At 37.9% G+C, this 144,179-nt stretch overlaps 1 protein-coding gene across 1 annotated transcript; it reads right to left on the bottom strand.

Moving 5' to 3' along the window:
• Nucleotides 1-81,497: 81,497 nt before the first annotated feature.
• LOC126061808 (SAM domain-containing protein SAMSN-1) lies at nt 81,498-142,029 on the bottom strand. Its single transcript, XM_049858593.1, has 8 exons — nt 141,866-142,029; nt 116,630-116,701; nt 110,965-111,096; nt 107,604-107,733; nt 105,191-105,342; nt 99,453-99,659; nt 96,440-96,590; nt 81,498-82,623 (listed from the first exon to the last, which is right to left on the bottom strand). The coding sequence occupies exons 1-8, from the start codon at nt 141,920-141,922 to the stop codon at nt 82,421-82,423; spliced, it is 1,104 nt and encodes a 367-aa protein (XP_049714550.1). The 5' UTR covers nt 141,923-142,029; the 3' UTR covers nt 81,498-82,420.
• Nucleotides 142,030-144,179: the final 2,150 nt, after the last annotated feature.

Raw genomic sequence — 144,179 nt, 5'->3', positions numbered from 1 at the left:
TTTTGTGGTTACCTTATTATTTACCCCTATTTTTCTAAGTAAAAACCTAACTTGTATTGTTCTATATCACCTTGTATCACTCTCCATCTGGCAGTTCAATGCCTCTGTATTTAGTCCCTCTTTTTGATTATTGTGATCTTTTACCTATTGACTTCCATGATTCCCTGTTATGTGTATTTTTCTTTTTTTAATTAATCTTAATTTGTTTGTTTTTGTGATTTCCCTATTTGAGTTGATATCTGGACGTTCTGTTTTGTGACCTTGTGTTGTGCTGATATCTGATGCTATTGGTTCTCTGACCAAACAATATCCTTTAGTATTTCTTGTAGCTTTGGTTTGGTTTTTGCAAATTCTCTAAACTTGTGTTTGTCTGTAAATATCTTAATTTCGCCTTCATATTTCAGAGAGAGTTTTGCTGGATATATGATCCTTGGCTGGCAGTTTTTCTTCTTCAGTGTTGTGTATATGTCGTCCCATTCCCTTCTTGCCTGCATGGTTTCTGCTGAGTAGTCAGAACATATTCTTATTGATTCTCCCTTGAAGGAAACCTTTCTTTTCTCCCTGGCTGCTTTTAAAATTTTCTGTTTATCTTTGGTTTTGGTGAGTTTGATGATAATATGTCTTGGTGTTTTTCTTTTTGTATCAATCTTAAATGGGGTTCGATGAGCATCTTGGATAGATATCCTTTCATCTTTCATGATGTCAGGGAAGTTTTGTGTCAGGAGTTCTTCAACTATTTTCTCTGTGTTTTCTGTCCCCCTCCCTGTTCTGGGACTCCAATCACCCGCAGGTTATCCTTCTTGATAGAGTTCCACATAATTCTTAGGGTTTCTTCATTTTTTTAAATTCTTTTATCTGATTTTTTTTCAGCTATGTTGGTGTTGATTCCCTGGTCCTCCAGATGTCCCAGTCTGCATTCTAATTGCTCGAGTCTGCTCCTCTGACTTCCTAGTGCGTTGTCTAATTCTGTTATTTTATTGTTAATCTTTTGGATTTCTACATGTTGTCTCTCTATGGATTCTTGCAACTTATTAATTGTTCCAGTATGTTCTTGAATAATCTTTTTGAGTTCTTCAACAGTTTTATCAGTGTGTTCCTTGGCTTTTTCTGCAGTTATCCTAATTTCATTTGTGATATCATTAAGCATTCTGTAAATTAGTTTTTTATATTCTGTATCTGATAATTCCAAGATTGTATCTTCATTTGGGAAAGATTTTGATTCTTTTGTTTGGGGGGTTGGAGAAGCTGTCATGGTCTGCTTCTTTAAGTGGTTTGATATGGATTGTTGTCTCCGAGCCATCACTGGGAAACTAGTTTTTCCAGAAAATCCGCTAAAAAAAACTGCAGTCAGATCCCTATCAGAGTTCTCCCTCTGGCTCAGGCTATTCAGATGTTAATGAAGCCGCCTGGGGAGGGTGGGGGAGGGAACAGAGAGATAGGAGAGTAGCACCTCAGAATATAGCCAGAGTTGCTTGTCTTGCTTGGAATGACTATTATATCTGAGATTCCCGCGGGCACGTCGCCGCCTATGTGTGCTGGCTGTGTGGAGATTGCCCCCGGGGGGTCTGGCCCGCTGGAGTCACAGTCAGATCCTCCGCTTCCAGCCCTACGCCCAGTGTCACGGCTCCCCTACTGGGACGGTGCACTCTCGACTCCAAAATCAGTCGCTGCCTCGCGGGGACTTCTCGTCCCTCCAGCCGTGTGGCCGTGCCGCCCCCGAGAACTAGTTGGGCCTCCTCCCGGGGTTATTTCAGATGGGTGGAGCAGCTCCCCTTGCTTGTGTCGTGACTGAGTGTCCCGGCTGGGACGCTGTTCTCCCCGCTCCAATACCAGTCGCTGCCTCCCGGGGAATTCTCCTACCGGCTGCGTCCCACGCCACCCGCGCAACCCGGCTGGTCCCCTTCCCGGAGTTAGTTCAGGGGGGTGGAGCAGCTCTCTGTGCTTGTGCCGTACCTGACTGGTACGCTGGCTCCAGGCTCTGGAAACAATCGCTGCTTCCCCGTATTAGTTCGTTCTCCGTCTCTAAATCTGTGTTTGTTGTTCAGGGTTCATAGATTGTTATGTTTGTGATCGATTCACTTGTTTTCCCGTGTCTTTGTTGTAAGAGGGATCTGAGGTAGCGTCTGCCTAGTCCACCATCTTGGCTCCGCCCCCCTCAGAATAGACATTTTTACTATGTTAAGTCTTCCTATCCATGAGCAGGGTATGTTTTTCCACTTAAGTATGTCCTTTTGAATTTCTTGTAGCAGAGCTTTGTAGTTGTCTTTGTATAGGTCTTTTACATCCTTGATAAGATTTATTCCTAAGTATTTTATCTTCTTGGGGGCTACTGTGAATGGTATTGATTTGGTTATTTCCTCTTCGGTGTTCTTTTTGTTGATGTAGAGGAATCCAAGTGATTTTTGTATGTTTATTTTATAACCTGAGACTCTTCCAAACTCTTCTATTAGTTTCAGTAGTTTTCTGGAGGATTCCTTAGGGTTTTCCATGTATACAATCATGTCATCTGCAAATAGTGATAGCTTTACTTCCTCCTTACCAATCTGGATACCCTTTATTTCTTTGTCTAGCCTAATTGCCCTGGCTAGGACTTCAAGTACAATGTTGAATAAGAGCGGTGATAAAGGGCATCCTTGTCTGATTCCCGTTCTCAAGGGAAATGCTTTCAGGTTCTCTCCATTTAGAGTGATATTGGCTGTTGGCTTTGCATAGATGCCCTTTATTATGTTGAGGAATTTTCCTTCAATTCCTATTTTGGTAAGAGTTTTTATCATGAATGGGTGTTGGACTTTGTCAAATGCCTTTTCTGCATCAATTGATAAGATCATGTGGTTTTTGTCTTTTGTTTTATTTATGTGATGGATTACATTAATGGTTTTTCTGATATTAAACCAGCCTTGCATACCTGGTATAAATCCCACTTGATCAGGGTGAATTATTTTTTTGATGTGTTGTTGGATTCTATTGGCTAGAATTTTGTTGAGGATTTTTGCATCTATGTTCATGAGGGATATAGGTCTAAAATTTTCTTTTTTTGTAATGTCTTTACCTGGTTTTGGTATCAGGGAGATGGTAGCTTCATAGAATGAGTTGGGTAGTATTCCGTCTTTTTCTATGCTTTGAAATACCTTCAATAGTAATGGTGTTAAGTCTTCTCTGAAGGTTTGGTAGAACTCTGCAGTGAAGCCGTCTGGGCCAGGACTTTTTTTTGTTGGGAGTTTTTTGATTACCGTTTCAATCTCTTTTTTTGTTATGGGTCTATTTAGTTGTTCTACTTCTGAATGTGTTAGTTTAGGTAGGTAGTATTTTTCCAAGAATTTATCCATTTCTTCTAGGTTTTCAAATTTGTTAGAGTACAATTTTACGTAGTAATCTGAAATGATTCTTTTAATTTCTTTTGGTTCTGTTGTGATGTGGTCCTTCTTGTTTCTTATTCGGGTTATTTGTTTCCTTTCCTGTTTTTCTTTAGCCAGTCTAGCCAATGGTTTATCAATTTTGTTAATTTTTTCAAAGAACCAGCTTTCGGCTTTGTTAATTCTTTCAATTGTTTTTCTGTTCTCTAATTCATTTAGTTCAGCTCTAATTTTTATTATTTGTTTTCTTCTGGTGCCTGATGGGTTCTTTTGTTGCTCACTTTCTATTTGTTCAAGTTGTCGGGACAGTTCTCTGATTTTGGCTCGCTCTTGTTTTTGTATGTGTGCATTTATCGATATAAATTGGCCTCTGAGCATTGCTTTTGCTGTGTCCCAGAGGTTTTGATAGGAAGTATTTTCGTTCTCGTTGCTTTCTAAGAATTTCCTTATTCCCTCCTTGATGTCTTGTATAACCCAGTCTTTTTTCAGGAGGGTATTGTTCATTTTCCAAGTATTTGATTTTTTTTCCCTAGTTTTTCTGTTATTGATTTCTAGCTTCATTGCCTTGTGGTCTGAGAAGATGCTTTGTAATATTTCGATGTTTTGGATTCTGCAAAGGTTTGTTTTATGACCGAATATGTGGTCTATTCTAGAGAATGTTCCATGTGCACTAGAAAAAAAAGTATATTTTGCAGCAGTTGGGTGGAGAGTTCTGTATAAGTCAATGAGGTCAAGTTGGTTGATTTTTGTAAGTAGGTCTTCCGTGTCTCTGTTGAGCTTCTTACTGGATGTCCTGTCCTTCTCCAAAAGTGGTGTGTTGAAGTCTCCTACTATAAATGTGGAGGTGTCTATCTCACTTTTCAATTCTGTTAAAATTTGATTTATGTATCTTGCAGCCCTGTCATTGGGTGCGTAAATATTTAATATGGTTATGTCTTCCTGATCAGTTGTCCCTTTTATCATTATATAGTGTCCTTCTTTATCCTTTGTGGCAGATTTAAGTCTAAGGTCTATTTTGTCAGAAATTAATATTGCTACTCCTGCTCTTTTTTGCTTGTTCTTTGCTTGATATATTTTTTTCCATCCTTTGAGTTTTAGTTTGTTTGTGTCTCTAAGTCTAAGGTGTGTCTCTTGTAGGCAGCATATAGATGGATCGTGTTTCTTTATCCAGTCTGTGACTCTCTGTCTCTTTATTGGTGCATTTATTCCATTTACATTCAGCGTAATTATAGATAAATAAGTTTTTAGTGCTGTCATTTTGATGCCTTTTCATGTGTGTTGTTGGCCATTTCATTTTTCCACATGCTTTTTTGTGCTGAGACGTTTGTCTTAGTAGCTTGTGAGATCCTCATTTTCATAATGTTTAACTTTGTGTTTGTTGAGTCGTTAAGTTTTTCTTGGCTTTTTTCTTGAGTTATGGAATTGATATTCCTTTTTGTGGTTACCTTATTATTTACCCCTATTTTTCTAAGTAAAAACCTAACTTGTATCCTTCTATATCGCCTTGTATCACTCTCCATCTGGCAGTTCAATGCCTCTGTATTTAGTCCCTCTTTTTGATTATTGTGATCGTTTAATCTATTGATTTCCATGATTTCCTGTTATGTGTATTATTTTGTTTATTTATTTATTTTTTAGAATTAGTCTTAATTTGTTTGTTTTTGTGCTTTCCCTATTTGAGTTGCGTTGATATCAGGACATTCTGTTTTGTGACCTTGTATTGTGCTGGTACCTGATATTATTGGTCATCCGGCCAGACAATCTCCTTTAGCATTTCTTGCAGTCTTGGTTTAGTTTTTGCAAATTCTCTAAACTTGTGTTTATCTGTAAATATCTTAATTTCTCCTTCATATTTCAGAGAGAGTTTTGTTGGATATATGATCCTTGGTTGGCAGTTTTTCTCGTTCAGTGCCCTGTATACGTCGTCCCATTCCCTTCTTGCCTGCATGGTTTCTGTTGAGTAGTCTGAACTTATTCTTATTGATTCTCCCTTGAAGGAAACCTTTCTTTTCTCCCTGGCTGCTTTTAAAATTTTCTGTTTGTCTTTGGTTTTGGCAAGTTTGATGATAATATGTCTTGGTGTTTTTCTTTTTGGATCAATCTTAAATGGGGTTCGATGAGCATCTTGGATAGATATCCTTTCGTCTTTCATGATGTCAGGGAAGTTTTGTGTCAGGAGTTCTTCAACTATTTTCTCTGTGTTTTCTGTCCCGCCTCCCTGTTCTGGAACTCCAATCACTCGCAAGTTATCCTTCTTGATAGAGTCCCACATGATTCTTAGGGTTTCTTCATTTTTTTAAATTCTTTTATCTGATTTTTTTTCAGCTATGTTGGTGTTGTTTCCCTGGTCTTCCAGAAGTCCCAGTCTACATTCTAATTCCTCGAGTCTGCTCCTCTGACTTTCTATTGCATTGTCAAATTCTGTAATTTTATTGTTAATCTTTTGGATTTCTACATGCTGTCTCTCTATGGATTCTTGCAACTTATTAATTGTTCCACTATGTTCTTGAATAATCTTTTTGAGTTCTTCAACAGTTTTATCAGTGTGTTTCTTGGCTTTTTCTGCATTTACCCTAATTTCATTTGTGATATCTTTAAGCATTCTGTAAATTAGTTTTTTATATTCTGTGTCTGATAATTCCAGGATTGTGTCTTCATTTGGGAAAGATTTTGATTCTTTTGTTTGGGGGGTTGGAGAAGCTGTCATGGTCTGTTTCTTTATGTGGTTTGATATGGACTGCTGTCTCCGAGCCATCACTGGGAAACTAGATTTTCCAGGTAATCAGCTAAAAAAAATGCAGTCAGATCCCTATCTGAATTCTCCTTTGGCTCCGGGTATTCGGATGTTAATGGAGCCGCCTGGGGAGGGTGGGGGAGGGATCAGAGAGCTAGGAGTGTAGCACCACAGAATATAGAGCTGAACAGCGCTTTCACGCTCCGCCCCCGTCCGCCAAAATCCGGGCGGGATGGTTCCCTGGTTGGGACGCTGCTTTCCCCGCTCCAAGACCAGTCACTTCCTCCCAGGGACTTCTCCCTCCGGTGCGCGGCACTGCTCTCCCGAACTGGGTGGGCGTTTCCAGCACGAACGGGTGGGCCCGCCCCCACGGTCTATTCAGGCGAATATAATTGTGCCCCGCGGTCACGCCCCGCGCGCGCGCATGCCCAAATTGCAGCAGGACGACTTCCTGGCTGGGTCGCTGCTTTCCCCACTCCGGGACCAGTCACTTCCTCCCGGGGACTTCCCCTTCCGGAGCGCCGCACCGCACGCGCGAATTGGGTGGGTGTCACCTGCACGACCAGGTGGGCCCGCCCCCTGGGTCAATTCAGGGGAATATAATTGTACCCCGCGCTCACGCCCCGCCCGCGCACGCACCCAAATCCCAGCGGGACGGCTCCCCATCTGGGGTGCTGCTTTCCGCGCTCCGAGACCTGTCACTTCCTCCTGGGGACTTCTCCTTCCGGTGCGCCACACCTCTCGCGCAAACTGGGTGGGCGTCACCTGCAAGACCAGGTGGGCCAGCCCCCTGGGTCAATTCAGGGTAATAAAATTGGACCCTGCGCTCACGCCCCGCCCGCGCGCGCGACCAAATCCCAGCGGGACGGCACCCTGGCTGGGATGCTGCTTTCCCCGCTCCGAGACCAGTCACTTCCTCCCGGGGACTTCTACCTCCGGTGCCCTGTGCCACACTTGCGGACTGGGCATGCGTCCCCCCACACGAACGTGTGGGCCCCGCCCCGGGGTCGCTTTAGGGAAATATAGCTGACCCCCCCCCGCTCGCGCCCCGCCCGCTTCCCGCCAAACTCCCGGCAGGACGGCTCCCCGGCTGGGACGCTGTTCTCCCCACTCCCAGATCAGTCACTGCCTCCCGGGTGCTTCTCCCTCTGGCTGTGCCGCTACGCCGCCTGCGCCAACCAACTAGACTTCCTCCCAGGATGGGTTCGGAGGGGAAGGGCTGGGCCCCCCTTCTGTGCCGTCTGCCCCCCTGGGCTCTGCCCCAGATCGGGCTCCGAAGGTCACCTGCCTGGTACGCTGGCTCCTAGTTCTGAAAACGGTCACTGTCTGCCCGTATTTGTTCGTTTTCCGTCTCTAAGTCTGTGCTTGTTGTTCAGAGTTCGTAGATTGTTATGTATGTGATCGATTCCCTTGTTTTTCTGAGTCTTTGTTGCAAGAGGGATCAGCGGTAGCGTCCACCTAGTCCGCCATCTTGGCCCCGCCTCAATTCTTGGTTTTTTAAATATTTTTTAAATCCTGGTTTTTAAGACATGAAATTTTAGGATGCTAAAGAAAATGCAAATTATATTTTGTTTGCCCAAAGTATGTTTACTCATGGTCTCTTAATTCAAAATATGTAAGAAAAAGGAATATATTTCCATTAAGTCAAAGTTCTCTAAGGGTAGGAGACCCAATTTATTATGCACAGTCACCTGGTCTATCTTCATGTCTGACCCCTTTGAGGTACAGCTGTAGTCACTATAGAGGCATTCCATCAATCTTGAGAATATAGCAGTGAAAGAAAATAAAACAAGTTTCTTTTATTGGTTTATAATATTATAGCATAAAAATTTAATATTTCTAGATAATCAAGGCTTACATTCTTTTCCTAAGACCAAAGTCCTGACCTGGTCTCTTAGATATATTTGTTTTGTGATTTTTCATCTTTGTCCTTAACCACAGTATTATTTGTACTTGCAAAATGCAAAAGTTAGTTCTTTTTTCTGGTTAAGGAGAGTTGTATGTTATAATTTAGTGTAACTCCTAGTAGCATATTGAACAAAGTGGGTTCAATATGCATTAAAACGGTACCAGCAAAATTGTCTTGGTAGCACAGATATTTCCCCAGATCCAAAGTGAAAACTACACTTCATTGATTTAATTATGATCTTTTGCTGCTATGAATTTCTCATCGTGTTCATGCTGTGAATTTTCAATGGGTTAGAGACCATATGAAGAATAGAATATAAAGGGTAAAAGAACAAATGTATTTAGAGGGTTTGAACAGTGATACATAGAGTGACCAGCAGGTGTCGCTGTTCCACAATGTAGATGAGATCCTCCAGGCCTTTCTAGCGTTGACGCTATTTACATCTAATTAAATTTTTCTCTTTTCAATTTTTACATTACATTTCCTTTCTTCTTTCAGTTCATGCTACGGAATTTTTACACTCCTTATATCTTCAGTCATGATTCTGCTTCTCCCCCTCCCCCCTTAAAACTGTTGTACCCAGAATTAGTGTCTGGCTACTATCTTCTTGCTCCAAGTTTACCTTGAAGCATTGTCTAAAATGAGGGCTGGATTAATTAAGATCTTTAGAAGCCCAAAGCACTGAAAAGATTGTGATATCACAGCTCTACATATGCAGCTAAATGAAAATATTATTAAACTGTAAAATGATGATAAGGAAATTTGACAACTTAATACAACCTATAGCTACAGCAATGTTTCACTGATATATCAAATGTATTTTTTTCTTAAGGATTTGGAAAAAAATTGGTGATCCCGTATTGAGGGGTCTCTGAGTTCAGTCTTTCTAGGGTATAAGTGATCACTGTGTAAAAGAGAGGGCCAAGATGAAACCCAGAATTACGCAGAATGCCCCTACAAAGAATTTAAATCTTAGCCCAGGCACAGGGGAGTTATCAAAGGGGGTCGAGAGAGCCGAATGACAGCAGAAGAGGAGTGGTTGGGTACACCTAGATACTGCCAGTGGGACTGTATTTATTTTCTTTCCAATAAAAATAAAATCTAACATTTATTGATTGTTTACTATATGCTAAACTTTATATGCACTCTTTCATTTTTCCTCACAATAGCCTTGTTAAATGAGTGTTAAGATTAATCCCATACTAAAATGAATACACTGAGACATGGCGAGAAGTTGCCAAAGGTTACCCAGCGAGAGGTCAGCGAGCATTCTTAACCTCTATGCTATATTTTTAGGAGGTAGTTGGATACTTTATTTAAAAGTAAAATTTTGCATATTCTGTGACTTAGCACTTCTAAGATTCTTAACGAAAGAAATAATGGTGGTTAAGTGAGAAATGTATTTATAAGTGTTTTTATTAGAGGTTTTTATACTATTAAAATCCTTGGTTAATGCTATAGGACCAGGTTCACATGAAAGTCTATTTAGAGGCTCTCCGGGGTCCCCAGAAGAATGGGAAGTTGAGTCAATGGTTATAAGGAACTGGTAATTAACAAAGAAGTTCTTGAGGGACAAGAAGGAATAGTCAAATACAGGCACAGAGCTGGTCAGGGTGCCCTTGCAGCCATAGTAGACACTGCCCCTGTTGGCATGAACGACCTCTAACATTTTCCTTGTGCATTAGATTCAAAGCTCAAGGTTTTAAGTCCCAGGAGTGAGTATCCAGCTGACCGAATTTGGGTCACATGTCAACCCCCAAATGTACAGAAATCAGGAGAGATCATTTCTTCCTTCAGCTTTTAGAGTAGAAGGCAATCACCCAGAATTATTCTCCTCCAAGATTTGAAACAATGGGCAAGAGGTACTTCCCCACTTGAAAATTTGGGGGATATGGTGGAGAGCTTCATTAAGCTGGGCAGGGCAAAAACGACAAATGACTACTGCACAACTGAAATATTCAGCACTAGAGAGTTAATTAAGTTATTCCACATTAAAAAAAAATGTAAATGAACAATTAAAAATGAAGTTGTAGAAGACTATTTCAAGACATTGAAAGATGATGGTGATATTGTTAAATTAACAATATATAACATATGAATCCTTTATTGTAATTATACACACAGTCACATATATACATCCTTTTATGTGGAGTTCCAAAGAAACCAAACCAAACGCATTGCCATCCAGTCGATTCCAACTCATAGTGACCCTCTAGGACAGAGTAGAACCACCCCATGGGGTTTCCAAGGAGCCGCTGGTGGATTTGAACTTCCAACCTTTCGGTGAACAGCTGAACGTTTAACTACTGCATCACCAGGGCGGAAAAACTAATTCTTAGGTAGTGACACCAAATACTTCTGGCAATTGCCCAATAGTTTCCTCTTCTTCTGAATGTTTTTCGCTTCCTTTTCTCATGACTTCATTTCTAGGTCTGTCATCGCTTATCACTTCTAGTTAATCTTAGGGAAACGGGGGAAACGATGTGTGTGTAGGGGAAGATCTTCTAGAATTATTACTTTCCTTTCTCATTGTCCCTTGTTTTGTGTGAATAGGTGCCTATTTGTGTGAATAGGCGCATGGGCTGAATTAGGTAAGCTGGCCTCTGCTCTGAAAATATTTGAGAATAACTGGCGTAGAATGATCATCTTCAGGTTTGAGGTTATTGGAAAATTTGGGTGGTTCTAGTCTCCCTGCTCATGTTATGAATTTAAATTACTTTCTGCTTGAGAAAGGAGCCATCCTACTCGTTATTGAACTTAGAAGAGCCCTGAGAAAATGAGAACATTTATAAAATGTGTTAAATGTTTTAGGCAAATTATATTACAGATGCATTAGGTATTAATGATAATTTTCCATTTATAAAAATCGCTAGTTTTCCAGCATCCAATTTCTAGACAACTTTTTTGAAAAGTCATCTGGTCATGAAAACACAGCTGAAAAGACCTTGAAACACAACCTGAAAATACATATGGGATTATGCTGCTGTTAGCCAAATGATTCTTCCTCAACCACTAACCACTGTAATGCCTCATCATCTAAATGCCACCCCTGTGACATGTGACTTGTCGTTGCCTAGGTGTCTTATTAGCATAAAAAATTTTGTTCAGAGCAAATACAATTTTGAAGCTTCCCCCTCTCCCTGGTCTGCTGAGAATGATCTAATTCACACAGACTTCCTCAGTGCACTGTACATTGTGCAGGAAGTCACAGCTGAGCATATTTTAGGGTTAGAATACAATGTTAATGAGGTCAGGGAGATGGGCTTGATAGACTAGTTGGCTTTGTTGTGCTTCTAGCCCCAGCCTTAACTCCAGATGTCACATACTTACTACAGGAGAAAAAAACCCCATCACTGTCGAGTCAATTCCAAATCACAGCGACCTTGTAGTACACAGCAGAGCTGCCCCATAGGGATTCCAAGGAGCGGCTGGTAGATTCGAACTACCGACCTTTTGGTTAGGAGCTGAGCTCTTGACCACTGGGTCACCACTGCAGGAGATCTGGGTCAAAATTTGCTGATGAATCAGTGGGGATCTAGTCCCTCTAAGAGAAAAATGAATCAGGATTCACAGCATCTTCCTTATGTGAAGGCCAGGGCATTTTATGTAACTAACCAGCAACAACAAGCGCTCAATAATTCTGAAAAAAATATTCCTTTTTCTTACAAAATGCAATATGGGCTAAGACATGCCAGTTTAAACAATCTGGTAAGTTGTTAGAGGATATTAGAAAAGATTTAAGAATCAGAGAATCAAAAAGCTAGGAGTAACTCTGAGATTTCATTTGGGCTATAGATCTCTTTGCCTGGAGGCAAAACAGAAAGTCAACCACCCCAGAAATGTAGTTCTCTCATCTTTTATAGTTCTGATTTTACACCCTCTGTAATTGCACATTGCAGGAGAATAACATCATGTTAATGGTTTGAAACATTGTAACTAAAATAAGGAAAAGATGAAATTGATTCCCATTCCTTTTCTTGCATGTAATATTTCCTACGGTGTTTCTATTTTATTAAAAAAAAAAAAAAGTATGTTCTAGAAAAAACCATCTAGAAATGTTCTAGGAACATGTTAAAACAAAATCACAGAACATTATAACCACGAAAGCAATTAAATAACTTAAGGAAGGGTTCTGAACCAATGATGTGTAACCGTGGGTTTCTATCCAATGTGCATAAATTGATACGTATGTAAATGTATGCAAATAACTACCTCAATTTTTGTACCACTTTGAGTGTGAGGGCAATAGTGGAACAAAATCTATTTTGAAACACTTTTATATTTGTGAAAATATTTTGTAAATGATTCCCCAAGTTCTTGTTCTTTGCCTCCATGTGAAATCCTTCATCAAAGTTATAACAGTCTGTATTCCAACGGGGAAAGAGAGAATTAATGGATATACCTCTTAAATTTCCATGTATAGCAAGTAAGTTAAATAGAATGCTTCCAGCAGGATGGCTGAATGAAACAAGCAAACAAACAAACAAACAAAATACTTGATAATTCTCTGTTGAAAACATATGGATGTTGTTGTTGTTAGGTGCTGTCGAGTCAGTTCCGACTCATAGTGACCCTATGTATAATGTAACGAAACACCGCCCAGCCTTCACCCTTGTCACAATCATTGTTATACTTGTGCCCATTTTTACAACCACTGTGTCAATCCATCTTATTGAGGGTCTTACTGTTTTTGCTGACCCTCTACTCTACCAAGCATGATGTCCTTCTCCAGGGACTGATCCTTCCTGATAACATATCCAAAGTATGTGAGACATAGTCTTGCCATCCTTGCTTCTGGTTGAACTTCTTCCAAGACGGATTTGTTCTTTCTCTTGGCAGTCCATGGTATATTCAGTACTCTTCGCCAACACCACAGTTCAAAGGCATCATTTCTTTTTTGGTCTTTCTCATGCATATGAGGTGATTGAAAACACCATGGCTTGGGCTGGATCCACCTTAGCCTTCAAGGTGACATCTTTGCTTTTCAACACTTTAAAGAGGTCTTTTGCAGCAGATTTGCCTAGTGCAATGTGTCTTTTGATTTCTTGATTGCTGCTTCGATGGGTGTTGATTGTGGATCCAAGTAAAATGAAATCCTTGACAGCTTCAGTCTTTTCTCCTTTTATCATGTTGTTGCTTATTGGTCCTTTGTGAGGATTGTTGTTTTATTTATATTGAGTTGTAATCCGTACTGAAGGCTGTGGTCTTTGATCTTCATGAGTAAGTGCTTCAAGTCCTCTTTGCTTTCAGCAAGCAAGGTTGTGTCATCTGCATATCACAGGTTGTTAATGAGTCTTCCTCCAATCCTGATGCCACGTTCTTCTTCATATTGTCCAGCTTCTCAGATTATTTACTCAGCATACAGGTTGAAGAAGTATGGTGATAGGACACAACCCTGATGCACACCTTTCCTAACTTTAAACCACATTGTATCCCTTTATTTGGTTCGATGGACTGCCACTTGATCTATGTGCAGTTTCCTCATGAGCACAGTGAAATGTTCTGGAATTCCCATTCTTTGCAATGTTATCCATAATTTGTTATGATCCACACAGTCAAATGCCTTTGCATAGTCAATAAACACAGGTAAACAACTTTCTGGCATTCTCTGTGTTCAGCCAGGATCCATCTGACATCAGCAACGATATCCCTCGTTCCATGTTCTCTTCTGAATCCAGCTTGAATTTCTGGCAGTTTCCTGTCAACATACTGCTATGGCTGCTTTTGAATGATCTTCAGCAAAATTTCACTTGCATGTGATATTAGTGACATTGTTTGATAATTTCAGCATTTGGTTGGCTCAGCTTTCTTTGGAATAGCCATGAATATGGATCTCTTCCAGCCATCACTTCCAGCGCTGCAACCGTTTATGGAAACATCTCAATTGCTATTCTGTTGATTCCTGGAGCCTTGTTTTTTCAGTGCAGCTTAGACCTCTTTCATTAGTACCATCTGTTCTTTATCACATGCTGCCTCCTGAAATGGTAGAACACAGAGAGACTCTTGTTGGTGTAGTGATTCTGTGTATTCCCTCTATGTTCTTTTGATGCTTCCTATGTCATTTAATATTTTTCCTATGAAATCCTCCAATATTGCAACTCAAGGCTCGAATTTTTCTTTAGTTCTTTCAGCTTGAAAAATGCAGAGCATGTTCTTCCCTTTTGGTTTTCTAACTCCAGTTCTTTGCACATGTCATTATAACACTTTACTTTGTCTTCTTATGCTACTGTTTGAAATCTTCTGTTCAGGTCTTTTACTTCATCATTTTTCTTTTTGCTTTAGCTACTAGACATTCAAGAGCAAGTTTCAGAGTCTCTTCTGACATCCATTTTGATCTTTTCTTTCTTCCCTGTCTTTTTAATGACCTTTTGCTATCTTCATGTATGATGTCCTTGATATCATTCCACAGCTCATCTGGTCTTTGGTCATTAGTGCTCAACGTGTCAAATCTATTCTTGAGATGATCTCTAAATTCTGGTGGGATATACTCAAGGTCATACTTTGGCTGTAATCGACTTGTTCTAATTTTCTTCAGCTTCAACTTGAACTTGGATATGAGCAATTGATGGTCTGTTCCATAGTCAGCCCCTGAATTTGTTCTCAGTCAATATCTCAGATGATACTGAGCTTTTCCATTATGTCTTTCCACAGATGTAGTCGATTTGATTCCTGTGTGTTCCATCTGATGAGGTTCACACGCATAGTCACGGTTTATGTGGTTGAAAAAAGATATTTGCAATGAAGAAGTCTTCAGTCATGTAAAATTCTATCATGCAATGTCTAGCTTCATTTCTATCACCAAGGCCATATTTTCCAACTACTGATCCTTCTTTGTTTTCAACTTTTGAATTCCAATCACCAGTAATTATCAATGCATCCCGATGGCATGTTTGATCAATTTCAGACTGCAGAAGTTGATAAAATCTTCAGTTTCTTCACGTTTGGCCTTAGTGATTAGTGGGTAAATTTGAATAATAGTCATATTATCTCATCTTCCTTATAGGCGTATGGATATCATCCTATCACTGACACCATTGTGCTTCAAGGTAGATCTTGAAATATTCTTTTTGATGATGAATGCAACACATTCCTCTTCAAATTGTCATTCCCAGAACAGTAGAACATATGATTGTCTGATTCAAAATGGCCAATACCAGCCCACTTCAGCTCACTAATGCCTAGGATATCAATCTTTATGTGTTCCATTTCATTTTGCTGGTTTCCGATTTTCCTAAGTTCATGCTTCGTACATTCCACATTCTAATTCTTGAATGGATATTTGCGGCTGTGCAAATGAAGGTCCTGAAAGCTTGACTCCATCCACATCATTAAGGTCAACTCTACTTTGAAAAGGTAGCTCTTTCCCAGTCATCTTTTGAGTGCCTTACAACTTGAGGGGCTCATCTTCCTGCATTGTATCAGTCAGTGCTCTGCTGCTATTCATAAGGTTTTCACTGGCTAATTCTTTTCAGAAGTAGACTGCTAGGCCTTTCTTCCTAGTCTGTCTTAGTCTGGAAGCTCAGCTGAAACCTGTCTACCATAGGTGACCCTGCTGGTATTTGAGTACCTGTGGCATAGCTTCTCACATCGCAGAAACACTCAAGCCCCCACAGTATGACAGACTGACGAATGAGTGTGCATGTGTGTGTGAAACATATGGATACGATACATTACTTTTTAAATGCACAGTTTCAAAAGAAGAAAAGGAAATGCCGTGGTGCCAAAAACAAAGAAACAACTAATCCCCAGAGTACTAAGTGCCAGAGTTCCCATATGGTTTATGAGGATCTCAGTCCTGGTGTGAAAAAGTTGCATTTTAAGACTCCTACAGAGGCTGAATATGAATCCTGGGACCTGACAGTGGATTGGAGCCAAGATCAATGCATAACCCCAGACCCGTGACCGGCTATGACATTGAGAAAAATAATACAGTCAGGAAAAAAAAAATACAGGAATGAGCCCTGATGGCACAACGGTTAAGTGCTTGGATGCTAACTGAAAGGTAGGTAAGTTGAACACACCCAGCCACTCCTGGCCATATATGCTCCTGTAAAGATTACAGTAAAGATTATAGAAAATCCTATGGCGCAGTTCTACTCTGCCACACAGGGTTGCTATGAGTTGAAATCCACTCAGCGTCACCTAACAACAACAACCAGAAGAGGACAGTAAGGGAGCTTATTCTATTTGGGACCTGAGTGGAAATAAAGGTGAAACTTAACAATAGTGGTCTCTTCTGAGAAGTAAAATCCCTGGTTCTACCTCTTACAAATTAGGGAGATGAATTTATACTTTATTGCTACCCCTGAGACTCCAAACTGAGGAAGTAACATAAAAATTGGGCCAGGCCTGGCAATACCCTCAAATGTCTTGCAGAAACCATTGCCATACTCTGGAATTAGACTCCATAATCCAGGTCACAAAAGAATTTACACAAAAATCACAAAAGCGAGGCAATGACAAACAAGAGGACTAGAACTTCCAGAACTTCAGATAATAGAATAACCTGAAAAGTCTATCAAATAAGCTTTTTTTTTTTTTTTAAATTGAGGTTATAAAAGAAGAAATTGAACAATAAAAAGGAAATACTATTTTTAAAAGAAAGAAATAGAACTTCTATGGAGAAAGATGTTTCAACAGCTTCTAAGAACAAGAGTAAAAAAAAAAATCCTTGCTAGAGAGATATGATAATCTTGAACTTATGTTCATTAAGAATATAGCCTCAAGATACATATATTTATGTCCATTTTTGTTTCAATGCAATGAGGAATTTTAAACCCCTTTTAAACCAATAAAATACTAACAAGACTGTAGACAATTTGAACATTTCAATTAATCCCCTTAACCCAATGGACCTTTGTAGAACCCTGTACCCGGTATTTAGAGAATGCATGTTGTTTTCAAGTACACATAAGCTTTACCAAAATTAATTATGTTACTAGCCTTGGAAAATTCTCAAAAATTCACAGGAGTTAATGTTATATGGAAAACATTTTTTGTAGTCATCAGTGAAATACCTAAGTATATCACTTAAGAAATAAATATACATATATTATTTTAAATATATTTAAAATATAAAAATATAATCAAAATGCCTTTAGGAGATAAACAAAGAACATTTCTAAATAATTCATGGGCCAAAGTAGAAATCAAAACGTAAGTTAGAAAATATTTAGTAATGAATAGCAATGAACAGTCATATAACACAGCAGATGCCGCTAAAGCAGCAATTGAGGGAAATATATCGGTTTCAATTCATTTGAAAAATAATGATTGAAGCATTCAACTCAAGAAGTTAGAGAAAGAACAGAAACAAAACAAACAGGATACAATAAAATCAGAAAATGAAATGAAATAGAAAAACAACAACATAGAAGATCATCAAAACTCTTGTAACAAAGACATACAGATCTGTTTCTATGTGATTTGAGGTTTTTAGCCTATCTTTGAGACTAAAATACATTGTTTTAACTGTGAGACATTACTCATTAACGCTACTGTAATTAAACCAAAGGAGATATTTCCAAGTCAGTGGAGAAAGGATGAACTATTCAATAAATGGTGCTGGGATAAATAACTAATGGAAATGTATAAAACTAGACCTCAGCACATACAATAATGTACTTCAAGTTGATTATTTTATATGCTAACTGTACAAAGCAAAACTAATCATTTTAGAAGAAAATATCTGTATGCTATTGGAGTAGGGAATACTTTTTTAAGCAAGACGAAAACAAACTTTAAGAGAGTAACAAACACATGCAAAGGTGCTCAACATCATTAATCACTGAGGAAATGTAAGTATTAAAACCTCAATGAGATGTCACTGTTCCCTCACAAAAGTGACTAAAATGAAAAGAACTGACAATCTCAAGTGTTTGTATGGAGAGTTTGGAACACTCATACATTGCTCGTCAGAGTATAAATTGCAATAAACACTTTGTAAAACCCTCAGCATCTACTAATTCAAAACAAATACTTATCCTAAGACTAGGCAAAGCCACCGTGTTCAATATTTACAGCACCTGTATTCATAACTCTGATGTTCCCATCACTAGGAAAAGACCCAAATATGCACCAACATGAGAATGGATGAATTGCTCTATATTCTTACAATGGAATATAACACAGCAATGATAAAGAACGAACCACTGCTGTTCAGAACAATGCAGGTGAATCTTACAAACAAAATGCCACTCAAAAGAAGCTAGATAAATGAGTGGACACTCTAGATTTCTATTCATATGACATTTACCATCAGGCAAAACTGATCTATCACGATTGAAGCCAGAATATTGGTTACCTTAGTGGAAAGTATTGAGGGAGAGGGGCATAAGGAAGCCTCCTGGGGTGCTGGAAATGTTTTATATCTTAATCAGTGTGATGGTTACAACATGTATCAAAATGTAAACAATCATTGAATATACACGTAAGTTTTGTGCATTTAAAACAAATGAACAAACCTGTTTATCAATTAGATCCATTAAAAGAATGAGAATACAAAGTGATAAAAAGAATGCTAATATTTACAACTGACAAATGATTATAACTGACAAAGGATTAGTTTCCAAATTGTGTAAAGAACTCCTAAAATTAGTAAAAGGAAAAAAACACCCACAAATAATTCAGGAAAAAATAGGGAAATTACACAAACAGGCAGTTATTAGAGTTGGAAAGCTCATAGTCAATAAAATGAAAAGCTGTTCGCTGTTCAAGCTAACTAATAATTAGGAAAATGCAAATTAAATGAAAATGAAATATCATACTACGCCCATCAGATGGATAAAATTAATTAGTCAGGTAACACAAGTCTTGGCAGACTATCACTTAGTAGGAGCTCTGAGTTATTTCTGGCAGCTGTATACACTGATATACTTGGGAGAGCAATTTGACAATTCTAGGGAAATAGAAAATGCACATAGCCTCTAACCAGTCATTCCATATCTATGTCTATAACGTAGAAGTATTTTTCCATATATTCACAAGATGATATGTTCAAGTATAAATGATTTATAATAGATATAAGTGGAGAAAAACTGTTACCCAATAAAGATATAAATAAAATTTAGTTGTAGCCAATTTGTACATTGTGGTATAATTCCTTGATTCAAAAAAATGAATATATCAACCCATACCAAAATGCACATATGTCACAAATATAATATTGAGTAAAAAGTAAAATTTTAGTGTGATAATGCTTTTATAAAATTCGAAACACACAAGCAACAGTATATCGTTAATGTATATATGCATATATAGTACAGTTATATAAATATTCATGAGAAAAATATACACCAAGTTCAGAATAGTAGATGATGAATGGAAGGAATGAGATTTTGACTATATCTGTAATTTTTATTTTAAAAATAAATCTAAAATAAATATGCAATATGTACCAATCTGTTATAGTGCTTTCAAGATAAAAATAATTCTAGAGTGTTCCATCACCTAAAGAGGGTGTGGGAAACAGAAAGTTTTCTCTCTAAAAGGGCTATATGTCTCTAAAATCTAACGATGATGGGGCTGAGGCTTTGGAGTTGTTTTAAAGGAAACCAACAAACAAACAAAAAAATCATGTCACAGTTCATGTCACTTCGGGATTGACATAACTTGCTTTCATTTGTATTTTTATTTCGTTTTGGTGATGTTGGTAGAATGCATGTCTCTGGGGAGATCAATTCTTTGTAACAGGAGGAAAGCAGAGACCTGAAGCAACTATGTGGAAAATTCTGGGAGATTTGCTGCTCACACATGCCTTGTTTCAAAGGCTGCTGGGTTAAGGGACTGACATTATCTACCAGTTCTTTTCCATGTTTTGTAGCATTGTCTTTCACCAACGTAAACGGAGACTATACACATGGACTTCGCCAGATGGAACACACAGAAATCAAATTGACTATATCTGTGGAAAGAGATGATGGAAAAACTCAATATCATCAGTCAGAACAAGGCCAGGGGCAGACTGTGGAACAGACCATCAATTGCTCATATGCAAGTCCAAGCTGAAACTGAAGAAAATGAGAGCAAGTCCACGAGAGCCAAAATATGACCTTGAGTATATCCCACCTGAATTTAGAGACCATCTCAAGAATAGATTTGACGCACTGAACACTAGTGACCAAAGACCAGATGAGTTGTGGAATGACATCAAGGACATCATCCATGAAGAAAGCAAGAGGTCACTGAAAAGACAGGAAAGAAAGAAAAGACCAAGGTGGATGTCAGAAGAGACTCTGAAACTTGCTCTTGAGAGTTGAGCAGCTAAAGCAAAAGGAAGAATTGATGAAGTAAAAGAACTGAACAGATGATTTCAAAGGGCCTCTCGAGAAGACAAAATAAAGTGTTATAATGACATGTGCAAAGAGCTGGAGATGGAAAACCAAAAGGGAAGAACACACTTGGTGTTTCTCAAGCTGAAAGAACTGAAGAAAAAATTCAAGGCTCGAGTTGCAATAGTGAAGGATTCCATGGGGAAAATATTAAATGATGCAGGAAGCATCAAAAGAAGATGGAAGGAATACACAGAGTCATTATACCAAAAAGAATTAGTTGATATTCAACCATTTCAAGAGGAGGCATATGATCAGGAACCGATGGTACTGAAGGAAGAAGTCCAAGCTGCTCTGAAGGCATTGGCGAAAAACAAGACTCCAGGAATTGATGGAATATCAATTGAGATGTTTCAACAAACAGATTCAGCGCTGGAGGTGCTCACTCATCTATGCTAAGAAATATGGAAGACAGCTTCCTGGCCAAATGACTGAAAGAGATCCACATTTATGCCTATTCCCAAGAAAGGTGATCCAACCAAATGTGGAAATTATAGAACAATATCATTAATCTCACACGTGAGCAATATTCTGCTGAAGATCATTCAAAAACGGCTGCAGCAGTATATTGACAGGGAACTGCCAGAAATTCAGGCCAGTTTCAGAAGAGGACGTGGAACCAGGGATATCATTGGTGATGTCAGATGGATCCTGGCTGAAAGCAGAGAATACCAGAATGATGTTTACCTGTGTTTTATTGATTATGCAAAGGCATACAACTGTGTGGATCATAACCAACTATGGATAACACTGTGAAGAATTGGAATTCCAGAACACTTAATTGTGCTTATAAGGAACCTTTACATAGACCGAGAGGCAGTTCTTCGGACAGAACAAGGGGATACTGATTGGTTTAAAGTCAGGAAAGGTGTGTGTCAGGGTTGTATTCTTTCACCATACCTATTTAATCTGTATGCTGAACAAATAATACGAGAAGCTGGAGTACATGAAGAAGAACGGGGCATCAGGATTGGAGGAAGACTCATTAACAACTTGCGTTATGCAGATGACACAACCTTGCTTGCTGAAAGTGAAGAGGACTTGAAGCACTTACTAATGAAGATGCAAGACCACAGCCTTCAGTGTGGATTACACCTCAACATAAAGAAAACAAAAATCCTCACAACTGGACCAATGTGCAACATCTTGATAAACGGAGAAAAGATTGAAGTTGTCAAGGATTTCATTTTACTTGGATCCACAGTCAACAGCCATGGAAGCAGCAGTCATGAAATCAAAGGAAGCATTGCATTGGGCAAATCTGCTGTAAAGGACCTCTTCAAAGCATTGAAGAACAAAGATGTCACCCTGAAGACTAAGGTGCGCCTGACCCAAGCCATGGTATTTTCAATTGCATCATATGCATGTGAAAGCTGGACAATGAATAAGGAAGACCGAAGAAGAGTTAATGCCTTTGAAATGTGGTGTTGGCGAAGAATATTGAATATACCATGGACTGCCAAAAGAACGAACAAATCTGTCTTGGAAGAAGTACAACAAGAATGCTCCTTAGAAGCAAGGATGGAGAGACCGCATCTTACATCCTTTGGACATGTTGTCAGGAGGGATCAGTCCCTGGAGAAGGACATCATGCTTGGCAGAGTACAGGGTCAGCGGAAAAGAGGAAGACCCTCAACGAGGTGGATTGACACAGTGGCTGCAACCATGAGCTCAAGCATAACAACGATTGTAAGGATGGCGCAGGACTGGGCAGTGTTTCGTTCTGTTGTGCACAGGGTCGCTATGAGTTGGAACCGACTCGACGGCACCTAACAACAACAACAGCAGCATTGTCTTGAACCTGGCTTGTTGTATCATATTTGGAGGCCAGTGTTAAGAAACTCTTTTTGAAATAATTTTAAAATAATTCGTTCAATATAGGAGATTCTTTCACCTCCAACATTTTTATGATTGTTGGTTTCCTTATTGTCATTTCATAAACAATGTCTAAAACTGCAGGTGTTCTGGATTGTTTCAAGTTCTAACTTTTTAAGTCCTATACCAGCCCTTTTCTAATATTTACTTATCGTGTGGAAAAGCCAAACCTTAGTCTATCACTAAGGGGAAAAAACCAAACTCATTGCCATTGAGTCAGTTCCTACTCCTGACAACCCCATGCGTTACAGAGTAAAACTGCTCCACAGAGTTTGTTTTTTTTTTTTTGACTGTAATCTTTTTGGAAGCAGATCACCAGGACTTTCTTGCACTGCACTGCTGGGTGGGTTTAAACTGACAACGTTTAGGTTCGTAGTGGAGCGCAAACCATTCGCGCCACCCAGGGACCTTCTAGCCTTTCACTAGATGCACATTTTAAGTGGGTATCATCTGTCTTATGTGCTCACGCGCCTCCCTCACCTGCACTGCTGTGATTGATTCCGTTGCCTCGGTTCCCTCTGACTCCTGCATCTCAGCACCTTCTGCCTGTCTCAGACAGCTTGGTTTTTGTTCTCAACAAATATACTTTGACCTGAGGTGAGGATATTCAGATTTTATTCGTGGACTCGAAAATATAATTTGAAGGAAAATATTGGTAGTAGTGAAAGTGTCAGGTGAAATTAGCTGGAGCTCTCCCTGATATTTTTTTTTCAATAAACACACCGTAAAAATTCTCACCTTCTTATTAGTCGCATCTAGAGGGAAACCCTCTTCACCGTTTCTTTGTCTGCATGTGACTTGTGGTTATCTAAAAAGAAGATGAGATTTTCATCCCTCATTTAAGATAAAACTACAGCTATAAGAATTGAAAAGAACTAGGAAATGGTTATAGTGCATTAACAAATCAATCATTTGGACTAAATGCCCAAGATGATAAGTAGGAGATCTCCCGGAATCATCTAGATAATCTCTTCAGGATTCCACTTCTTGTTATGATGTCTTGGCCTCTCACATTACATCTATTTTGAGTCTATCACCAAACTAAACCAACAGACATGAGAATGATGACGTTCGGGTGAAGCAAGCTCTTTGTGTTACAATGGTGGCCTTGTTTTACTCAATCAGTTAGGGCTGATTTGTGATATTGGTGGTGAGTGTATTTAACCGACAGATAGTGTAGCTCTCATTAAGGTAAAATTTTGCAAGGGGTTCTGCTTATGTGGCTCTGCTTCCTTTGGGCAATAGAATAGTGATTCTGACAGTCAGCAAAGGTCTACCTGATCCAGGTAACTCCCAAGAAAGATAATTGCAGGGATTCTTTAATTTAGATTTTATAAGATAGTAAAAATATTTTTCTGTGAATAACTGAGCCCGCACTTTCTAGACACAGAATTTCGCTGTGTACAAAATTTTAAAACCACTAAAAATCTCATCACTTTAAATTATTAAAAAAAAAAATCCATTTCCCTTTAATTCCACTACACTGTAACCACCGTAAATTACTTTGTGATTATATCTTTCCAGATTTTTTATTCCAAAAAAATTTTAATTGTCTCCTAGTTTTTCTTCCTGAAACTGTATTAGATGAATGTTGGCCCCTTGGAAATTTTCTTTTCTGTCTTTTAATGATGATTCTTTCCATTTTTAAACTTTTTCCATTTGTTATATGTTCCGGGAAAATTCTTCCATCTTACCTTTCAGTTCACTGATTTGCTCTTCAGCTTGGTTATTCAGGCCAAGGTTTTGTTTTGTTTTGTTTCCTTTTTTGTGTGTGTGTTAATTTCAAATTTCTCTCTGTACATATATATTTGTGTGTGTTGAAATTGAAACACACACATACACACCCACATCCCCTCCCCCCCGTATATATATGGGGAGAGAGACAGAGAGAAAGGAAGAGAGCTTCTTTTTTATCATTTCATATTTATGCTTCCTAGATGCAATACTTGCCTGCATCTCCGAAGATGATTAAATTTATTTTACATTTCTGTTTAGTTTGCTTAAATAGTTATTTTTACTCAGGTACCAATCTTTGCGTGTGTCTCTGTGTGTGGTGTTGGTTTTCATAAAAAATCATCTTTCCCCTTGATAATTCCTGCTAAATTGTCCACAGCCAAGGGTTTCTACTTCACCCTGTTTTCAGTTAGAGTGGGAGTAAAAGAGCAATAATTTAGCAACTGGTTTTCTGGCCCTCACTTCTTCCGAGTCATCCATACTGTCATCATCTATGTGGGTTACTACCATGTCTCTTTGACCCAAACTTTGTTCTTTCCTGGAGATGGACCCTGCTGCTGCAGGGGTAGAAGGCTGCAGAGTAAGCCAGTCTAGATGTTCCCCGAGTAGTAACCGCTACTGTCTACCCACGGAAGCATGCTATAGGTAAATAGTCAGAAAATTGCTTTTAGCCTTTAATAATACATTGGGGACATAGTTCCATATTATTCACCTACTCCTTTTTAATAGCTGCACAATATTCCATTCTATAGAGGTATCATGATCGTTTGCTTACTTTCTTGTGGGTTTTTAAGTTGTTTCCAGGGTTTTGCTCTTGCAAATCACTTTTGACTAGATGTGTGATCTCTGGATCAGAAAGTATGCAAAAAATTAACAATTTATAGTCCCATCAACAATGTAGAAGAGTGTCTGTTTCTCCCTTTTAAATCAACTCCGATCTTTTTAATTTTGCCAAACTGATAAAGAATAGTTTTGGAACACTATTTTGACATTATTTTGCTTTAATTATTTTTTAAAAATTGCTATATTTCCTTTTAGTATGAGTGTGCAGTTTTGTTATTTTCATACTGGCATTTTTAAGTGATCTGTCATTTATTACAGTATGGCTGTGACACCAGAATTTAACTTTTTTTCCCCATATAACAACTAATAGCATTAAAACTACTTAAGTAAACTGTCTTTTCCCTACTGATGTGAAATGCCAAATCTATCATATATGGATTCTTATACATACCAGCATTATTTTCTGAACTCACTCTAGCTCACTGGCCGATTTTTCCCTGTCTCTTTTTTTTTTTTTTTTTTTACCTATGCCACACTTTTATATGTACAAGAAAATACATTGTAATAATGTGATAGGCCATATCCCTTCTTATTTTTCTTCTTCTTTTTTTTCTCCTCAAAATTTTCTTAGCTTTTGAATCCACTTATAAGATTTCAAAAAGAAAAAAAAAATGTCATGCTTCTGTTCTGAATACCCCCAGATTTATCTAATATTTGGGAAAGGTTTTATATTTGAATGCGATTAAGTCTTCCCACGTGGGAAAATGCTGTTTCTCTCTGTATGTCTTTTAGTAATGCTGTACAGTTTTCTTGTAACTGATCTTATTCCTTTATTGTTAAATTCATACCTTGTTGTTGTTAGGTGCCATCGAGTTGGTTCTGACTCATATCGACCCTCTGTACCACAGAACGAAACACTGCCCTCACAATCGTTGTTATGCTTGAGCCCATTGTTGCGGCCACTGTGTCAATCCAATTCGTTGAGGGTCTTCCTCTTTTCTGCTGACCCTGTACTTTATCAAGCTTGGTATCCTTCTCTAGGGGCTGATCCCTCCTGATAACATGTTCAAAGTAGGTAAGATGCAGTCTCTCCATCCTTGCTTCTAAGAAGCATTCTGGTTGTACTTCTCCCAAGACAGATTTGTTTGTTCTTTTGGAAGTCCACTGTATATTCAATATTCTTCACCAACAACACAATTCAAAGGCGTCAATTATTCTTTGGTCTTCCTTATGCATTGTCCAGCTTTCACATGCATATGATGTAATTGAAAATACCATGTCTTGGGTCAGGTGCACCTTAGTCTTCAAGGTGACATCTTTGCTTTTCAACACTTTAAAGAGGTCCTTTGCAGCAGATTTGCCCAATGCAATGCGTCTTTTGATTTCTTGACTGCTACTTCCATGGGTGTTGATTGTGGATCCAAGTAAAATGAAATCCTTGACAACTTCAACCTTTTCTCCATTTATCATGATGTGGCTTATTGGTCCAGTTGTGAGGATTTTTGTTTTCTTTATGATGAGGTGTAATCCATACTGAAGGCTGTGGTCTTTGCTCTTCATCAGCAAGTGCTTCAAGTCCTCTTCAGTTTCAGCAAGCAAAGTTGTGTCATCTGCATAACACAGGTTGTTAATGAGTCTTCCTCCAATCCTGATGCCCCATTCTTCATACAGTCCAGCTTCTCGGATTATTCGCTCAGCATACAGATTGAATAGGTATGGTGAAAGGACACAACCCTGATGCACACCTTTTCTGAATTTAAACTACGCAGTATCCCCTTGTTCTGTCCGAACAACTGCCTCTTGACCTATGTACAGGTTCCTCATGAGCACAATTAAGTGTTCTGGAATTCCCATTCTTTGCAGTGTTGTCCATAATTTGTTATGATCCACACAGTTGTATGCCTTTGCATAGTCAAAACACAGATAAACATCTTTCTGGTATTCTTGACTTTCAGCCATCTGACATCAGCAATGATATCCCCGGTTCCACACCCTCTTCTGAATCTGGCCTGAATATCTGGCAGTTCCCTATCAATATATTGCTGCTGCCGCTTTTGAATGATCTTCAGCAAAATTTGCTTGCGTGTGATATTGCAATGATATTGTTCAATAGTTTCCTCATTCAGTTGGATCACCTTTCTTGGGAATAGGCATATAATATGGATCTCTTCCAGTTGGTTGGCCAGGTAGCTGTCTTCCAAATTTCTTGGCATAGATGAGTGAGCATTTCCAGCACCATTTGTTGAAACATCTCAGTTGATATTCTGTCAATTCCTGGAGACTTGTTCTTCGCCAGTGCCTTCAGAGCAGCTTGGACTTCTTCCTTCAGTACCATCGGTTCCTGATCATATGCTACCTCTTGAAATGGTTGAATGTCGACTAATTCTTTTTTGTATAGTGACTTTATGTATTCCTTCCATATTCTTTTGATGCTTCTTGTGTAGTTTAATATTTTCCCCATAGAATCCTTCATTATTGCAACTAGTATTTAAAAATTGTGCTGTTCATATGAATTGGACCTTGTTTCTATTTCAGTTTCCAACTGTTTCCTTTTTTTTCATACAAAAGGGAAAACTATTGATTTTTATATGTTTTCTCATATAAAGTTACTTTACAGAACTCATTTATTCTAAAATTGTTTTATCTATTTCTTTGCAATACACTAGGCATAAAATTGAATTATCCGTAAGTGGTAATAATTTTATCTCTTTTTTTCCAAAATTTAATCCATGAACAAACGTCTAAAATTTGTTGCATTAGCTCAACTCTCCAAACTTTCGGTGACATTCATTCAGTATTGGTTATACTCAATTATACCTGTCTTGCTCCTGGTTTTATGGGGATCCCCTTCAGTATTTCACCTCTAATATTTCTTGTTGGTTTATAATAAATACCCCTTATGGTGTTTAGGAAGCTGCCTTTCCCTAGTGCTGTATTACTTAGGGACACTCTTGTGGCTTAGCGGTTAAGAGCTAAGGCTGCTAACCAAAATGTTGGCAGTCCGAATTCATCAGGTGCTCCTTGGAAACTGCATGGGGCAGGTCTACTCTGTCCTATAGGGTCACTAGGAGTTGGAATCGACTCAATGGCTTTGGGTTTGGGGTTTATACTACTTAGAGGCATTTTTAAAAAGTAAAAATATCTGCCCCATTATATTAAGATTTTTCTCTCTGAGGAAGAATAATCTTAATCCAGCTGAGGAAATACATCTGGCCTAGTCTGGATTCTTTCTCTGTGTGGCTCATATTTCTCTTTCCCCATATGATTTTCATGTCCATTACTTAGTTTTTTTTTTTTTTATCATTACCTTTTAATTTATGTTTATGCATTTAATCAGAGTGCATAAAGTACCAAATCTTTCTTAACTGCTTTTCTTCAAAATACTTGAGTTTGTCCCAAAACTCATCAAATGATGTCTCTTGCTGTGTGATGCTGTGGCTCTCTTCTCTTGTGTCTGAATCTTCCATCTGGGTCTATGTTCTCTTCCGTAACTTTTTTTCTGTGATAGCAGCAACCTCAGCAGCAAAAGAGGCGGGGTGGGCAAGGAGTATTTTAAATTTTCTTTTGCAGCAATAAACACTTCCTGCTTGGAGTCCAAAAATAAAAATAAATTTCCCACTGTGCAGAAACAAAGAAGCCATGATGTTCCCTATGAAACACCATTAAATAGTCTCCCAGCCGTCATGGTTTTGGGTGTTACTGTTTACAATACCATAGAGGTTACATTTCCTTGAGCTTTTGAATAATTTAGCAATAAAATACAAATTGTTTATTCTGTAATGTCTAGCTTTGTTTTGCACTGTTTACACTTCAGTATTTTATAAGTGTTGAGGGATGGTACCCAGGATATTTGCATCTTTATTTCTGCAATTCATGGGAAAAAAAAAAAAAAAAAGAATGGGGATGACTGGTGCACATCAAGCAAGTTGGCATTGTGGATGGATGATCACAGTTACGATCCTCAAGCCAATTCTTAAAACAGAGGGACTTTTTCCCACTGAAATGGAACTGGATAATTGACATGTCTCTGTGTATTTTCCTTTTGTTACCAAAGGTCCTACCACGGAGAACTATAATGTTTGGTATTTTATTTTTTTCTTTGTTATGTAAAATTGTTCTAAATTTGCCACCTATCTTTCCTTGACCTTTTACCATGCTAGTTGTTTTGTTCATCTCATAACTAAGATTACCCCATTCTCTCAGCCCTTCTTTATTTACTCCTTTTTCTTTTGGTGACCATTCTCTGAATTTCTTCCAGTTTCTTGGTGTACTTTAACAAAGAAAACTCAAAACCCGAATGCTGAACGCTTTTAAACACCAAGCAGGGTGGAAAAATGACCTCACTTGTTTTTACATGTGAAACTCTTATTAGCAATAGTCTGTTTGTTTATTTTGCTGGCAAGAAATAGTCATCATTGACTCATCCTTGATATTCCTTTCCTTATAACCTTGAGGGCAATACACAATAACAGAAAATGAAGCTTAAAGCATGGGGCAGAGACTGGGGCGGGGGGGCGGGTCACAGGAAAGCAGTATTATGGCTTCTCAAAATTAGCTTAGCTTCCATGATTTTTGCCAGGCAAACAAACTCCGGGTACTAAATCAGCAATATATCAACAATTATATAGAATTCAAAACGCCATCTTCCTCTACCATACTTCAGCAGCGACAGAAACAGGATTACATTAAAGATTCTTATTGCTGAAATTATCATAATTCTGTTAGGAAGAATGGCTGTCTTGATTTAGTTCCCACAGACAGTTTTCTAGCTTTTATTTTTATACTTCCAACTAATCATCTCATGTTATCATTTCACTTTTACTCAAATACAAGCCCATACTTGTATTGGAATTTGAATTCAAGGATGTTTTATATGGCACTTTATAGTTTGTAAAGAGCTTTCACGTACATGATCTCACTTGATCGTATAACTTTATGGGGTGGACAGAGAAGAGACTCTTAGCTCCATTTACAGGTGTGGTAGCAGCCACCTCAGTGGCAACTGGAGGACAGGGTGGGAAGGAGACTTTAGATCTTCTTTGGCAGGAATAGACATTTCCTGGCTGGGATCCAAAGTGAAAATAAATCGCCCACTGTGCAGAAACATGGAAACCACAATATTCTCCTTGAAACAGCGTTAAATAGTCCCCCAGCAATCATGGTTTTGGGTGTTACTGTTACAATACCATAGGGTTACATGTCCCAGATGGACCAAATGACTTAATTAATGACTAATGAGTTAGCAAATGTGGATAGTCACAGGAACTCTTTGAAAAATGTGCGATGGATTAAATGGAATACATTTAAAGTAGGAGTACTATACATAGTTGTCTTTCTCCTTTTTGCCAGCTGGATAAAATGGCTACTAACCTGGTATTTTTCAGGTGTGCTCAGCTGACAGTATTTCACAACTTAGGCTAGTGCACGGGTCCTTTGAGTTTTGGTCCCTTGCTCCTCAAGTACACAACTCTACAAGAAGTTTGACTATTATTAATTTTTTTAATTTATTTTTTAAAATTATACTTTAGTCGAAGGTTTACAGAGCAAATTAGCTTTTCATTAAACAATAAATGCACCTATTGTTTTGTGACATTGGTTGCCAACCACGTGATGTGTCAACACTCTCTCCCTCTTGACTTGGGTTCCCCGTTACAAGCTTTCCTGTCCATTCCTGCCTTTCTGTCCCTGCCCCTGAGGTGGTATGCCCATTTAGCCTCGTTTTGTTTTATGGGCCTGTGTAATCTTTGGCTAAAGGATAAACCTCAAGAGTGACTTCAGTACTGAATTAAAAGGGTGTCCAGGGGCCATATTCTTGGACTTCTCCAGCCTCTGTCAGACCAGTAAGTCTGGTCTCTTTTTGTGAGTTAGAATTTTGTTCTACAATTTTCTCCAGCTCTGTCCAGGACCCTCTGTTGTGATCCCTGTCAGAGCAGTTGATGGTGGTAGCTGGGCACTATCTAGCTGTGCTGGGTTCAGTCTGGTGGAGGCTGTGGTACTTATGGTTGATTAGTCCTTTGGACTAATCTTTCCCCTGTGTCTTTGGTTTTCTTCATTCTCCCTTGCTCCAGATGGAGTAGGACCAGTGAAGTATCCTAGATGGCCACTCACAAGTTTTTAAGATCCCAGATGCTACTCACCAAAGCAGGATGTAGAACATTTTCTTTATAAACTATATTGTGCCAATTGAGCTAGATGTCCCCTAAGACCATGGTCCCCAGCCCTCATTGACTATTATTTTCAACTGCATGTTTCACCATTGAGCTTAGATAGTCCTGCAAAGTAATAAGGGCAGGACTTAAGAACATATGAAAGGAATACGATACAGAGAAGTTAAGAAGGGAAAAATAAAGAAAGTAAATCAAGAAAGGAAGCTGAGTAGAGTGTGATCCAAAATATCTTTGGGCACTCGGTGGCCCACTGTCATAGATTGCCAATCCAAATTTGATTCTTAAATCTGAGCGATTATGTACTGGTTTATGTAAATGGTGTCAGTGGGAACATGCACTTGTAGATGTTACTGGCATAGTTAATATTCCCAGCCTTGAGATGTGTGGTTTATATGTATGTGTTTGCATGTATGTGTGATCTGTGTTTGTGTTTGTAATAATAACAAAATTAACCTCAGCCACAAAAATACCCTTCACTCCGAGGCCTGGACCTGGGCAACCACATCTCTTCTGAGAAAGAGGCATAGGAGTCTCATGCTTTCACCCTGCTACCACCGTGAGAACTGGTCCTTGACCTTGGGGCTAGCATGGACCCTGTTCTTCTCCAATTGTGCTCTTGCCATGTGGCTTCTTTGCAGTAAGACTGGCCACTCACTCTCCCCCTTATGGTCTTTCAACTTAACTCTGTCAGTGCAGATGTTGAAAGCTTCAGATCAAGAGGAAAGCCCTGACTCATCCCTATGTAATTCTTGATTTTTAGAAGTTTCTGTAGATCTGAATCAAAAAACAAACAAGCAGAAATTGCCTAGAGGAAGTTTAAAACTCAGTGACAGAGGCTTCCAAGTATTTTAACTTTTCTCTCATTTCTACTTGACTTCTGAACCTGTGATGATTCTGCCAGAACTTTCCAGAATTGTGAATGAATCGAAGCCATTTCTTTAGTACGAGCATGCTCGCTTCTTTAGTTCAAGGCAAGGACTTACCCTGCTCGTGCTGTCTGGCTTCCACTTCTGGTTCCCTGCCACTCTCTCCTGTGGCAAGGACCCAGAAGCCTGGCAACAGGAGAAACACGCTGTCAGTTTTCATCACATTTACCTGGCTTTTTGCCGCTCTCAGCTGAGAGCACCTGAAAAATAACAACCAGGTTAGCAGCCATTTTACTGAGCTGGGGAAAAGGAGTGAGCCAACTGTGCACAATATTCCTACTTTAAACTGATTCAGTCCAACCCTGCACATGTTTCTGAAAGCCCCCTCCATGCCAGGCACAAAGCATATAGAAATGAAAAAGGAACTCCTTTAGGGAGCTTGCTTCAGAGGATATAGATGTTTACGGCATGTTGTGACAGGGAATGTTTACAGTATGTTTTGTTAGGGAAAATTCAGTTGTATGTACACACCAAGCAGTAGTAATGTGCAGGCAGTCACTACCCCATAGGAAGGATCACTCATTGCCTCGTTAGACCTCTCAGTCCTTTCCTTATTGCAGAAGTTGGCATGGGAGTCCAGGGGCTCCCTTAAGCTATGAAAGGGGCACTGGAACAACTATCGGGGGTGGACTATTCTTGAACTCTAAAGATACTAAATTAGGGAGCCCTGGTGGCACAACTGTTAAGTGCTCGGCTGCTAACTGGAAAGTTGGAGGTTCGAACTTGCTCAGTGGCTCCGTGGGAGAAAGACCTGGCGATTTGCTGCCATAATGGTTACAGCCTAGAAAACCCTATAGGGCAGCTCCACTCTGTCACATGGGGTTTCTATGAGTAGAAATTGACTTGATGGCACCTAGTAGCAGCAAAGATTTTAAGAGTCTAACGTTCTTAAGTTGTATTAGGCAGGAAATAATATATATATATATTTTTTTTTTAGTAAGTGGAAAAATACCATTAGCACAAAGACCTTTTTAAGTCAGTTGCAAACCCTGCATTAAAAGCTACCATGGCAATAAGACATCTTTGCTGTTCAAGGAACACAGTAAGTAGATTGAAAAGTCATTGAGATAATACTGTGATATTGAACCACACCAGGCATAATAGCATTGATTCACCCCCAGAAGGATATTATAAATAATAACCAATTAATTGTTGCAGAAAATTTGAAAATAAATCAATGAAAACCAGGAGACAGATATGGGTGACTCAATGCCTCTGTTCAGTTTTCTAGAGAGTCCTGCTGAGTCTTCTGTGGTCAGGGTTAATGACATATTTGCAGCTCTGTTTGCCAGAGGCCTTGAGAAATTGTATCTAACTATCATGACCTGCATCCAGACTCTTCAAGAGTAACTATGCTTTCTTCCTTGCTTATTGCTGAAACCTTAAAAACAACCAGGCTGATAAGTAGAAAGACACCTGTAAGGGGGGTAAAAAATATCCCTCAATGCTTATTTTGCTTGAGGGAACAACCAGAGGTCTCTGGTAATAAGGGGAAGTCTATTGTTTTGAAAAAGTGACCTGGAGAGATCTGTTTCTGTCTCTTGCCAAGCCCTTTTGCAGTACGCACTTTTCTTTTCTCAACATGTAAATAGCACTCATTGGCTTCTCTGACCCTCCATCTCTCCTGTCACTCCCACAGTCTTGTTGAGAAAATGATACCTTTACAAAAGGTCAAGTGTTTGCCATTAAAAAAAAAAAAAAAAAAAAAAAAACAGAAAACCCTACATTTCTGTTTCACAGAATTGTGATCCCAAGATATAAAGGCAAGATTTAGGTTATCAAAAACTCTAAGTTGGGTTGATTTGAACTATGTGTCCACTTAATGGTTGCTTTGCATGACTTCTGTGGAGGCTGTTCTCTAAAGAAAGCTTCCGTCCTTCTTTACTCTGTCATCTCTTTAATACCTTAGTGGGTGTTCAGAAACCTAAGCGATTCTCCTCTTGCTTGAGGTGGATTTTAGGATACTGTGGGGTTATCAGGCAGTCATCCCAAACATGTGATAATTCAAAGACCCATGTGCATCTATGGGAAGGTTTTGATGGTTCAAAATTAGCCAATTATCATCTTCAATTTTCTTCAATTCCAAACCAGTATAAAGATACATTAGGGGCAATTTGGGAGACTACAAATAGATTAAAAGTTTTTATTATTATATTTGCACTTGTAATAGTAACAGCTTATATGTGTTGAGCGTTTCCTCGGTGCATCTTATATGCATTATCTTATTTAATCTTCATCTTGAATCTGTGTGTTGGATTCTTTTTTATTTTCCCTGCCGCCATTTTACTGTTAAGTCTACCATCCCTTCACCTCACACTCACATCATCACCAGGGTCTATTGATTCCACCTCCAGGATACATCTCAACCAGTCCATTTAGCTCCATATCCAGGGTCAACCTCCTAGTTCAAGTCGCTATCATCCCTCACTTAGCCTCTTGCAGTAACTATTCTCCTTTCTATTCTGGCTTCCATCCAATTCATTTCCCACATAGTAGCCAGAATTACCTTTTAAAAATGCATATTGATTCATATTTCCCCTCAGTGTAAAATCCTGGTCTGCAAAGTCCTGCAGGAGCTGACCTGCAGTACCCTGCCTATTCTGACCCAACCTACTTCTCCAGCCTAATTTTTCCCACCCTCTCCTTGCTTACTTCACTTCAGGCTCATGGCAGTCTTTCCATTCTAGAGCACTCCATACTTGGCTTGCCTTCACATGTGCTATTTGCACGAGGCTACTTGAAGCACTCCCCCAGAATCTGACTGGCTACTCCTACTCCTCTTTCAGGTCCCTGATAAAACAGCGTTTCTCAGAAAAAAAAAAAACTATTTTACTTGAGGCCAACTGATTTAATCACGTGTACTTTATAACAGCAGTTAAACCCAGTAAAACAAAAACAACACAAAAACCTGTTGCCGTAGAATTGATTCCGACTCATAGCGAATCTATAGGACAGAGTAGAACTTCCCCATAGGGTTTCCAGAGAGTGACTGGTGGATTTAAACTTCTGACCTTTTGGTTAACAGCTGAGCTCTTAACCACTGCACCTCCATGGCTCCGCATAAGAGCAACTGGATTAGTATTTTACCCAACAACTGGGCACCATGGCCTTGCCAAGCTTGGGCTTGCCAAAATTAACCATCACAGAAGGATTTCCAAACAAAGCGTATTTAATCCAGTAATATGAAGATGCTACTCGTTTTCTCAGTGCAGACATGTAGTCTGTCTTTCCAATATCTATAACTGCTTTGCCCTATCTTGCTTATGAAAAACCCTCCTACTTCTATGTCGAGATAATAAGTGAAAAGAAATGCTCATAAAAATTTATAAAGACCATCTTAGCAAATTTAATTCTTACAACATATTTAAAGTTGCATAGGTAGTAAATTAAGAGTCTGAGGTTTAAGCAATGGTTTTTTTCTGCCTCCAAAATCCAGATTTTTTTCACCATGTCAAAGCTGCCTCTGTGTCGCTAATTCTCTTCCCCACAGCCTTTATTACATTTCATTAAGCAACGTCTCTTCCCACTATCCCAAGTTGCTGCTAGTTGCTAGTAAGATTTTGAGGCTGTTAAAGTCCTTCCTCTCTTGGGAAGAGGGAGTGGGTGAGCTGTATGGAACAGAGGCAGCTAAAATGTGACTAAAATGCCTGAAATACAGATTTGGGAGGTAGTGCAATAATTAGCCTGAAAAAAACCAGGGGTATAACCATAATTACTGAATGAATACGGATGATTTACAAATAACTTCTATGTTATTTAGAATTCTTAACTTGGTGGGAACTAGTTTAAAGGGAAAATAATAGGGAATATCTAGTCATTATTTCATTTGTCCTTCATCATAACCCTGTTAGGTGGGCAGGTTTCCTTTATTTTTACCATTTTAGAGAAAAATGAGTTGAAGCTGAAAGAGTTTACATAACTTGCCCAAGTGGTGGAACTAGGACTCCAACCCACTTCTTTTGATTCAGAGTTCAGTGATCTTTTACTTGTACTGGTTGCCACCCTATTCAGTGTACCCACAGGACACTGTGTGAAGTTCTGTAGGTAATTTATAGATTCACCACAGGACATACTCTCAAAGAACTTCTTTGTGAAAGATCAAACTACTGTACTCCTCACCCTCCTCACCCCACAGAAGCATGTAGGCACAAAAATGGATATGCATATCTGCACTCACAAAGTCCTATCCTGTTCTACACTCATGGAAATCCATTTTCTCTAAGTGGGGCTTATCCAGAGCGGGAGTGGGCAATTAGTTGTCTACACAGTGTGAATGAGGGGTTCACAAGCTCACCTCTGCTCTCAAATATGTCTCCACCTGCCTGCCAAGGTGCTATCTCTCTTACCTGATTCTCACGTCTCATCTATAAGAGAGCTAGAATTCATAAAAATATGGTCGAATTGCCCTAAGAACCACGTTATTCATTAGGGAGTGGTGAAATCTATTTAGTGGCTTAAGACCAGCATTTAAAATTTGAAGTAGAATAAAATGAAATAGGACACACCAGAGTTCACTGTATGAAATTAGAGGAAATATTTTCTCATGAAACTTTTGTGTCCATTTTTCTCAGTGAGTGTGTGAGCTCACACGTGGAAGCCTCATGAAAAATGTATTTCTTGGTGGATGACAGTGAAAAAGAACAAGGTTGAGGGACACTTTTTTTTTCTTAACAGTAGCTTTTTATACTTATCCAGCTAAGGGGTCTTTGGACAGTACGGTAAAAGTTATGGCCCCTCTCCCGTAAATCCATACACATATATTTCGGGTACAATTTCAAAGGGCTTCAGACCAAATGAATCTCATCCACTAATCTCAAATTAAGAACCCTTGCTGTAGCTAAAATGTCATGCATTCCCAGGAAAGGGTCAAAATGGCCTTAGAGATCTCTTCCAGGCCCTTTTCCTCAACACTACAATATTTTAGTCTGGATACATTTAGTACTTTAGTGCTAATAACCTAGCCTAGAGAGAATAAAAGAATTATTCAACATTTAATTAGTAACTATTAACTGAACAGCTACTACATACCAGGCACTATTATAGAGGCTGGGGACACAGTGGTGTCCAAGGCCGTATCACATCAGCTCCACAGAATTTACATTTCAAAGGGAGAGACAGGCAGTTGGCAAGTAAGTAAACAAATGAACAATGTGATTTCAGATAGAGATAAGTGCTTTAAAGGAAATAATTGGAGGGGTGAGATAGAATTGGAAAGGAAGTCAGCTTAGGGAAGGTAGTTTATTTTGGGTTGGGGGTTCAAAAGAATTCTTTTATTAGATTCTATTGCTATGTTAATATCTGTGGTCATGACCTCCAAATACATTGCAGGCATTAGAGTGCCTTACAACTTTTCAAGCACTTCAAGAATATTTATAGATTGGGAAACTTATTTAATTTTTTCAAGAGAGATGAAAAAAATACTGTGGCTGAGACCGTAGATCCTGGCAAAAGATTTTCCAAGCTTGAATCTTCGCTCTGCCCTTTATTAGCTGTGTGGTTGTGGGCAAGTTACTTAATCTCTTTAAGCTTCAATTTCTTAAGACTTATTCAGAAAATGAGGATAATAGTTTTACCTACACAATTAGATTGCTTTGAGGATTACATATGTTAATCAATATAAAAAGCTTACATGCTGTCTGTTCTGATGTTCGCCCCTAAACGTAATAGCTTTAAGAAACTGCTTAGGTCCTAACCACTCTCAAACTTAGTGACTTTAAAAAACAGCCATTTTATTAAATCTCACAATTTTGTGAGTCAGGAATTTGGGCAGAGCTCAGGGGACAGTTCTGCTTCATCTTTTTGCTACATCCACAAAAGTCACTTGTCATCATTTACCAGGTGGCTCCATTCACGTGTCTGGCATATGGTACAGGTAGTTGGAAGTCTGGGACTGTTGATCAGAATTCCAACAAGTGACTTCTTCAGCAGGCTGTCTCAAGCTAATCAGACTTCTCAGAGGGAGACTCAGGGCTCCCAAGCAAGTGTTCCCAGAGAGAGGATATAGAAGCTGACAGTTTCTTAAGGACTGAATTGAGAAACTGTCACAGTGGTACTTTCCCCACATTTGACTGGTGAAAGCTGCCCCAGAACACCTCCAGATTCAATGGGGGAGGGTCATAGAACCTACCTCTTCATGGGAGAAATAAAAAAGAATCTGTAGTCATCTTTTACCTGTCACGTTATCCATTACGCTGAGAACTGTGTAAGCCTAAGCTATAATTATTGTATCCTTGTTTTACCTTTCAAAAATTCTGGTTATAACTTTATGTCAGATTGTTATAGCAAAATCAAACCTCAACACTGCTTTTTCTTAACCTGTCTTTAACTTTTAAAATAGCCCTTGTCAGCAGGTGGCAGTTGGAGATTTAAAAAGAGGCACACCCTACAAGGGCCTCTGAGCATTAACTGAGGGAATTTCCCTCCCATGATAGCCATGGTTTTTATTTACGCCACAAGTCATACAGAACTTGGTTTCAACATATTCATTGGTAACCCATAATCCCACTAGTATCACCACACGGTTGTATGTGTTTCCTCTCCAGAGACCAAGAACTTAGAGAAAAATTGATATCTGAGCTCATTAAAAGTATTAGTAAACAATAAAATTTCCTTGATGCATAGACTGCTTGACTAATCCCAGGCTGTTCTTTCGTTCTCCCCTCAATACCAACAAAATCTTCCAAATTAAGACACCAGAAACTACAGCCACACAACAAGTAAGATAAATCCACATTTTAAAATTTCTTGTGATGATTTTATGGCATTAACCTCAACAGACATTTCCTGTAACCACTTACTCCCCATAACGGGTCAGCAGTGAATGGGAGCTCTGCATTCTTATCTATTACTTTGGCTCTCTCAGTGAGTATTTATTTGCCTTGGCCAACTCTGCCTATCCAACCTCCCTTTTTATTTAATTTCTTCCAAATTGAATACTATCCTGAGCTATGCAAGTGCTCTTTTTGGTTTGTGAAGTTCAAGATCAATTTAAAGGCAAGTCCCTAGAGAAGTGGGCATCTGTGACTGGGTCATCTATTTCCCCGAATCTGTTACAGCTTTTGAGATATATGTAAGGAAGAAAAAACAGATAAGCCAATCGGTTTTTTGAGATGAGGGGCACCTGCAAATGGAACAATATTGACCATGAGAATGTCAATATAATAGTATAATAGCATAATAATATTTATTTGGGAGAAAAGATCTGTTTGATCATTTTATCCTCTGTCTTGAAACTAAAATGTTTGACTCCGCCTTCCTCCCCCAACTCTGGTTCTACCTCTCAAACACACTGTATTTTGAAGTCATTATTTTCCCCAAGTTTCCCGGAATTACCACCTCCTCCTTCCCCACCAAACTATTTTAATTTGCCCAGTGAGTCTACTCCAGGAGGGGTATAGGCTAGCGGAAGTATTGATTCAGTAATGGAGCTGCAGTTCAACTGTGGTGACAGGAAGCCTGGTTTTTTTTCCTTTAAGGATGATCAAGATAGTTAGTCTGCAAAGGGTAAAATTTGTACATGAACTCATCTGATTCTGCTTGTTCCATTTCTTTTGATTGCTTGGGCAATACACTTAACTTCGCGGTTTGTTCTAAGTTCACACATTTGCACCTTCTGAAAAACTTTCAAAAAGAAGGCTATCATTCCCTCTTTGGAAATGAAAAATTGCTTGCTAGCAAGTGGGAAGTTGATATTCCCTGGAGACCACTGCTCTTCTCATGTGTGACATTATTTCCATTATCATATTGGGACTTTATCTGAAGCACAGTGTGGTGGAAGAAGCACTAATTAGGAGCCAGGAGGACTGCCTTTGATACCGTTTTCTGCTCTTTGCTACCTGCTGACATTGGACCAGGCACTTAACCTTTCTGAGGATCCTCTTCTTCTGCCATTTAAACCAAGAATGAGGAACTATGTGGGCTTATGGCTTCTTTTCAGTTCAAAAAGGCAAACAAAAGTATATAACAAGCTTAAAATATTTAGCATTAGGATGAATTTAGAATGTACAGTGTTAAATAAAACACTTTAAATCTTTACGTAAAGTACTTCTTAATGTAATTCTTTCTTCTGGGATTTTTTGCGGAAAGCCAGTCCCATCTCCATATCTCTCCTGATGAGACACCCAGGGAACCTGGCATAGGGTGTGAATATGGAAAATGTTGAGCCGATTTCCCAGCCTTGGTTACCTTCACTCCACACAGCAACATTTCCAATCAAACTGATGCTCACGGTCTATTTCTGGTAGCAAATTGCTTGGCCACAGGGTTTATACGTCTCTCTCTCTCTCTCTCTCTTTTTTTTTTCCCTCAATATAGCACTTTCCCGGTACAAATAAACTCTGTGTTAATTATTTCAGCTGTTAGCTGAGAAAGAAGAAAAGCTCACATTTGCTAAATCAAGAATGACGAAGTGGATTCAGAAGTGCTTTCCCTACAAACTGCTTTACATTCTGGAGCTAATGCAGACTCTCTTTGCCTCAATATGTTGCTCACAAATACCGATTAATCATTTTTCTTTATTAGCTTATGTCTTCTTGGTGCTATAATGCATTTGACTTTCCTTCTGTCTTCTAGGAGAGTGGGATGCTATAAACCTGGGCTGACATTGTCAGCAAAAGGATTCCAGGGGTTTCTGGAAGTAGGGAAACAGATAATTAAGGTTAGTCTTTTCTAATAATAGAAATGTTAGAGAGCGATTTTTTTCCCCCCTACATTTTTTTTTTTTTACATACTACAAAACCTTGCTCTGTGAGCACACAGCCTGTAGTGAGGCAGAAGACACTGCGGTGAGATCATTCAGCTCAAGATTCTAATCCTTCTTTTAGTTGCACAATCTTTGCTAGGCAGTTTTCTATGCCCTTTAAGGAAAGACCTGAGGCTTAATCTAAGATTTGCACAGCTCTTAGAGAAAGAAATGTCTAGGCAAAGAAGAGAATCTGGTTGAAATCTTTCCTTCTAGTTAGCTAAGGGTTGTGTATTTTTAGATGTAAAGGAGATAATTAAGCAGTTTTTTAAACTCCCAGTTTTTGAACATAGTTCTAACACGCAGAACTCTCTTGTTCCAAGTCTGAACAAAAATTCAGTTAGTTTCCACATAAAAGGAATGCTTCACAGGACCAAGGAGCAAAATGAAATAAGGACCCCAGATATTACCTGCTTATGCATCCGTTTTCTTCTTCTCAGGTTGCACATGGGCTTTTGCTGTTCAGTCAACAGCGAGGAAAACACAGCCACCTCACAGTTCCTGAGTCTTATTTCAAGGGATCTCCACTTGTCTCTCTGTTTGTGCTACTGTGGTGGCTTGTGTGTTGCTGTGATGCTGGAAGCTTTGCCACTGGGATTTGAAATACTAGAAGGGCCACCCATGGTGGACAGTTTTCAGTGGAGCTTTTTTTCAGACTAAGACAGACTAGGAAGAAGGATTTGACAGTCTACTTCTAAAAAAACTGGCCACTGAAGACCTTATGAGTAGCAGTGGAATACTGTCTGATACAGTGCCAGAAGATGAACCCTTCAGGTTGGAAGGCATTCGAAGCACAATTGGAGAAGAGCTGCCTCCTCAAAATAGAGTTGACCTTGAATACATGGATCTCAAGTTTCTGGGACCTTCCTTTGCTGATATGGCATGATTCAAAATGAGAAAAAAACAACTGCAAACATTCATTAATAATAGGAATGTGGAATGTACGAAGTATGAATCTAGGAAAATTGGAAGTCATCAAAAATGAAATCGAATGCATAAAGATTGATATCCTAGGCATTAGTGAGCTGAAATGGACTGGTATTGGCCATTTTAAATTGGACTGTCATATGATCTACTACGCCAGGAATGACAACTTGAAGAGGAATAGTGTTGCATTCATCATTAGAAAGAACATTTCAAGATCAATCCTGAAGTATAATGCTGTCAGTGATAATATCCATACGCCTACAAGGAAATCCAGCTAATATGATTGTTATTGAAATTTATGTACCAACCACTAAGGCCGAAGATAAAGAAATTGAATATTTTTACCAACTTCTGCAGTCTGAAATTGATCAAACATTCAATAAAGATGCATTGATAATCACTGATGATTGGAATGCAAAGTTGGAAACAAAGATGGATCAGTAGTTGAAAAACATCACTTTGGTGATAGAAATGACACTGGAGATCGCATGATAGAATTTTGTAAGACCAACGGCTTCTTCATTCAATTACTTTTTTTCAACAACATAAACAGTCACTATACATGTGGACCTCCCCAGATGGAAAACACAGGAATCAGATCAACTACATCTGCGGAAAGAGACGATGACAAGCTCAGTATCATCAGTCAGAACAAGGCCAGGGGCTGACTGTGAAAAGACTGTCAATGCTTATATGCAAGTTCAAGATGAAGCTGAAGAAAACTAAAACAAGCCCACTATAGCCATAATATGACCTTGAGTATATCCCACTTGAATTTGGAGACCATCTCAAGAATTAGATTTGATGCATTGAACACTAATGCCCAAAGACCAGATGAGTTGTGGGATGATATCAAGGACATCATACATGAAGAAAGCAAAAGGTCCTTAAAAAGACAGGAAAGAAAGAAAAGACCAAAATGGATGTCAAAATTGTCTCTGAAACTTTCTCATGAAAGTAGAGTAGCTAAAGTGAATGGAAGAAATGATGAAGTAAAAGAGCTGAACAGAAGATTTCAATGGGCAGCTTTAGAAGACAAAGTATTATAATGAAATGTGCAAAGACCTGGAGTTAGAAAACCAAAAGAGAAGAACAAGTGCAGCATTTCTCAAGCTGAAAGAACTAAAGGAAAAAATTCAAGGCTCGAGCTGCAATCTCAAAGGATTCTATGGGCTAAATATTGAACAATGCAGGAGGCATCAAAAGAAGGTGGAAGGGATACACAGAGCCACTGTACCAAAAAGAATTGGTCAATGTTCAACCATTTCAGGAAGTAGCATATTATCAAGATCTAATGGTATTGATTCAAGAAGTCCAAGCTGAACTTCAGGTATTGGCAAAAAACAAGGTTCCAGAAATTGTTGGAACACTAATTGAGATGTTTCTACATATGGATGCAGTGCTGGAGATGCTCATTCATCTGTGCCAAGAAATTTGGAAGACAGCTACCTGGCTAGCTACCTAGAAGAAATCCATATTTGTGCCCATTCCAAAGAAAGGCAATCCAACAGAATGCGGAAATTACCAAACAATATCATTAATATCACATGCAAGTAAGATTTTACTGAAAGTAACTCAAAAACAATTACAGCAGTACACCAATAGGGAATTACCAGAAATTCAAGTTGGATTCAGAAGAGGATGTGGAATGAACGATATCATTACTGGTGTCAGATGGATCTTGGCTGAAAGCAGAGAATACCAGAAAGATGTATATCTGAGTTTTATTGACTATTGCAAGGTATTTGAGTGTATGGATCATAACAAACTGTGGATGAAATTTCAAAGAATGAGAATTCCAGAGCACTTAATTGTGCTCCTGAGGAAACTGTACATAGAGGCAGACATTCGAACAGAACAAGGTGACACTGTGTAGTTTAAAATCAGGAAAGCTGTGTGTATCCTTTGACTGTATCTATTCAATCTGTATGCTGAGCAAATAATTCGAGAAGACAGGCTATATGAAGAAGAAAGGGGCATCAGGATTGGAAAAAGACTCTTTAACAATCTGTGTTATGCAAATGACACAACCTTGCTTGCTGAAAGTGAAGAAGACTTGAAGCACTTACTAATAAAGATCGAAGACCATAGCCATCAGTACAGGTTACACCTCAACATACAAACAATAAAAATCTTCACAACTGTAACCAATATGTAACCTCATGATAAATGGAGAAAATATTGACATTGTCAAGGATTTTATTTTACTTGGATCTACAATCAGCACCCATGGAAGCAGCAGTCAAGAAACCAAATGAAACGTGGAATCTTCTAAAAACTAAAAACTTACGCTCCTCAAAAGACCTCACCAAAAGAGTAAAAAGAGAACTTACAGACTGGGAAAAATTTTAGCTGTAACATATCCAACAAAGGTCTACTCTCTAAAATCTATAGGAAAATCCAACACCTTTACAACAAAAAGACAAATAATCCAATTGAAAAATGGGGAAAGGGCACTTCACCAAAGAAAACATTTGGATGACTAACAGACACATGAGGAAATGCTCATGGTCACTAGCCATTGGAGAAATACTAGCCAAAACTACAATGAGATACCATCTCACCTGACATTATTGGCTCTAATAAAAACAAATAAATAAATAAACCAGAAAATAAGAAATGTTGGAGAGGTTGCAGGAAGATTGGAACTTGTTTTCTGCTGGTGGGAATGTGAAATTGGTACAACCATTTTGGAAAATGAGCTAGTGCTTACTTAAAAAGCTAGAAGTAGAAATACCATATGATTCAGCTATCCCACTCCTAGAAATATATCCTAGAGAAATAAGAGCAGTCAGACAAATAGGTATATGCATACCCATGTTCACTGCAGCATTATTCACAATAGCAAAAAGATGGAAACACCTAAGTGCCCATCAGCAGATGAATGGGTATACAAACTATGGTACGTACACACAACGTAATAAAAAAAAAAATACTACGCAAAAATAAAGAACAGCGATGAATCTGCGAAACATCTCACAACATGGATAAATCTGGAGGGCATTATGCTGAGTGAAATAAGTCAATCACGATAGGACAAATATTGTATGAGACCACTATTATAAAACCATCTGAAAAAGTTTGCACACAAAAAGAAACAATCTTTTGATGATTATGAGGGAGAGGAGGGTTGGGGAGAGAAAAACACTAACTAGATAGTAGATAAGTGGTAGCTTTGGTGAAGGGTAAGATAGTACGTAATACTGGGGAAGTCAGCACAACTTGACCAAGGCAAAATCATAGAAGCTTCACAGACACATCCAAACTCCCTGAGGCACCGAGTTACTGGGCTGAGGATTGGGGACCATGGTCTTAGGGGACATCTAGCTCAACTGGCATAACATAGTTTATATGTTAAAATGTTCTACATCTGACTGTGGTGAGTAGTGTCTGGGGTCTTAAAAGCCTACGCTCATCCATCTAAGATACATCTACTGGTCCCATCCCAGCCGGAGCAAAGGAGAATGAACACCACAAGGGAAAGATTAGCCTAAAGGACTATTGGACCACAACTACCACAACCTACACCAGACTGAGCCCAGAACAACTAGATAGCATCTGGCTACCACCACTGACTGCTCTGAAAGGGATCACAATAGAGGATCCTGGACAGCGCGGGAGAAAAATGTAGAACAAAATTCAAATTCACAAAAAATAAACAAATACCAGACTTGCCTGTCTGACAGAGACTGCACAAACCTCCAGAGTATGGCCCCTGGACACCCTTTTAACTCAGTACTGAAATCACTCCCCAGATTCACCCTTCAGCCAGAGATCAGACAAGTCTATAGGGCAAAAAATAACACATGTGAGGTACATGCTTCATAGTTCAATAATGTATATGAGACTAAATAGGCACACCAGCCCCAAAGCAAAGACGAGAAGGCAGGAAGGGACAGGAAAACTGGAGGAATGGAAAGAGGGAATCGGGGGTGGGGAAGGGGAGAGTGTTGACACTTTGTGGGGTTGGCAACCAATGTCACAAAACAATTTCTTTATTGGTTAATGAGAAACTAATTTGCCCTATAAATTTTCACCTAAAGCACAATTTAAAAAAGAGAAAAAAGAAATCAAACGACACATTGCATTGGGCAAATCTGCTGCAAAAGACCCCTGTAGAATGTTGAAAAGCAAAGATGTCACTTTGAGAACTAAAGTGCGCCTGACTCAAGCCATGTTATTTTCAATCATCTCATATGTATGCAAAAGCTGGACAATGAATAAGGAAGACAGAAGAATTGACACCTTTGAATTATGGTGTTGGCAAAGAATATTGAATATACCAGGGACTACCAGAAGAACAAGCAAGCCTTTCTTGGAAGTATAGCCAGAATGCCCTTTGGAATCAAGGACAATGAGATTTCATCTCATGTACTTTGGACATGTTATCATGAGGGATCAGTCCCTGGAGAAGGATATCATGTTTGGTACGGTAGAGCTTCAGCGCAAAAGAGGAATACCCATGACAAGATGGATTGACACAGTGGCTGTAACAATGGGCTCAAGCTTAGCAAGATTGTGAGGATGGCGCAGGACTGGGCAGTGTTTCATTCTGTTGTATAGAGGGTCATCATGAATCAGAACTGACTCAATGGTACCTAAAAACAACAACATTTCAAGGGAACAGGCTATGTCAAACAAGAGACTTTTAGTCTCAATTTTAAATTCAGGAGGGAGAGGATTTTATTCTCAGGTCATGTCAGATGAGTACTCTTCCTTGAATTAACTGTGGAAGGGTGATTTGGTAAGGAAACATACCTAGCTGCCAGGAATTTTTTCCCACCACTCCATCATCCCCTCCGCCAGTATGAATCAGGAAAGCCAGTCAAGTATAATTACCTAAAGGCTTTTTGACTATTGTCTAAGATATGAACATTCATAGTCACCTCCCAAATAAAACTAAATATCTGTTCTCAATTGATATGCCTTTTATGTGCATAGATGTCAAGATGGACTTTTCCTTTTGTGCCAAAATAGGACTTAAGGCCCAAAGCAGAGGATAAGAGACATTTCTATTACGATTTATTTGAATTTTAGGCACTACGTATTGACTCTTCACTATAGAAGAGGGGCATTTTGCTCTCTTTGACATCCAACATCCCTACCACACCAACACACATGTCCACCCCTTCTCTCACTCACCCAACCACCCACACACACACACATGCACACACACAGTTCTCATACAACTTATTTCCTGTGCCCCCAATATAAAAAAGACAAAGCAGTAATTTTGGATAGAATAATAATTAGTATCTATCTTTTTTTTTTTTTAATATTATTATAAATATGTGTTCTTTACAATAGAAGGAGCCCTGGTGTTTGCAGTGGCTAAAATGCTCGACTACTGGCCAAAGGGGTCAGTGATTCAAAACCACGAGTGGTTTTTCAGGAAAAAGATGTGGCAGTCTGCTTCTGTATAGATTTACAGCTATGAGTTGAAATCTACTCAATGGCATTGGGTTTGGTTTGTTTATTTTTCTGGTATTTATGATAGAAGCATGTAACAATGTGTCAACCAGAATAAACTAATTTACATCACAGTGATGAACAACGTTTGCTCATACAAAGTCCACTTCAAGTTCAAGTGACTCTGTAGGGCAGTTGTCCTCCATGCATTGACTCGGCAATCCAAACTGCACGATATTCTGTCTCTACCAACTCAAATCACAGTCTCCAAGGCAAAATACAAGGAAATTGGAGTGGAAAGTTCAGGAGCTTTTTACTGCTTTCAACTGCCAAGAGTTGATTATATGTTACTCCTGATCATATTTCATTGTACCAAACCAGCCACATGGCATTGTCTAACTTCAAGGGTGTTGGGATGTAGAATTCTCATGAAAGAAAGGAAAATGGGATATTGGTGATGTCTACTATATATGTAATTACTTTTTAAAAAAATTTTTTCCCCATTTCTTGGTAATTTTTGTAGATTTCATATATATATATATATAATTTATATAGGTTCATGTAACAAGTTTGTTCACTTATACAGAATACGTCAGTTCCATCTTCCTGGCCGTCTTTCTCCTTTAGCATTTTGACCAGCTCCAATCTGGACTGATTTATCTCTGTGTTAGTTGCACAGTTGTTATCCTGAGGATTTTTCCACCTGTCACTTGAGTTGACCCCAGATATTCCTCTTTTTTGGTTCGTGTCTTCATTTTGCTGGAATATATCCTCTAGTGGCTTCTAGAGAAAGGGTGCACTGGTGTGAAATTATTCAATAACTTGCATGTCTAAAAATGTCTACTTTACTTTGTTTTACTGACAGTTTGACTAGACATGCTAATCTGGATGGAAAATAATTTTCTTATAGAATTTAAAAGAAATTCTTCCTTTGTCTTCTTGCATCTCGTTCTTCTGTGGAAGAAAGTAAAGTGTTTTTAGTTTGATATATAGTTTTTTAATGTTACCTCTGTGGGCTCTTGGAGAATCTTCTCTTTGTCCCTAGTATTCTGAAAGTTCACAATGATGTTTAGTGTGGGTATATATTTATTTGTTGGCCACTCAATGCACTCCTTCAGAGTGGAACCTCAGACTATTCAAGGCAGTAAATTTTATTGGAAACAATTTTGGTTTTTTTTGGTTAGCCTTTCGGCTTCTCCCCTTTGGGAGACACTGTACCTTCTTTTCCGGTCCTATAATTTTCTTATCTTTTCCATTTTACATTTATTTGTATTATACCTTAACACTTCCATTGAATTTTTAATTTCCATTTTAACATTTAAAATGTCAAAGAACTCTTCCTTGTTCCCTGATTGTTCCTTTTGTAGAGCTGGTAGTTCATGTTTCATAGATAAAGTGGCTTCTTTTTTTCTCTGAATATATGAATAATAATTTTTCTATGTCTTTGCATAGTTTCTGTTGCCTTCACTTCAAGTTGCTTTTTACTTTTGGCTTGTTCTGGTTTGTCTTTTGTATTAGAGATTTTCTTTAGCTGTCTGGTGATTTTTGAACGCATGCTCGCATGTAAGCATTGGGCACTAAAAAGCTGATTGAAATGTTTGTATATGTTTGTGTGTGTGTGCTGGACTTGTTGATTGTAGCTTTAGTTGTCAAGTGTTACTAGGCTGTTCCTCTAGGGATGCCCAAAGTCAATATGTTTAGGTCTTTTTCTTGTGACTAGTTCAGATTCCCCAGATAAAAATCTTCTCTGACCTGGGTGGTATAACTTTGATTGCCAGCATTCTGGGAGCTAAGCAGGAGAAGAGGAGTGGGGATTTCAGTATAAATGTTTGAAGTATTTACTTAGTTTTCCTGTTTTCAGTATGATATACCTGATTCAGGAGCCCTAGTGGTGCAATGGTTAAAGCACTCGGCTGCTAACCAAAAGGTCAGCGGTTGGAACCCACTAGTCACTTCGCAGAAGAAAGATGTGGCAGTCTGCTTTTGTAAAGATTACAGCCTTGGAAACCATATGGGACAGTTCTGCTCCTTATATACGGTTGCTACGAGTCGGAACTGGCTGACAGCGGTGGATTACACCTGATTCAAATGCCTGGTATTGGTATCTCCCACTAATGATAAACTCTGCATCCCACTACAATGATTACATCTCCCGTGTTCTGCAAGAGTGAAAGAGGGACAGATGTTTGGCCGAGCAGCATGGGAGAAGAGATCTTGAAATCTACTTGCTTCATAGATAGACTTTAAACCAATCCTCCTATTTAGAGTTCACATTCACTTGTACTTTTACATGTAAGTGATCTTCTCTCACATCCCTCTTCAAAGGTTTTTGGAGGGGCTAGGGAGCAAATTGGAGCCCTGGTGGTGCTGTGGTTAGTCATTAGGCTGCTAACCAAAAGGCTGGCAGTTTGAATCTACCAGGTGCTCCTCAAAAACTCTACGGGGCAGTTCTACTCTGTGCTATAGGGTCACTATGAGTTGGAATCGACTCGATGGCAATGGGTTTGGTTGTTGGTTTGGCTTTGTTAAATTTCATTGTCATTCTGTTCCTACTTATTTTATATCTTACAGGAATTCATCCCTTTTCTGAGTTGTGATAGCAAACCAGTTGGCTTTCCAATGTATTTATGGATTTATTTTTTATCATTTTATTTCTTGCATCATTAGACAAGGGATTTGAAATATTAGGAAACCTAAACTCGAGAGTGTTTGGTAAAGCCATCTTAAATTATTACAGGCACACTTTGTTTATTGTGCTTTGCTTTATTGTGCTTCGTGGATACTGCATTTTTTACAAATTGAAGTTTTGTGGCAATCGTGTGTTGAGCAAGTCTATCGGTGCCATTTTCCAACAGCATGTGCTCATTTCGTGTCTCTGTGTCACATTTTGGTAATTCTCCCAATATTTCAAACTTTTTCATTATTATTATATCTGTTATGGTGATCTGCGATCAGTGATCTTTGATGTTACTGTTGTAATTGTTTTGGTGAAGCACAAACTGCACCCATATAAGATGGCAAACTTAATCAATAAATATTGTGTGTGTTCTGACAGCTCCACCATCCACGCATTCCCCTATCTCTCTCCTTCTCTGTGTAACTTCCAATTCCCTAAGACGTGACAATATTGAAATTAGGCCAATCGATAGCCCTAGAGTGCCCTGCAAGTTTTCAAGCAAAAGAAGTGTCCCAGATCTCTCAATTTAAATCAAGAGTTAGAAATAATGAGGAAGACATGTTGAAAGCTGAGATAGGCTGAAAGCTAGGCCTTTTGTGCCAAACAGTAAGCCAAGTTGTGAATATAAAAAAAAAAAAAAAAAAATGTAAAGGATAATTTCTTGAAGGAAATTAAAAGTGATACTCCAGTGAACACACGAATGATAAGAAAGCAAAACAGCCTTATTGCTGATATGGAGAAAATTTTAGTGGTCTGATTAGAAGATCAAACCAACCTCAACATTCCCTTAAGACGAGTCCAATCCAGAGCAAGGCCTTAACTCTCTTCAGTACTATGAAGGCTGAGAGAGATGAGGAAGCTGCAGAAGAAAGAAAAGCTTGCAGCTTTCAGAGCCTGGTTCATGAGGTTTAAGAAAAGAAGCCACCTCGATAACTTAAAAGTGCAAGGTGAAGCAGCAAGGGCTGATGTAGACACTGCAGGAAGTTATCCAGACGATCAGGCTAAGATAATTGAGGAAGGTGGCTATACTAAACACCAGATTTTCAGTGTAGATGAGACAGACTTACACTGGAAAAAGATGCTGTCTCGGACTTTCATAGCTAGACAGGAGAAGTCAATGCCTGGCTTCAAAGCTTCAAAGAACAGGCTGACTCTCATATTAGGGGCTAATGCAGCTGGTAACTTTAAGTTGAAGTCAATGTTCATCTAATCCATCATCTGAAAATTCTAGAACCCTAAGAATTATGCTAAATCTACTCTGCCTGTGCTCTATAAATGGAACAACAAAGCCTGGATGACAGTACATTTGTTTACAACATGGCACTGAATATTTGAAGCCCACTGTTGAGACCTACTACTCAGAAAAAAAGATTCCTTTCAAAATATTATTGCTCATTTATCATGAACCTGGTCACCCAAGAGCTTTGATGGAGAAGTGCAAGGAAATTAATGTTGTATTCATGCCTGCTAACACAGCGCTAATTCTGTAGCCCATGGATCAAGGACTTTCAAGTCTTATTATTTAAGGAATACATTGTTTAAGACTATAGCTGCCACAGATAGTGATTCCTCTGATGGATCTAGGCAAAGTAAATTGAAAATCTTCTGGAAATAGTTCACCATTCTACATGCTATTAAGAACATTTGGGATTCATGGGAGGAGGTCACAATATTAACATTAACAGGAGTTTGGAAGAAGTTGATTTCAACCCTCATGGATGACTTTGAGAGGTTCAAGGCTTCAGTGGAGGAAGTAACTGCAGATGTGGTGAAAATAGCAAGAGAAATAGAATTAGAAGTAGAGCCTGGAGATGTGACTGAATTGCTACAATCTCATGATAAAACTTTAAAACATGAGGAGTTGCTTCTTATGGATGGACAAAGAAAATGGTTTCTTCAGATGGAATCTACTCCTGGTGAAGATGCTGTGAACGTTGTTGAAATGACAACAAAGGATTTAGAATATTTCATAAATTTAGTTGTTAAAGCAGTGGCAAGGTTTGAGAGGATGGGCTCCAATTCTGAAGGAAGTTCTATTGCAGGTAAAACGCTATCAAAAAGCATTACATGCTATAGAGAAATCTTTCATGAAAGGAAGAGTCAATTGATATGGCAAAGTTCATTATTGTCTTATTTTAAAGAAATTACCACAGCCACCCCAACCTTCCAGCAACCACCAGCCTGATCGGTCAGCATTTGTCAACATTGAGGCAAGACCCTCCACCAGCAAAAGGATTATGAGTCACTGAAGGCTCAGATGATTGACAGCTTTTTTTTTTTAAGCAATTAAGTATTTTTTAATTAAGATATGTACATTGTTTTTTAGACGTAATGCTATTTCACACTTAATAGACTACAGCATAGTGTAAATGTAACTTTTACATGCACTGGGAAACCAAAGAATTTGTGTGACTCACTTTACTGAGTTGTTTGCTTTATTGTAGTGGCCTAGAACCAAATCCACAATATCTCCAATGTATGGTTGTGTAGATTTTTAAAGATAATTTTCCATTTTTCTTTCTTATTTTTCAAATCTGCTTTCTTTAAACTTGTAGAAAAATATTCTTGTGAAAAATCTACTGAATATTACAACAAACATGCATAACCAGAAAAACCAAACTGTTGCTGTCAAGTCAATTCCAACTCATAGTGACCTTATAGGAACTGCCCCATAAATTATCTAAGGAGCGCCTGTTAGATTCGAACTGCTGATCTTTTGTTTCTCTGCTTGCTTCTCTCTTTTATATCTCAAAAGAGACAGGCTTAAATTGTAGATTAATCTAGTAGATGGAGCCTACATAACTGCTGCTAATCCCATCTCATTAACATCATAGACATAAGATTTACAGCATATAGGAAAATCACGTCGGATGACAAAATGGTGGAAAATCACACAATACTGGGAATCATGACCTAGCCAAGTTGACAGATATTTTGGGAGGACAAAATTCAATCCATGACACCATTATACCCCATACAGATGATTCAGCACAAGCTCTAAATTATGGTGTTTCTGTAAGAATAATATTAATATCTATTTGCATGGTACACAACAATTTTCAGAATACTCAAAACAAACTAGCTCATGTAGCCTCATGGCATCATAATGAATTACTCAAAAGGTAATCTTAGACTTGTTGCAAAAAATGGAATAACTCATTCAAAAAAGTTGCCCTTTGCTATGTGTGAGACTGGAGATGGAACTGAAACCCAATGCTACTGACTGTTTGTACAGCTTTCTTTTACTGTACTTACTAGATTGGACCTTGAAAGCAGACAACTTCAGATAGATTCTTTCTGTTTTATTCCCTCACGGTCTACCTCAAAGGAATGTATGAGTTAATTATCTTTTAAAAGAGTCCTCTTAGAAAAATTTTCTTACTCACAGGTGAGATCAGGTGAGAACATGTCAGTTTCATCACAGTTGCAGGGAATATTTTGTTTTTTGCTATGTTATTTTTCAATGGCCTTCATATCACATTATAACCACTAATTGCTATGCTTATGTGTAGAGCTTGTTGATTAGAGGGAATCAGTCATCTACAATTTAATGCATTATTACTCTGAATTCTAGAAGTTTCCTGAACTCTGAGGTAACAAAAGCACAAAGCGCATGGCTAGAGAAGTGGAAAGAGGTCAGATGTGGAGGGTTGCACTCTTGACATCCTGCCACGTGCATCCCTGACTTTTAAAACACCGTGATCCATTGTACACTTACTTTCAAGAACCTTGTAGGAGGTGGTACTATGGAGATTATAGAGAATACAGGCCCTACCTAGAGATGGGGTTGGCTTAGTGGTTAAGTGCCTGTGGCTGCTAACCAAGAAGTTGGCAGTTCGAAACCACCAGGTGTTCCTTGGAAACTCTATGGGGGAGTTCTACTCTGTCCTATAGGGTTGCTATGCTCTGGAATTGACTCGATGGCAGTGGGCAGTTGGTACCTAGGGATGAGATTGGAAATGCATAGGAGATGGGGGCAGGAGGGAGGTAGAAAAGGAAAGGAGGCAGGTAGGACCAATAATACTTTAAAAGACCTGAGTTTTGTACTCCCACAAACAGCTAGAGAATCCTCCCATTATTAAGAAGGCAAGGTTTTATTGTCCCTTTCTTTCTATTCCACATTCCTCTTTACTCAAGCTCCAGGTTGTTCCTTTGTGGTTTATTTCCCCTAAAGCTTTCCTTGATGCTCCTGTTACATTATTTTCATGTGGATGATATTTCTGCTCTGGTAGGATTTGTTCCAGGCTCTTCAGAAGTTTCTGAATTTAACCTCCATTTATGACCTTAGAAATCTCCAGAGGTGAGCTTAAAAGACAACTAGGCTATGGTTTAGGATGATCAAAACCAAGAGACGGCTGGTCAGGTACTGCGAAATTTTTGATTGGGTTTCTGTGTTTTTATTGTAGTTAACCTTCATCTAAAATTGTTTGGAAATCTTGATTTTATAAAAGAAAACTGCTCTTACATTTTTACAATGCTTTCTAAATTTTATAAACATGAAAGTCTTCTCAATGGAAATACAGTACAGTTTAAAACGTTCAGACTTAATGCCCATATGCTTCAGTCAGATTAATGGGATAATCAGAAAAATAGTCTACACACTAAGAAGGTATCTCACTCTAGAACGGTACCTGAACCTCACGTTATCTAAAGCATAATTTTTGCTGCTTTATTATGGAACATTTTTCCCAATCAACCTTTTTTTGCTCTGAAGGAGCCATTATAATTTTTGAGTAAACAATTGTTTAAACCAAAATGCAATGTTTGTTCTCAAATATGCATTGTCTTAAGTGGTTTTTTTTTTTTTTTAGTTTGATTAAAAGTGAATTTCTTATACTCTGTGCTAGATTAAGAAATGACTGTGTAACTCCTCCCCTCCCCAGCAACTCTCTTTTCTCCCACAATAAGGTGTGTGAAAGCAGTTAATTATTATTTGTAAATAGTGATCATGAAGACCGCAAACCTGAAAAATTCAAACTACTAGTCTTAGTTATCTAGTGCTGCTATAACAAAATACCACAATTGGGCGGCTTTAACAAGCAGAAATTTATTCTCTCATAGTCTAGGAGGCTAGAAATCCCAATTTGGGGCACCAGCTCCCAGGAAAGGCTTTCTTTCTCTGTCAGCTCTGAGGGAAGGTACTTGTCAACAATCTTCCCTTGGTCTGGGAGCTTCTCAGCTCAGGAACCCTGGGTCCAAGGAACACGTTCCACTCCTGGCTCTTCTTTCTTGGTGGAAATGAGGCCCCTCTCCTCTCTACTTACTTCTCTCTTTTATATCTCAAAAGAGATTGGCTCAAGATACAACCTAATCCTGTAGATTGTGTCCTGCCTCATTAACGTAACTGCCTCTAGTCCTGCCTCATTAACACCATAAAAAAAACACCATAGAGGTTAGGATTTACAATACATAGGGTAATCACATCAGATCATAGAAATGGTGGACAGCTACACAATACTGGGAATCATGGCCCAACCAAGTGAACACACATTTTGACAGGACACAGTTCAATCCATAATACAACTCAATCCATTTCCTATTACTTTAAGAACGAGCTTTATTTTGTATCATCTTTAGAGACTACAAAAGATACAAGAACTAAAGAAAAGGTTGTAACACAGAAGAAAACATACTCTGATGGTTAGGAGGGTGGGGAGGGAAGGAGAGGGGAATTCACTAGCTAAGATAGTAGACAATAATTATGTCAGGTGAAGGGAAGGAGGGTAAGGGGTATTCACTAACTAGATAGTTGATAAGAATCATTTTAGACAAAGGGAAGGACAACACACACCACAGGAGAAGTCAGCAAAACTGGACTAAATCAAAAGCTAAGAACGCAGTTTCTTGATGGTGTCCTTTGCAACACAAAAGATTTAATTTTAATGAAGTCTAATTTATATATATATATTGTCATTTGTACTTTTCTTATCATACCTAAGAAATTATTTCTTAATTCAAAGTCAGGAAGACTTACTCCTATTTTCTGGGAAGAGTTTTATAGTTTTGGGTCTTACATTTTAGGCTATGATCCACTTTGAATTAATTTTTCTATGTGGTGTGTTATAGGGGCCAAATTCATTCTTTGCATATATACACCTAGTTGCCCTAACACCATAGGCTGAAAGTACTATTTTTTGCCCTTCGTAATGCCTTGACACCCTTGTTAAAAAATAATTGGTCATAAATATATGGGTTTATTTCTAGACTCTCACCTCTGTTCCATCAGTCTGTTTACTCTTATGTCAGTATCACACTGTCTTGATTATCATAGTTTTGCAGTAAGTTTTCAAATTGTGAAATGTGAGCCTTCCAAACTTGTTCTTTCTTTTCAAGATTATTTTGGCTATTCTGAGTCCTTTTCATTACCATATTAATTTTAGGATCATCCTGTCAATTTCTGAAAAAAATTGCATAAAGAATTTTGATGCGAACTGCATTGGATCTGTAGACCATTTTAATTGGAGTATTTAATCCATTTACATTTAATTTAATTGTGGCTAAGGTAGGATTTAAATTTCCATATGTTATTATCTTTTATATTCCTTTATTTCTCCACTATTGCCTTCTTTTGTATTATACAGATATTTTCAATTATAATTCCCTTGTTTCATATATATATATATGCATATATATTAGTTATTTACTTAATGGTTACTATGGGGATTATAATTAGAATCTTAATTTAAAACATTTGAGTTCAGATTAATATTAATTTAAATAATACGCAAAAACTTATTCCAACATATCTCCATTCTCTCCCCACTGCTTTGTGCTATTATTGTCATACAAAGTACATCTTTACACAGTTTTATAATTATTGTTTTAGGTAATTGTCTTTTAAATCAGGTGGGAGAAAAAAAGAGTTAAAGGCAAAAACACATTTAAACTGTTTTTTTGGGGCTTTTTGTTTGTTTGCTTCTTTTTTTATTTACCTATGCAGGTACCTTTACTGGAGCTTTCTCCCAGGGTTCAGTTTAGCTCTTTTCTTCCTTATACACAAATTTCTCTTTTGACCTCTACTTTAGATTATGGGGGCCATCGTTAGTGACTTGGAGTTTGGATGAAGAGGATGGTCTTTGGGAAAGAAATGTGATCCTTGACAGATAAACTGTGTCTATAAAGAGACTTTCAATCGAACTTTATGACAAAAAGTTATTTTGGATTTATGAAAGGCAGTGTGCTGGAACATGCATGAAGTCTGAGCAAAATGAAATTAAATCCCAGCTGTACCACTTTATTGGTCTTAACTTTATGACCTTAACCAAATTATCTGAGGTATCTCAGCCTCACTTTCCTTATATGAATGATCATGCCAGTCCTTCAGTATTATTGTGAAGATTCATTGAGATAATGCCCAAACTTGTCACTTAAAAGGAATTCCAGTTCTGCCTCTTACATGCTGTGTGATGAAGGAAGAGTAAACCTCTTAGTATCTCAATTTTCTCATTTATAATATACAAGAGTTGGGTTATATACTCTCCATGCTCCCTTCCAGTTCTAACCAAATGTCCCACCAATATCTCTTTAGCTCATCACTAACCTTCATGTACTTGGTGAACTAGATAGATATTTGTAGTTGGCCTGTGTAAAATAGTTTCCATTAGTAAAAAGCATTCAGAATTCCAAATAATTGATTTATAAATAAACTTTGAAAAATATGACTGATGAACTAGGTAGTGCTTTTAAACAGGCTTGTCTCAGGGTATGTAAGGGAGAGAGATCACCAAGGCATATTTTAGATCCTTTAGTAGTGAGCTTTGAGGAGAAGCATATCTAGCATGATATCAAGTTTCCAAAGATCAGGTCTGTGTGTTTGGAGGTCCCAGACTGATTGTTGCACCTGAAATATTTGTAAGTGTTTTTGATTGTTTACAACTACTAGTTTCGGGTAGTTAGGGAGACTTTCAAGCAGTAAGCCACACAATGAAGAAAGACAGGCTTGAATTCCAGATAGTATTCAGGGGAGGATTAAAGAGGGAAAGCAAGAGTGAGTCATTGGATGTAAGAAGAGTTGTAAGACCAACAGAGCATGAGACCAGGATTAGACTGGGGACTCAGAGACACAGGAAAAAGGGAAACTGGAGGCCAATTAAGGCTGAGCTCATCTGGAACAGGAAGAACAAAACAGAAATGATACACCTTTTCAGAGGTTGATTAATTTTTTTCTGCCAGTACTATCAACTAAAATAGTTCTGTTAAATTCATTTATGTATTTTGGTAAATTTTGTGTGGAAAGAAAATGTCTGTCAGAAATTTAATCCCCCATTCAAGGATAAAAATTGAAGACTTGCTCATTTTTTATTACCATATTAATGCTTCAAAAGTTAAGGAAAATTATCTCTGTGATTTAAAAGAAGGTGAAATAACGAGGCAATGAGAATACTCAAAAACAATGCTGTATTCATTGTGATCATACTAAAAACCATTTTCTGCACAATTTCCAACACATAGTGTCTCAACAGTGGCCTTTCAGCCTGAGTTGTGAAAGAATTTCTACTTTGATTCTCTTCACACCACCTCCCCCAATTATGCCCCTAGGTGGTATGTAACATAACTTTATTTATTTATTTATTTATTTTAATTTTTATTAAGCTTCAAGTGAACATTTACCATTCCAATCAGTCTGTCACATGTAGGTTTACATACATCTTACTCCCTTCTCCCACTTGCTCTCCCCCTATTGAGTCAGCCCTTACAGTCTCTCGTTTCGTGCCAATTTTACCTTCTTCCCTCTCTCTCTATCTTCCCATCCCCCCTCCAGTCAAGAGTTGCCAACACACTCTCCTGTGTCCACCTGATTTAATTAGCTCACTCGTCATCAGTATCTCTCTCCCCCCCACTGACCAGTCCTTTTCATGCCTGATGATTTGTCTTCGGGGATGGTTCCTGTCCTGTGCCATCAGAAGTTCTGGGGAGCATTGTCTCTGGGATTCCTCTAGTCGCAATCATACCATTAGGTGTGGTCTTTTAATGAGAATTTGGGGTCTGCATCCCATTGGTCTCCTGCTCCCTCAGGAGTTGTCTGTTGTGTTCCCTGACAGGGCAGACATCGATTGTGGCCGGGCACCAACTAGTTCTTCTGGTCTCAGGGTAATGTAGGTCTCTGGTTCATGTGGCCCTTTCTGTCTCTTGGGTTCTTAGTTGTCGTGTGACCTTGGTGTTCTTCCTTTGCCTTTGCTCCCGGTGGGTTGAGACCAATTAATGTATTTTAGATGGCTGCTTGTTGGCATTTAGGACCCCAGGTGCCACAATTCAAAGTGGAATGCAGAGTGTTTTCATAATAGAATTGTTTTGCCCATTGATTTAGAAGTCCTCTCAAACCAAGTTCCCCAGACCCCAGCCCCTGCTTCGCTATCCTTTGAAGCTTTCATTTTATCCCGGAAACCTCTTTACTTTTAATCCTGTCCAATTAGGCTGACCTTCCATGTTTTGAGTGTTGTCTTTCCCTTCACCCAAAGCAGTTCCCATCTACAGATTGATCAATAAAAAGCCCTCTCCCTCCCTCCCTCCCTCCCCCCTTTGTAACCACAAAAGTATGTGTTCTTTTCCGTTTTTTCTATTTCTCAAGATCTTATAATAGTGGTCTTATACAATATTTGTCCTTTTGCAACTGACTCATTTCGCTCAGCATAATGCCTTCCAGATTCCTCCATGTTATGAAGTGTTTCAGAGATTCGTACTGTTCTTTATCGATGCGTAGTATTCCATTGTGTGAATATACCACAATTTATTTACCCATTCGTCCGTTGATGGACATCTTGTTTGCTTCCAGTTTTTTGCTATTGTAAACAGAGCTGCAATAAACATGGGTGTGCATATATCTGTTTGTGTGAAGGGTCTTGTATTTTTAGGGTATATTCCGAGGAGTGGGATTTCTGGGTTGTATGGTAGTTCTATTTCTAACTGTTTAAGATAACGCCAGATGGATTTCCAAAGTGGTTGTACCATTTTACAACCCCACCAGCAGTGTATGAGAGTTCCAGTCTCTCCGCAGCCTCTCCAACATTTATTATTTTGTGTTTTTTGAATTAATGCCAGTCTAGTTGGTGTCAGATGGAATCTCATCATAGTTTTAATTTGCATTTCTCTAATGACTAATGATCGAGAGCATTTTGTCATGTATCTGTTGGCTGCCTGAATATCTTCCTTAGTGAAATGTGTGTTCATATCCTTTGCCCACTTCTTGATTGGGTTGTTTGTCTTTTTGTGGTTGAGTTTTGACAGAATCATGTAGATTTTAGAGATCAGGCGCTGGTCTGAGATGTCATAGCTGAATATTCTTTCCCAGTCTGTAGGTGGTCTTTTTACTCTTTTGGTGAAGTCTTTAGATGTGCATAGGTGTTTGATTTTTAGGAGCTCCCAGTTATCTGGTTTCTCTTCATCATTTTTGGCAATGTTTTGTATTCTGTTTATGCCCTGTATTAGGGCTCCTAGGGTAGATCCTATTTTTTCTTCCATGATTTTTATCGTTTTAGTCTTTATGTTTAGGTCTTTGATCCACTTGGAGTTAGTTTTTGTGCATGGTGTGAGGTATGGGTCCTGTTTCATTCTTTTGCAAATGGATATCCAGGTATGCCAGCACCATTTGTTAAAAAGACTATTATTTCCCCAATTGAGTGACACTGGTCCTTTGTCAAATATCAGCTGCTCATAAATGGATGGATTTATATCTGGATTCTCAATTCTGTTCCATTGGTCTATGTGCCTGTTGTTGTACCAGTACCAGGCTGTTTTGACTACTGTAGCTATATAATAGGTTCTGAAATCAGGTAGAGTGAGGCCTCCCACTTTCTTCTTCTTTTTCAGTAATGTTTTGCTTATCCGGGGGTTCTTTCCTTTCCATATGAAATTAGTGATTTGTTTCTCTATTCCCTTAAAGTATGACATTGGTATTTGGATTGGAAGTGCGTTGTATGTATAAATGGCTTTTGGTAGAATAGACATTTTTACTATGTTAAGTCTTCCTATCCATGAGCAGGGTATGTTTTTCCATTTAAGTGTGTCCTTTTGAATTTCTTGTAGCAGAGTTTTATAGTTTTCTTTGTATAGGTCTTTTACATCCTTGGTAAGATTTATTCCTAAGTATTTTATCTTCTTGGGGGCTACTGTGAATGGTATTGATTTGGTTATTTCCTCTTCGGTGTTCTTTTTGTTGATGTAGAGGAATCCAAGTGATTTTTGTATGTTTATTTTATATCCTGAGACTCTTCCAAACTCTTCTATTAGTTTCAGTAGTTTTCTGGAGGATTTCTTAGGGTTTTCCATGTATACGATCATGTCATCTGCAAATAGTGATAGCTTTACTTCCTCCTTACCAATCTGGATACCCTTTATTTCTTTGTCTAGCCTAATTGCTCTGGCTAGGACTTCAAGTACGATGTTGAATAAGAGTGGTGATAAAGGGCATCCTTGTCTGGTTCCCGTTCTCAAGGGAAATGCTTTCAGGTTCTCTCCATTTAGAGTGATATTGGCCGTCGGCTTTGCATATATGCCCTTTATTATGTTGAGGAATTTTCCTTCAATTCCTATTTTGGTGAGAGTTTTTATCATAAATGGGTGTTGGACTTTGTCAAATGCCTTTTCTGCATCAATTGATAAGATCATGTGGTTTTTGTCTTTTGTTTTATTTATGTGATGGATTACATTAATGGTTTTTCTGATAGTAAACCAGCCTTGCATACCTGGTATAAATCCCACTTGATCAGGGTGAATTATTTTTTTGATGTGTTGTTGGATTCTATTGGCTAGAATTTTATTAAGGATTTTTGCACCTATGTTCATGAGGGATATAGGTCTAAAATTTTCTTTTTTTGTAATGTCTTTACCTGGTTTTGGTATCAGGGAGATGGTAGCTTCATAGAATGAGTTGGGTAGTATTCCGTCTTTTTCTATACTTTGAAATACCTTCAATAGTAATGGTGTTAAGTCTTCCCTGAAGGTTTGGTAGAACTCTGCAGTGAAGCCATCTGGGCCAGGACTTTTTTTTGTTGGGAGTTTTTTGATTACCGTTTCAATCTCTTTTTTTGTTATGGGTCTATTTAGTTGTTCTACTTCTGAATGTGTTAGTTTAGGTAAGTAGTATTGTTCCAAGAATTTATCCATTTCTTCTAGGTTTTCAAATTTGTTAGAGTACAATTTTATGTAGTAATCTGATATGATTCTTTTGATTTCATTTGGTTCTGTTGTGATGTGGTCCTTCTCGTTTCTTATTCGGGTTATTTGTTTCCTTTCCTGTTTTTCTTTAGTCAGTCTAGCCAATGGTTTATCAATTTTGTTAATTTTTTCAAAGAACCAGCTTTTGGCTTTGTTAATTCTTTCAATTGTTTTTCTGTTCTCTAATTCATTTAGTTCAGCTCTAATTTTTATTATTTGTTTTCTTCGGGTGCCTGATGGATTCTTTTGTTGCTCACTTTCTATTTGCTCAAGTTGTCGGGACAGTTCTCTGATTTTGTCTCTTTCTTCTTTTTGTATGTGTGCATTTATCTATATAAATTGGCCTCTGAGCACTGCTTTTGCTGTGTCCCAGAGGTTTTGATAGGAAGTATTTTCATTCTCGTTGCTTTCTAAGAATTTCCTTATTCCCTCCTTGATGTCTTCTATAACCCAGTCTTTTTTCAGGAGGGTATTGTTCATTTTCCAAGTATTTGATTTCTTTTCCCTAGTTTTTCTGTTATTGATTTCTAGCTTCATTGCCTTGTGGTCTGAGAAGATGCTTTGTAATATTTCGATGTTTTGGATTCTGGAAAGATTTGTTTTATGCCCTAATATGTGGTCTATTCTAGAGAATGTTCCATGTGCGCTAGAAAAAAAAGTATATTTTGCAGCAGTTGGGTGGAGAGTTCTGTATAAGTCAATGAGGTCAAGTTGGTTGATTGTTGTAAGTAGGTCTTCCGTGTCTCTATTGAGCTTCTTACTGGATGTCCTGTCCTTCTCCGAAAGTGGTGTGTTGAAGTCTCCTACTATATATGTGGAGGTGTCTATCTCACTTTTCAATTCTGTTAAAATTTGATTTATGTATCTTGCAGCCCTGTCATTAGGTGCGTAAATATTTAATATGGTTATGTCTTCCTGATCAATTGTCCCTTTTATCATTATATAGTGTCCTTCTTTATCCTTTGTGGTGGATTTAAGTCTAAAGTCTATTTTGTCAGAAATTAATATTGCTACTCCTCTTCTTTTTTGCTTATTGTTTGCTTGATATATTTTTTTCCATCCTTTGAGTTTTAGTTTGTTTGTGTCTCTAAGTCTAAGGTGTGTCTCTTGTAGGCAGCATATAGATGGATCGTGTTTTTTTATCCAGTCCGTGACTCTCTGTCTCTTTATTGGTGCATTTAGTCCATTTACATTCAGTGTAATTATAGACAAGTAAGTTTTTAGTGCTGTCATTTTGATGCCTTTTCATGTGTGTTGTTGGCCATTTCATTTTTCCACATGCTTTTTTGTGCTGAGACGTTTTTCTTAGTAGCTTGTGAGATCCTCATTTTCATAATGTTTAACTTTGTGTTTATTGAGTCGTTACGTTTTTCTTGGCTTTTTTCTTGAGTTATGGAATTGATATTCCTTTTTGTGGTTACCTTTTTATTTACCCCTATTTTTCTAAGTAAAAACCTAACTTGTATCCTTCTATTTCGCCTTGTATCACTCTCCATCTGGCAGTTCAATGTCTCCTATATTTAGTCCCTCTTTTTGATTATTTTGATCGTTTATCTATTGATTTCCATGATTTCCTGTTGTGTGTATTATTTTGTTTATTTATTTATTTTTTAGAATTAGTCTTAATTTGTTTGTTTTTGTGCTTTCCCTGTTTGAGTTGCGTTGATATCAGGACGTTCTGTTTTGTGACCTTGTATTGTGCTGGTAGCTGATATTATTGGTCATCCGGCCAAACAATCTCCTTTAGCATTTCTTGCAGTCTTGGTTTAGTTTTTGCAAATTCTCTAAACTTGTGTTTATCTGTAAATATCTTAATTTCTCCTTCATATTTCAGAGAGAGTTTTGCTGGATATATGATCCTTGGTTGGCAGTTTTTCTCGTTTAGTGCTCTGTATATGTCGTCCCATTCCCTTCTTGCCTGCATGGTTTCTGCTGAGTAGTCTGAACTTATTCTTATTGATTCTCCCTTGAAGGAAACCTTTCTTTTCTCCCTGGCTGCTTTTAAAATTTTCTGTTTGTCTTTGGTTTTGGCAAGTTTGATGATGATATGTCTTGGTGTTTTTCTTTTTGGATCAATCTTAAATGGGGTTCGATGAGCATCTTGGATAGATATCCTTTCTTCTTTCATGATGTCAGGGAAGTTTTGTGTCAGGAGTTCTTCAACTATTTTCTCTGTGTTTTCTGTCCCCCCTCCCTGTTCTGGGACTCCAATTACTCGCAAGTTATCCTTCTTGATAGAGTCCCACATGATTCTTAGGGTTTCTTCATTTTTTTAAATTCTTTTATCTGATTTTTTTTCAGCTATGTTGGTGTTGTTTCCCTGGTCCTCCAGAAGTCCCAGTCTACATTCTAATTGCTCGAGTCTGCTCCTCTGACTTTCTATTGCGTTGTCAAATTCTGTAATTTTATTGTTAATCTTTTGGATTTCTACATGCTGTCTCTCTATGGATTCTTGCAACTTGTTAATTTTTCCACTATGTTCTTGAATAATCTTTTTGAGTTCTTCAACAGTTTTATCAGTGTGTTCCTTGGCTTTTTCTGCATTTATCCTAATTTCATTTGTGATATCTTTAAGCATTCTGTAAATTAATTTTTTATATTCTGTATCTGATAATTCCAGGATTGTATCTTCATTTGGGAAAGATTTTGATTCTTTTGTTTGGGGGGTTGGAGAAGCTGTCATGGTCTGTTTCTTTATGTGGTTTGATATGGACTGCTGTCTCCGAGCCATCACTGGGAAACTAGATTTTCCAAGTAGTCAGCTGGTGCGCTGGCTCCTAGTTCTGAAAACAGTTGCTGTCTGCCCGTATTTGTTCATTTTCCGTCTCTAAGTCTGTGCTTGTTGTTCAGAGTTCGTAGATTGTTATGTATGTGATCAATTCCCTTGTTTTTCCGAGTCTTTGTTGCAAGAGGGATCCGGGGTAGCGTCCACCTAGTCCGCCATCTTGGCCCCTGCCTCACATAACTTTATTTTTTAAATCAAAAAAGGTTTATCATTTTCTTTGGGGGATGTCCCAATTCCACACAACTTCTTGAGATAACGAGGACTGTCCAGAGTGGGCAGGGAATCCCGTGTACATTGCCTGCTTTACTGGAGGCTTTGCAACCTCACTAAGATGTTTGCTCACATATACACTTTGGCAAGAGAAGATGACTGGCAGGCCGTTGGATGCCTCTTGGTCTCAGTGAGCTTGTTGGATGGTCCCATTGATCAAGGGGTGCTTTGTAGGCAGCTAGGCAACACTGCGAGTCTGGAGATCTTCCTCGGGAACCTACAAATGACACTACCATTATGAAAGATTTCTCCAAAGACTGATATTTTCAATTAGCTGAATTATTCTAACAGGGTATAGATCAAGAAGATTTAAAGCAGAGCTAGCTGCTGTGCCAGCCAAGAGGCCTGTTCTGCCAGTTGAAAGGCAAGCACATCCTTCCTTGCCAGCTTGCAATGAGATGGTTCTTGCAGTGACAGCAAATCTACCATGCGTGTTTGATTTAAGGCCTTCTATTACTTTTTTTTTACCATACCTCTGTAATTATCATCAGGCGATGATGAGTCCTGGGGAGAGGCTGGGTCTTAAGTGGGGGGCTCCAGGAGCCTCATCAAAATGCAGTGTGTAAAATGAATCTTTCTTCCTGATGTTTCACCTCTTTTCAACCCATTGGTCTTGGTTTGAGGAAAGTTGTAGCACAATCCTTTGCAAAAATTTGTGATTCATTTTCCCTTTGCTAATCAAAGTGTTTCCTAAGGCTCTGGTGATGTTGAAGACACTTTATAGGAGATATGATTTTTCTCTAAGTTGGCTGCCTTAGCTCTCATATTTTACAGTAAGTCATGGGAAAGATTTATAAAGCCTCCTTTGACTCTTAAGTTCTCTAATTCTGGAATTGCATACTCATAGGATACTAAAATGCAAAGATTATATTACTAGTATTTTTTCTTTTGCTATTACTTAAGATCAATGATATCTAGGTTACTGTGGTTCTACTTTTTCTAAATAGGGGCACTATGTTATTCAAAAAACACATTTTAGAGGATTTGTAAGGACGAGAAAAGGTACTTTTCCTTGATGTGCCTTAATCTCATCCAGAACATTTGTTAAATATCCAACTCTACCCAATGCCTTGTATTCCATCTATGGTGAAGCAGCATGGTATTAAAAAAAAAGCCTGAGCTTAATTCCAGGAGATCTCAGTGCAAATATGAACCCCTCTTCCTTGCAGATATTTGTGACTGTGGATAGATCTCTTCACCCCTCTAGGCCTTAAATCTCTCCTACATTACGATGGCATTGGATTTGATCCTCTTTAGGTCCCCTCCATCTCTGACATCTGTGATTACATGAAGATCGGAGTCCCTCCTCTTGAGAAATTAGCCATCAGCATGTGAGCACTTAATGCACAATTTTGTGGAAATAATTATTTATAATACCCTAGTGACTGTTAGAAGCTTTTTTCTCCAAGGATTTTCCAGACAATGGAAACGTGGGATTGAAGGATATATCAGCATCATTCCCAGATTTATGGATTCAGAGTTAGAACGGGAAGGACTCGTTTTGGTTTGGAGAATATTATAACCACTGGACCATCTTTGTCATATGTCTACTTCACATTGATATTACACGTGGTCCTGACTTCTCAACTAGAAGTCAAGTCCTTAAAGATGTAGGACCATATTTCTGGGCTCTAACAGCTAGCCACACAAATCATCACTTAATGTTAAAAAAGATTGATACATGTTTTAAAAAGAACTTATGGAAAAAATATATAGGCTAAAATGGCCTTTTAATCACTGAAAAGTAAACAATTTCCAAAAAAAAAAAAAAACTCAATGAAAAGAAAATGTAAAAATGAATCATATTGTCTACTGTAGTAAACTGAAATCCACTCTAGTATAATTAGTGGCTGTTTGATATTTAATTGATAATCTCATAAATCTTATTGTGTTCTTCTAAGTAGTTGACTCTTCACAAATAGCTTATCTACTATATATGATTTTATACTAAATGTCTCCACAATCAAAAAAAATTTTTTTTCCAATCTATCAATTGAGAACCAGAATATCTTAGCTCAGAAGGTGAATATCTCAATCAAATAACCTTTAGGGAGTTCTTTCTTCCCTGAAATCTACAGCTATTACTTTGTTCTGCTGATTTGACACTACAGATGTAATAGTGTGTTGGTATTACAGTTTTTTGGCATTAGTCTTGCTTCCCCAGCCAGATCGCAAATGTTTAGCGAGAAAAGGCTGTCTATCTTATGTCTCCTTATTCTCATTGTCTATTAGAATACTATTTACCAAGAAAGTACTCAATATTTGCTGAAATCCTACAGGTAAGGCAGTAGATACTGCCCATTGCAAGTTCCCTATCAAATCAATGAATATAACTCTACTTAAGTCAACTTCCTAATTCACCAAACAACCTTAATGCAGAAATAGCTATTTTTCTTATACACTAAGCAAGCTATTCTAAATTTTGTTATTCTGTTTCCCTGATATCAAGAAATATATTTAGGCTTTTGAGACACTACCATAGAGTTTAGTGTGGTCTTCTTAACTATATAGGTGTAGAATATTTCAAGATTTTAAACTCCTTTAATTCATCAGGAGCCTCGGAGGCGCAGTAATTAATAACTCGGTTGCTAACCAAAACGTTGGCAGTTCGAATCCACCAGGCACTCCTTGGAAACCCTATGGGGCAGTTCTACTTTGCCCTGTAGGGTCATTATGAGTCAGAATTTACTTGAAGGGAACCCCAAAAACCAAACCCACTGCCATTGAGTCAATTCTAACTCATAGCGACCCTATAGAACAGAGTAGAACTGCCCCATAGAGTTTCCAAGGAACACCTGGTGGATTTGAACTGCCAACCTCTTGGTTAGCAGCCATAGCTCTTCACCACTACACTACCAGGGTTTCCTTGAAGGCAACAGGACCAGTTTATTTGTCCAGAACAACAAATTGTTAGATAGCTGATTTTTAAAGCAACATTGCAATACGCATTAGAATGTGAGGCAGCTTTGTAATTATTAAAAAACAGATAGTAGATGTTTATTTTTTATTTACATGAAGTATGGTATATATCTCAGCAGTGTACTTATAAAAAAAAAATATACATAATCCTTAAAAGCACATCCTTCACTTAGGTTTGAGGAATTTTTGTGTTTTGATCAGGGGAAAACCATCCTAGACCTCTTAAAGCATACTAAATAGAACATTTATAAAGATAATATCAAAGGGACACTATTTAGGATAATCTATATAAATCAGGGTCCCTGGAGTTCATTTTAAGATTCAGACTGAGGAAGCAATTTCTCTAATTAAACTCTCTTGGTGTGAATATGATAGTTCAATACTTCATTAATGTTTAATGAATTGTTATTTCCTACAACTTAGGAGTGTTTGGACAACGGAAACTTTGCTTGGAATATGAGTGTATCTGGCTTTATGGAGAATGCCTGTGTGTGTGTTTTGAAAAAATCTGGACAAATAATTTCTAAGTTTTAGAAAGGGCAGGAAGGATGTTTAGTAAGATTTTTTTATGATAAAAATTTTATAGAGCATGGTAGAACTGCTTCGTCATCCCAAGATCGTCTTAATTCTCAAAGGTACTATTAATGGTAATAATATCGCAAATACCTAACTTGATAGAGGTATCAACTTGCAGAAATCATGCTAGGTGCCCAACTTGTTTAAGCATCACAACGATCCTACAATGCAGGCAATGTTGCCCCTTTTACAAGAGCTTAGATATTTAAGAACATGCAACCAATAAGTCCTGAAACTAAGTCTGCATCCAAATCTCTCTCATTCCAAAGTTTACTCCATTATGTTGATTCCCCTTGTTGAATAAAAGGTAATTTTTCTTTTTACTATCTAAACTGTGGGTAGTTCTTTGCACATTGGTTCTGTCGCTGCCTCACACAGGCGCTTCCTATAACTGCCAGTCACATGGTGACAATTATGCTTGATTAAGCAGATCCAGTAAGCACTTGATCGACTTTTTCCCATAAATGCTGACATTCTGCAGCCAAGGGGAAAAGAACACTTGCCATTATTTTAAGCACTCTGGCCATCTCTGTTTGTCTCTCCCAATAATATCAACCCATGTATTTCCTAAGAACAAGCTTCCCAGATTCATAGACTCGGCCCTGATTCCAGAGTTTCGATGGAATACTTCCTAGGATGATTTGAATTTTCGAGATCTGTCAAATCCTACAAGCAGACGAGATAGGTGATTATTTGTGATATTTGAGGAGGGGCTCGGCAAAGTATCACTGTTGTTATTGATCATCCTACCATTGACAATTCATTGCTACAGATTTTTAATTCTTCAAAATTCCTCTAAAAATACATAGGAAAGAGTGCTTTGAAAATTACAAGTTGCATGCTATTATGAGAATATAAACATTCCCATGAGATAATATTGGCTATTGGCTAGAACATTGGTTTATTGACTACAGAAAGGGCGACTTCAGCAATGTTGCCTAAAAGTACCCCAAGGATCATGTGTCTCATAATCATTCAGGGAGCTTGATATCTTGGGCGCTATCCCTTTGCCTTTGCCTTAGAGCCGTGGTAGAGCAGTGATTAAGCATTCACCTGCTAACCAAAAGGTTGGCAATTCAAATCCACCAGCAACTTCTTGGAAACCCTGTGGGGCAGTTCCACTCTGTCCCATAGGGTCACAGTGAGTTGGGTTTTTATTCTTCTCCTTCAGGTTTGCATACTCTTGGACATACGTTATTAGGATAATATAAGTGGCTTAACAAGATAACCTTTCGTTTTGTGTGGCACTCTCATGTAGATCAAGAGTATTCCTTCTACAGATGACTCAGGGATTTAGGCTCTTGCAGTAGTGGGCTCCACATCTCAGAGTTCATTACTTCTAGCCATGCATTAAAAAAAAAAAAAAAAAAAGGAGGCACAAGAAAGAGCAAGAAAAAACTAGCAAGGGGAGGAGGGCATGGATGTCAAAACAGATCTTATGGGCCAGGCCTTACCATTGGCCCAAATTAGTCACGTGGTCCCAAGTAAACATAAGAGTGCTGGGAATATGATCAGGAGGCAAATAAACAGGGTTTGGTGAACACATAGCATTTTCTCTGCTTCACAGGGTGTGTATGTAAGGCTGGCTAGAACAAAGAAATGCAAAATCAAATAAGCATGCCAAACTTTAATCGTAATAGAATTTCAATGGATACCCAACAATGCCTTTATAGTTAACATAGGCCTCTGCAAAGAATATATGACCATAATGTGGCTTTTCAACAAGTCAGTTTTGTTTTCATACATCTGGGGTATGGTCCTTGGGAAATCGAAATGGGGCTATTGAGAAAAAATAGTAGAAATGAGGGATGGCTCCATGGGTATGCAACCCGTGATGTCACAAATGTGCTGTTTGATGCTCGGCCATTTCCTTCTTGACAGTTTTAATAATTTTGAACAAAGGGCCCCACATTTTCACTTTGTACTGTGCTGTTATTCTAAGCACTCTGATCAGCTCCCATTGTGCAGCTGGTCCTCCCTGCAACTCACGCCTTAGCAGAGACTAAAACTGGGACCTCAATGATAAAGTGACAATACAATCTTTACAATGCAACTAGTGATAATTGACCTTTGAAAGTAGACAAGTTACAATAGCAAAGCTCTGTGTATTTGTGTGTGTGTGTGCACGTGCACACATGTGCACGCACACAGGGATTTTTTTTTTTTCTAGGACACAATTTGTTTTAATTGAAATTCATTGGACATCATTCCATTGTTTATTGTTAGCTACTCAAGTGAAGAGTTGGTTGATGTCGGTAGCACAAACATTTGTTTCAGATAAATGGGTGTTTCAGTTGAATAGGTTTTAATTAAGCAACCTTTATCACACAAGTAGTTGTTTTTGAAACCATGAGAAAACTACCCTAATTTTCTCATTCTGTTATACAGAATCTGAAGATGTTGAATCATGGCTACTATAACTTTGAATATGTTTTGGCTCAGAAATTCACAAATATTTGGCAACAAGAATAAGGAAGAAGAAACTTTTCCAAAATCATGTATTAAATTCTTCTCCTACTTCTGAGTCCAGTTAAACTCTTCTGAAGCTCATATATATAGAACTTGCTTGCTGAAACCAGCAAGCAAGATAGCCATAAATCTTGAATTTCCAGAATCTTTTGGTTCTGAAATAATTTATCTTTAAATTCTGCTTCCACACCACTTGCTTTCATTCCTACAACAGCATATCTCATTCCATAGGGACTTATTTATTTACATGTTTGCCAAAGGAGCACAGTGAACTCTTAACTCCCTGAGAGCAGTGTTATTGCCGCTCGACAGGCTTGTCCCAGAGACCAAGAGTTAACAGGCACCTAGCACATGCTCAGTAAATATTTGATGAAGGAAAGATATGATGAAAAAATCACTTTTCTTTCAGGGAGTTGCAAAATGTGCTTTTCCAGATCGTCAAGGAACCTTCTGCTCTCAATAAAGTGAAAATCGGGGGATTTTATTTTGCAGGAACATTTTAAATTTGCAGTATGCTCTTTAGTCCTTTAACACTCCAGGTCAGGTGATAAAAAGCACAGTCTTACCAAGTAAAAATTTAAAATATCTGAAAAGTGAAATTGGGTACTTAACTGCCATATTCATAAACTCGTTGTTTTACTGAAAGAGCTTTCTGTCCTTGTTATGGACTGAATTGCCCCCCTCAAAAATATGTGTTTTAAATCATAACCTCAATACCTGTGGAAAAGAAGTCCCAGTGGCGCAATGGTTAAATGTTCGGCTGCTAACCGAGAGGCCAGCAGTTGGAACCCACCAGTGCGTCTGCGGGTGAAAATACCTGGTGGTCCGCTCCCATTAAAAGTACAGCCTAGGAAACCCTATAGGACAGTTCTACAGTGTCGTATAAAGTTGTTATGAGTCGGAATTGACTCGATGGCACACAACAAGAACAAGCTACGTTGATGTACTTGTACTTAAAAAAAAAAGCTTACTACTCATAAAATACATTTTTTTTCTATGGTTTACTAGTCATACCCATGAAACTGGGTCACTACTCTCATATGGGAATGGTTTACTTGATGTGTTAGTTTCCTATAGCTGCTGTAACAAATTACCATAAGCTTGGTGGCTTAAAAGAACAGAAATTTATTGTCACAATTCTGGAGGCCAGAAGTCCAAAATCAGTATTACTGGGCCAAAATCAAGGTGTTGGCAGGGCCACACTTTCTTTGGAAGCTTAGAGGGAGAATCTGTTCCTTGACTCTTCTCGCTTCTGGTGGCTGCCTGCATTCCTTGGTTTATGGCCATATCACTGGAATCATCAAGGTGTCACTGTCATGAATTGAACTGTATCCCTCAAAAATATGTGTCAACCTGGCTAGGCCATGTTTCCTAGTACTGTGTGGTTGCCCTCCGTGTTGTGATCTGATGTGACCATTCTTCATTTTATGTGTTGTAAATCTTGACTTCTGTGTTAATGAGGCAGGATTAGGTTATGTTAATGAGCATTAGTTTATATTTGTTATGCTAATGAGGCAGGATAGGTTGGGATGCATCACCCTTACTTAAGTCTCCATGTTTACTCAGGTCACAGCTCTCATCTAATGTAAGGGGTGTTTCTTTTGGGTGTGACCTGCATCACCTTTTATCTTACAAGAGATAAAAGGAGAGAGAAGCAAGGAGAGAGGGGAGAGCTCAGTACCACCAAGAAAGAATAGCCAGGAGTGGAGCATGTCGGTCTTATTTATCTAGTGTTGCTATAACAGAAATACCTCAAGTGGATGGCTTTAATAAACAGAAATTTATTCTCTCCCAGTCTAGGGGGCTAGAAGCTGAATTCAGGGTACGAGCTGCAGGGAAAGGCTTTCTCTCTCTGTTGGCTCTGGGGAAGATCTTTGTTATCAGTTTTGCCCCTGGGTCTAGGAGTTTCTCAGCTCAGAGACCCTGGGTCCAAAGGACACACTCTGATCCTGGCTTTTCTTTCTTGGTGGTGGTAATGAGGCCCTTCTCCTCTCTACTCACTTCTCTCTTTTATATCTCAAAAGAGATTGACTCAAGATACAACCTAATCCTGTAGATTGTGTCCTGCCTCATTAACACAACTGCCTCTAATCCTACCTCATTAACATCATAGAAATTAGATTTTATAACACATAGGATAATTATATCAGATCACAAAATGAAGGAAAACCACATGATACTAGGAATCATGGCCTTGCCAAATTGACACACAATTTTGGGAACACAATTGAATCCATGATAGTGTCCTTTGGACCCAGGGTCCCAGTGCTGAGAACCTCCTAGACCGAGAGGAAGATTGATGCCAAGAAACATGGAGATCTCCAAAGGATGCTGTGGCCACTGATGTTGAAATGAGACGAGGACCTTCCTCCAAAGCTGACAGAGACAGAAAGCCTTCCCCTAGAGCTGGCACCCTGAATTTGGACTTCTTGCCTCCTAAAACGTGAGGGAAAAAAATTTATATTTGTTAAACCCATCCACTGGTGATATTTTGATTTTAGCAGCACTAAATAGTCATCAGCTTCTACAAATCCCTTGCTGCTCCATCTTCACATTGCCTTCTTCTGTTTGTGTATCAAATCTCCCTCTCCCGCTCTCTCATACGGACACTTGTGGTTGTATTTGGGGCCTATCCAGATAATCCAGGATAATCTCCCCACATCAAGATCATTAATGGTATGTGCAAGGACAGGCTCCAGGGGCTAGGGTTTGATGTTTTGGGAAAAGGAGTGAAGTTATTCTGTCCACACACTGCCCTGCCCACTATTTATCAATGTTACGTTATGGCATTCTGGATGATCTAGGATAGCATACTTTTCTCTACGCTACTGACATAGGAATAAGGCTACTGTGTGATATGTGAGTGTTGGAGAGCTATAAACTAAATAGCACCATAAAGGAAATGTGCCTAAAGAAGCAGGCTTTGGTAAGTAGGGCTCAGAGATGGAGCTCGTAACTTCACGATAATACTTCCCATAAATTAATGTTAATTGCCTCCCCCAAAGCAAGACCATTTAGAAGCTTATTGCTCCTACCTTAAGAATTTATTTTGGTGTTTCCTTCAGTCCTACCTTCTCACTGGTATTTTACTTTTTACTCAGAGGGGACATAAACATGTCCCTGACAGTCATTTCCAGTATATTTCATCTCTAAGTATAACAAGTGGAGGAAATAAATGACCAAATAGGTCCTGATAAGCTCTGCAGCAATCAAGGACGAAAGGCTCTAGGAAGACATCAGTAGGTGGAGCTTCATTTTGAAATACAGCTTCTAACACATGGAAAGGATAAATGTGTCTGTATTTCCTGGTTATGAACAACTGAACTATCAGTGACCTTGGCACCGACCAGGGAGAGATTTCTGTTATTTCACTTTGCTGACTTAAGATATTCTAACCATGAAGGAAGGTGTTTCATTCCTTCAGTACATTCTTATTGATCTCCTACTATGTGCCAGACATTGTGTACAAAGTCCTGGGAAATATAATTGCTTTCTCTCTCTCTTTCTCTGTAATTTGCAAGTTACCCAAAACTTTGCAAGGTCCTGTGGTTGGCCATTTACAACTGAGCCAAGGTCACGAAAGGAAAGAGTGGCGAGGGGAGAGGGAGAAAAAAAACAGGAATCCTAAGAAGTTACATAAATGTCCTCTAGCATGCTCACTGTTCTTAGGGCTAATGTACTGTAGCAATTCATCAGTCATTCTAATAGTCTTTTAACTTCTGTCAGAAAGCCTACTAAATGCTAACATCTTAAATGTTTAATATTCTAAAACATATTTTCATTAATCATGCAAATTATCTGGGCATCCATATTTTACAATAACTTCTTTTGAGATTAAGAGGCCTAAGGCTTCGTGTATGAGAGAATCATGTTAGTGAGTGATATTGTAGTGCAAATATAGCTTAGAATAAATGAATTTTAGAAATGAAAAGTTGTTAGTACAATTCCAGTGTTCATATGCTATCACATTTATACGAAACAAAAAAAAATTGCTTCTAATGTCAAATATTTCTGATTAGGTAGCAAGCTGCTAAGATTTACATTTGCTTCATACTATTTTTTCTTTTTAATTTTGTTGTTGTTGAGAATATACACAGCAAAACATACACCAATTCAACAGTTTCTACATGTACAATTCAGTGACATTGATTACGTTCTTCTAGTTGTGCAACCATTCTCACCCACCCTTTCTGAGTTGCTCCTCCCTCATTAGCATAAACTCACTGCCCCTTAAGATTCCTGTATAATCTTTCAACTTGCTGTGTTCACTTTGATCCCATATCGATAGTTCTTAGAAGAACGTAATTCTCAAGACTGGCTTTTTTTTACTAGTTAAGTTAAACTATCGTTTGGTTTTAAGATTTCAGGGAATATTTTTGCTTTAAGGTTTAAAGATTACCTCAGTGTAATAGTCTCAGGGGTTCATGATGCTTGTGGTTGATACTTCCATGGCTCCAGAAAGTCTGGAGTGCATGAGAATTTGAAACTCTCTTTTGCATTTTCCTCCTTTTGATCAGAATTCTTCTACAGAATATTTGATCATAATATTCAGTAATGATAGCCCGGCATCATCCAGTTCTGGTCTCATGGCAAAGGAGGCAGTTGTTCATAGAGACAGTTAGCCACATATTCCATATCCTCCTTCTATTCCTAACTCTCCTTCTTCCTCTTGCTCCAGACAAATAGAGACCAATTGGCTCGCCTTGAATGACTGCTTGCAAGTTTTTAGGACCCCAGGCACTATGCAGTGAACTAGGAGTAGAACAGAAGCACTAAATACATTATTAGGCCAATTAAGTGGAGCATCCCATGAAACTGTGGCTCTAAACCTCCAAACCAAGGAATCGAATCCCATGAGGTGTCTGGTTGTACATAAGCAACCTTAGCAGCTACTCTTTTTTTTGTTGTTGTTGTTATTGTTGTAAATATATCCATTGCACCACTTTTGCCAATGCAACTTTCTACAAGGTGCACAACTTATTGACAGCAATTGCAATAACAGCTGTGCAACCCTACCCTTAATAGATATTAATTGTTGGCAGATGGTATATTGTCCTTGTAGGAATGATCCTACATTTTGTAGCTGAGAGGGCTGTGGGCTTGGTTGTTAGTGAAGGGAAGAACAAGTGTTGCTTGCAGTTACATAGGCCTGAACGACACCATGAATACCTCCATTTATTTGCTGCCAGTCAACCCAACTCCAGGAATTCTAAGCTGCTCGGGAAAAGGAGAAATATGTGGGTAGGCCCCACGAGATAGATAGATAAGGAATTAAGGGGTAGAGGGCATGAGTTTTGGTGGAGTTAGTAGAAATGCTTTAACCTGAAGCTCCTTGATTGTTGTTAGGGACAGAAGCTGTAGTGAAATAGAAGGAAATGGCCTGAGACCACATGATTGCAGTTATACTGCAGTCACAGAGCAGTGCTTATTGGACTCAAGAGTGTGACTTAAGCAACCGGAAGTCATGAGCCTCAGTGGATTGGTGTACCAGTCCGAGTCCAAACAGGAAACAGAAGCCACAATCAAATTAGTATAATTCAAGAAAGGCTTATTTATAAAAGATTAATTACAAAGGGGTGGGGAGGGTGGCATGTAGGGGAATCGTTAAAGGTTGTGCAGGTACTAAATGTAGGCTTTAAGAGATGATGGGAAGGAGCAGCTTCCGGAATATAAGTGAAAGAGAGTCATACAGAAACTTGAGAAGAGCAATGACTTTTGATTAAGGGAGATAGCCAGGCCAAGGTGACTACTTGGAGAGAAAAAATAACCTCATTCCCCTCTCTCCTTCCAGCCTCCCAATGGGGCTTCCCATTCACTGAGCCCAAATGGCATCCCGAGAACATCGATCAGGGATGTAGACCATACAGATTAGCTTCCCTCCTGAGCAGAACCAGAATTTCACGTGTAGAGAGTGGATCTGTAGCAAGATATGGAGATATGATACACTGTGGCTCATGATTTTCAGTTGGATGAATCCCATTTCTTTGGCTATGAGACCAAAATTCACAGCAACCCTTGGAATGATTTTGTTATATTTCCTTTACCGTTTCCTGTATTTTCTTCTATGGTATATTTCCTGATGTCGTGTTCATTATCTGCTGCTCCCTCGGTACATATGCATGAACTACCCTTGACCTCAAGTAAACAGACATTAGAAAAAAAAATCTTCCCTTAAAGTCTTTTTTCAGTATGACACTGTGCCTTTAAATATCTAGAGTCTGCCTGGCTAAAGAAACACTGAAGCCTTCACCTTTTCGCATGGTTTGCTTCCTAATTAGATTTCTCTGGTAAAATATTTAACCATTACTTTCTGAATCATGGATTCTAAGGTGCAATAAAAATCCAAAGAGAAATATAGAGAGACAGATTTTTTCCCAGACCATTTTTACTGGTTGCGTAAATGCGTAAAGGTTTAGTGAATGAATAGTTGCGCAAAACCAACTTTCTTTTGTACACAAATTCATGCAGTCCCTGTACAAGAACGTATCTCCTTGTGTTGAGTTCTCTATTTTTTAATGAATATGCATATTGGGGAAAAACTTCCATCTGCCCTCTTTTAGCTGATTCTATCACATTTTTGAGCTGTGCCTCATTATAGAGCTTCTGAGAAAGATAATCATTTACATTACATATGGGTATAAAGGAGCGAAGGACTTGATGAATTGCAAACAAGTGTAATTTATATGGACAAAGTGTGCCAGAAGTGCTTTTCACCCCATTTTACTCCGCAAATGGAATGATTCCTGCCCATTTACTTGGCCTGGTGCCCAAGAACTCAGAGAGGAAACTATCCCACTAGTCTTATGCATCAAGACTCACCCTTTCCCTATTAGGAAAAGGCACTCTACACTCAGGCCCACCAGGGACCCCAGAAGGTCAAAAGAGATGGCTGAACACCCTAATGTCATTTTTTAGATTCTGCCCTCATGGCTTCTTAATTTATAATAAAATATAGACATAATGAAACTCTGTCATAATTTAAATAGGAGAAGTTTGCAGGAAAGAGAAGGGAAGGGAAAGGGTAATGAAAAGCTCATGTTACATTTATTTGGTAGTGTCTCAGCTTCTCTGAGCGCTTGGGTCTCCCACGGCAGATGATTTGCCTAAATACCCATAGGTTTTGTAAATATGTAAATACCTATATTCAGGTCTCTTTCCTAAGGGCTTCTCTGTTGCCTATGGCATAATCAACTGTGACTCCATGATTTGTAAGAGTCCAAGGCCCAGTAATAACTAAATCTTTTATTCATTCATTAATGTAAGCATTCCTTTACACATTCAGTCATTCATTCTTCAAAAATGATTACCTCTGTAATGTCCAAGGGTGATGTATCAAAGCAAAGTACAAATAGCCTCTTAAACTGGTCATGAGTAAAATATTCTGTGTTGGCAAAATGGTCATTTATTTGAGAAGTTCTCTTATTCTCTCATTGCTTCTGGACCACACAGTTGTCCTTGCCCCCAGTTTGTGTCTTAAGAATTTCAAATCCCTACTTATCCAAGCCTGGATCCAAATAGCATGTGTGCTGCTTCCATTTTATCTTCAGACATCAGTGGATAAAGGGGAATTACTGGATATAATAATGATAGTGATTTCATCCACATACTACATGTATTGTGCTGTATCTCACTTCATCCACACAGTAATATGAAAGATTAATGCTATTATTATTTACATTTTGTAGATAAAGAAACCTATGCTTGGAGGATAAGTGACTTGCCAAATGTCACACGTTTCTCAAACCAGATGGTTCAACTCCAGAACCCCCAGTCTATGGGTTTAGGTCAATGTTGGGTAGGATCAGATGAACTCAGTGGTAAAATAAGAGGCAGGTACTTCTTTCTTATTTCTATAACCAAAAATTCTAGTCAAATTTAGAAGCTGACCTTCTTTTACCTATATTTAGTCCCTATTCATTTTGCTCTTTACATAATTTTAGCATGACTTCCTACTTTATGAAGGAGCACTTGCTGATTAGTTACACGATTTTTTTTTTTGTTGGTGGTGCAGAGATGGATGTGCCTGTGTGTGGGAGGAGTGATGGACTACCTAAAACTTCTTCATAATATTTTTCTCAGAACTTATGCTTGTAACGGAAGTTTCTCAACATGAAATGTCATCAATTTGGCCTCACTCAGGAAGTTGCAAGGCACTTGACTGTAACCTCAGTGAATTTTGGATGTCATCTAAAACCTAAGCATATTTAGCTGGCTGCCATTTCACAGGTTTTAAAAGTTATTTTATTTCTTAACTGACCCCCTTGATAATTTATTGATTTAAAAAAAAATACTTCTGATGAAAGACCTCAGGATGAAGATATAGTCATGTTTATGTCAGCAATTTAGTAAGGGGAAACCATGAATTAAAATGATCTTAGTTTTGTATTTTATCAAAAACAAAAAACTATTATGAGGATTTTATCCATTTATCTGTAATACAATTCCCTTAATCATACATACTGTCCCAACATACTTCAAATTGCAGATTTATAGAATTTCTGGCATCAGAATAACCATTTCACTCCAGAAAGAATTCACGACTGTGTATATACTACTCTGCTGATTTCAGCGGCATTTATGTTCTATGCCTAAATAGTGCTGAGTGAATAAGTAAATGATATGAGGAATTGTAGCTCATTCACACCAGCTTCCAAACTAGAAACACAGAGGTGGTGTGATCATCCTATAAACATTCAAATGTCAGCCCTCTAGCAGCTCTCGTATTCACTCTTCACAGGCTCAGGGTTATATCTGTCTCCCAGCCAAAGGCAACAGGACATCCAAGTCCCTCATCTTTCTCACAACCTTGCTGAACTATTTCTTGCCATTCCATTCTTTTTTTCTCCAGCTTTTCATGGTAAAGAGAAAAAGCCTGTCTTTTTTTCTGCTGATTTTCCCTTCCCCTCAGTTAGGAAGATGAGGTTAAAGCCACAGGGATCCAGCTGGTGAGGTCACTTAACACGGTTTATACTTTAGCTGCACATCCGTCCTTTTCAGTGCTGTGCTCCTGCCGTGGCCTCATCTGCCCTGCAACTTGTACTCATGATGTCTCCACTTCCGTCCCTCCTTCCCTCTTTGCAGGGAATCTCTCTTCTTCTGCTTCAATGCCCTCAAGGTCTCTGCAGCACTTCTTCTTAAAAGCATTTCCCCAAATCCTTGATAGGGTACCAGACCTTCATTTTGAAGGGACTGAGTCTGTGGCTGAGTAAGCTTCACAGGTGATTTCTACCATTTTATAATCAAGTCCTTCCTTAGATTCTTCCCAACCTATGGTTTCCTGGAATCCCCTTAAAGAAGCTGTACTCTCTGGACCTCCCTGAGGAAACTAGTTGATTAAAGCTTAAAAATTATAGTCAGTCACTGTGCCATGTCCAAGGAGTTCCTAAAATAATCTGTTTGGAGTGGTAGCCATAGCAGGAGAGGGACAATGACGTGGGCAGCATTTTGGACTTTAGAGATTGAAAAGCCATTTTGCCGTTGGAGAAGGAAGAATAGAGGCAGGCATGCGCTTTATGCATGATGTAGGTTCTGCACATGGAATTACATGTCCTGGGTCTGGAAAAACATACTAGAAATCACCAGTGCAATGCTGACCCCCAGCATTGGAAATAACACTTTTTATTTCCTGATTTTTCCTAAGGTAATACGTTTTATGTGTTTCAAAAAATTCTAGACAACTTTGGAAGATATTTATTTATAGGTTTGAGTAGATTGATTTAAATATATAGATGGAATCATTGTATACAAATAATCATTATTTTCAATGCACACTAGTAAACATTTCCTAAATGCCCACTGTGTGCCAGGAATTACATTAGGTACTGGGTAAAAAAACAATCTCAGTCACGGGGAGGTCACACTCTGTGGAAGGATAACTGTCATCTAAATAAAGCATAAAATGATAAGTGCTATGACCAACAGAGATGCTTACAAGGTGGTGTGGAAGCACAAATAAGAGAACACCAAAGAGAATCATGAAAAGCTACACAGTGTAAGCAACTTTTGTGATGAATCTTAAGAGAGAGAGGAGAGGGAGACTGATGTTGTAGGAAACAGTGGGAGTAATTGCAGAAAATAAATAGCATATGAAAAGTTACAAAGTCCATAGTGGCTTCAGGGAATTGCAAGCAGAGTGTTATGACTGGGTTGTAGAGTGAGGGATGGGAGATGAAAGATACGACTCACAGGGTAGATAAAAAATGGTTGTGAAGGACCTTATACACCCTGGAAAAAAGATTAAAAATATTTTAAGCAGAGAAGTACGTGATGTATTTGTGGTTTAGAAAGATTTTTCTGGAAGCTCTGTGGAGGATGGGTTAAAAGGTAAGGCACTGGGAGAACAGAGGTAAGTTGGAAAGCAATTGCAATAGTCCAAACGTGAGACCATCAGGATCTACATAAAGCAAGACAGTGACCGTGGGAATGTAGATAAACCAGGACTATGAAAGCTTTTCTAGAAGCAGAATCCATAGGACTTGCTTACTTATTGAATCTTTATGAATAGTACAGCCGTGAGATAGAGTGAGAAATGATTTCATTCCTTGGGTGACTGGCTAGGTTAAAGAGAAAGGTTGGAAATAAAAAAGAAGAGATGAACTTGGAGAGAAAATCTAGGATTTCAGCATGCTGAGTTATTGCTTCCTGAGGGTATTCAGGAAGGTGGATACCACAGATCTGGGGTTTAGGAGACAGACTGAGGCTAAGATAATCAATGAGGGAATCACTAAAAAAAAATTAAAAACAAACAAACAAACACGAGGACTGAGCATAAAACCTTGTCGGGTACAAGATAGTTTAAAGATTTAATATTAAAGTACATTAAATAACACTAGTCTGGGAAATGTAATATGCACATAAACCAAAAAAAAAAGAAATGTTGCCATCGATTCGATTCTGATTCATAATGACCCTACAGAACACAGTAGAACTGCCCCATAAGATTTCTAAGGAGTGGCTGGTGGATTGAACTGCTGACCTTTTGGTTAACAGCCGTAGGTCTTAACCAGGGCTCCGATATGCACATAGACTTTTTAATTATCAAAATTAGGGTATTTCAAAATTAAAAGTATTTATGCTTAAAGACAAAACATGTGTACAACTATTAAAATTAGTATTACTAAATCAGATTGACAATATATAGTTATCTGTATTTTATACCAGGGGATAGAGGAAGGAAATCAACCATAACAATTATAGAAACTCTACCGTGGATCAAGATAAAATGTCTCCAATACTAACTCATGCTTCAGCAGTAAATAAAAAACGAACGTAGATATTGCTTGGGCAAATTGATTAAACAGAGATGTGCTCTATTTCCATTTATTCAATAAAAAACAGACACAAATTCAAAGCTGGAAGGTGCGATAAAGGTAGGAGGCTTTTTTTTTTTTTTTTGCAGATTTTATCATTTTGCACTTGTAAAATAATGTAAATAAAGCATGTCCCTCCTACAAAAACACTTACACTGTATCTTTTCTAATAAGGCAAGTGAGACATTTACACTAAGCATTTAAAATAATATACATGTTATTTACAATGAGTGGAAATGTGGGCAATATAAACTTTTATGTACAATCCTTCAGACTAAAGCACGTTGAGTTGTATTTACAAATATTCCTGTCTTATTTGATCTTTTAGCTCAAAAAGTTAAAAAGGATCTGTAGGTCTCTAGTGGAGGATGGGTATTCAGTCACTAGGCTCTGTGATTGTAATCTTCTGTACCATGTCAGGCAGATTTTCAGACTCCAGGTCTTCTTTGCCATTATCTGAGTTTTCTGATGAGATATAACAACCAGAGTCCCTTGGGCAGTCATCTAATTGTGACTTATTTAAGGAGATGTTTGGGCTTAAAGGTAAGGACACAGGTTCATTTTCTTGCTCTTGAATAGCTGTAAATGGAAAAGAGGGGAGGAATTAGACAAAGCTAAAACAAGTTTCATTCATGCACCCACTCATCTTCAAACACTATTCTATTTTTACTGTTCCAACCTTGGCTTCATTACAATTGAAACATCTGCAAGTGAAAAATATATTTGTTAGTTAAAAACAGATATTTACTCTCAAATATTCAAGCTACTGTTTATCAGAAGGCAGAGTTTACCCTTATTGCTCACTTGCAGTTCCATGGAATTCATGGGAACTGCCTGCACAAGTGAAGGTCAATATGGGTTCTCATTTTGCATTAATAATAAGTTGCCAAAGAAAGCAGATTGTATCCACAGTATGACTGATGCCTTGTCCAAATACTCCTTAAAGTATCATTAGAAAAAGCCATTTGTAGTTTAAATGTACAATCCAAGTCAATACAGTGAGCTTTACGAACTATTCCAGAATATGCTAACATGGTTTAATGAATAAAAGATCACCCTGGGCAACAATGTACAGTAGAACTCCGATTACCTAGAATTTAACTAATGAGAATGTAAGCATCTAGAATTTTCCTATGTTTGCATTGATCAGAAAAAAAGACATAAGAAATCAGGTTGATTTTAGAGAGTAAAACACCTAAACTTCCATTGAATCTACCTCATAGATATTTAGTTTGTCTTCCACAACTTTGTAGTTCTGAATAACAATTAATTATGTTCAGATAGATAGTTCTGTGTCATCAAAGAAGTATTCTAGATTCAGCAAGCACTATCTTTTAGAAAAAAAAAAAATTAGAGAAGAAACAAAAGGTATTTCCAAAGAACCTAAAGCAGCCTTATAGTTAAGGCATTGCTCTTTTCAAGAATCTTTTAGCATCATCTTTCTCTGTGTGAATGTGACATTTCTTTCCAGGCCTTCCCTGACACCAGTAGGTGGGTGTTTCTCTGCGTCATGAACTGAGTTCCTCAAACAGAAGACTCTTAAGTCACCACCTTTCAGCCGTATTAGCTTTTAGCGTACCTTCCTCTTTCCCCTTCTAACCTTTGGACATCCCCACTTTTGACATTTGAAGAGCACCACATGGGAAGAACCCGGCAAGCACATTTCAAGGTGGGGCAAAACCTCTGCCTTCAGAGGCCATACACTGCATGCCATTTGGTGAGAAGAAAATAAATCCCAACTTGGAAGAAGGAATTGTATAATTTTTCTCCAAGTGTTACAATGCCAAGTAACTTATCTTTAAGAAATCCATCCGTTATGTTGCCTGTATGTATCCTGCTTTTTAAATGTGTTCTATAGGCTCCAGATATCTTGCCAACATTAGTTTATGGCCCACTGTGTATCCAATTGTTCTTATCCTACATGACAGGAGAGAATTAAGCTCTGGTACCCTAATTTTTTTTTTTTTTTTACCCTAATGCATCCCTGTATGTAATGACTTGGCGTCTCTTCAATGTAACTGGAATAGCACTAGTTATGTAGCATCCACGGGAGAATTGAGAAAATAGTAACTCAAATCATTTTCTGCATTCTGTTATTTAGATAAGGAATACTGCTTGAAAAAGGCTGGAAGAAAATGATAAAAATTGTTTATCTATTCATCTTCAGAATGAATCAGAATAGTTCTTTTGACCTTTCCTCAAGGCTGATATTTACAATAATGAAACCATATTTATGTCATTCTTCTGAATCATTTCTGCCTTTGCCACAACTTAAATATGAATTCTAATCTCAGACCTAGCGATGTTATAACTAGTACTAGGTAACCAGTAATCAGTTACTGCTGAGTTGACCCTGATTCACGGCGAGCCCATGTGTGTCCAAGGAGAACTACGTTTCATAGGATTTTCAATGGCTGACTTTCAGAAATAGCTCGCCAAGGTGCTTCTGGATGGCCTCGAAAACTTCAACCTTTTGGTGAGCAGCCAAGTGGGTTAACAGCTTGCACCACCCAAAGAGTTCAGTACTAGGTATAAAGAGCTTTACTTTTAATATGCAACTATTGTGATTGTTATTTTTAAATTTTAGCTATGAAGTGTTTTATGTTTAGCAGTCATAACCATCGTTAGGCTTGGAGAGGTTTACTTAATGAGCTTCTTTCACCTTTTTTTTTTTTTAATAATATTTTATTGTGTTTCAGGTGAAAGTCTACACTGTAAATTAGGTTCCCATTTAACACTTTTTATGCAAATTGTTCCATGACATTGGTTACAATTTTTACAATGTGTCAGCATACTCATTTTTTCAATTCTGTTTGTTCTGTTTCCATTGATTTAGCTTCCCTTCCCTTCTCTGCCTTCTCATCTTTGCTTTTGGTAACTGTTGACCATTTGGTCTCAAACAGTTAATTGTTTAAGGAAGCATATTACTCACGGGTGATATTGTTTGTTTTATAAGCCAATCTATTATTTGGTTGAAAGGTGACCTGCAGAAATAGCTTCAGTTCCAAGTTCAAAGGGTATCTTAGGGCGATGGTCTCGGGGGTTCTTCTAGCCTCTGGTCCTTTTTAGGAATTTCAGTTTTGTTCTACATTTTTCTCCCATTCTACCCAGGACTTTCTATTGTGTCCCTGGTCAGAAAGGTCGGTAGTGGTAGCCGGACATCATCTAGTTAGTTCTTCTGGTCTCGGATTAGAAGATGCTGTGGTTCTTGCAGGCTATTTGTTCTGAGAACTAGTTTCTTTTTTGAACCTTTGATTTCCTTCATTCTGTTTTGCTCCATATGAGTAAAGACCAGTAGTTGTATCTTAGCTGGCCACTCACAAGCTTTTAAGACTCCGGGTGCTACCTACCAAACTAGGATGTAGAACATCATTGTTGTGAACTCTGTTATGCCAATTGACTAAGTTGTCGCCTGAGACTAGAGTCCCAAGCTTTTGACCCAGTAAACCAATCCTGTGAGTTGTCTGGCTGTGTCTAGGCAGCCTCTTTAACTGCGCCGCCTATGTGGTTTGTTACATACGTGGATGTATATGCAGCACACACAAACGTGTAGTATACATATGCCTACAGAGACACCTATACATGCACACGCATTTACTCGCATGTGTCTTCCTGTACACATATACGCATCCATATCTACCTATGTAACCACACATACATTTTTTGGTTGCTTTCACTGTTGTTGCAAAATTGTATATGTTATAGCATTTACCGAAATAGTGCCTTTTCCTCGTGTACTTCTTAATGTCTTTATTTACCTTGGTCAAGTTGTGCTGACTTCACCCATATTTGGCATTCCCTTTCCCGTCACCAAAAGTAACAAGTGTCTACTATCTAGAAAGTGATTCCTCCTCCCTCTCCCTCTCATCCTTGGTAACTATGAAAAGTCATTCACTTTTTTTCCGAGCCCTTCTTTTATAAAAAGGCAGCACTGAAATGGGGCCTGATTCTCTGAGGAACTGCTTTCTCCCCTGTCTACTTTTCCATCTTCTTGCCACTGGAATGAAATGAGGAGTATTCTGTTGTCTAAGTGTTACTTGAAAAGGCCAATAATTTAGTCCTTTGGTTTGGTTCTTGCCACATAATCAGTGGTCATCATATTTGGAGCGTGACTTTTAGTTCTACTGCTCATGGGGATAAGTCCATATCTCCTCCAGATTACTTATGGTCCTACCACCTCAACATGGAGTTAAAAGAATTGAGTTACTTCTTTTCAGACTGAATCCTAAACAGAACTAGACATAATACAAACTGCTTGCCCCAAACACCATGTTTAGATCAATTACTAATGGTGGAACTCTCTTCTAAATATAAATTTAGGCTTATAGATCTCTGATATCAAGTTTAGATCTTTTCCCTTCAAAAGATATGTCAAACTTAGATCTTTTCCTTTCAAAAGATAAGTATGCAGGTTGTTATTTCACCCTCAGAGGCCTCCATACCTTCACTTCGAAGGGTACCAGAGTAAACAATAAATGAAAAACTGACTTTATCAGAGCATATGCCATCTTCTAATAGTACCAATAAAATGTACTTGTTTTTAATTCCACTCAAGAAATGGCATATCGCATTCTCTAAGTTCTAGGAATTGGTGGGTTTTAAATATAGGTTATTTATTGTGGAATCCTTTCCTCTACAATTTTTATGAAAAAGGAAATAGTTTCTCAGTATGAAAGTTATTCAGCACAGTAATTTACAGAAGAGCAGTAATTTGCTAAATGATTTCCTAGTGAAATGGAAACATGACTATGCCTCCCCAAATGCTTCCCACCAGGTTTGTAATAATTTCAGGCAGGTGATCAGCTGGAGCCCCTCAACTGCAACTATAAAAAGAAAAGCAGGTCATTATCTTACGTTATGGAAATGAAAGCTATACAGAATTCAGTTTTGGTATTTGGAGGGTCGAGATTTTCCTCCACCTTGTTTCTTTTCATCCTGACATTAATAACATAGGGATTGTGCTATGGGTGGTTCTTCCAGCAGAGGTGATGAATTCACACTAACGCATCCACATTGTAAGTCATTCATTCCTTTGTTGTGGCCATGAACTAGATTAAAGCTAACTGACCTACCCAATTTCTGGGAACCATGACCTTTATTAGTATTGTACCATGGTCTAATCATCCGAGCTAACCAGGCAAGTAACGCATTGGAATAAGAAACAGTTTCATTCTAAAACTACAGACCTGCCATAAAATATGAGTACATCTTTTTATATCAAAATATTTTTGATAACATGTTAAGTTAAAAAATCAGGATACATAATTTATGTGTTCTTTTATTGTTCTGTGCTATTGAGTCAATTCTGACTCACAGTGACCCCAGGTGACAGGGTAGAACTGCCTCGATAGGGTTTTCTAGGCGGTAATCTTTACAGGAGCAGATGAGCAGGTATTTCTCCTATGGAGCTGCTGGGTGGATTTGAACTTCCAACCTTTTGGTTGGCAGCTGAGCCCTTAACCATTGTGCAACCAGGGTTCCTATTTTTTTAAAAATTATGTAAAAACATATACATCTATGCAAAAAATTCACAAATTAAAGTATTATAAATTTATGTATATTTTCTATATTTCTCAGATTATATGTGTTATATCATTTTAATGAAAAAAGACAAAAAATAAAATGTTATAATTTTTTCAATAAATTCTCCAAATGACTTACAAATATCCCCAAAGCTGTACAGTTACAAGTCTGATTATTTTGAATAATTATTACATAATTTGCAAAAAGCTCTCTCTTATTCCTGCCAGCTAACAGCAAGCCTAAGAGGAAGTCTAGATAGCAGCCCGACACAATTCTATTTTGTAATAAAAATCATATATCAAGGAGAAAGTTATTTAGAAAATATTTTATTATGAAGAACTAATGTGACTATTAAATATATTTCCATTTATTTCTCACCCAAATTTTTTTGGAATTGGAATTATATAAAGCCCATCATTCAACATTTTAAGATAGTCATCGATTTAGAAAAGAGTGGCATGGTAATTAAAACAGAAGACAACTAATATAATTATTCATAAAATAATTATATTGGAGTTGTGACATTTAATTAATTAAGTATAGGCAATCTCAATTACACTGAAAGTGAAGACAGCTTTAAGGAAATCAAACTAGATTCTTATTCTGGGAAAAGTTCTCATACTTGAAGGAGAGGCATCTGCCCTACAGTCATAGATTGGAAAGTTAAGTACATCTTAAAAATGAAAAATACTAGTTTCTGCTGAACTTGCCCAGATTTCTTTGTAAAATCTTCCAGATTTTAACTTTCCTGCTTTATTTGACTTAGGTATGAAGCCTATGAGCCAAGTACAATGAGACAATACAATCTAGAGGACATAGGAAAATGCCTGGCTGAAATAAGTGCTCACAAAATGTTTTTTTTTTTTAAATAAAAGAACATAACATTTAAATTAACTAAAGAGAACAGAACTAAAGAAGGCCAGATACTGACAGAGACTGGAGAAACCCTGAGAGTATGGCTCCCGGACATGCTTTCAGTTGAATAATGAAGTCACTTCTGAGGTTCACCAAAGACTGGACAGGTCCATAAAACACAAAGAGACTAAAGGGGCACAACAGCCCAGGGACAAGGACTAGAAGGCAGGAGGGGACAGGACATCTGGTAATAGGGAACCCAAAGTTTAGAAGGGAGAGTGTTGACATGTTGTTGGGTTGTTAACCAGTGTCATACAACAATATGTGTACTAACTTTTTAATGAGAAACTAGTTTGTTCTGTAAACCTTTATCTAAATTACAATAAATAAATAAAAAAAAGAAATCCAGGTAAGGAATTTTGTTGACATTCAAATAAAGATACTACTTGGCTCTAAGAACTTTTTTCCTCTAGTCTGGTGTCATCTCCATAGTGAAAAAACCAGGCATACCCATCTTAGAATGTATCAAACCTCATCCTCATGTTGTCACCTTATTTAAATCACTCAGACCCAAGAGTGACCATTATCCAGGTATCTGCGGCTCTAGTTACTCGTCCAGAGGCAGCATTTTTTACGGGAATAAAGTTTACTAGACAGTACAGCATAACTATCAGTTATTTCTAATTTAATCTTCAGCAGGTCTTTTAATTACCTAAATACTTTAATTTTCTATTTAGAGTGGTATTTGGAATTCATTTACTTTGAATACTAACGTGCTGTTTGGAAACACAACAAAACAAAGACAGTACGTAATTCCTTCATGGAAAAACGGTCAGTTTCTGTTGTTCTTCTGAGGCCATGAGAGAATATGGAGTGGAAATGGCTCTCCCTGTTTTCTCGCCATCTTAAAATCATTTGTATCCTAGTGTATTAGTCTACCCTCTAGTGAGCTGTGCAGTGGGGAGATAGATTCACTTATAGCCATGGCATCCTCCACTGCACTGTGCTGGCTGCAGAGGCATACTCAGTCAAGGTCACAATAAGTCAACACGAATATGAACAACACTATTAGCTACTTGGAAACCCTGGTGGCATAGTGGTTAAGAACTATGGCTGCTAACCAAAAAGTTGGCAGTTCAAATCCACCAGGCGCTCCTTGAAAACCGTATGGGACGGTTCTACTCCATCCTATAGGGTCGCTATGGGTTGGAGTCGACTCAACAGCAATAGGTTTGCTTTTTTGGGTATTATTAGCTACGACTCTGCATAATCCAAACATAAACCCCGGTGGAAGGCTTTGGTTTCAGGAAATATTTACCCTCATTTGAGTTATTGTCATATTTGGCTATTTTGATAATGACCAAATAAGGTTAAAAACTCTCATTATATGTTGTTTAATTAGGAGTCTTAGCAAATCAATTTCATGTTTTTTACAGTTAAATTAATTCTGTCTACTTGACATGGTTAAAATGTAATTCAATTTCACTACTTTAAAAATGACTATTACTTGAAAAAAATAAGGATATCCTACATATTATTCGTCTACCATTTACTTTTACCATTTAATATGTTTTGGACAGTTTTCACATCAGTACTCTTAGAGCTCTACTTCATTCTCTCAAGGTTCTAACATCTTTATTATGTATTAATTTATTTAGAAAATTAATTATATTGATGAAAGTGTACATGGCTTTTAGTTTTTAACTGTTAACTACTAGCCTTTTTATGCATTTGCTTGATAGACTTTCTGGGAAAAATTCCGAGAACTGGAACTTCTGGATATAAAAGTACTGTATACACATTTTAAACTTTGGTAGTTTTTGAGATTATTACTTTCTAAAAATGTTATATTCATATATACTTTTGTACATACCCATACACAGTTAGTATATGTATAAAATAAATATCTTGACAACACATAGCAATGCTCACTGGAATGTTATAAGAATTTGTTTGTGAGAGGTGGGATTGCAGGGACGTTTACTTTTTTTAATCAGAAAAACAAAAAGTGGTTATTCACAATTTGCAAATCTCCTCATTCTTCACTCAACATTTAGTCATTCTACAAGCATTTGTTAACCATTCACTGGATGCCAAGCAAGGCACCCTGGTGGTGCAGTGTTAAACTGCTCAGCTGCTAATCGAAAGGTCGGTGGTTTGAACCCACAAGCCATTCTGAGGGACAAAGATGTGGCAGTCTGCTTCTATAAAGGTTTATAGTCTTGGAAACCCTATGGGGTAGTTCTGACCTGTCCTACAGGGTCACTATGAGTCGGAATTGACTCAGTGGTGATGGGTTTGGTTATTTATTTTGGATGGAAAACACAGGAGTCCCTGGTTGGTGCAAAAGATTAAGCGCTTGACTACTAACCAGAAGGTGGTGACTTGAACCCACCCAGAGGTGCCTCAGAAGAAAGACCTCACGATCTGTTTCTGAAAGGTCACAGCCAAGAAAACCCCATAAAGAGCAGCTCTACTCTACAACACATGATGTCTCTATGAGTTGAAATTGAATCCATGGCAACTGGCTTGGTTTTTTGTTTTGAATGTAAAACACTGGCCTAGGGCCTTTGAAAATGGACAATGGTAATAGAGAATGCAGCCTTGTCTGGCAGGGTGACCATTACAAAGCCATGCCTAGAGCACAATCACAGGGCAACACAAAAACAAGTACAGGAGAGCCCTGTGAATACAGGCATTACAAGGGCCTCAGGTGACTGAGCTGAAAAACCGATGAACTCTCTTCTCTAGTGATTGTGCTCTGGTAGAAGAGTAAAAATGCTTATCTTTCACTTCACTGTGTTTTGTATAATACGGAATATGGCCTCTATCATAAATAAAATCTTAGCGGGTAAAAGCAAAAGGAAATCTGAAGACATTCAATTGCATAAAGTCAAACATTAATGACTAGACATAGACATTAAATACATATTTATAAATACCTAAAAGCAAAATGCAACTGTGCCTTCTCAACTTAGCATGTGCAGACAGCATATCTTTCTTCAAAAGCTGTAAATTTCTTGAGTCTAAATTCAAATTATTTGGCAAGTGGGTTGGAAACCTCAGGTACACATGTCAGGGGCTAGGACACCAGCCTACCCTGGCACGCTGTCAGGCCAACTGCTGGACTGCTGCTTGGCAAAGCTACAGATCTCTCCTACTGGCAGCTCATGTTCCAGGCTCCTGGCTGCGCCCTGCCATTTGTCCTGTACCGTTTTGGGCAGGTAGGCAGTCAGAAAGGCACAACTGGGGATGGTTGAGCAATGAGGAGCCGCTGTGACCACAGCTGGTGCCAACAGCCTGGCACACAACACACCTTTTCCCCTTCCTCTTCATTTGACACTGTAACCAAAGGTTGTGAGTATCTAAAATATACTGTGTACAGACCCTAGTAAAGTTTGCTTATCCTGTTACAGAAGTTTTTTTTTTTTCCAGTTTAAGTTTTATTTATCCATGTACTATAGGGAAAATGAAATATTCCCATCATTCCTTTCCCCAAGAACAGTAGTGTACATTCTCATAAACACACTTTTAAGACACATCAAGGGGCTTCTAAATGTGAGAAAAGAGAAACAAGTGCAGAACAAAGAAAAATATTTGCTATAAACAGCAGTTGACTATCTTATTCTGCATTTCTAACTAAGCAAGGCAAAGGGGTTTTGAAGGTTTAGTTTATGGAACAACACGCACACACACACACACATACACACACACATCCCTTATTCTCTCTTTTACTTGCTGGGAACATTTATTCAAAGTAAACAAACCAATTTTAAATTCAGATAATAGAGAAACCCTAACGGTGCACAAAATAAACACATTCTGCTCTTTTGCTCCTTCAAGAGCTGAGGTTCACCCCAATTTTTCTTCTCCCTCTAACCTCATTTAGATTCCCAGTTGAGGGAGTCAGTGACCTAATTTTGCTCAGTTCTAATGCCACATGGGAGCAAATGCAGAATATCTCTGTGCTGGCCTTGCCAGATTGGAGAACCTCCTCCAGAGGTAATCCTGTGATCGGCTCTAACACCACTCGCCAGCCCTTCTATCAGCTTGTTGAAGAGGCATCTTTACCTCCTGTCAAGCAGTGACCTACAAAGTTTAATCCGGTTTACATTTCCAAGGTCAAAGTGAGGCGAATGCTATCTATTTGGGCCTAAGAGAAAAATAAAATTGATTGCTCTAAGTGCTAGATACCTTTTTCCCCATCCCATCCCAGGTCCTCTTGATCCCTCTTGATGCGTTAAAAAACTCACACGAGCCTTGTGGTCTTTTCTACATTACGTCAAACTTCTAACTCTTATCCTCAGCACAGGTGCCTGCTCTGCACAATTTTTTGTGTTGAATAATCAGCAAAGCCAAGCTCTCCAAGTTCCCAGCCTAACAGGCAGCAAGGCTCTAAAGCGGGGAAATTCATTGACATTCCTCGAACAACTGACATTATTCAATGATCAAAATAAAATGCGTACACAGAATTATGGCTTCTTTGTATGCCTCATCCCCACCCCACCCCCCAAAAAAGCCCACTATTTTTAACCTATGACTGTGACATGCATTTGTTTTTAATAATGTGTTAGCTTTGTATAAGCATATATTCAAGGTACATGGAGGTTGTGCATTTAATCTTTGGTTGTAGACGATATGATTCACAGAGAAGAGAAGAGATAAAAATAAGCATGCAGCAGTACGGGGCCGAATCATCAGGACTCGCCATCTTATCACCAAATGGCAGTCATTCTTCTTTATTCTCCAGCAAAGCAGTTTCATGTAAGATAAATCGCTTTCAGTCAGAATAGCCTAACACGCAGTGCGCATCTTTTTGATGTGTGTATTCTAATACTACTTTAGACTGTGAGATTAAAATAAGAAAAATCTCAGGAAAGTGTATTGACAACAAACACTGGTCAAATCTGCATCATTTCCATTTTTCATCACCCAGAATCTGGCTCTGTGTGGGTATGTGTGTACACCACTGGCTATTATTAAGCAATCAACTTCTAGTGACCTTCAAGTACAATCTCCTGAAGTTTTATAAGGGGGAATAACATGCAGAGGTTGGGGGTGGGATTGTCCTTTTTTAATATCAACCACTGAAAGTCACTTCATGCTTTTGAGGTACTATGTTTTGTTTCAGAGAAAAGGGCATAGTAGGAAGTGTTTCTAATAGATTTAGGAGACTGGGTTCTAGATATACGACCTTGGGAGAGCCACTAGGATACTCTGGTTTTAGTTCCCCCATGTTGCAAAGGAAGAATTTGGGTCAGATGGTTTATAAAGTCACATCCAGGTCTAATACTATATGATCTACAAAACATTATTATTTTCTTAATAGAAAAAGTAGATAGGTGATGAGGGAGGTGGAATGAAGAGATGATGTGAACACAAGCATTTGGCACTGGACCAGTGGGTCCTTGCTTGCCACTGGTTTGTGGCTGAAAGCCCTGCTTGCAGAGGAGCCTTTCAGGCCTTTTCCACCCTGTTGCAAGGCAGTCACAATAGTCTACACTTCCCAGGGGCTCATACTGCTGCATTCTCACTTCAATATTAACTTCCATTTTCTGAGATGAAAACCGAAGTGCAGCCCTTCAGAAAATTGGCAAAGTGGAGCAAACCTCAATTTTCAAATATGCATTTTTGTTCCCATTTTTACTAGTTTTCATATGTAGAAGAAAGAACTAGCAGACTGACTTTGATTCAAACCCTGGCTCTACTACTTATCTAGCTGTTTGACTTCTTTGCAATTTACCTCTGAAATAATTCCTCATCTGTAAAACGGGCAAAATTGGCTTGCTGACTTTGGACATATCATCAAGAAGGACTTATCACTAGAAAAGGACATCATGTTTGGTAAAATAGTTGTTGTTAGGTGCTGTCAAGTGGGCTCTGACTTATAGCGACCCTAGGTGCCACAGAATGGAACACTGTCTGGTCCTGCGCGGTGCTCGCAATTGTTATGCTTGAGCCCATTGTTGCAGCCGCTGTGTCAGTCCGTCTCATTGAGGGTCTTTCTCTTTTCCTCTGACCCTCCACTTTACAGAGCTGTTGTCCTTCTCCAGGGACTGATCCCTGTTTGGTAAAGTAGAGGGTCAGTGAAAAGAAGGGAAACCCTCAAAGATGGATCGGCACTATAGCCACAGCAATGGAATCAAACAGAGCAACAATCACGAAGATGGCACAGAACAAGGCAAGGTCCCTTTCAGTTATATATAAGGTGGCCGTGGGTCAGAACCTGCTCGCTGGCAACTAACAACTACAACATGATGTTATAGTAGGAAAGCAATTATTTATAAGTGTTAAAAAAATGTTCCCTCTTCTCTCTCCTTCTACTTCAATCTGAAATTCTTTAGGAGAGAATTGGCAATGACACTGAACATCGTCCACCAAGGAGCTCCAAGAAACCCACAGAATCTATTTTTTGACTAAACAGTATATAGTGAGGAACCATGTCTTGGAGTGACAAGATGTGAAGGATACTGCCTCGTTTACCTGGAAAATATTGCCACATCAATTTACACTGATAACTTTTGTTTTGGATTGTACAGTTGAGCAAATTGTCTACTTTCTCAAGTTTGACCTTTGTCTGCCTCTGTGATTCCAACTTCCTCTCTTCTTCATCTTCCAGCCTCTACAATGTCAAAGAATTCATTTAAAAACCTAGGCATAAGGGCGAAATCGGTTCTACTGGTGTAAATTTTTCACGCATGTGAAAAATTTATCCTTTGAAAAGGATAAAGTTCTATGTAAATGCAAGATGGCAAGTAAAAAGAAAGTAAGGAGCACCTTTTAAAAAATGGGTATTAATCCCCACTAGATAAAGGCCAGTATAGAATAAATATGTTCTATGCATCTATGCTCACTTTATGGAACTTAAGAGAGAGGGTATGGGGGAGCCCATGAACTGGCAGGCAGGAGTCTTCTTCGCTCCCACCTGGGCTGTGCTTGTGTTAGGAAGTAGAGCACAGTATCACAAAAACTGGATTGGAATCCAAGCTCTAGAGTTCACTAAGCATGAGAGCTTGTACAAGTTACTTATCTTGTAGGTTTTTCATCATAAAAAATGGGACAGCAATATCTATCTCACAGGGCCATGGTGAACAGTGAACAAGGTAATAAATATAAAGTACTTGGTCCAAAGTTTCATCCATAAAATGTGTTTGAAAAAGGTAGTTACTAGTTGTTATTACTACTACTTTTGAAAGAGGTTAGATTATGATGATCTAAATTCTTTTTCAACTTTAAAATTAGTCCATCCTCTTTTATTTTTTTCACATAAAATACTTTTTGCAGAGTTTGGCACCCCTTGAGCTGAGGGTTTTGGGACCTGACCAGATTTATTAAGAAGGGTGTTCTGGAAGTGCAATTGTAAAAATAAACACCATCCTATCTTTACAAACCCAGTTGGCATAGCCAGTATTCTGCCACCAGTGAATCTGCACGTATTATTTCATCTTCAGTTCATACTTACAGAGAACCATCTCAGATAATAAAAGTGAGTGCGAATATTTTTGCAAGCTATTCTAACATTTTTTTTTATTCTAACATTTTGAAAGAGTACTATAAACGTGTAGAAGATGTGACTGTATGATAATGAAATGAATTTTCCTGTGTGTAGTGAAGGCTCATTAGCTTAGAGTCATGCCCTGTATTGTTTTAAAGAAGCCATGTATGACATTTCTCACTAATGGCTCTGTCACTAAATATTTGTCTCTAACTCCCCCAGCCTTTGGGAATGCAGGCATCTTCTCGCATGTAAATTAATAGCTCTGCAGAGTCAAAATGAAGTACCCAGAAAAGTCCTTTGATTTCCTAAGAGCCCAATACAGAGAAAAGGTTCCTCTTCTTAATTATAGATTTGACTAGAGTTAGTGTTTCAAAATTGATATGAAAATGCTTATTTTATGAGAAATAATGCTTTATATAATATTCAGTAAATAAAACTAGGGCCGTGTTTTTAAAGATATTACTATTTACTTCAAACTGTGATTATCACCTAGGGAGACAAGTGGGTACACAGACTTACTTTCTTCATCAAGGAGATTTTCAGCAGCTGATAGTAACCTCATCCTGTCTTCTGGGTTTTCGATTTTTAATTCAATGAGATGACTCTCTTTTATATCCTTTAAGTCTTCTAGAGTCTCATAACCATTGAGCAAGAGTGTTGAGGTATATTCCTATTGATGAAAAAAAAATATGTATAATATAATCTAGTCAGAGTCAAATATTTTAGTTTTCTTTAGATTTAAAGAAAGTGCACAAATGTATATGAAAACAAAAGTGCAGATAGACTTTTGATTAACTTTATTTGTACTGGTTTTTGACACATGAACTCTAAGCCATTTTAAAAAGGGGTATGTTACATGGTCTTTTCCTTTTGAAGGAGAAATATGAAGAAGAAATAATTACCTTTTGTTATACAATGCTAAATGATGGATCAATTAAATGGCTCACCATTCATCCCACTTGGCACGTTTTCACTTCTCAACTAGCTAAATTGACAGAGCTAGTTATTTTTAAGTCTATCAATAAAATGCCTCTAACAATAAAGCATATTATAGCAATATTTCTGAATCTATATCTCATCTTATTAACTTGATTGTAAAAACATCTATTCTCATTAACATTTTGGGGTATGTTTAAAAATGATTTTGAAGCAGATACAATTCTACATGGAAATTATTTTAAGCATTTTGGTCAAAAAAGACCAGGCTTACTGGCCTTACAGAGACTGGGGAAACTCTGAGAGTACGGCCCCCGGGCACCCTTTTAGCTCAGTACTGAATTCACCCCCGAGGTTCACCCATAAACCGAAGATTAGACAGGCCCATAAAATAAAACAAAAAGAGACTAAGCGGGCACAACAGCCCAGGGACAAGACTAGAAGGCAGGAGGGGACAGGAAAGCTGGTAACAGAGAACCCAAGGTTGAAAAGGGAGAGTGTTGACATGTCATGGGGTTGTGAACCAATGTCAAAAAACAATATGTATACTGTTAAATGAGAAATTAGTCCTGTAAACCTTCACCTAAAGTACAATAAAAAAAAAAAATGTAAAAAAAATTCTCAATTAAGCATTTTGGTTGAAAGACATTATATAAACCTAAGTAATCTCAGACTAATTAAAAGCTTTTATTAAGCACAAAAGCACTATAGTTGGGAAAAGTATTGTTTTCTTTTCTGATCATATATATTTTGGTCATCAATATATATTTGTTTAAAATACATAGGCTTTGGATTTCGAAGTCTGCATGTTATTTTTTTATCCTCTGTTCTCTCTAACAGGATAAAAATGTAAAGTTGAACGCTTTTTCAGCTTCTTCAAAAATTCCTCCCACTTTACTTGATCACAATTTCAATATCCTTATTTTTGTTATTAAAATTGGAGAGGAGGAAGTCTAAAAGTTTTAAGCAATCAGGAAGAACTTATTACCAGACCCTCATTTTTTTTTTTTTTTTCACTAAAAATAACAACACAAAAACAGAAGATGTGGTGATTCTTTTAAAAATAATGTATTCTGAAAGGAACACTGACTTGGAAGAAAGAAAACCAAAATTGCCATCCATAAACATTTTATTGTGGGTTGTTGGATAAGTCACTTAATTTCCTTCAACCCTGGTTTTATTACAGTTCACAGAATAAGCAGCAGAGGTAGGATTCAAATCTGTACTTCCACCAAGGAATGTCTCATTTCGGGGGCACTAGGGAAACCATGGTGGCATAGTGGTTAAGTGCTACAGCTCCTAACTTAAAGGTCAGTAGTTCGAGCCCACCAGGCGCTCCTTGGAAACCATATGGTGCAGTTCTACTCTGTCTCATAGGGTTGCTATGAGTTGGAATCAACTTGATGGCAATCAGTATGTACCCGTACGTATGGGTAATAGTAAGACTAGGAGGCTTAGAGAGCGTCTGTAGGCAGAAACATAACTACATAATTTAGAAAAACAAAAAGTTTACTTGGCTTGATGAATTTTGAAAACTATCAAAGCACTTCCGAATTAATTTTAGAAATGAATTGGGATGTAGTAAATTAAGTGAGACTAAGTGTATTGCAGGTATACACCATTTAACAAGGTACGTATTTTCTCAAAAAAAATTACTAATATAGCGAGGAAGAAATATTTACATTATAAACAACACAGTTTTCTTATCACAATAATTTTGGGTCTTACGATCACTATTTTCCAACAATTACTTTTAAAACTATTATATTTAGTTATTTCCTCTAAACTTTTTGATCTCTGCCCTATAGAAAATACAGCTTGTTTTATTTTTTCCTCCTTTCACTTCACTGGACTTCTATCTTTACTCTTCATGCTCTTTTTATCATTCGCATTTACGCATATTCTTTGGGTCTTTTATCCTCCTAGGTATTTTTCATTTTTCACTGCACTTTCTCAACATTAATCTCCACTGTCACTGCTCAGAACCATTAGGGTTTAGTCCAAAGGATGTTATATCAAGACCTGTCCTTGCCTAATAAAGTAATAAAGGAGAAATAAGAACTGTTCTTAGAAAACCCATTTTCCTTTGCTGTAAGCCTTGTATTTTTTCACTCTAAAATAACCCAAATCCAGCGCCGTCGAGTCAATTCCGACTCATAGCAACCCTGTAGGACAGAGTAGAACTGCCCCATAGAGTTTCCAAGGAGCACCTGGCAGATTCGAACTGCCGACTCTGGTTAGCATCCGTAGCACTTAACCACTACGCCACCAGGGTTTCCACTTTTAACTACACTATACAAATACTGAATTAAATGAGAAACACAAACTTTAATTCAAATTACGTACCTGAAGCAATCTGCAGAAATTATGTTTTTTGTTATAAGTTAAAATTTTCATGATTCCATAATAATTGTGAAATTTGAAAAAAAAAATGTAAAGCCAATAATAGTGCTACTTGCAGCTTGCCATAGTGACTAGGGCTGAACTACAAACTCCTATTTGATTAAAAAATTGCTCATAGATTCTCTCTCTTCTAAATTATGCCATCCACATGCAACCCAACTGAACAGACCAAACAGACCCTGGGTTTGCTTACCTGAAGGTGAATCCGCTCTAAGAACTCCTGCAGAGTCTTTGTTTTTTCCCTCTTACTCCTTCTGTGTGACTTTATTTTCTTGGGGACAACCTCCTCTTCTGAGATGACATCCACGTAAATAAATTTAAAATTTCCCACCTTGTTGTTCAACATTCCTGTCCACATTCCCATTGGTGTTTTGCAGATAATGTCTATAATGTCTCCTTTCTAAAGGAAAAGAAAGATCCAAATCTGATTTCAGAGAACCCTGGTGCTTTGACAATTGTTAGAATTTCTATGATTCCATTCATAGAAAGGAGCCCTGGTGGCAAAGTAGTTAAGAACGTGGCTGCTAACCAAAAGGCCAGCATTTCAAATCCACCAGCCATTCCTTTGAAACCCTATGAGTTCTACTTTGTCCTATAGGGTTGCTATGAGTTGGGATCGACTTGACAGGAACAGATTTATTCATAGAAAATTGGAATAATGAGGGGATTATACTAAAGAATTTCAGGGTTAAAAAAAATAAAACTAAGAAGAAACACTCTTAAATGGAAATAATTTACTACTAATGATGAAGAATTCAACATGCTTGAAGAAAAGCTCCTAAATATGCTTGATGACACATTTATGTTTGTGTCATCATATCAGCTTTTCAACTTATATTTATTTGTAGAGCACAATGTAATTTACAAAGCACTTTTGCATGTACTAGTTCATTTTATGTTTACGACAAACCTGTGACATTTATGCATATGTATATATATATATAATATATATATATGAGGCATCATGATTATTATTTTAAGTATTACAATAAAAGAAACATGAACATTAAATGACATCGCCAAAATTTACAGGAAGTTAATGGCAGAACCAAAGCTCAAGACCAACTCTTCTGAATAGAAACATGATGCTCTTTTCACCCATACTGTCTGAGCAATGGGAACCCTGGTGGCCTAGTGGTTAAGAGCTACGGCTGCTAACCAAAAGGTCTACAGTTCAAATCCACCAGGCTCTCCTTGGAAACTCTATGGGGCAGTTCTACTATGTCCTATAGGGTCGCTATGAGTCAGAATAGACTTGATGGCAATGGGTTTGGTTTGGTTTTGTCTAAGCCATATATGTAGCAAAGCTGAAGACATCATTCCTTGAGGGGCTTCCTAATTGGGAAAAGGGAAGAGAGAGGAATCTATCACTCTGCTCATGCTTCTTTTTGATCTGAAAAAAATTAATCTACAATATAAATTAAATCCATCTAAAGTATTTCATTCATATAAAATAATGAAATTGTTCAGAACTCACCAAATGTGTAAGAAAAGCATGCGTGTACCAATTATGTTACATAGTTCTTATTCTAGAGAAGATAACATTTAAGTTGAGCTCTGCAGCCAAGTTTTAGTTGAAGTATGAATGGAGCACATTGGGATGAACAAATGGGATTGGTCTTTTTCTTTATTCATGTCAAGGACCCTAATCGGCTAATAACTGCTAGATATTGGCAAGAGTAGAAAACCACATTGGGGCAGTTCTTTGTAAAGAAAATTGATTTCTAAGCAAATACTCCTTTGAGTCTTATAACTTCCTGCCTCCAGAGATGACATTACAGAGTGTAGTGTTTTTGGCACTGCTAAGGGACTACTCTCAAACAAACAAAGCCATAAGTTTGCTATTAAGAATATATATTTTCCTGCTACTCCATAAATGTGTGTTCTTCAATCTAAAATACAAATTTTATTTGTAATATTAGAATTCAGTACGATTGAAAGATCTGGTCTTTCTGATGTATGATCATCTGCCTTTCTGGCCCTGTGAGCTGTTATTTTGAGTCTTACTGCCTTAAATTATAAGGAGTCAAATCCTATGCTAGATGGCTTCAGCTAAGCAGTGGGGAAAATCCCCTAAAAGATCTACAGGGAGTTTCTAGGCATGGCATCCCTTTGGTGCATTTTTCCTGTTATCTTTTAAGCTCATAAAAAGTACACATTCTAGGAAGGCCCACAGGTGGCCAAGCAAAGACAAAGACCCGGTTTTATTCTGGATAAGACCCTTGATAGAAACAGTAGTTTCAATCCCCAGTGGTAACTGCAGGATTCTCATTGTGTCCTATAACACCAGGAACCATTTGCTGTGGGGTAAATTCCGACTCATGGTAATTTCACGTATATTAGGGTAGAACTGTGCTGGAGCACATCGGGTTTTCAGTGGCTGATTTTTCAGAAGTAGACCACTGGGCCTTTCTTCTGAGGTACTTCTAGGTGGACTGGAACCTCCAACCTTTTGGTAAGAAGCTGAGTACATTAACTGCACCACTGAGAGACTCCTATAAAAAGCTCCACAAAAATCACCTGAGGCAGGACCAATGGTAGTGCACAGTATTGTGGGGAAGGTGGCAGGCTAACCTGAGTCAAATGTGTTTAGTGTGTACTTTTCTACTGCCCTTCCACCTGTGTTGGTTACTAGGCTATGAGAACACTTTCCCTAGGTCTTGAACTTGGACTTCAAATCATTTCATACAAACAAGTAAGGAGGTAAGTGAAGGGAACAAGTTCCTAATTCTCCGAGCTGAGCTTACTCTGATTTGATAGCATATTAGGGATAAATGGAAGAGTTGAGTGCCTTGAGTGTTAGGTAATAAAAACATCCATAACTTATTGTCGTTATTAGTTAACACAGGTTAACTAATTTTACAATTTATGTTCTTTTAAGTGTAGAATATTGTGATATTAAATAGAAAAAATTAACATCTACAATATATTTCTTCTGTTGGTACTATTGTTGCCAGACCATCACAATCCTTTCAAGTTGCAACCCCTGAATGAAATTCTTTGATGTGCTGATCCTTTTGCCACTCAGATTGTATAGACAAATGAACATCTTAAGCCTCCTAAAAGGGCCCAAGGAGTCCTGGTGGCACAGTGGTTAAGAGATTGGCTGCTAACAAAAAAAGTCAGCCACGAGCCACTCCTTGGAAACTCTATGGGACAGTTCTACTCTGACCTATAGGGTCACTATGACTTGGAATCGACTAGACGGCAATGGGTTTTAAAGGTCCAAAGATAGTGTAATTGTAGTGCATTAACTAGAGTGTGTAAAGGTGTGAGAAATAACTAAAACTCTATAGAGATAAAGGAAAGTCTGATGCCCCTTAATGGGTTTCTTTGATTTTACTTTAAAAACTATTAGCATATATCCTTCTGTGCAAGGGAGGTGACAGAGAAGTACAAATATTTCTGAACCTCCTCCGTGACTATCCTCTGCTCAAATGTTTGGCCTACTTAGGACTTAGAAAATTTGGGTGGTACTAAATGGTCCAATGTTTCCAAAAGAAAGGATGACTCAGACTTGAGACCGCATTAAGTAAATTTATTAAAAGAAGCTCACATGAACCACATATGTGCCTGACCATTCCAGCAGACCTTTAGTGGGAATGGTATAGCTACTTCTAAATAGTGCTGGATTATAAGGCAGCATAAACCAAAACCAAAACCAAATCCCTTGCCATTGAGTCAATGCCAACTCATAGTGACTCTATAGGACATAATAGAAATGCCCCATAGGGTTTCTTAGGCTATAATCTTTATGCTAACCAAAATGTTGGCAGTTGGAATCCATCAGCTGCTTCTCAGAAACTTATGGGGCAGTTCCACTCTGTCCTATAGGGTTGCTGTGTGTTGGAATTGACTCAAATGCAATGAGTTTGGTTTTTGGTTTTGGAATCTTTACAGAAGCTGGCTGCTGCATCTTCCTCCCACAGAACAGCTGGTGGGTTCTAACTGATGATCTTTAGGTTTGCAACTGAGAGTTTAACCACTGTTCCCTCAGGGCTTCTTATAAAGCAGGATACCAAACCAAAAACTAAATCCATTGTCATCGAGTTGATTCCAACTCATTGTGACCTTGTAGGAAAGAGTAAAACTGCCCCATAGGGTTGCCAAGGCTGTAACTCTTCATGGAAGCAGACTGCCACATCTTTCTTCCACAGAATGGCTGGTGCATTCAAACTGCCCACCCTTCCATTAGCAGCCAACAGCTTAACCACTGCACCACCAGGGCTTTTCATAAAGCAGCATAAAACCCATTCCCATTGCCATCAAGTGGATTCCAACTCATAGTAACCCTATAGGACAGAGTAGAGCTGCCCCATAGGGTTTCCAAGGAGTACCTGGTAGATTCGAACTGTTGATCTTTTGATTAACAGCCATAGCTCTTAACCACTGCGCCACCGGGGTTTCCATAAAGCAGCATACCACAATGTAATTCAAAGATAGGATTTGTAATTACAAATTCATCCCTTAGGAGATGGGGGATGGTGGGCAAGTGGCAAATACTCTGATCGTGTTTTCTTCTCTAGGAAGTGATGCTAACCTCATGTACCCCGTAGGCTTATGGTGCAAGCATTAAGTGAGATAACATAAAGAAACACACTCAGTGCAAAGTGGAGTTTGAATGTGTTGATTGAATCTGAATAGAAGGCAGAGAGCTTTCTCATATGAGAGGATTTGGTAGGCAGAACTCTAAGATGTCCCCCACCCCTCCCAGTTACTTATACTTGATGTGCACACCCTGTGTCATCCCATCCTTTTGAGTGTGGTGGGACTATGAATATGATGGATTTCACACTCATGATTATATGACCCAAGTTAGCTGATTTTCAGTTAATTAAAAGGGAAATTATTTGAGTGGGTTTGACTCAATCGATTGGAGCCCTTAAAAAGAAAAAGATTTGAGGCATCAGTGAGCTGGTCTTTTGCTAGCCTGAAAGAGTTAACTGCCATGTTGTGGAGAGGGTCATGACCTTGGGAACTGAGAGTGGTCCCCAGATGATGTCCAGCAACAGAGCAGGGACCTCAGTCCAACAACCACAAGGAACTGAATTCTGTCAACAAACAGTGAGCTTAGAAGAGGACCCTGAGCCTCAGAGGAGTTCACAGCCATGGCTGGCACTTTGATGTCAGCCTGGTGAGACCTTTAGATAGAGAACCCAATTGAGCCATGCTGAGGCTTATGACCTACAGAACAGAGAGGTAATAATAAATTTGGGTTGTTTTAAGCCTCTGAGTTTGTAATAACCAAAAAAAGAAAAAACAAACCCATTGCCTTCGAGTAAAGTCTGACTCACAGCCACCCTACAGGACAGAGTAGAACTGCCCTATAGATTTTTCAAGGAGGGCTTGGTGGATTCAAACTGCCGACCTTTTGGTTAGCAGCTGTAGCACTTAACCACTATACCACTAGGGCAGTATAAAATTAATAGAGGGTAAAAGTAAGAAGAGGGGATTCAGGAGGGAATATCATTAGAAGAAAGATCTCTAGTTACCCCTGGCAACCAACTTAATAAGTGCTGGTTGAGCCCTGCCAACACTGGTTTCCAAAGACTTTGCTCTGCTGGCCTCTTGCCTGATATCTCCATCTTCTTTCTTTCCCTCTCTTTGGCTTCATTATCTGTACTTCAACAAGTACCAGGCACAGGTGGGCACCTCCAACAACCTATGAGACTCTTAGTTTTTGGAAAATTCCTTCCTCCCTAGCTAGGCTCTGAATCTACATTATCTAACAGCAACTAACAATCAAAGCCTGAAAAGAGTGACCCCCCCCTTTCCCCACCTCCGCTCTTGTCATAGTAAACCAGTTCTCAGTTCTACTGTTGGGAAAAACACACTCACACCTCCAGTTCCCACTGCCTATACTTCCTTAAACAGACCACACAACACAGTATTTGGCAAACCACATGGAAAGCAGATATGGTGGTCACTCACCTTGATTTTGAGGGAGTCGGTATCATAGGGGCTTGGTGTAAAATCTGTGTGCACTCTAGCACGACCACAGAATGGTCCTGTATAGGGAGCTTCATCATCAAGCCGAAAGCTGTCCCGGTTACTTGTACCATCTGAACAACTTGTTACTCCGCCTGATGAAAGCAGAGGTTAAGAGGTCGTCTTACAGAGAGCTCGTAATGCTTTGAACCATCATCTGGACACAAATGAGGAATGAATATATTGAAGCATTGGATGGCTGCCTTCTCCAGGTTTTCTAATGCTTGATTCTTGTTTCTTGCCACTCTGCATTAGTGACCTCTCTCCTCTGAGCTATTTCTAACCTTTCTCCAGCCAATCTGGGTCCAACCACTAACCCAAATGTCCTCTCACTTCTGTCTCTGTGATTTGATCCAGGAGCGCAGTGTATTGGAACTTGCTAGAGAGGCAGGTGGTATATGTTTAACCCTGTATAAGCCAGGCAATTAATTTTGTACATATAAACCAAGAAAGTGACTCTGTGTGATATCGATCGCAGAGGGGTCAAGGTGTGAGACTGCAAGGTTCACTATAACATATCACAAAAATATCCGCTAGACTTCCTACGATGTACCAAATGCCATTCCGAGGCAACATCTCTGCATGTAAAAGGTGGCACTTTTGCTCCTGAAGTGTGATGAGACGAGGAGGAAGTGGGCCTGGAAGTCTGTCCCCCTAAGTGGTTCAAACTTGTTCTAAACGGGGCTTTCTAAACTGGTCCAAATCCTTGTTCACTGGTTCTCTTTCTTTCTGATCTTCAGCCGGAAAGAAAAAAAGAAAACAAAGAAAGAGAAAAAGAAAGAGAGAGAGAGAGAAAGAAAGAAAGAAGATGCCAGCCTTTGCTGCCAGCCTAGGGGCAAGAAAGATTCTCAGTGGCGTTAACTTCCAGTTTCTTCACCATTCTCAGTCATCAGCTCACTTCCTCCTTCAGTCCGGCCCTTTGGTGTTCTGTTCATTGTGAGGACAGCTGCATTTCACTACCACACCTTATGTAAATAAGGTAAAGATTTTTCTAGATGCTCCAACTTGTATATGAACTGGTGTGAAAGAAAGGGGAGTAATCTAATCACAGAAGTTACTTCATATATGATAAGAGTTAAACACGCTCCCACGGCTTCACATCCTCCCTTCCATGACTAGCTCAGATCCTGGCTTTTCACGGTACATTCTAGTTAATAAAATTCTCCCCACGTTCCAGACCACTGTCTAGAATTTTAAAACTTGCAGCAAGAATGAGTATTAATAAAATCTAAATTTCACACACACACAAATAGATTCCTCAAATGTTTCCGTACTAGTTATTTTCACAAAATAACCATTGTACAGCCGAAAGTGGAATGGGAATAAAATTCACAATATTTGAAACATCTGGCCTTTGTGATCCATCTTCAGTAACGGGAAAGAGTCGATTTAAATGGAAATGGAAAATAAACTTTGCAAAAACATTTAAAAGCCCTGAAAAGATTAGAGGGATATGCAACAGTTTGCACATAAAAAGCCCTAAGGCACCCTGCAGTATCAGTAGTTCTGTCTGAACATTGTAGCAGGATATGTGACTAAATCCTGAGTGCTTTCGCTTCTCAGAAAAATATCAATGTTCATTAAAAAAGCCTTGTTGGACATTTGCTAACGCCTTTTTGTCCCCGAATTGGTTACACTCAACCATTTAGTATTTATATATTGTTTTTACTTACTAATGTTGGATCAAGACCTAAAAATTAAGAATGGATGTGAATGTCCTGCACTTTTCAGAATGCTTCAGGAAAAAAGGAGAGAAAAAATAAATGAAAGAAAGGAAAGGAAGAAAAAAGAGAGACTGAAGGTGAGAAAGGAAAGGGGGAAAAGGAGAGAGAGAGGGAAGGACTGAGTAAAAGGGAGAATGAGCCAGGAAAAGGAAGAGGTAGAAGGGAGGGAGGAAGAGGAGAGAGAGCAGGAGGGGAAGGAAAAGGGCAGAAGAGACAAGGGAGATGAAGGGACAAAGAAAAAAAGGGGTTTCATTTATTTAAATTTAAACAATTAAAAAAAAATTTGACACAACATACTTCACCTCTCCCCGGCATATATTTTTATTTGGGGGATGCCAATCTGATTACCCAACATAACCTTTTTGGAGCATCTCTCGATAGCCCTGCTGACTCTAGTGTTAAAAGTTTTAAAACAATACATAATTCTGTCTCATGTATTATGTATCCTTCTGGACAATAGCAACTCTATATAGATTCGATACACCCTACATTTTTACCATTTCTCTTATCAAGCACTGGAACCTTGGTTGCTAATTTGATAAACAAGAGCACACAGGAGCAAAGGAGTTGTTTTTAATTAACTTAAACTGGACCTCACATCTAGAATCTTGTCACTTAGTCTGTAGCCTTACTTGATGAGCTCTGCCCACTGTAGAGACTATCCATGGAGTCACTGGCTTTGAGGGAGACCTTCTCAGTGTGGGTCCCAATTATGGGGTCACTGTTCCGACACGAGTGGGTATCCTCTCCATCTTCCTCATCCTTCGGTAAAACATAAAGTATCACAGGTTAAATGCAGAGAACAGACTTCCATGGAGATGTTCACTATGTGCGTTGATTTAACAAACAAGACATATTTCAGCAGTAAAGTAGTTAGGAATATATCAGCACAAAATATGAGCATGATTAATCTTTAGTTGAGTTCCTAGCAAAACATTTTACAGTATACTCGGGAAAATTCTTTAGATAAAACCAGTGTGGAATTCAACTGAAATTATAATGCTTCATTGTTGCAAATTAGGATGAATAGCTTATCAAGACTTCTTAATCAGAGACGGTAGACTTATTGACATCTGTGCTTTATCTGTTATTCAACACAAGTTTATAGAATACCTTCTATGTACCAGGCACTTTTTTGGGCACTACAGATTCTCTCGTGGCACAGTGGTTAAGAGCTCGGCTGCTAACCAAAATGTCGGCAGTTCGAATCCAGCAGCCACTCCTTGGAAGCCTTATGGGGCAGTTATACTCTGTCCTATAGGGTTGCTACGAGCCTGAATCGACTGGACAGCAATGGGTTTGGTATTTGGGTTTTACAGATGCCGTAGTAAACAAGACGACAGGCTCCCTGCTCTAATGAGGTACAACCTAAAATATTAGGCTATGTATGTATGTTCGTGTTCATTTTGATACATATGCTATGAAAAATATAAAATTGGTGATGTGATACAAATTGGCTACTAGCATTAGGGTTGGGGAAGGCTGGCTGATTTAGATGGGGTAGCTTCCAAAGATCTCTTAAATAAGGTAATTGTACTAACTTCTTTACGTGAATAAAAAAAAACGTAATTTATGTAAAGATTTGATGGCAGAGTCATCCAAGCAAAAGGAACAGCAAGTAAAGAGAAATTAAATTTAGAATTAGCTTGAGTTGTACGGGCAAAAGCTACAATCCCAATGCCACTGGCGTTGTGTGGGAGAGAAGTGTTAGGATAGGAGTTCAGAAATGTAGATTGGAGCCAGATCACGAAGAGTGTTATAGACCACATGAGGTGGTCACGAACATGTGTCACAGAGATCTTTTGCTGCAGGGACTCTATGTGACTGACAACCACACCAAGTGCCTCTCTAGACTCACCACGGAATTTGCCCTAAGGCCATGCTCCCAGGCAATGACTGATACAGTCAGGATCCATTCAAGCCATTTTGGAAGGACCTGAGACTGGAGTAAATGAGAATTTTGGCTCAAGGGCTTTCCATCAACCTGGCCAAAGCTTTCTCAGAATGGTGTTGCAGCCTGAGACCCTCTTTTCCCAACCCTTCTTCCTTTCCCAACCCTTCTTCCTTTCCCATCTCTTTTCACAGACGTCAGACCTGAATTACAGCCTGAAAGCACTCCCTGTCCGTCTCTCTTCCTCCCTTTTATTTTTCACAGGAATTTTCCTCAATAAATCTTTATCTTGGGGTCTGCTTCTCAGAGGACCAGAACGAATGTATCATAGTAATGGAGTGCATTGTGAAAGCATTGCGAAGTTTTTAACAGGGCAGTGATGTTGTCTGATTTTCACTTTTCTAGGTCTCTCTAACTTCCATGTGGAGAATGGATTTTATGAGACTAAGAGTGGAAGACAGGAAACCAATTAGATTATTATGGCAATCCAGGCAAGAAAGGTTGGTGACTATGTGTAAAGCAGGAGCAGTTTAAATGGAGAAGAGGCTTTAGATAAGCTTTGGAGTTAGAACCAATGTGATATGCTGACATGAATTGCCGTGAAAAGTAAGAGAACAAAATCATTTAGAATGGTTCTTAGGGTTTTTTTTCTTGTTTGTTTCAACATGTAGGATTATGATGGTCTTGTTTATTGTACTATATATATATATATATATATATATATATATATATAGGCAGAAATGTAGAGAATCAAGGTTTCAGTTTGCAGTTTGGTATATATAGGTATTCCCTGACTTACAGTGGGGTTCTGTTCTGATGACACCGTCATAAGTCAGTTCTGATATAAGTCAAATATTTCTTTTTTTTTTAGTTTTCGTTATTATTGCCGTTTATTATCAGTGTCTTTATAAATCCAATCTTTATTTGTCTTTGTGGGTTGGAAACATTATATATAAACTTACAGATATATTTCCACATGCAAAAGAATGAAGTTGGACTCAACACACACCGTATAAAAAAATTAACTCAAATGGACCATACACAAAATTTAAGCTAAAACTATAAAACTCTTAAAAGAAAAAAACATAGGAGTAAATCTGCATAACCTTAGGCTAGGCATTGATTTCTTAGGTAAGACACCAAAAGCACAAGCAACAACAACAAAAATAGATAAATTGGACTGCATCAAAATTTGAACCTTTTGTGCTACAAACGATACCATCAGGAAAGTGAAAAGACAACCCACAAAAATGGAGAAAATATTTGCAAATGATACATCTGATAAGAGACTTGCATTCAGAATACATTAAAAAAAAAAAAGAAACTCAACAATAAAAAGTCAAATAACTCAATTAAAAATGGGGAAATGATGCAAATAGGTATTTTAAAAAAGATACAAAAATGGTCAATAAGCCCATGAAAATATTCTAAACATCATTAGTCATTAGGGAAATGCAAATAAAAACCACAATGAAATTCCACTTCAGACCCACTAAGGTGGCTAGAATCAAACGACGGACAATAAAAAGTGTTGACAAAGATATGGAGAGATTAGAACCCTCATACATTGCTAGTGTGAATAAGAAGCAATGCATCTTCTTAGAAAAAGTTTGCTAGTTTCTCAAAATATTAAACACAGAGTTTACCATATACCCAAGAGAAATAAAAACCCAGGAAACGTATATCCACACAAAAGCTTGTACACAAATATTTACAAGTAGTGTTGTCCATAAGAGCCAAAAAGTGGAACAAGCCAAATGCCCATAACTGATGAATGGACAAATAAAATGCAATATACCCATTCAATGGAACATTTTTTGGCAATCAAAAGGACTGAAGTTCTGATACATGCTACAACATGTGTGAAATGCTATTCTTCACATACAAACTGCGTGATTATTCTGAGCCTCAGTTTCTTCCATTAAAATGGAAGTTACAATACTTTCTTCTACCGAACTTATTGGCATAATGGATAAGGAACAAAATAAATGCTTAAGTACCTTGTGAAACATTAACTGCTTCTATGTCTAGAAGAAGAACCTATTCAACATTTTAAGAAATTTCTAATAGAAAAATATAAGTGATTAAGAGAACGCACTTACCTTGTCCTCAGAAAGGGCTTTTATGTATTTTTTACCCATTTTTTTCTTCATGGTCCAGGAAATAGCTCTCATTTTTTTACCCAGACTTTTATTTTGTTCTCCATTTTCATGTATGGGTTCACCATCATACACCTAGTTAGAATTGTTTAGAAAAGACAAAATAATAACCAATAAAAAGACTTCATAATAACACTTTGGAGAAAAGATTTCGAGTTTGTGGACTTTCTATACCTTATGCCAAATGACTGGGACACGGAATGTATTTTCAAAGTGGTCCAGGCCCATTTACCTGTGTTACAAACTCGAACCTAAGTTGCACATCTGCACTATTTTTATACAATTTTGACTATTTTTAGATCTGTGTAGAAAAATCAGTTCTGTTTTTTTGTTGGTCAAAATAAAATTAAATACCAATTAGGTGTGTGAGTGGTTATGTCCATATAACCAAAACCAGGCCAAACCTGTGGCCTTCAAGTTGATTCTTACTCAGAGAGACCCTATAGGGTGGAGTAGAACTGCCCCATAGAGTTTCCAAGGAGCAGCTGGTGGATTCGAACGCCAACCTTTTGGTTAGCAACTGAGCTCTTAAGCACTGTGCCCCCCACCCCCACCAGGCTCCATATAGTTGGGGTATATTTTATTGCAGACTTTAGAAATGGCCATAGCATCAATCTGTGCTCAATGGGAGTTAAAATATCCTTTTGCTTCTTATAGAAATGGACACGGTCATGGTTATTTTTAAGAAGTTTTGGACTTAATTAAATCCACAGAGAGGCTGCAATTTTTTTTCGCCTTAACAAATTTCTCACAATCTCAAGCAGTAGTAAATACAAACTTCTTCAAGCCATTAACACAGAAATTTTCATGTAATTCACATACTGAACTCATCAAATTTTTTATTTGGGCTACTTTTGCCTTGTTAAACTGATGACTTCCCATCTAACGTTGGAAAAAACCAAGTGTTCATAGCCCACGTGTCTCTATAACAGAAAAAAGATGATTTGATGCAATTAATCTAATATATATTATAAGGTAATACATATTATGGAATATAAAGCCTATATGAAAATTCTGGTGGTGTACTGGTTAAGTGCTATGGCTGCTAACCAAAAGGTCAGCAATTCGAATCCACCAGGCACTCCTTGGAAACCCTATGGAGCAGTTCTACTCTGTCCTATAGGGTCACTATAAGTTGGAATTGACTTGACGGCAACGGGTTTGGTTTTTGGTTTTTGAAAGCCCATATGAACTAAAATAGTCTCTCCACATCACCCCTAGCTACTTATCAGGCCTCCCTTGCTCACTCTAGCAGTGAGCAAAATGCAGTCCCCAAACCAGCAACATAGGCATCACCTGCGGACAAAAAAAAAAAAAAGCCCTTTGCCATCAAGTTGATTCTGACCCATAGGGACCTATAGGACAGAGTAGAACTGCCTCCTAGGGTTTCGAAGGCCGTAATCTTTACAGAAGCAGACTGCTGCACCTTTCTTTCAAGGAACAGGTGGTGGGTTTGAACTGCCAACCTTTGGGTTAGCAGCCAAGCTCTTAAAGGCTGCACCAGTCACGGCTCCTTCCACCTAGATTCAATCTGTGTGTTAACAATCTCCAAGTGATCCCGATGGTCGCTAAAAGTTTGAAAAACTCTATGCTATTTTATTGCCACAGTAGTCGTCTTGCTGTTTCTCAATCATATTCCCACCAAGATTTGTATTAGCTTTTGCTGTTGGCTTCCCCTATTGTTGGGTGCCATCAAGTCCATTCTGACTCATAGTGACAACATGTGACAGAGTAGAACTGCCCATAAGGTGTTCTTGGCTGTAGTCTTTACAGAAGCAGATCACCAGGTCTTTCTCCCGCAGAGCTGTTGTGTGGGTTCAAACCACCAACCTTTCAGTTAGCAGCCTAGAGGTTAACCATTGCATCACCAAGGCTGGCTTCCCCTAGATATCCGTAAACACTTTCCTGCTTTCATCTTGTCTCTACTCACGTGTCATGTAATTGGAGAGATCTTTTCTGATTGATCAGCCAATTTTAAATAGTACACACTTACCCATACACTATGTATATTTATCCTGATGTAGTCTTCTTCTAGGCACTTAACATTACTTTAACATTACTCAATAATGTTTTGTTTGTTTGAATATTGTCTACATTTCCCACTATGATGTATGCCCCATGATACTAGAGATTTTGTCTATTCTGTTTATTCAGAGTTTCTAGAATAATTCTGGAGTCCCTGGATGATGCAAACAGTTAAGCACTTGACTACTATTCAAAAGGTTGGAGGTTCAAACCCACCCAGAGATACCTCAGAAGGTACTCCTGGCAATCTGCTTCCGAAGGTCACAGCATTGAAACCCTGTGGAGCAGTTCTAGTCTGCACACATGGGTCACCATGAGTCAGAATTGACTCAGTAACAGCTAACAACCACAGAATACTTCCAGGCACATAAGCAGCCTTCAATATCTTTTGAATGAATTAAACATCTCAAGAAGATTTTTGCAGTGAAAAAAAAATTTTTTTTTTAGGACATGTTTGGGAATACACAACCTTGATATCTCTGATTTTTCAAGAAAAGAACCCTTGGAAGTCATCAAGTCTAGTACTGCCCATCATTTCTGATAGGTGGGCAGCCTATTTTTGTTGTTGTTATTCTGGGAATATAAAAAATGATGGGAAACTTCTTTTTAGTAAAATTGAGTAATAGGAAGGTTTAGACATGTAGTTAACATCATTATTAATCAATATTTTGTTTTGTTTCATATCTTACCCCCAATTACCTATGAGCATTATGAATGGACAGCCAATTTAAGCCCTCATTGTACTTTATTAATTTCTATATTCTAGGTTATGAAGATGAAGATTCTTTGCTTAATTCAAAAGCCCTGAATAAAACAAAACTTGGGAGCACTTAAAAATTTTAGAGTTAACATTTTCCTTTTCTTTCTACTTAAACTTTATCTGTCTTCATTTTAACATTATTTTACTAACTAAAATGAAAAAGAAAGAATGTTATTTTTTGTACTGCCTAACTATTATCTAAGCTTCAAAAAAGCATACCACAGATATTTTTAATCCCAGCATTTTCTATCATTCTTTGCGGAAGCTTCAAAGAAAGTGCCCCAAAATATTTTTTAACTCTAACTGTTTTCTGTCATTGCCACTTGATGATGTCCTCTTTCATAGCCTGACTCACACGTGCGTTTAGATGTGTATTTATGTTTATTTTTGTTACCATATTTCTCCGTCTCTAGTTTCCAGTCTTCATGACAGTTTTTCTTCTGTCAATTCCACAGCACTTCCTGAGTGCTTAATGGAAATGCTGTCGTAAAATAGGTTGTCAATAAATATTTGCTGAATATAGGAATTCTGGATTGCTGAAAAATATGCAACCTATCAGCACTACCAGGTTTGTTCCCAAATTACTCGGATACCATTAATAATCAATGTGCCCCAAAGAGCCTGAGCTACTTTCATAGGCTACTCTAGAATCACAAAGTAAGTAACAGTGGAATATGTCTATGAATGGTTAGAGAGAGTTTAAGGCTTATATAGGATGGAAGCTGAATATAAAATTTGATAAGCCTCTCACTACACATACATTGTGTTATGATACATTTTATTGTACACAATTGTATAAATATTAATATAAAATAATATTATATAGCTATATACAAATATGGAGCCCTGGTGGCACAGTGGTTAAGAGCTCAGCTGCTAACCAAAAGACTGGCAATTCCAATCCACCAGCTGCTTCTTGGAAGCCCTATGGGGCAGTGCTGCTCTGTCCTATAGGGTCGCTATTAGCTGGAACTGACTCAACAGCAATGGGTTTGGTTTTTGTTTTTTATATACAAATTTATATATAAGCATGTGTATATAAATATATAGGAGCCCTAGTGGCACAGAGGTTAAGCCCTTGGCTGCTAACCAAAGGTCATTGGTTTGAACCCACCAGCCGCTCCTTGGGAGAAAGATGTGACAGTCTGCTTCTATAAAGATTGAAAGCCTTAGAAACCTTATGGGGCAATTCTACTCTGTCCTATAGGATCATTTTGAGTCAGAATCGACTTGATGGCAACGGGTTTGGTTTTTTGGTATATAAATATACAGACAGAGAAAACGGATACACACATGTATATGTACTATGATGACATTTATAAGGTAGCATCAGATTACATTTTGTTCCATTTCTTTTGCCTAGAATATATATTGCTAAATTAAAAATATTTTCAAATGCTGTAGACACACAGAAATCCCAAAGGTACTTGGAGAAATTAGATACAACAAAAGGAAAAATTCTTTATGAAAATGCAGATGCCTTAAGTAGAATGAGTAATTAAGAAATGCATAAGATTGAAAACAGGTTGATCTAAATGAATGTATCACCTGTGGAGTTCCTGAATCAGGTTCAATGATAAACATACATTTTCAATTTTCTCAGTACTCCTCCTTCCTCTCTACTATTTCGTTAATCACTTACCACAGGTGGCCCCAGTTTATGAGATAGCGTAACAGAATGGCAGACTTTAGAATCAGACAAAAGGTTGAGTTCTGCCTTGGTGATTAGTTAACAGTGTAATTATGGGGTAATTTTACTAAATGAAGCATATGCAACTCTAAAATGGAAATAATAATAGTACCAAAGTTATAGGTAGGTAAATTGTTCAGCATTGTACCTGCTCATAGAGAGTGCTCAATAAAACGTAGGTATTGTTAGCATTATTGTTAATTATTAAGTAAGCCTAATTTTATGGAGAGATTTTCTTAAGCTACATTTAAAGTGTTCATGGTTTACAAATGTGTATGTGTAATGGTCACCAATGAGACATTTCAGTGCACATGTAACAGTGTAATTGAGAGAAGTCATATGTGCTCATGAACAAGTATACGTTTAGTCACTTAATCATTTACTCATTTAAAGTGATTATAGCTTACATAAAATTTGTCATATGTATTGTTTTCTGGTGGAAATGCTTAGAAAGGTTGGAATTGTCTGTGTTACTTTGAATTGTTTTCTTAAGTTCATATTTTCCCTTCCCAAATATCTTCTAGTTTTCTTAGATAGTGTTTTAGTTAGTGCCCAGCATGCTGTTATTGTTAGGTGTTGTCTATTCCATTTTGACCCACATCAACCCATGGTGACACAGTAGCATTGACCCATAGGGTTTTCTTGGCTATAATCTTTACTGAAGCAGATCACCAAGTCTTTCCCTACAGAGCTGCTGGGTGGGTTCGAATTGTCAACCTTTCAGTTAGCAGTTGAGCACTTAACCATTGCACCACCAGGGCTCCTTGTCCAGCATGGTACTAAAAAAAAAAAAAAAACTATGTACCAAATAATTGTTTGTTCTTTTACCTTAAAAATATATCCAAGGCCCATGATTTGAAAATATGTGGGTTATTCTTACTGTAGTTTGTGAAAGTGATATTATCGTCATAATTTCTTTCATAGAGTGTTTGAAACCGAACCAAGACCAAGCCCATTGCCGGTGAGTTAATTCTGACTCATAGCAACCTTATAGAACAGGTAGAACTGCCCCTGCCCCATAGGGTTTCCAAAGAGCAACTGGTGGATTTGAACTGCTGGCCTCTTGATTAGCAAGCAGCCAAGCACCACCAGGGCTCTGAATAACATCCATAAAAATGAAATCAAATACTAACCTCAGTAGAATCATCTGGTTTTGATGTGAAATTATTCCGAAAACGGTCAAAATTCCCAAAGCTGCTGCTGCGCTATAAAGAAGGAAAGATAAAGGAAAATAAATTTAGAATTTATGGCTTCATTGTTAAAACTGATAATATTCTTGATTGTAATTTAATAAGCACCAGTTTCTTGCAAATATTACCTTAAAAAAGTTTTTCTCTCTGGAACATCCAAAGGCATTTAAAGTGTAACAATTGTTAGCATTTAATCTTTGCAGTCAAGAAAATATCTTCATAGTTTAATGTGAAGTGTTTACCACCTTGGAAAATGTCTGTTAAATAATTTTTAGTTTAGAGTATTATATTTGCTGTTGGGAATGCCAACTGAAAAACCTATAGATTCTAAACTGAGCCTCTTTTTTTAAAAAAAAAAAAAATTGTGCTTTAGGTGAAAGTTTATAGCTCAAGTTAATTTCTCATACAAAAATTTATGTACATATTGTTTTGTGACATCAGACTGAGCCTTTTGGAATAAGCTAACCACTAACTTACTTCCACGAAGGAAGGGCATGTAGTGTTAACCAACTAATCAACCAATTAACCAACCAACAAACCAATACCAAAAACGAAACAAACAAAAACCAAGCATGAGAGTAGTTTACCACTATGCCTCTTAAAGACCAAGTGTATTGAAAAACAAAAATGAACACATAAATTTCCATTGCTGACTCTTGATCACTTGAAACTCTGCTGGATGTCAGAAAGAGATGGTGTACACACTGAGCTACCAAACAATCGAAAGCAGCACTTAGGCATGCATTGAGAGGTTGGGAGTAAAATGGGATCTTTCCACGTTTAACATGGAATTACAATGAGGCCTCTGTATCAGTATCATGCACTGAAGTTGAGAAAAGCTTGATACTTTAAAAGAAGACTGTTCCCTCGGATCCCTTTTACTTGCAAAGCTAAATTTTTATTCTGTTCACCTCACTTTAGTCAGGTAAATGCAAACGGATCCTGATATGCTACAAAGTAAGTGATTCTTCTAAACACATTTAAAAAAATCTTTAGAGTCGCTGAGTCAAAAAATTGCTCTTTCCTCAGTGCCTATTTAATTTTCTATATTGTTTGGGATGGTGGATAGCTGATATTATGTTCTTTGTGTACACATAAATCCCAAGAATCCGTTCTACCTTAAGAAATGTGTCTCATTCCAAGCTTATCGTATTTAAAAAAATAGGCTGGTGGTACTGAAAAATAACTTGGTGATTTGAAAAATTAATAGCAGGAGTCAGTAATCTATAAAACCTTGCATTTTTCTTTCAGAAATCACAGCCAATTTTAGTTCATGTCAGCTTCAAAGGCACCCAGTTCTTACAAGCACTCTTATACTCCTGTCTTCCCACCAGCTATCTTTAAAGTTCCTTGTTTCCATTTTAAATGAGCTGAAATAAAAAAGATCCTGACATGTGACAAGGGGTTAGCTTGATAGACAGTGTGATACAGGATACCGCCCCAAGGATGATGGCTGTGTTAGACACAATTAACGCCTTCTGCGACTTGCCACCCCTGCTGAACAAGCCCTTGAGTTTGGAGGGGAGAAGAAGAGAAGAGCTGAAATTCAGAACCACACTGGAAAATACAGTCTCTTCCTGCAGTGCTGACTTAACTAGAATGACTTTCCAGAGCATTAATCACTTCATCTTGCCTAGGAGGAGTTTCTCCAGGCCACCACGGCTTAGAGATTACAGAAGGGATTTGAGTGTGTTGTTGTTCTGCTTATAAACAATCTGAACAAAGGTAAATCTGCTATTTATATACTCAAAACCTTCCTACAGCCTATGTCGGGGGCAATTTTCTATCCTACACCCACCCTGTCTCCTACCTATTAAATATTAATAAGGGTTAAGGTCTGATTTCCACCACTGGATAATGGGCCACATTGCCCAGGAGGGCAGGAATAGGCTCGCTTCAGCGTTTCTCTCCACACTATCTTCTTCCATTAAGTAATCAATAGCCACCACCTTTTAAAATTAATTCATCCCCCATTATATCAATAACAAAAAGCAGATTTAGGAGCAGTGTTTTAAGAAGGATACGGGACTATTACTTTGGGTTTTGTCAATCATCTCATTACTAATCACTCAACAGCTCCAAACCAGAGGAGCATAATATCAATCCATGCTGAGAGATGCTTTAGAGGCAAAACTAAGTATTTAAAAAGACTTTTTTTTTTTTTAATTGTGTTGTTCTCTAGTCTAAAAGCGACTTTCTGAGATGCTTTCAAAATGCATAGGTTATGGCTTATGATGAAAAAGGGCTACTGTGTACCATGAGGTCTGAACAATTAACAAATTCATAATTTCTACTCCTGCAAGCTTTCTAATGAAAAGACGAATCATGTGGAAGTACAGCATATCTCCTAGGTCACAGTCCTTAAGAAATGAAAATGTGTTTGAATATCAATAATCTTGCATTGTATGACCGTAATAGATTAAAACCCAAAAACCAAACCCAGTGCTGTGGAATTGACTCCGACTCATAGCGACTCTGTAGGACAGAGTAGAACTGCCCCATATGCTTTCCAAGGCTGTCAATCTTTATGGAAGCAGGCTGCTACATCTTTCTCCCTCGGAGCAACCGGTGGGTTCGAACTGCTGATATTTCAGTTAGCAGCCGAGCACTTAACCACTGTTCCACCAAGGCTGCTTATAGATTAGATTTACCAAATATTAATTCATGACAGAAGCTCCTATCAAGACAAAGCTATTATGTAAACAAATAGCTACCAATGGAAAGAGTAGCTTAAAGAAAAATGTAACTCATTTTTAAGATAATTCTTTATGTCGATGTTAGATCATAGTTTGTCTTTGTTGTTGTCAGGTGCCATAGAGTCAGTTCTGACTCCTAGCCACCCTATGTACAATAGAATGAACACTACTTGGTCCTGCGCCATCCTCACAATCATTGCTATGCTTGAGCCCATTGTTGTGGCCACTGTCAATCCATCTCAGTGAGGATCTTTAGCTATAAAAAAAAAAAAAAAAAAACTATAGTCTTTCCTTATGCAGTTACAGATGTACTTGTAAAATGGCACAGTATCTGCAGAGGGAAATTTGATAGTATCTAGCAAAATTATATATGTATATGCTCTTTGACCCAGAAATCACATTTGTAGATATGTATACTAGAGATGGAGCCCTGGTGGCACAGTGGTTAAGCATTCAACTGCTAACCACAAGGTCAGCAGTTCGAATCCACCAGCCATTCCTTGGAAACCCTGTGGGGCAGTTCTACTCTGTCTTATAGGTTTGCTGTAAGTTGGAATCGACTTGACAGCAACGGGTTTTTGTATACTAGAAATATACTTGGATATGAAATGATTTACCAACACACATTCATTGTAGCACCTTTATATTAGCAAAAAAAAAAATAAAAAACTGTAAACCTCGATGTTCATCAAGAGGTGAGTGATTGAAAAAATATGGCAAATACAAACAATAGAAATGTATGCAACTGTAAAAAATTGAAATATAACTCTTTATACTGCTATGGAATGATCTCCAGATTATGTTGTTGGTAACTGACATGGAGTTGGCGCTGACTCATGACAACCTTATGTATAACAGAACACAATGTTTCCTAGTCCTGCACTATCTTCAAGACTGCTGGTATATTTGGGTTCTTTTATATGGCTATTCTGTCAATGCATCTCACGGAGGGTTTCTATCATTTTTGTTGGGTCTCTACTTTTCCAAACATGACATCCTTTTCTAGCTGTTCAGCTCTCCGGATGACATGTCCAAGGTAAGCTAGTCTAAGTCTTGCTATCCTGGCTTATAAGGAATGTTCTGGTTATATTTTTTCTAAGACTTATTTCTTTATTCTTTGGCAGTTCACAATATGTTTGCTATAATGCCACTGGTGTCTCAAATACCAGAAGTTTCACCCATAGTAAACAGGTTTCAGTGGAGCTTTCAGAATAAGGTACAATAGGAAAAGAGGCCTGATGAGCTACTTCCAAAAATTAGCCAATGAAAACCCTTTAAAAATCCTCCAGAATATAATGCAAGTAAAAAAAAAAATAAAAAATAATGGGGAGAAGTGTACACAGTCAGCTGCCAAGTATCTAAGAAGGGTGGGAATATATGTGTGTGTTTTAATTGTTGTTGTTGTTGTTGTTAGCTGCCACGGAGTCAGCCTCTGACTCATGGCAACCCCATCCACAACAGAATCAGTTGAGATCCATAGGGTTTTCACGGGCTGATTTTTTGGAAGTAGTTCGCTAAGACTTTCTTCCTAGTCTGTCTTAGTATGGAAGCTCTACTGAAACCTCTTTAGCATCAGAGCAATGCGAAAGCTTTCACTGACAGACGGGTGACAGCCACACTTGAGGTGCATTGGCCAGGAATTGAACCCAGGTCTCCCTCACAGAAGGCGAGAATTCTCCCACTGAACCACCACTGATCCCTCATGTGTTTTAATACAGGCATATATATCTCCTTTCTTCTTAAAGAAATGGGGGGTGGGGGGAAGAGTAAATGGGATAGGAGAAAATATACTCTTGACTGAATATATTTTGTTTTGTAGAGTTGACTTAAGAACCATGTAAAAGTTTCACTTACTGAACAAAATTAAATAAAAAAACTCTAAACATTCAAAAGCAAAATGAACTCAATTCCATATTGAATTGATGGCTTAAGACAGAGGGATTATTTTATGTGATTTTAAAACAGCAATTTGACCGGCTGTCCATAGTGGAGGAGCCCTGGTGGTACAGTGGTTAAAGCATTTCGGCTGCTAATCGAAAGGTCGGTGGTTTGTATCCAACAGCTGCTGCTCAGGAGAAAGTTGTAGCAGTCTACTTTCATAAAGATTTACAGACTTGGAAACCTTACGGGGCAGTTCTATTCTGTCCTATAGGGTCGCTATGAGTAGAAATTGACTCAGTGGCAATAGGTTTTTGGTTTTATACATAGCGGCTATATCCCACGGACAAAAACAATAGCACACTAAATCTTAACCTATTTTCAGTAATCGTATTGTTAATAATATTGGTATATATAAACATATATATTGAAGGACATAAGCAATGGTGGTAATACCATTTTGAACCAAGAGCTTCAGTACATGAGAAAAGTAACCCGGTGCTGGTAGATTTGAACTGCCGACCTTTTGGTTAGCAGCCAGGCTCTTAACCACTGCACCACCAGGGCTCCAAACTCCAAAACTACCAGATTACAGGAAATACAGAGATAGAGGAACATGTTAAATGACAAAGAGGATGCAATCAATCAGAAAAAGCCCAGGCAACGGGAAACTACAGGACAAATAACCTGGTTTCTTCAACCACTCAATACAAAGGGAAATCATGGACTAAAAGCCTTTAAGAGTTATATCAACCAAATATAATCCATGGAACTTGTTTAGTTACAGATAAAATAAGCCACTGTAACAAAAAATCCAGAAGAAAACTGAAAAAATTTGAAAATGACTGGTTACCCTATGATATTAAGTACTTATTACTATGGATTTTTTGTAATTTAAAATAATTCAGTGACAGACAGCAAGTGTGAAGGCATAAAGATGAAATCTGATTGACCATTACTTAATGATTAGCTGAGTAATGGATATGTAGGTAGATTGTGTTATTCTTAATTTTTACACATACTTGAAATCTTCCATAATAAAATGTTGGGTAAAAAAGAAAAGAAAAGAAATATGCCTATATAATAGCTAAGAATAGTATATACAAAAGTTAACATTCTCATAATTTAGTCAAGGAACCAATTAGTAAAAAATCGTTATCATTGCTTAAGGTCACAGTTGTTCGTAAGTACAGACATGTTTAAGAAGAAAATAATGTTTTGTTTTCTAAATTCATTTTAGTACAACTAGCTTTCTAAAATAAAAATGTGCTCCTTTCTAAGAGTGTCTGCAATTACAGGGTGCAAATTACCTTTTTCCATATAGTCTACTTGGCTTCCATAAAAATAGGGCTAAAAAAAAAAAGGTTTTTTTTTTTTTTTTTTTAAGCAAGTGCCAATTGAGGTATCTGAAGACATTTGTGTATGTGGTTCCTACACAATACAATGAATAATGAAAAGCTACTTAAGAGAATTCATTTTTTAAAATTAGTCACATTTCTTCTATAGTTTTGCATAATAATTCTATAATAATAATTCATAATAATTATTACAAAATATTATTTTATAGTATAAAGCTGGTAAAAAAAAAAAAAAAAGCTGGTAAGGTTCTTAAAAAACCTTAAGAGAAACCAGATAACTGGGAGCTCCTAAAAATCAAACACCTATGCTCATCTAAAGACTTCACCAAAAAAGTAAAAAGACCACCTACAGACTGGGAAAGAATTTTCAGCTATGACATCTCCGACCAGCGCCTGATCTCTAAAATCTACATGATTCTGTCAAAACTCAACCACAAAAAGACAAACAACCCAATCAAAAAGTGGGCAAAGGATATGAACACACATTTCACTAAAGAAGATATTCAGGCAGCCAACAGATACATGAGAAAATGCTCTCGATCATTAGCCACTAGAGAAATGCAAATTAAAACTACGATGAGATTCCATCTCACACCAACTAGACTGGCATTAATTCAAAAAACACAAAATAATAAATGTTGGAGAGGCTGCGGAGAGATTGGAACTCTCATACACTGCTGGTGGGATTGTAAAATGGTACAACCACTTTGGAAATCCATCTGGCGTTATCTTAAACAGTTAGAAATAGAACTACCATACAACCCAGAAATCCCACTCCTCGGAATATACCCTAAAGATACAAGAGCCTTCACACAAACAGATATATGCACACCCATGTTTATTGCAGCTCTGTTTACGATAGCAAAAAGCTGGAAGCAACCAAGATGTCCATCAACGGACGAATGGGTAAATAAATTGTGGTATATTCACACAATGGAATACTACGCATCGATAAAGAACAGTGACGAACCTGTGAAACATTTCATAACATGGAGGAATCTGGAAGGCATTATGCTGAGCGAAATGAGTCAGAGGCAAAAGGACAAATATTGTATAAGACCACTATTATAAGATCTTGAGAAATAGAAAAAACGGAGAAGAACACATACTTATGTGGTTACAAAGGGGGGAGGGAGGGAGGGAGAGGGCTTTTTATTGATCAATCAGTAGATAAGAACTGCTTTGGGTGAAGGGAAAGACAACACTCAATACAAGGAAGGTCAGCCTAATTGGACTGGATTAAAAGTAAAGAGGTTTCCGGGATAAAATGAAAGCTTCAAAGGTCAGCGAAGCAGGGGCTGGGGTCTGGGGAACTTGGCTTGAGGGGACTTCTAAGTCAATGGGCAAAACAATTCTATTATGAAAACACTCTGCATCCCACTTTGAATTGTGGCGCCTGGGGTCCTAAATGCCAACAAGCAGCCATCTAAAATACATTAATTGGTCTCAACCCACCTGGAGCAAAGGCAAAGGAAGAACACCAAGGTCACACGACAACTAAGAACCCAAGAGACAGAAAGGGCCACATGAACCAGAGACCTACATTATCCTGAGACCAGAAGAACTAGTTGGTGCCTGGCCACAATCGATGTCTGCCCTGTCAGGGAGCACAACAGACAACTCCTGAGGGAGCAGGAGACCAATGGGATACAGACCCCAAATTCTCATTAAAAGACCATGCCTAATGGTATGATTGCGACTAGAGGAATCCCAGAGACAATGCTCCCCAGAACTTCTGATGGCACAGGACAGGAACCATCCCCAAAGACAAATCATCAGGCATGAAAAGGACTGGTCAGCGGCGGGGAGAGAGATGCTGATGAAGAGTGAGCTAATTAAATCAGGTGGACACGGGAGAATGTGTTGGCAACTCTTGACTGGAGTGGGGATGGGAAGATAGACAGAGAGGGAAGATGGCAAAATTGGCACAAAACGAGAGACTGTAAGGGCTGACTCAATAGGGGGAGAGCAAGTGGGAGAAGGGAGTAAGATGTATGTAAACCTACATGTGACAGACTGATTGGAATGGTAAATGTTCACTTGAAGCTTAATAAAAATTAAAAAAACAAAAAAAAACAACAAAAAAAAAACCTTAGACATCCTTTAATCCTTTTCAATACGGAAACTGTTGTAGGAGCCAGAACTAGAAAAAAAATCTTTTTTTTTTCTTAATTCTTCACCCTGATATGTTTTCCACTACACTATTGTTACAAAGTTTTGATCCTGTCATCTTTGTTCAAAGAAACCTGCTTCCTGAGCAGAATAGGAATCATGGCAAAGCTAGCTTGGTGAAAAGAATGGAACTAAACAGTCTTCCGAAGGCATTTACCACGTGAAGAAGAGTTAGGAGGTCTCTCTTGGAAATGTGAATCAACCTTTTGACAAAACCCAGAAGAACTTCACCTTTATTTTCATTTCCTAACCAGCCACCAATCTTGGGGGTGTTGAAATAAAATATCATCCCCTGCATGACTTAGTATTTGTGTAAGGCACTGGTGGGAAAGTTTCACAATCTGTTTCAAAGAGGACATTTGCAAACGTGAGTCAGATCTCCTCAGAATCTGGAGCTATACCGGCAAATTAAAATTACGTGCACTTGGCCAACGAGTTCTCATATCTTCTAAATAGTGCACATGGAGTGTTGGTTAGCAATAAATTCTTGAAAATCAGAATCCTGTTTCTTCAAGCCCTTGTATGCATATTCGATAATAATAAAATGGTGAATCTCCATAAAAGCTTATCAGGCTTTATCCAAAAGCACTCAAGGATTTAATTGTTCTAACTAACTTAGGTGCTGAGATCTTTTGAACAGTGTGAAATAAATTTAACTCACTTAAAAAAATCTGTTAGGATTGCCTCACTGTGAAATAATTACACTGTCATGTGGTGCCAATGGGAGACGGTTGTGCAAGGCGTCAGCAAGCTGAAGGCTAAAAGATAAACAGAACTGTGAAATGTTGCCCTCAACACTAACATCTTAACCTTGGGTAAAGACAACCCAGTGCTCAAACAGACATCAAAGCTCTAAATATTTTTAATGTACACCTGGACTCTTCGAACAAAGTTAGCCTACTTGATCCCTCTGGTTCAGTAACTTTTCTATCGACTACAAAACATTGAAAGGAAGTACAGATTCTGACTCTGCCACGGTGTTTTAAAGTTGTGTCAGAATTTCCATGCTAAAGCTCTACTTTCAGAAGCTGATATGCCACTAGAAATATTTTCGGCAAACTGAAACTGTCTTAAAGAACTTAAAAAAAAAAAAAAAATTAAATGTTGAATGATCTATGCCCGTAAGAGTGGTTATTCATATCGGAGTATTTAATGTAACAAAAGAAGTTTTATAGGTAAAAAAATAACCTACTGTTTAAAATTGTCTATTGCAGTTCTGCATGGCTTACAACTGTGTCTTATGTTTACATTGCATCCACATGCTATAAGTCCTGCTGTACTTTTAGGAAGTGCAGAGAAATCATGATCAAGAGATTAGAGGAGTCCCTGGGCTTAACTAAAGTAAATGATGTTTTTTACATATTTTAAATATCTTTCTTTTCAGGCAAAAAGCTTAATCTGGCAAAGGTCAGTCACATAGAATCACCAATTCCTACAATAGCCGATAGAATATAAAGAAAACTAAAAACTTTTTTAAAATGTGGCTGTGATGATCAGGCTTTTAAAATTGCTCAGACTCTTGCCTGCCCCTCCACCGCGGCCCTCGTGGTAAGCCTTCTGCTTGGCCCATTCAAAAAAACAAAGCAAAACAAAAAACCAGCTGCCATCATGTTGACTCATGGTGACCCCATGTGTTGCAGAGTAGAACTTCCCTCCATAGGGTTTTCATGGCTGTGACCCTCTGGAAGCAGGTCACCAGGTCTTTCTTCCAAGGCATCTCTGGGAGAGCTTGGACAGTCAACCTTTAGGTTAGCCATTTGTGCCAACCAGGACTTCTTGGCCCAGTCACTCCTGCATTATTGCTTTATTTCACACTTCGCACTTTCTATTCTCTTTCTCTCTGTCTCTCTTTCTGTCTCTCTCTCTGTTTCTCCTTCTCTTTCATCTCTATCTCTGCAAAACCCCTAAACAAATACAGCAAACAAATACAGCAAATAGTTCCTCTTAACCCTCCTGGAATTCTTTCATCGCACCACCTCTTCCTTGAAACCTTCAAGAATTTCTGCAGGGTGTGCACTTTTGTAGTTGTTTTCTGCTTGCCTTTAGGCTGGGAGGCAGGCATGCCAACAAAAGGCTCTCTCTGTTTCTATCCTGGGTATCTGTTTGTCCCTGCCTCCTGAACCCTGCAACTCTTCTCACCTGCACTGTTGCAAACCTGTATTTGCTCACGGTTCTCTTTACGGCATTTGGACACACAAGGAAATATGCAAGCACCACACACACACACACACACACACACTCAGCCTTCATATCTGCTCGGTTCTTTCTGTAAACCTTTGCTGTAGGAACCTTTTTTTTTTTTCTCGTGACTGCTACTCAAATGTGTGCTTGTAACCCCATGCCTGGACCAGTGCAACAACCGTCAGCTTCTTTGTCCCCAGTCTCCTGCCTCTGCAATTATCTAACATAACACTACTAAATTAATTCTCCTAACATACCAGTAATCATCTCATTCTTCTCAAAATGTAAAGCTTTATTCACATTGCTATGATGGACACTGAGAGCTTTCTACATGCGAAGGTCTATGCCAAGCTTTTTATTTATAATCGTTTGATTAAATCAACACTATTCTTCTCCAATCTAGGCATTGATTCCTCTAGTTTACAGATGTGGAAAACCAAGGCTTAGAGAGTTTAAATACGTTTCCATAGTCAACAAAATAAAGCCCAAACTCAGCATGCTGCACAAGCCTAGTCAACCTGACTAAGCAGAACTTCTGACACTGACTCTCGGCTCCAGTCCAGATCATCTTCTTGATGGCCACTGTGGACACATTCCTTTAGGTCTCTAAGCTCTCACTCATGATGTTCTACTTTCAAGGAATGGTCCTCATTTTTTCTTCTGTCTACCTAGACAAAGCCTTCAAGGGCAGGGTTAAATCCCACCTCATCTATGAGACCACTTGCCAACGTCTCACCATTTCAACTCAACATTGATTGCCTCTGCCCTCAAATGCTGTAGTATCTGTGGAGAAAAACCCTAGAGTTGTTAGGCTTGAACAAACCATTGCAGATGACAACTCCCGCATTCCTCTTCATGTTAAATGTCAAAAATCATACATTTTGCAGTTATCTGAAAGCAAATTATACTAACTTAATACCAATGAAAACTATTTCCTGATGTTTAATTAAAAACTGTCTGGTTTTATATTACGTAACTGGACATAAATTTACTAAGTAGCTTCTATGGCTAAATTTTATAGTTGGAGTAAGGGCTATTTGGATAAATAAGACAGGAATCTATCCTAGAGGAATGTACACTTTATTTGAGCCATCAATCAAACTACCTTAATTGGTGTAAACTAAATGTAGACATGTTAAAAATTAAGAGAATATAAATATAGACACAGTTCCTAAATGCAGATTATATTTATACACAAAATAAGTTAAGTTATTAATGTGTATTAGATGTCATCTTGTCAATTTATATTCATTCATTTTCAAATACTTATATGTACTATTTACAATATCAAAGGCATTTTGTATAGGTATACATGTCAGGATTGTATAGGGCATCAGGATTGGAGGAAGACTCATACACAACTTTGCTTGCTGAAAGAGAAGAGACTTGAAGCACCTACTGATGAAGATCAAAGACTACATTGCAACATAAAATAAAATAAAAAAATCCTCACAACTGGACTAAAAAGCAACATCATGATAAACAGACAAAAGATTGACTTTGTCAAGGATTTCATTTTACTTGGATCCACAATCTACATGTAGGGAAGCAGAAGTCAAGAAATCAAATGACACATGGCATTGGGCAAATGTTCTGCAAAAGACCCCTTTAAAGTGTTGAAAAGCAGAGATGCCACTTTGAGGACTGAGGTGTGCCTGACTCAAGCCATGGTATTTTCAATCACCTCATATGCATTTGAAAGTTGGACAATGAATAAGCAAGACCGAAAAAGAGTTGACACTTTCGAATTATGGTGTAAGCAAAGAATATCGACTATACCATGGACTGCCAGAAGAATGAACAAATCTGTCTTGGAAGAAGTACAGTCAGAATGCTCTTTAGAAGCTAGGATGGTGATACTTCATCTCACACACTTTGGACATGTTATCAGGAGGGATTAGTCCCTGGAGAAGGACATCATGTTTGGTAAAGGGTCAGTGAGAAAGATGAAAACCCTCAGCAAGATAGATGCGCTCAAGCATAGTAGCAGTTGTGAGGGTGGTGCAGGACCGGATGATGTTTCATTCTGTTGTACACAGGGTCACTGTGAGTTGAAACTGATTTAATGGCACCTAACAACCACAAAAGCTATGTTACAGAAGGTAGTGTGTTTTCTTGGAAATGTGGCAGGGGGACGAATTATAGGTAACATGTGTCGCATGCATTTCACATTCCTATTCTGAAATAATTTCCTTGAGCAAATTCCTCTTTATTAATTTTGTTTTCCAGATACCTTGATAGGAGTCCCTGGGGCACAAACCATTAAGCCCTTGACTAGTCACCAAAAGGTTGGTGGTTCTAACCCACTTCAGAAGAGAGGAGTAAAGATTTGCATCCAAAAGGTCACAGCGTTAAAATCCCATAGAGTGCAATTCTACTCTGCACACAAGTCCACCATGAGTCAGAGCCAAATTGACAGCAACTAACAACAACAGACCCTTTGATACAGGGAAGGTGGTATCAAGGATGGGTGATTCATATTTCTAGTTACAAAAAATATATGTCTTCCTCTCATAAATTTAGAAATTAGCTTTCTATTGTGTGCATATGCAGTTTTTAAAATTTTTTTAACTAAATATTAAGTAACGTTTTAACTGTGGACACATCAATATCAATTAATTTAATCCAATACCTAAACTGCAAAAACAAATATATAATTCTCCATAGAACATAGGGTTGGCCTCCTGAGCAAAATATGGCTGATAAAAAGAAGGTAATGTTGAAGATCATGGTAAAATAAGGCAACTATTATTTAGAAGAAGAATAACTTTGAAGTAACGATTTCAACAGAGCTTACTACATCTGAAATATCAACTTTATCTTGTTTTTCTTAACAAGTTCCTTATTCTTCTATTTGTTCTACCTATAATAAAATTATATCATATCTATTCTATTTAGTATCATTGATCTTAAAGACTTAATAGTAAAATAAGAGAAATTACGCCTATTCAATTTTATCATCCAAAAAAAAAAAAAGTGGAAAAAAAGCAAGAGTAACTTGATATCATCAGTTAAATTAAGCTAAAAAATCTCAGGATCTTAGATTTAAGCCTTTTTTTTTTTCAATAATCAGAGACATAAAACTCTTGAAAATTTTTCCTTAGGTAACACATTATGGAAGACTGTAAAGTATGTTGAAGACCTTTTTTTTTTTTTTTTATCATACTTAATAGTTGAATCTGTTGACTTAAACCTCAAAAAAAAAAAAAAAAAAAGTTTTCTGAAAATTTCCCTAACAAGTTTTCCAGTCAAATGTTTCTACCACTAAATCCAGTTACTCCAGTTTTAAAAATAAAATAATCACAAAGGAGGCAAACATTCTTTGTACCCACTGCTTTGAAAACATGGTTAAATAAAGGTGAGTAAATTAGGTTGGGAAGATAGAACTTATTTAATATACTTTCCCATCAAATTCTCTGGAATTAAAACTCCTTGTTACCTCCATTAGCAGTAAATGTCCCCCGCATTCACTTGGCCTCTGGGTGCATAATTACCTTTCTAAAGGTCTCCCCAAGGAATAGTTTAGTCATGCAGCGATCTCTTTGAACACAAGTGATGACAAACACTAAGCTAATTCTCAAAAAGTTTTTTTTTTTTTAAGTCATTTTTACTACTTTTAAATGAGTGTGTTTGATGCATGATTTTGGTCCCCCTGATTAATGGTCACTGCCAGCCCAGCTTCTGGAGTTGTAATGTTTCCGTGAGCTTCCCTCCAGCAGAGCTCAACCATTAATCCAGTGGCATATGTCAGCTCAGCAGAGCAAGGTCACTCTTCTGCTTCAAGGGGAACCTTTTTAGAAATAATAAAACTGACAGAAAGTTCTTTTTTGCATGCTTTATGCCACCTGAGGTTGAGTGCTGCAGTTAATATCATAAAGCTTATAAACATTCCCATCTCAGGCAGCACCCGCTGCCAATGGGCTTAAGAATTTAAACGTTTTTTTCTTAGTAAGAACAGACATGTTTATGTGGGGCAAATATATGGTATGTAATCCCAAACAAGGAAAGAATGGGTGGAAAAAAATCGTAGTATGCCCGTGCTAGGATGTTGGAAGATTTGTGAGTATTATAACTTTCTCATTGTCAATTACATTTATTTTCCTTTCAGCAATTTTGGATTTGGCTTATGAATATTTAAATCTATTGAAGGGTTAATAACGGTGTTGAAATATAATAGTAATGATCGAATTGAATACAATTATGATAATTCCTTAACCTACAATATAATGACAACACCGTAGAAAGAACGTTCATCTTTGAAGGGGTTGTACTTTTCAAAATACAAACATTTGTTTTATTAGTAATGACTGCTTTAAAATTAATAAATAATTATAGTGAGATATTCATAATCTTCAAGTAATTTGAAATTTTTAGATGGCCTAACTTAAGTGAATCAAACAAAAGAAATGATGGCTATATAATAATGATGGTACAAAGAAAGATGTGTATAAGGATTTCAAATTTTATATATTTGATTCCATATTTTATTCTTTTTACCTAATTTAAAAACAAATCAAAGTTGTATAGCTGTGACCATAAAAAATATTCAGAAAGTAAACTCAAAATTTCAATGTGCTGTTTCCAAACATCCAGACTAATGCCATATCACTATGTATTGTAAAATAGAATTTGCTATAAGGTAAATCTGCTTTGAATATTATTCCAGGATTTAAATTACTGAAATTACTAAGAGAAGAAACCTTGTGATTTAGTTGCCTTCATTTTATGTGTTTGAAGAAAAGGTATCTGGAAGTGAGGCCAGGTGGTAACTCAGGCCAGTCCTTCAAGAAACCCAATATCTTGGTCAGGAAACAATCACAGGGAACTTACTCATTTACCAAACTAATAAGATACCAAAAATGGCAATATCAGCTATTGATTTGCTATGAGATAGTCAGCTGTCAAGAAGAATGAATATTCCTGTTGCCTGACCAAAGAATTGTCTCACCTGGAAGAAATGCTACCAAACCAAACCGTTGCCATTGAGTCAATTCTGACACATGGTGATCCCATAGGTGTCAAAGTAGAACTGTGTCCCATAGGGTTTTCAATCGTTGATGTTTCAGAAATAGACCACCAGACGTTTCTTCCGAGGCACCTCTGGGTGGTCTCAAACCTCCATCCTTTCAGTTAGCAGAGAGCATGTTAGCCTTTTGCACTAGCCAGGTACCAAATCACAGCCAAAAGTTAGATTCATGTAGTATAGTAACAGTAAAGTGAATTGGTGGTGTTAAGGGCTAGAGACATGAAGTTATTATGATAGCCTGAAGTACACATCTCACCTATGTGAACAAGTCTGCTGTGCCAAATGAAATATTTACTTCAGCTGATTTGAATGCTTCTTTAGACACAGTGGAAAATTTCTAGTCCTTCCACCTCTTTCTAAACTCCCTGGGAAGCAATAATCTTTTGCTAAAATTTTTTTTTTTCTTCAGACAGATTACAGCACAATGTTTGATTATTGTTTTATTTCATTACTTTGTGATACTACCCTGAAGTGGGTTACTACTTTAGATGTCTAACACTTTCCATTAGTCATTCAACACTCATCACACATACGTTGAGAAATCACTACCATGTTCTACACTGTAATACATTTCGGTTCTAGTCAAAGTCTAATAAAAAGCACATGGAGTCTGATAGTTAGACACACTTGATTCAATCTCCCTCACTCACCAAAAAAAAAGAAAAGAAAAAAAACTCCAGAAATACAAATATAAATAAGATGCCCTCCACCCTGTTTTTGATGATAAATTGAGTAGGAAGGACATATTGAAATAAATAATAGAAGTGTGGAACAAGTACCACAAAAAGAGAAAGGAGGGAGAGATTAATAAGTGAACACTTCCTGTGTGCTAGACATTTACATAGGGGAATTAACTTAATTCTCACATCAACCCTATGAGATATGCTTTAACACATTGCCTTTTTCAAGTAAGCATACTGAGGCTCAAAAGAGGCTTAATGAAATGTTCGAAGTCCCTGGTTAGGGGATACAAAAAAGGGAGCTCAAACCCAGGTCTATATGACTCTAGTCCATGTTTCCTACTCTCCCAAACTACCCCCAACAACTGCCTTGGGTAACTGGTGAAGGCTTTCTTGAGAGGGTGACAATTCAGCTAGGTATCAAATTATGGCTATGAGTTTATTAGTTGGAAAAAGTGGGCAAAGACATTCTGGGCTAAGGGAATCACAGACAGAAAATTATGAGAGTGGTCAGGGTATCAGAAACATGGTGCCTCAGTAGAGCAACTAAATCAGAATATCTGAAGGTAGGGCTCCTACTTAGGTATTTTTGTAATTTTATTTTTGGTTTTGGATCCCACATGGATTTAATATCTAGCCAGAAAGCCACAGGTCAAGGGAGAGAACAAATATTTTACTTCCGTCATTTCTCAAGTGATTTCTAATAGAAGCCTAGTGGGACATAACAAAAGTAAGTGTGGAGGAAGGAAAAATATCAAGGAGGAAGACTAGAGAGTTTAGGTAAAAGGAAGGTGCTATAGAGAAAAGCCCAGGTTATGTAATGTGGAAAAGCCCAGGTTAAATACGTGGCTGGCTGCATGAGAGCACTGGTCAACTAGAAGTGAAGAGAGGGATCTAGGGTAGTTAGAAGGAAGAAAATAGCTGAAAATCCTCACTTCCATTTAGTGAAAATTTCTAAACCTCTTCACTTAAGAGGATGGAGGAGACTTAGTGAGCTGTGGTGACAAATAGCTCTCTCTGTACATACAAGAACCACTTCATCTACCACCAGAGACAGCTTAAAAACCTCTTGTATTCTTATTAATCAATTCTTAATGGAGAACATTTTGTTCTCTACTGAGAAGCTAATTATGAATATCTTGTTTCTAAAAGTTCACCTAAAGTCTTAACACTAGAAAGGAAGAGAAATGGGTCAGTTTGGTAATGCTAAATTTGGAAACTTAGATACATAGAGTATAGATTTGATTCCATTATGAAAAAAAACAGAATCTGCAGGGATAATGAAGCCATTTATCTCCAAACCAAATGAAGGAAAGTTTAAAGATAAGTGTTTTATTAAACTGATATTTAACAAATTTAGTGCATTGAGAGTCAAGGTAGTTGCTTTATTCTCTTTCTGTAGGATATAATGACTTGGAATCGACTCAATGGCACTAGGTTTGGTTTGGTTGGTTTTATGTAGGATATAATAACTAAATTTCCAAATAAAGGGGAAGCCAGTCTTCTATCATTTCTCTTAGCCATTTTGCCTCCTGAACTTTCTGTATATTGCTTAGGCACTGTGTTTTGTTCAAGTATAGTTAATCTATTTGGCCCCAAACCTTTTCTACTTGATCACTACAAAATTTGACTAAAAACTTGTGTTACATAAAATAGGAAGGCTAAAATGAATTAATGCTTTGTTTGGAGGAAAGTTTTCAAAGATAAAAATTACTTAGCATTTTAAATTAATTAAACATGGATAACCTGAGCAAGTTATTAGTTCTTCTCTTCTGATATGAGATGCTCTAGAAATTAAAAAGGAAACCCTGGTGGCATAGTGGTTAAGAGCTATGGCTGCTAACAAAAAGGTCGGCAGTCCAAATCCACCAGGCGCTCCTTGGAAACCCTATGAGACAGTTCTACTCTGTTCTTCAGGGTCGCTATGAGTTGGAATTGACTCAGCGGCAAGAGATTTGGTTTGTTTTGGTTAGAAATTAAAAGTAAATCCAATAGGAAATCATATTTTGAAGGAAGAAAAGAAAGTAGCATACCAATTTTGAGGTGAATTTCTAGTAGTAAGGATTGGAGTGACGTGGTGGCTGTGAGCAGTGGAATGGGGCCATTTCTCTGTAATGTAGGTCTCAGCTAAAAGCAAGAATGGAGCTAGGCAGTGGCAAACTTTCTGTTGGACATATTCAGAGTGTGTGAAATAAATTTCCCATACATATTCAAATGAATACAAGATGTAAAAATAGGTCTAAAATTCAAAGTCTGGTCATCTACCCTTGTCCTCCCACTATCCTTGTCCAAGCTACCATCATCTCTTGCCTCGTTTTTTCAGTGGCTTCCTGATCGGTTTTCCTACTTCTTCCCTCGCCCATTTTGTGTTTGAAACATAAAAGCCAGACTAAAGCCAGATCTTGTCACACCTCAGAATCCCTCAATACTAACTAAAATCCTTAAAATGACTTAGAAGGCCCTCCATGATCTGGTTGCTCCTGGTTACTCTTTTTCCCCTTCTATTCTGTTCCATTATTTCTCAAACACACCAGAGGCACTCCCACCTCAAGGCTTTTTGCACTAGTATTCCCTCTGCCTGGAATGCTATTTCCTCAGCCAATTCCTTCACCAACTCCTTCATTTTCTTTGCATTCTTTCTCAAATGTCCCATTTTGCCGAGGCTTTCATGGTCTCTCATACTTTAAATCTCCTTGCATCTTTTGTTCTTTTTTTTTCTCTCAGCACTTATCACTACCTAGTATATTATACTATATATAAAAAAAAAATACTTAATATATTTTTCTTGTTTATTGTCTGTCATGTCCAGTATGTGTAAATCCTATAAAGGGCAGGGTTTTTTACGGAGCCCTGGTGGTGCAGTGGTTAAAGCACTTGGCTGCTAACCAAAAGGTTGGTGGTTCAAATCCACCAGCTGCTCTGTGGCAAAAAGATGTGGCAGTCTGCATAAAAATTTCCAGGCTTGGAAACCCTATGGGGCAGTTTTACTCTGCCCTACAGGGTTGCTATGAGTCAGCATCGACTAGAGGCCTACGGGTTTGGTTTTGGCGCCCTGGTGGCAAAGTGGTTAAGAGCTTGGCTGCTACCTAAAAGGCTGGCAGTTTGAATCTACCAGTCACTCCTTGGAAACCCTATGGGGCAATTCTGCTCTGTCCTATAGGGTCACTATTGGTCAGAATTGACTGAATGGCAACAGATCTGTTTTTTTTAAAAAATACCATGTTACCTTCAGCATATGGAACAATGCCTTGTTCAGAGAAAGTACTCAATAAATACTGTTGAACCGAAGGATGAATGAATAAACCTCTAAATCTTTGGAAAATATCAGTAGAAAACAAATAGGACAGAAATACTAAGTAAATAAATGAAGATAACCTCTGGGTAGTGTTTTGTTTGTTTTTTTGGTGATAACCAAAATTTAAGATAAACGCTTATTTATACTCAACATTTTTTTAAAACAAAATCTTGGGAAATAGTGAATCCAAAATATTATCTGCATTGCATATCCCATATTCAGGATAATGTTATTTGAAGAGCCAAACCAAATGAATTCATCTACATTAAAGGCTGAAAATTACACCCCAGATAAAGAAGCAAAAAGGAATAGTGGAGGAGAAATCTACAGGTTTAGAAGCAGAAAATTTTTCCATAGGATTCCAAGTCATTCTCTAATATCTACGATACCTTGGGCAAAGTATTTCACCTCTATGTGACTATTTTCTTCCCTGTAAATTGGAAAATAAATAAATAATGCCTATGTCCTAAGGGTCTTGGGAAGATTAAATAATGGACATGAGCACCTTGTTCAAGTACCTGGCCCAGAGTAAGCACCAGAGCATGTGAACTTCTCTTCCCTGTTATCACACCCGGTTAGATAAGAGTTAAAATGTATCTCAACAGCCTCGTTCGAAAAAGCAAGGAAGAATACTCTTTAATGCCACAACTATGTGTCATCCTTGTCTAGGAGCATAAATTTGCACAGCGGGTAGTGCAGGAAAACAGCGCATCATCAACTCATCACCTCTCATCATTGCTAGGATCAAATGCAAATGGGAAACAATGCCACTTCAGTCATTGCTGGTGAAAATTAGCATCTGTGACACTAATGGTGTCTCATTTAGTATGCACTTTAGATTAAAAAGAATGGTTTGGGAAAAAGAAAAAAAAAAGCTATTTCCAGAACTGCCATTACTTCAACGTTTCCCTTTAAAATAACAGCGGGATTTGAATCTCCTTTATTTAAAGAAAAACCTCAGTTAAAATTTATTAACACAGATCATTAATCTTAGCCCAGTAAAGGCCAAGTTCTAATTACAGTAACCAAGTTTCATTTGTGGGGTGAGTTTTTTTTTTTCCTATTTTCCAAGTTTCTACCCTATCTCCTAAACTGGAGCATAGGCCTCATATCACATAGTGATGGGCCTCTCCAAGGATTCGTGTACAACGTTTGCTGTATTGGGGCTCTTCTTAAAACAAAACTCAGAAACGAATTCCAGTTGTATGTACGCACACACACACACACACAAACTCTTACACAGTAACAGGCTTGCTAACAAGAGTAATGAAATTATATAACGTTAGGGAATATTTATACTGGAATCAGACTGCACAAAATAGGTTCAAGAAAGTTCACCCACTTTACAAATACTTATTAAGAGCCTATTGTTGTTGTGGAAACCCTGGTGGTGTAGTGGATAAGTGCTATGCCTGCTAAACAAAAGGTCGGCAGTTCGAATCCACCAGGTGCTCCTTGGAAACTCTGTGGGGCAGTTCTACTCTGTCCTATCGGGTTGCTATGAGTCGGAATCGACTTGACTATGATGGGTTTGGTTTTGTGGTGCATTGTTGTTGTTAGTTGCCCTCGAGTTGATTCTGACTCGTGGAGACCGCATGTGTACAAAGTAGAACTGCTCCATAGGATTTTCAAGGCTGTGACCTTTCAGAAGCAGGTTGCCAGGCCTTTCTTCCAAGGTGCCTGTGTGTGTGTGTTTGAACCGCCAACCTTTCTGCTAGTAGTGTATCACTTAACTGTTTGTGCCACCCTGCTGCCTACTACATTGAATGTGTTATAACAGGTGCGAGAGGGAGGTATGTGGTTATATTTACCTCAATATTAGGACATGGTTTTTTTTGACAGTTTAAACGTTGGAATGTTAAGAAAGTTTTGTTTTGTTTTGTTCCTGTTTTACAATGTTAAGTGTTGAAGCTATGTGAACACCTGGAAGAATTTTGTAGATGGGATTTCTGCATTTAGTAAGAGATAGGGAAAGAGGAACTCTAAATTCCTTTCCAACTTACGGAAGCTATAATCCTCTCGCTCTTAAAGTTATAGTCTCCCTGGTAGCCGTAAAATTTAGCTGTGACTTAAGATGCAAATAGAAATAATATCTCACAGTCCGATTGCTTATAATGGCAGCGGGATAATTAAGAACACGGGTAGCAGAAGCTGACATGTGTATTTCACATCACAAACTTTTATTATTCCTCTATGACTTTGCTCAAGTTATTAATCTTCTGTATAGCTTTCTCATCTGTAAAGGAGGCTAAACAAAAATGCTTCTTTCACAGAGATTTTACAAATATTTGTTAATATACAAAAAGCTCTTAACACAGCAACTGGTTTGTAATAAATATAGAAATAATAAATATAGAAGTAACAATAGATAAATATATAAATGTAGAAGTAACTATAGATAAATATATAAATAGAAAATAATAGGAAACAAACAAACTGAAGTGAAATTTTTTAGGGAAAAGTTCTTGTGTTCTATAATTGAAGCATTTATCAAGTACAATAACATCATATTTTATCAAATCTGACTGGGATATACTTAACAGCTTTTAAATCATTATTAGTGATAGGTACTAGTGATAAGAAAACAAAATTCTAGAAGGAAAGTACAGTACCTTATATGTATATTAAATAAGACTATTTTTGATGTATATATCTGAATGTAGAAGAATCCACCCATTAAACCCATTGCTGTCAAGTGGATTCCAACTCATCGAGGCCCTACAGGACAGAGCAGAACTGCTTCATAGAGTTTCCAAGGAGCACCTGGTAGATTCAAACTGCTGACCTTTTGGTTAGCAGCCATAGCACTTAACCAATACACCACCTACTTAAGTAGTATTCATTAAGTTTCTTTCTCAATTTAGAACTCACCGATACACCACAGAGGATTCTGAGACATTTAATTTGCTAGAGTTTATTAACATTACAGTAAATTTAGTGGGTTCCTTCTATAATTACTCTTCAGGACTTTTTCAGTTTCCCTTATGGAGTATCTCTGGTCCCACCCTCTCAAGCTCTCCTATGAATTGCTTATAATAAATTTGAATACTATTGCCCTCATTTTCAAGCTATTAGAAAGAGTTCATATCCAAAATAGATGAACAGAGAAATAAAGGGTAAAAAAAGACGATACATTAATGATAAAATTACAGATGGTAAAGCTGTACTTTCAAGTGTGTTGGATTGATATACATGCTTATTGGTAAGCATGGTGAAGGTAAGGAAACAATAAATAATTTTGGATATGGGACTCTTACATAATCTACGACTACATTTTCTACCTACCAATGTTTTCAACTTTTTTATAGCTGCATGACCCCTTTGAAAATATTAATGACAATGTCTTTCTCCACTGATTTCCTTTTCAAATTACCAGTCTCATGCTTTCCATTCAGGGTAACATTAGGTATAATATGTATTCAGCACTTGGATCAAGTACTAAGATGCCTGAAATATACCCTATGGGAGTTAAAATGGGCTAGGATTAAAAAAAAAAAAAAAAAAAAATTTTTTTTTTTTTTTTTAGGGTTAAATACTATTTCCCTCATTTTCAGTGTTGTCACTCTTTAGCTCCTTTAGCATTTGCAATCAGAAACAAGGAAATTCCTCTCAGAATTTTTGGAAGAGTGCACAGTTCTGGATCAAGAGATGTGAGCTGTCATGTCGTTAATCAGTGCAGACAATGAATCCCTGTACTTCAGACCTATTCTTAGTGGTTCTAGTCTACCGTTCTAGACAGAGACCTGAGGTTTCTTTGCAGCAGAAGAAGGGACTCACACTCCTCATTCTACTAGTGGTTTATTTGTAGGAACATCACTATAACGTCTGTCTTTGCCATCCCTTTTGGGTTCCACTTTTTTTTGCCATAAAATATGCAAAGTCTTTTGTGATTTTTTTCTGCATTAGAAAATGCTCAGTCAATTGGAGTTGTTTCTAAAGATGTTATTATGCTAACTGGAGAAATATCACTATCATATTAAAAGGAAACGATCCAATCCATCTGAATAGAAAACAGCTGCCCTTGCACACATACATGTACCAAAAAACCCAAACCCATTGCCATTGAGTAGATTCCGACTCATACTGACCCCACAGGATAGGGTAGAACTGCCCATAGGGTTTCCCCGGTGGGTTTGAACTGCTGACCTTTTGGTTAGCAGCCATAGCTCTTAACCACTATGCCACCAGGGTTTCCTATACAGGTACATATCTCTTTAAATTTGTATAGAATGAAACCATCCACCTAAAGAAAGGGAAGTTGGGAATTCATTCACAACAAAAATTGATATATTTCCAATGTGATTATTTTCTGTGTCTACATCCCAGGTGTGTATTTTATCAAATATATTTTTAATTTTATGCATAATATGGAGTCAATAAGATGAACAATATCTCCTTTATTTTACAGTAGTTTCCACTATTAAGCCAAACGATGGCAGCCTAACATATCATTTTCAAAACAGTTCAATGACGTAAGTATAATAGTAACTCACTACATAATGCAGTCTCTATGAGACATTTTCACATTTATATTTTAAATAGTTCAGGAAATCAGTTACTTCAATTGACTTCTGTCGTTTCAATAAATATTTGTTGCATTTAATCAAGTAAATTTTATGCAAAATTAATCTTAACTAGAAATGTAAGTGATGTAGAAATTTTTAAATATTTTTTGAAAACTGTTATCTTCTGTTATCATTATACTAAGGAAAGGATAGAAATCGTGATATTGGTGTTGGTATGCTATCAAGCTATGTTTTAACTAAAGATGCTTAATGTAACTTTTATAAGATTTTTGTATCAGAAATAATTAATAAAGGAGATCATTTATTCTTAATTTACTTCAAAGAAGTCACAAAGTAACTTAATCCAAATATTTGCAAAATATTGACCACTGTTCAATACCACATGAATTCAAAAGTTCACAATTAATTCCCTACTCTTTCTCTCCGAACAGGTGCCAAGCAAATGAAGACCATTAATAGAGACTAGATTGATCTTTTAAAAAGACATCTGGACTCAGCTCTTGCTTATCTATTCATAAATAGATGGGAAATGTGATTTATCTAAGAAACTAAAAAATGGACAATTATTGGAGAAATTTTCTTATCCCAGTATTTCACAAATTGTTTCTTTTATGTCATTAATAAATCTAGCATAGAGTTTTCCATGGCCGAATCTACACCTTGTTATCCCATGTTCTACTTTTTCTTAAAGTGACAATTGTTGAGGCAAAGAATACGATAACGTTCCAAATAGAACCAATTCAACAAATGCATTATGAATTTATGGGACTTTGATGCTTCCCAAAGCACAACTCAACCTTCTCTCTAGTAATATCGTTAGTTCAAGAGCAAGAGTAAGAAAAATACACCTCTCAAACAAGTGATCATACTTTAACTTTCAAAAACGAAAATGTCCCTATTTTAAACAAATACCTCCATTTTATAATGTTCTTATAATGAATGCATTATTTGAGGATAAAATGCATTCAATAGACTTTTAAATAGACATTGACAACCTCACGGTCATTACAAATGTGCAAGGAGATTTAATAATATCAACTTCTCAAAAGAGACCACCAAACTGATTCCCACGAAGCTGATGCTCTGAACTCAAACCTCAGTCACAGATGTAAATAATGACAACATCTATCTTTGCCATTCCTGTGGATTCTGCTTTTTTATTTTTGCCATAAATATAAATAACTGGTATGTAATACCAGTTTTTTCTTGCAGTATACAACAAAATACATACACACACACATACATATATACATACACACATACATATATACTTTTATGTGTATGTATGTATACGCTCACATGCACATACACACAGCTGTTCTATTAAATGGCTTTGTTTTGTTTGACTATGCATAAAATTACCTTACCTTTGGTTTTTGATGTTTCTCCTTCTCTGAAACGTTGGATGGTTTTCTCTTCAACATTTTGAATTTTGACTATTTCCAGAGCGAGTGCACTTTCTGTTGTTACAGAAACAACTGAAAACGGTCAACAGTGTGCTCTCTGTGATATACAGCATCAGATAAGTTTCAGCCCAGTGAGCTGCCACTTCCTCTTTGGTAAGGATATGACTTCAACATCTAGAGTTTTTTGTTTTTTCTTACCGTAACTATTTGGTAACTCTTTATTGCCCTGCCACTGCTGTACTGTGTGAGGTAGGTTCTCAAATTGCACTCTTCAACATGTCTGTTGTTATCAAAGGGTCATAACAGTTTAAAAAAAAAAATTCACTCTTTTAGTTTATATAAAAATAAAAATCAAACCATTTTATGGGTGGAGGGAAGTGAAAACCAAAGCAAAAAATATTAAGAGAATACTCAGAATAATCGATTTTGAGTAACGTCTAAATAACTTAAAAGACAAAATAAACTGGACTTTCAGCAATACTACCAGGCAAAGAATAATGAGTATACTATAGACTGCCAGAAGAATGAACAAATCTGTCTTGGAAGAAGTACAGCCAGAGTACTCCTTAGAAGCGAGGATGGCGAGACCTCGTCTCACGTACTTTGGATGTGTCATTAGGAGAGACCAGTCCCTGGAGAAGGACATCGTGCTTTGTAAAGTACAGGGTCAGCAGAAAAGAGGAAGACCCTCAGCCTAATGCACTGATACAGTGGCTGTAACAATGGGCTCAAACAGAGCAACGATTGTGAGGACCTGACAACATTTTGTTGTTACACATGGCGTCTCTATGAGTCAGAACTGACTCGATGGCACCTGGCAACAACAACAACAATACCAGTCAACACCAGTCACTATCGAGTTGATTCTGACTCATGGAGGTCCCATTATTTCAGAGTAGAACTGTCCTCCATAGCATTTTCATGGCTATGAACTTTCAGAAGTAGATCACCAAGCCTTCCTTCTGAGGTGCCTCTGGGTGGGTTCAAACCACTAACCTTTAGATAGTAGCCCAGCGTTTAAACATTTGTGCCTTCCAGGGATTCCTAAACATTACCCATCCTATTTAAAGCATGTATTTATATACTCTCAAAATAAAGCATGAACGAAATTCATCCTGAATAAATATCAGACAGTTATTTCCAAAGTAAATGCACCTGTATATTAAGCAACTTTTTGAATACATGACTGCATTTTACAACCCTAAATACTAAGGACACCAACCAAACAGAATCCTCAATTAACCAGATATCTTCCTGTTGCAAACTAAGATGCCATATACTAATATCTTTCACTCCAATGATGATCCAATGGATCAGTGTGGTACCTTCAAAGGAAGCATCTACAGTGTCTGTTTAGAAGGACTATGAGTCAGAATCGACTCGGTGGCACCGGGTTTGGTTTTTGGAAAGACATTTACTGTGGCTTTAGAAGACTTCCCTTATCAGACTAAAGATTTAAAAATTGTTATCATAATGTCAAAATGCAAAATACCCAGAAAGTAAAGACAATAAGATTGAACTTTCCAGTTATATGGGGATTTACCAAAAGGAGACTCTCAGAACATCTGAAACTCTCTTGTTCCACTAAAATAGGCTTGTTAAAGTAGTAAGCCTGGATTTGCTTATAAAATCCCTGGGTTGAAAAGCAGTGGTGCCGTATTCCTAGCGGGCAGCTTTTATAGGTGACAAATCAGCAGACTATTTCCTCCCACCTCTAAGCCCCTCCTCCCTGATGGCCAGTTCCAGTGTTAAACTTTCACTAATTTATTTAACAAATATTATTGAGCATCTGTTTTGTTCTAGGCACTCAGAAATTTGTCAATGCATCAAGCATTTTGAAGAGTTAAAAAATGTATAATAGAATTGAAGGAATACACTTGTGAAGGTATGAGTAGTGTCTTTTCCTTACCAAATCTTAAAAGCAGTATTACATTTTCAAAACTCATTGGACTTGTACTTTCAAAATACTGATACAGATGATAACACTAGAAAACTGAGGACTCTGAGGTTGGGTAATTCCCTTGAAGCATGGCTTCTTTAAAACATTCTGTTTAGGGTTTGCCAGAAAACTGGCTGAAGCAAAAATTTTGTTTCATTTCTCCCAAAGTTGAAAGTCATGAAAGTCTGTATTTCTTAACCATATCATATACTCCCTCGGAACCCTCATTTCTTTATCTGTGAATAGAAATTTAATTCAGTTGAGGAGTTCAATTAATATGGGAATAATAATACTTGCCCTTACTATACCATATTGGTTTGGGTGGGGTAGAAGGGA

The sequence above is a fragment of the Elephas maximus genome, chromosome 18, assembly GCF_024166365.1.
Source record: "Elephas maximus indicus isolate mEleMax1 chromosome 18, mEleMax1 primary haplotype, whole genome shotgun sequence".
Lineage (NCBI taxonomy): Eukaryota > Metazoa > Chordata > Mammalia > Proboscidea > Elephantidae > Elephas > Elephas maximus.
Note: the sequence above shows the minus strand (reverse complement) of the source record. Positions and strands in the feature narration are given on the sequence as shown.

Bases quoted from the DNA above. Each gene is read 5' to 3' on its own strand.
- LOC126061808 (XM_049858593.1), bottom strand. From the start codon at position 141,922: ATGTTGAAGAGAAAACCATCCAACGTTTCAGAGAAGGAGAAACATCAA. The intron at 99,660-105,190 runs GTGAGTGACCAC...CTTTTCCTTTAG, and splicing joins CCGACTCCCTCAAAATCAAG to AAAGGAGACATTATAGACAT. The intron at 82,624-96,439 runs GTAAGTCTGTGT...TTCCATTTACAG, and splicing joins AAATCTCCTTGATGAAGAAA to CTATTCAAGAGCAAGAAAAT.